At 40.4% G+C, this 144,179-nt stretch overlaps 6 protein-coding genes and 4 non-coding genes across 17 annotated transcripts; 5 read left to right on the top strand and 5 right to left on the bottom strand.

The window, feature by feature from the left end:
• Window positions 1–57,647: 57,647 nt before the first annotated feature.
• On the bottom strand, window positions 57,648–64,593 carry armc1 (armadillo repeat containing 1). The gene is made up of 7 exons (XM_058376362.1): window positions 64,376–64,593; window positions 63,602–63,809; window positions 62,469–62,560; window positions 61,820–62,009; window positions 61,602–61,718; window positions 61,436–61,510; window positions 57,648–59,324 (listed from the first exon to the last, which is right to left on the bottom strand). The coding sequence occupies exons 2-7, from the start codon at window positions 63,761–63,763 to the stop codon at window positions 59,133–59,135; spliced, it is 828 nt and encodes a 275-aa protein (XP_058232345.1). The 5' UTR covers window positions 63,764–63,809; window positions 64,376–64,593; the 3' UTR covers window positions 57,648–59,132.
• Window positions 64,594–64,903: 310 nt separating this feature from the next.
• mtfr1 (mitochondrial fission regulator 1) lies at window positions 64,904–72,930 on the top strand. 2 transcript variants are annotated; one of them, XM_058376361.1, is made up of 8 exons: window positions 64,904–65,052; window positions 65,684–65,786; window positions 65,895–65,993; window positions 69,323–69,453; window positions 69,625–69,851; window positions 69,950–70,211; window positions 70,821–70,995; window positions 71,792–72,930. In XM_058376361.1, the coding sequence occupies exons 2-8, from the start codon at window positions 65,751–65,753 to the stop codon at window positions 71,837–71,839; spliced, it is 978 nt and encodes a 325-aa protein (XP_058232344.1). In that variant the 5' UTR covers window positions 64,904–65,052; window positions 65,684–65,750; the 3' UTR covers window positions 71,840–72,930. The 2 variants fall into 2 exon arrangements, with proteins under 2 accessions (XP_058232344.1, XP_058232342.1); XM_058376359.1 differs by lacking the exon at window positions 71,792–72,930 and adding an exon at window positions 71,473–71,780.
• Window positions 72,931–74,249: 1,319 nt separating this feature from the next.
• Window positions 74,250–108,594, bottom strand: pde7a (phosphodiesterase 7A). 6 transcript variants are annotated; one of them, XM_058376776.1, is made up of 14 exons: window positions 107,403–108,594; window positions 87,071–87,131; window positions 84,553–84,585; window positions 83,847–83,936; window positions 81,712–81,863; window positions 80,955–81,018; window positions 80,084–80,179; window positions 78,902–79,002; window positions 78,675–78,806; window positions 78,367–78,458; window positions 78,130–78,274; window positions 77,816–77,912; window positions 77,646–77,726; window positions 74,250–77,007 (listed from the first exon to the last, which is right to left on the bottom strand). In XM_058376776.1, the coding sequence occupies exons 1-14, from the start codon at window positions 107,538–107,540 to the stop codon at window positions 76,817–76,819; spliced, it is 1,473 nt and encodes a 490-aa protein (XP_058232759.1). In that variant the 5' UTR covers window positions 107,541–108,594; the 3' UTR covers window positions 74,250–76,816. The 6 variants fall into 6 exon arrangements, with proteins under 6 accessions (XP_058232759.1, XP_058232763.1, XP_058232762.1 ...); XM_058376780.1 differs by lacking the exon at window positions 107,403–108,594 and adding an exon at window positions 92,201–92,502; XM_058376779.1 differs by lacking the exon at window positions 84,553–84,585 and having other exon boundaries at window positions 74,251–77,007; window positions 83,847–83,933.
• A 6,468-nt stretch (window positions 108,595–115,062) lies between these two features.
• On the top strand, window positions 115,063–119,814 carry dnajc5b (DnaJ (Hsp40) homolog, subfamily C, member 5 beta). The gene is made up of 5 exons (XM_058375932.1): window positions 115,063–115,243; window positions 115,634–115,756; window positions 117,591–117,804; window positions 118,000–118,174; window positions 119,548–119,814. The coding sequence occupies exons 2-5, from the start codon at window positions 115,650–115,652 to the stop codon at window positions 119,631–119,633; spliced, it is 582 nt and encodes a 193-aa protein (XP_058231915.1). The 5' UTR covers window positions 115,063–115,243; window positions 115,634–115,649; the 3' UTR covers window positions 119,634–119,814.
• Window positions 119,815–120,559: 745 nt separating this feature from the next.
• trnay-gua (transfer RNA tyrosine (anticodon GUA)) lies at window positions 120,560–120,645 on the bottom strand. The gene is given in 2 exon segments: window positions 120,560–120,595; window positions 120,609–120,645. It is a non-coding gene; the product is annotated as a tRNA-Tyr (tRNA).
• Window positions 120,646–121,100: 455 nt separating this feature from the next.
• trnay-gua (transfer RNA tyrosine (anticodon GUA)) lies at window positions 121,101–121,186 on the bottom strand. The gene is given in 2 exon segments: window positions 121,101–121,136; window positions 121,150–121,186. It is a non-coding gene; the product is annotated as a tRNA-Tyr (tRNA).
• Window positions 121,187–121,395: 209 nt separating this feature from the next.
• Window positions 121,396–121,468, top strand: trnaa-agc (transfer RNA alanine (anticodon AGC)). Its single transcript has one exon. It is a non-coding gene; the product is annotated as a tRNA-Ala (tRNA).
• Window positions 121,469–121,658: 190 nt separating this feature from the next.
• On the top strand, window positions 121,659–121,731 carry trnaa-agc (transfer RNA alanine (anticodon AGC)). Its single transcript has one exon. It is a non-coding gene; the product is annotated as a tRNA-Ala (tRNA).
• Window positions 121,732–121,979: 248 nt separating this feature from the next.
• On the top strand, window positions 121,980–131,513 carry trim55b (tripartite motif containing 55b). Of its 2 annotated transcripts, none has more exons than XM_058375931.1 (8): window positions 121,980–122,242; window positions 122,815–122,984; window positions 127,119–127,293; window positions 127,774–127,869; window positions 128,385–128,618; window positions 129,503–129,525; window positions 130,613–130,737; window positions 130,870–131,513. In XM_058375931.1, the coding sequence occupies exons 1-8, from the start codon at window positions 122,123–122,125 to the stop codon at window positions 131,019–131,021; spliced, it is 1,095 nt and encodes a 364-aa protein (XP_058231914.1). In that variant the 5' UTR covers window positions 121,980–122,122; the 3' UTR covers window positions 131,022–131,513. The 2 variants fall into 2 exon arrangements, with proteins under 2 accessions (XP_058231914.1, XP_058231912.1); XM_058375929.1 differs by having other exon boundaries at window positions 121,982–122,242; window positions 127,116–127,293.
• A 181-nt stretch (window positions 131,514–131,694) lies between these two features.
• Window positions 131,695–134,924, bottom strand: crhb (corticotropin releasing hormone b). The gene is made up of 2 exons (XM_058375933.1): window positions 134,783–134,924; window positions 131,695–133,974 (listed from the first exon to the last, which is right to left on the bottom strand). The coding sequence occupies exon 2, from the start codon at window positions 133,959–133,961 to the stop codon at window positions 133,461–133,463; it is 501 nt and encodes a 166-aa protein (XP_058231916.1). The 5' UTR covers window positions 133,962–133,974; window positions 134,783–134,924; the 3' UTR covers window positions 131,695–133,460.
• Between the last annotated feature and the right edge of the window lie 9,255 nt (window positions 134,925–144,179).

Here is a 144,179-nt window from a genome sequence, read left to right as displayed (position 1 = left end):
CATTCCTAGAATATTGAATATTAAGTTATTAGATTAAATAATTAAATATACTAAATTTAAAAAACTAAAAATCTGCAGTAATCTTTAATTTATTTATCTCATTAAAAAGGATAATTCACATGAATTATGTCAACTGAAATCATGTCTCTGTTATTAAATTAATTAATTAGTTAAAACAATTTAAAATAATTAAGCAAAGATTACTGTCGGATTTAGCCGAAGTTTCTTTTTTCATGTAAAAAGTTTGTTATAAAAGTTATAGAACAAGATTAAAAAATGCTTTAATAAAAACAAGCGATTCTTGCAAATTAAGTAAATAAACTAAATAATAAAACTAATTGAGTCTGATTTTAATAACATGCAAATCACACACCACTGAAAGACTGATGTAACGTGTATTAAATCACGCTAATAATCATAATCATGCTGAAAAACTTCATCGCAGCTTCTCGTCACTTTAACCCTAAATTAACATAATCATGCCACTATTTGCATAATCACACAGCTTGTGTGTCTGTGTTACTTATCATGATCAACTGTGTAGCAGACAAAACAGCATGTTAGATTAAAAATGACCTCAAAAACCAGACAAAATGATTCGCTCACGCTCTCAAGTAGGAGTACAGGGAGCACAGGGAGAACAGGGGGTGCAAGGAGAACAGGGAGCGCTGGGAGAACAGGGGGCGCAGGGAGAGCAGGGAGCACTGGGAGTGTAGGGAGAACAGGGAGCGCTGGGAGAACAGGGAGAACAGGGAGCGCTGGGAGAACAGGGAGCGCTGGGAGAACAGGGAGCGCAGGGAGAACAGGGAGTGCAGGGAGAACAGGGAGCGCTGGGAGAACAGGGAGCGCAGGGAGAACAGGGAGTGCTGGGAGTGCAGGGAGAACAGGGAGTGCAGGGAGAACAGGGAGCGCTGGGAGAACAGGGAGTGCAGGGAGAACAGGGAGTGCTGGGAGTGCAGGGAGAACAGGGAGTGCAGGGAGAACAGGGAGCGCTGGGAGAACAGGGAGTGCAGGTAGAACAGGGAGTGCAGGGAGAACAGGGAGCGCTGGGAGAACAGGGAGCGCTGGGAGAACAGGGAGTGCAGGGAGAACAGGGAGTGCAGGGAGAACAGGGAGTGCAGGGAGCGCTGGGAGAATAGGGATCGCTGGGAGAACAGGGAGTTCAGGGAGAACAGGGAGCGCTGGGAGAACAGAGAGCAGTTCAGCAGCACTGAGGCAGGCTTTTCTTTACCTGTTGGAAGATATGGACCTGAGGAAAAAAAAAGGAACAAAGTGCAGGTCATGTGCTGCTGTACTGCCCTCCTCTGACCACCACAGGAAGTGCGCACAGTCTCAGAGTCTCACTGAGCTCAGGTTAAAGGTCAAAAATCTGAATATGGAAAGTTGTTTTTTTAATTTGTATCTAAATAAAAAAATTCAAGACAAAGTATGCATACATGAACGTGATTTTATTTATACCTATTTATATTTATATATATTGATTTACATCTGTAATTCATTTTAAATTCCAAACCGTAGAATTTATAATAATATGTTTAGTTTAATTTAATTTAATTTAATTTGATTTAATATTTCTGTTAATTTGATTTAATATTAATGTTTCTATTAATATGTTTACATTTTTTTTTCTTTTCAAAAAGGAATATTTTTTTAAATGATTTTTCAATGCCCCAGCTTTTTTATTTTACTTTATTTTACAAAATAAAAATATTGACCCCTTTGTTACAGCACAAAAAAAATCTAAGAAATCATTTTCATTTCATAAATTTTTCTTTAATCAGTCAATTAATCACTGTTAGACATCAGAGTTTTATTCATTTAATTCACAAAATTAATCTAAAATGATGAGGGAAAAACAAAGAGCAAAAAATAAATACCAAAATATTTAATTGGTTTAAAAGAAAACTTGGCTTTTAATTTAGAAACTAAATTAAATGAGTGCAATGTAAACAGAGCTTTGATTGACCTGAAAGTAAACAAAACGTAAACTCTTAAAAACATCTTGTGAAAACAATAGTCACTCAAGTTAAAGTACAGACTTTTAAATTGAAAAATTAGGTTTAAAGTATGAAAGTGAAAAGCTTTAAAACAAAAGAAGCATTACGGTTAACACACGGTCTGACCACACCCTGATTTTAGCTCCTGACAGTAAACTAGCACCTTTTTATCAGCTTTGTTCTTAAACTTGCTGGATGCTAATAACTAGCTAGAAGTGCAAACTAGCCGCTAATGCACTAACATCTCACTGTTAGTTTTTACAGATGCTATAATAAAGCAGAAGGACAGTATCTGTTCACTTAAAGACCTGCTCGTGTGCAGCTTGGACACCCAGAAGACGATGCGAGCGTATCTCCACAGGCATGAAGTTCGCCTACGCCGAAGCGTGTGATGACACGAGCGCGTCGCCGGCGTGTGAAATCTCCTCCCACAGCTGTAGAGAGTGTCGCTTTTTTCAGCGTCCGCTGATTAATGAGCAGCGTTTAGCCTGAAGGAAAGTCACACAGACCCAGTAAAGCAGAGGCATGAGACAGTAAATGGGCTCTCGTCTGGACGCTCGCTAAATGGCCGCTGCTCGGTTAGCTGTAAGCTACAGTTTGGGACCCTTCGCTCCCATATTTAATTAAAACATCATTATCACCTTTCTGCGTACTGAGCTGCATCTCGGCTTGTACGGTCCGGATCTGTTCGCTTAATTGCTCTTAAACGGGGAAATCGCTCTGATCTTCCGGAGTGAAGTTGACGAGTAATTATTTACCTCTGTGAAGTCGCAATCTGACGACCTAATGCTCATCACATAACATTGAAGCTGCCATCTTCAAGTGATTAGTCCTTCTTCTCATTTACACCACTTTTAATAGATGCTGAATAATATGGACAACCCCCCCTCCTACTTCACAAATTCGCCCAGGGTTAACTCGTGATGGGACGTCGTGTTGTTGGGTGAGGAAGCTGAAGAGGAATCTTTAATCAAAACAGATTTCTAGGGAGTAAACGCCTGCAGACGGTCCGAGCCATAAAGTTATGGAGCGTATGACCTTTGCTCCGCCCCCTGTGAATGAAATGACAGACACTCTGCGCTTAAAATCTTATTTAGGAAATTTCTGCACTGTGAGGGAGAGAGAGAGAGAGAGAGAGAGGCAGACAGGCAAACAAAAACAGAGAGACAGAGACAGACAGACAGACAGGCAGACAAACAAACAGACAGACAAAGAGAGCAAGAGAGAGAGAGTGAAACAGACAGACAGACAGACAGAGAAACAGACAGACAGAGAGAGCAAGAGAGAGAGAGAAAGAGAGAGAGAGAGAGAGAGAGAGAGAGAGACAGACAGACAGGCAGACAGGCAGACAAAAACAGAGAGACAGAGACAGACAGGCAGACAAACAAACAGACAGACAAAGAGAGCAAGAGAGAGAGAGAGTGAAACAGACAGACAGACAGACAGACAGAGAGAGCAAGAGAGAGAGAGAGAGAGACAGACAGACAGGCAGACAAAAACAGAGAGACAGAGAAAGACAGACAGGCAGACAGACAAACAGACAGACAAAGAGAGCAAGAGAGAGAGAGAGACAGACAGGCAGACAGAGAGAGAGAGAGAGAGAGAGAGAGAGAGAGAGAGAGATTTTAATTTGCAGAACCTTTATTACACCTTTATTACAGTGTAACTATGGTGTACAGAATAATGCATTTAGTTAACACCATATATGAAGTGCACAGGTTTTTGTAAAGTGAAACAAACAAATAAAGAGCTAAATAAATAATGAAACAAACAAACAAACAAATAAATAAATTTAAATAAATAAATAAATAAATAAATAAATAAATAAATAAATAAATAAATAAATAAATAAATAAATAAATAAATAAATGTACAAAAGAACAAGGGTTTAAAAAAAAAATTGATGAAAGGAGTCTCCAGTGTCAGTAACAGAACATACAGCTGTAACATTGAGGTTTCCGAGGAGGAGTTTACACTTCCTGTGAGGGAACTTCCTGTGTTTACAGCTGCTATAAGGTTTGTGATAATCAGAACTAACGTGGGAGGATAAGAACACACACATCCCACTGTACCGGAAGAGGAATAAAACACTTCATGATATGGTGTTGCAGGAAAATAATCATAATAATCAATCTATAATTTCTTGACTGGGTTGATATATTTCCAGTCTCACAGACGACCAGTACGCAGTACGGTCGCGTGTGTAAGACTAGCATGAAGCTAAGAGGAGAAGTGCTCACGGTGTGAATGGCTTCACGTCTAGCGTGCGTGTGGATGCAGAGGTAAACTTATCTGGACCTTGGAGCAAACCTCCCAGCTGAAGCCTTGTCTGGACACATTAATATTCAGCAGACGGCGTTATTGCCGAGCACCTTGAGCAGATGCACACCGGCGCGTCTTTGATGGGCCGAGCGAGCCGCGTCCTCCTCCCGCTCTTTGTTACCTCGGCTAGTGTTCGTCGAGCTCCCATGGCACAAACTAAGTGGCTTGCTGGCATATGGTGTAACCTCCATTTGACTACTAAAAGCTGGAGATTGTTTTTGTGGAGCAGATGTTGGTGGGCGCAGTGGCGGCGCAGCTGACTTGGCTGAACAGCTGGGAACGGTGTGTGTGACCCACATACAAGCAAAGTGGCTGCTCGTGTGTTCCTGCCAAACGGGGACAGGAAATCAAGTTTGTTCTCTTTTGTCTGTCTCGTTTCCTTTTTTTTTTTTTGGTCAGACAGTCAGCTCTTCAATCTAGACGTCCGCGTCTGTGTGTGACGCTAACGATGTGATCACACCTTCGTCACGTTATTAAACTAAACCATGGATTTAGAGATTATCATTCGATTATTAGGAAATCCCCAGGGATGATACCTGCGAGGTTGCCATAGCTGTGTACCAACGCTAATCACTCCAGCCTCTTAACGAGGGTCATTACGGTAGCTACTGTGATAAATGTCGTTGTTTTGTCGGAGCAGATGGGACGTTGTGTTGTTGGGTGAGGAAGCTGAGGAGGCATCTTTAAACAAAACAGATTTCTAGGGAGTAAAACACCTGCAGACGGTCCGAGCCTTAGAGTTATGGAGCGTATGATTAGGGTTAGGGGCGGAGTTAAAAATGGTAGCAGTGGTAAGTTAGGAGACATTTGCTCCGCCCCCTGTCAGTGAAATAACAGAAAGTGTGCTTAAAATCTTATTTAGGAAAGAGAGAGAGAGAGAGAGAGAGAGAGAGAGAGAGAAACAGATAGATAGATAGACAGAGAGAGAGAGAGAGAGAGAGAGAGAGAGAAGATAGAGAGGCAGACAGACAGACAGTCAGATAGATAGATAGATAGATAGATAGATAGATAGATAGATAGATAGATAGATAGATAGATAGATAGATAGAATCTCAGGGATTATAAATGCAGATGTGTTTATTTTCCACGCCCCGGTCCCCGAGAGAGCAGGCTGAGAATCACACACAGCCCATTGCGGCCGGCGCTCGGCACCTAAACCGGCGAAACAGATGAAGACTCACTTCCTGCATGACGATGAGACATCAGGTCTCGGCTAATTAGAAATGATTTACATCGTCTTTTTATAATTAGGCCGATATTACGATTGGTTTTTTCTTAGAAAGGTCGAATCAACAGACTCTCTCGACAGTTTCTGCATGATGCACTGCTGATTAGCGGTAATGATACTGAAAATCCCATTATTAGCTTCATTTTGGATAAACAATGCATTTAAAGGGAGGAAAAAGCTCATGAAAGATTCATACAGATCCTGGTGAGAGAGAACCGTGTGCTTCAGGAGAACGTCGACCTGGTGCACAGGAAAATTCGGGACAATTTCCTGTTAATAAAATAAAGCTTCAACACGTCGTCCTCGTTCGTTCGAATCCTAACATTCATTCGAATCCTATCCCTAAAGCTTAAAAAGTATCTCCAATTTTAACAATGATATTTGTCTGTTTTATGAAATTTTATTTCATTTTTATTCGCTATTATTTTATATGTAATAAATCATTACATTTTAGCATTTAAGAGCATCTTTCACTCTGAGATTGCAATTAAAATTAATTTAGTTTCCACACTGAAGTTGATCATTTTCTGATTCTTTTTTCTTCTGTTTCTTCATCCCTTAAAAGATGCTTAAAAGCTTAGTGGTTAAGGTGTTGATCAGAAGGTTGTGAGTTCAAATCCCAGATCCACTAAGCTGCCACTACTGGGCCCCTGAGCAAGGCCCTTAACCATCAATTACTCAGCTGTATAAAAAAAGGGGCAGTGGTAGCTCAAGTGGTCAAGGCTCTGGGTCGTTGACCGGAAGCTCAGGGTTCAAGCCCCAGAAAACCCAAGCTGCCACTGTTGGGCCCTTGAGCAAGGCCCCCAACCCCCTTTGCTCCAGGGGTGCTGCATCATGGCTGACCCTTCGCTCTGACCCCAACCCCCAAGGATGGGATATGCAAAGAGAGAATTTCACTGCACAGTGATGTATATGTGACAAATAAGGACTACTTAGCTTAAAAAAAGAGAAATAAAATAAACGTCTCTTTCTTCCTCTTAGGAAACTTAAAGAAACTTCACAGCTCTGTCTGTTACAAAGCACTGACACTGGAGACTCCTTCCATAAACGTTACACAAATGTCTCTTTACTTATGTAAATCCATGCATGTGAAGCTGTTGCTATAGAAACGATAACAATAACCAGCACATGAATATAAACCGAACTGCTAGTATAGAAAACCAATCCAAACCTTCTGACACACACGCACACACTGCTTTGGTTTTATTAGACTGACTGCGATGCATCATTGTCATGGAATTATTTTAACGAAAGTGCACATGGACATGTGTGTGTGTGTGTGTGTGCGCACACGTGTGTGTGTGTGTGTTCCGGGTCGGGCGTCTCTCGCTTTTCTCCATCATTTGCAGGATTAATGCTGAGAGAATTGGAACGGAGCGTCAAATCTGTTGCTGCTGTCTGGATGAACAGAAGCCAGTGTGTTGAGGCAGAAAGATGTCAGAGCACATTTGGCCTAATTATCGTTGCCCCTCACGATAGTTTCCCGTGATGAATGCGACGTTCTTAGCGAAGACTGAAGCCGAGAATCCCGAAGAAGCTCTGGATTTTCATATTTAAACCTCCCAAACTCCTGGAATCACTTCATTCAAACCATGAAGAAGAATAATTCTGAAGAGTGTTTTTCACATCAACGTTAAGAAATGCTGCTAAGAGGTCCGTATTTAAAGGTGTAAGCGTGCAAGAATGCTAACACTATCATAAGCATAATCATTCCGAGGTTAAAAAAACACCACGTCAGTCCGGTAATCCGAGTGTTAACGGTTAGCTAGCTACAGTTAGTGACACTACTAGCTTACCAAGGTTTACTAACATGACAAGATAGCTGGGCTATTCTTTTTTATTAAGTAATAAAGCTTTCCCAGTAACTAGCTACTTATAACAAGTATCTATAACAAGCACATCTCTGCTAGCACTACCTTAGCCTGGCTAGCATGCTAAAGCGCCAGCAAGCAAAGATTGCAGCAAACGTCTAAAAGTCAGCGATTTAATTCAGTGTATGAATTTAATGTATTACTGAATATTCATTAATGTGGACTAGCGAGATAAATATTTCTAGATAGGTTTTATTTTTTTTAATTCTAGGTTTATAGTTTGGTCATTAATGTTAAATTGCTTCATTCAAGAGTGAAGCTAAATTAATAAATTATAGCCGGACATTTAAAAGGCAGTGGGTGTGTCCCAGTCAGCTCCCAAGCTCACTCTGTGATTTTATTTTTAATAATGAAACAATTAAAAGTCGTTAAGCTTAAACAAACCGTTAAATATAATGCTAATAAGAGAAGTAATCTAAGGGCTACAACAACGCTAACAAGCTACTTAGATTTGTAGACGAAGTTATCCGTGAGTTCGTCCGCCTTTTTTTTTTCGTGCTTCAGAAAATATAACGGTTTTCATTTACAGTAAAGGAGCAAAGTGAGCATCGATGCGCCCTAGATTTTGCAGTGCATTGTGGGATTTTTTTTAAGGAACGTTCCAGATTAAGAGCGAGAAAGAGAGACAGCACTCAAAATGGCCGACTCCCTGTTCAGTGTCCTGAATAAACTCAGGAGCTGATTGAGACGCGGCCAGTGTAGTGTCACAGTCTCATTTTCGCTCTTTTGCTAACTAGCTTTTAGCGTAGCTAGCTATTTTGTCAAAAGAGAAGTTCTTCTGCAGCTTATTTTTTATAAATGAGTAGTTTGTAGTTTAAATTGTGAAGTAGCTTCAGCAACACTGCTTTTTAGTGAGGAAAATGTCATCAATGTAACAACAAATTTTCAACAAAGTTCTGCTAAAATCAGTTGGATTTTTTTCCCTCTTTTTTTGGCTCTACGGTCTTCTTCTCCTGTTGATCTGGAAGATGAGTCGGCACAGGATCTGTACTTGAGTCCCCAGCCTGCCATGTCTGCTCTTGGACATGGACAAGCCTTCACCTGAGATGACAGGTGAGCAGCCTGAAGCTAGACAGAACCAACAGGGAAGCGATGACCTGCCAGAGATCCGTCACACTCGGACACGCGTCCGCGGCAGCCGCTCCGTCTTGTCCTGTTTTTTTTTCTCCCTTCTTATGATTCACTGTGACATGTGAAGTCGACGTCAAGAAACGATGTTCAAACACAATCTAATAAAGGATGGCTGTGAGCTAGACATCACGGAGGAGCCAGTCATAAAGTGTGGTCAAAAAGGGCTTAAGGGTTGGTAAATAATTACGAGTAACAATAACTCTGCAACTGAATCTTATTGCTTTTATAATTGGATAAAGTTCCAGGGGCAGTTTTTATGTCTTCAAAAATATTTGTGCTGCTTTTATTACATGCAGGATCAGGACCATCCACGCCAAACATGGGCATGTGGGCGGAGCTAAAGATTGGTCGAATCGAATTGCCTTGATAATGTAACTTGTTTAAAACAGTTTAAGAAGGCACTGTTTTTAGAGAGTGCTGTTTCTGATTGGTCAGATGATTTTAAGAGATTCATTTCCTCACAGTTGAGGTTTATAATGAAGTTGATGCTTCGTAGAAATGGATTTAATGTGTGTAATTATTGATAACGTGAAATAATGCAAATGATAACAGGATTTAATTTTCTTCCTAGACTTTCCATGACCATAAATGTAAAAATAAATGGATAAAAAACATAGGTTTGTTAATAAGCTAATAAATATACCAGATATTTTTATATAATGTAACATTATCATGTATAACTTTACACCCCCCAGAAGTGCTATATCGTACCAGATGATTACCTCACTATCCGTTCTGCTCTTCATGACTATATTGATCCTGACTATCATGTCTTTTCAGCTTCTCCAGAAACCAGACTGATTCATTTCATCAGTGCCAAAGGTCGAAATGACCGACTCCTGTAACCTGCCTTTATCCGAACATCAGGCCTGCTTAGCGGCTAGCACCATATGGCTAACAATTACACCAATAAATCCAGTTCAGTTCTCGAACCTTAATTTATTGCAAAATTATGCAGCGTTTTAATGAAAGAAGGAACCCTTGTTGTGACATTTCAGGACCTCATTTTCCTTGGCTTCCTGTCCGATCTGTTCTCGGGTCTGATTTGCTATTTGACTGTTGGGAATCGTACATATCGCTCATAAGCCGCTAACCGATTGAAGAGCCGTAATTATTGGTGTGGCTTTTTTTTTTGCAGGGATGCAAATGAGTAACCTTTCGGAGGACCAGCGCGTGGCAGCGGTGGCAGATGGGCACTAATGGTAATGGGGAGGAGATTGGCTGGAATAAATCTGAAACGTTCTGGCCTCTGGTTCACAGCCCCCCAGCCAGACTCAATGTGAGAGCGTGTGGAGAGGATATGGTGAGGTTTGGTGCCGAGACCTGGATGAAGGAAAGAGGCAAGTGTGGAATGTGTGAAGGGTTTGTATCATCATACAAACTTTTCTCTTTTGTTTTAATATCAGTGGATCACGTTCATGCTAAGAATGTTTCAAGATCCTCACGCGTGACCTCTGAGCTGCTCTCTGGACATCTCGGGATCTTTCCACGCATTAAATCACAAGAACGCAGTCAGTATGCAGCGAACCACAGCTGTCAGTGGTGCTTAATTGAAATGCTCTCGAGAGGAGAGTCCAACACAAATAAATAGCGAACAGAGAGACACAAACGTGGCTACATGAGCGTCCAGGAGATCCCCTTCCCTCCTCGGCTTTAAATTACCGTGACAGCCTATACAGCAAAGTGAGTGATTAGTACCATCATTTAAATAGCAATTTGCCAGTTAATTAAAGTGACCTTGGTTGTTCCTCATGCTTCTAAAAAGCCGACAAGACCGTGGTACGCGTGCCGTCTGTGAGAGACGGCTGCAGGATTAAGTCACCCCCAGTGACGAGAGGAAACGAGACAGCTGTCTAAACATACCTGCAGCTCTCGAGCCCGAGCCGTTTACAAGCCGCGAGGAACCGAACCTTTCCTCGTCGTTATTACCGTGCGATTTATGATGAGTTTTAATGCTTTTCTTTTAGTCATTAAACCCGAGAAGTAAAAAGCGGGTTGCATGAAATCACCGGAATTGTGCGTTAACGTTTAATGAAAAGCCTGTGACAACATCTTTAAAAGCCAACGGAGTGTATTTTATAATTAACCGTGTAGATTTCGGGATTGGAAAATAATCAGCGCCGTTTCCTGAACTTGTTGTTCAGGAGCCCGAGTCGACTACGATGAATGAATTATTTAACAGTCACCTACCTCCCCCCCTTTTTTCCACTGTTTCATGCTTCTAATGCTCTTCAAAATATTTCCCTCTCGGGGAGGATATCACATCTGACAAATAAAGTCAAAATAACCTTCAGGGAAATGGAACAAGCTCACTTTAGGAAAATATTTCAGTTCGGAATATCACATGGTGGGTTTCAGGCAGAAATAGGAGAAATGAAAATAGTGTCAAACTTCAGAGGGAATTTATATGTATAGAAAGAAACCAGGTGCAAGTTTTTACCCTGGAGAGGTGTGAAAGCTGTTACGAACCTGGGAGAGGGCCAGAGAGCTGATCCCAGGTCCCAGGTTCACTTCAACTGAGACCTGGAAGCTTTCCCACTTCCTGCTGTGTGCTTAGCACGGAGATTAGATCAACTTCCTGTTTCACGTTGGTGCTGTAAAGGGTTCTTCTGGTCAGTGGAAAGGCAGAAACACCTTCTTACTGAGCTCCAGGGTTCCATCCTGAGCTCCCACGTTCTCCTCATGTCCATGTCGGTTTCCTCTCTGGATTCTTCTCACCTCATCTGTGGCTCATGGTGTTATGTAAAGTCATCTTTATTTGTCACATATACATTACAGCACATTGAAATTCTCTCTTCACATATCCCATCCTAAGGGGTTGAGGTCAGAGCACAGGGTCAGCCATGATGCAGCACTCCTGGAGCAGGGTGGGTTGGGGGGGTTGCTCAAGGGCAGCCTGGCGGTGCTGGGGCTTGGACCCTGATCTTCCGGTTTAACAACCCAGAGCCTTAACCACTTAGCCAGCTACCACCACCCAGTTTAGTGACTGTGTTCTAGTCTCATGGCCAGTGTTTCCATGAGAGACCTCAGCTCCACCACAACTAAGCACCTAGACAAAATTTGGAACCATATAAACATACAAACCTTCTCAAACTTCATCTCATGCTTATGCATGTGTTACGAAGCTTCGGCATGGGTAATAAAGTGGCATAGATTGTTCTAGGAGATGAAGCTTGTTATCATGGTCGTCTCAAATTCCACAAAATCCCACAAAAAATCCTTGTCTATTATTATCCTTAACGTACATATTACATGTAAAATAGCTTTAATTCTCTCTCTCTCTCTCTCTTTAAACCATGACATGTCCACTTCAGGACTCGTGGCCTATCAGAAGCAGTCGCCGTGGTGACAGCAGGTAAATTGCGTATCAGGAGGTTTTGCCGTCGCAACTGGAATGTATTAAAAATGCGTTTTTGCTACAAAGCCCTTTTGCTAAGTGAGTGATTCCTCACTAAGTGTTTATGATTAAATTGTCAATAAAGCGGCGAGGCCTTTCATTCCGGCCGTGCCGAGCTGTCCATCTCGCTCCGGCACACCGAGCGCCATTTATTCACGATGAGGAGCATGTCATGTAATAATGATCATCTCTGGAGAGCATTTAGAGGGAAGGAAAATGCTGATTGGGACAATAGACTTGCTGAATCTCATTTGGGCGCCACTGTGACAGGTGACTGCTTCAGAAAACGAGACACTTCTCCTGGGAATCAGGCTTGTTTTTTTTGTTTTTTTTTCCCCCTTTTCTCTCCATTTTTGTTTTGTTTTTTTTTAAATCAGAATGACAGCTGTTGTTGAAACTTCTATCTTTATTCCAGAAAGCAAAGAGAAATACCCAGAGGTCCTATTTGTTTCCATCATTACCGTACATTTGGAAATTTTAATCTGCATCGCTGACACCGATGATAAAACCTCAGTGTTCAATGCCTCGGTGTCCCACTTGCCTTGGAATTTCAAAAAAAGTAGGGAAACGTGCAGCTCGGAACGCTCAGCCACCCGATTAAAGCTGAGAGGAAAACAATGAGCGGCTCAGAATGGTAAAAAAGAAGCTTCTCACCAAGTTAACACACTTAAAGTGATGATGAGAGGCATTCTGCCTGTGCTACACCGAGGCGGCGAGGCCAGACCAAACAGCAGCTGTATCTGCAGATGCTGCTGGAGAAAAACAGCCTCATCCACACAGCTCTCTCCGTCTTGTTTGTTTGCCGGTAATTTAGCCCTTCAGCGGCGGAAAAAATACAGCTTTGTTTTCATACTAACAAGGCAATTAGCAATAATTACAAATACTTTCTTCCCTCCCCCCCCCCCCCCCGTCAGATGGGCTCGTCTCCGCGACGCCAAATGTCTGAGTTTGAAGAGAGGGAAGTAGGAGCAGGAGTGTGGGCGGATGTCAGCGCTCACTAACAGAGTTTTTCGATGAATTTGTGTGGATTTGCTTGAGAATAAAAGTGGATCTGTAGGGACGCAGTGTCAGGATCCTCCCCCTGTGGCCCTGCGGCCCCTGATGATGACACAACACTTCAGAAATCTGGTTTATAAACTAAAATGGAGAAGCAAATGCTGTGAATTTTCCACACAAACATATATGGCTGTGATTATGAAAATACTCGGATATCTCTTTCAAGAGCATTTGAAATAATCTTTGAAATAAGCAGCAGTTTGCCATCTTTTTTTCAGCATTATTTTTCTCAGTCTTCAGGAGCTGCTGCTATTTATTTTCTATTTCTGACTAAAATCTGACCAGCTCCTGAATCATCTACTGACCAAAGACAAGAAGAAATCCTGAGCTATAAACTGAAGGTTAAGACAATTAAGAGAGAAATAAAGACATAAAAATTCCTTTCAAATCTTAGCTTTGAAGTCTGTTAAATGCTAATCAATTCTAATCAACTCTAATGAACTCTTGTCAGCTTTAAGTAACGGAAGTCTGCATTTAAGCATCTAAAGAAACGCAATTCCATTCGTTTGTATCTATTCGCCGTTTTATATTTTACATATATATTATTTACATATTATTTGGCATATTTTGAAGGGTGCCAATAATTTTGGAGCTGCACCAATAGCTCTTATGTTTTGTTTTTCCTCCAAGAAAAACCTTTTTAGTTTTTTTTTTGAAGGATATACTTTTTTTTTCTTTTAAATGGACAAACTGCAGCTTTTTAAAATTATTAAATGCATGATATTAAATAATAAAATAATTTTAAAAAATAATAATATTAAAATGCATTACAGTGTGTTTTTTACTAATTAAAAAAAAAAAAACAAACTCCAGGAAAATTTAAATAGTCTTGTAAAAACTAAAGGACACTAAGACTAAACCCTAAATAAATAAATAAATAAATAAATAAATAAATATTAAAAAAAAATATTCTCAGCACATTCCTGACCACTCCTCTAAACTGTGTGTTAAATCTGTCCTTGAGTCCTGATCCAGCATATGTGTGTGTCGTGTCCTTATTCTCCACACGAATTCATCTGGAATCGGACCCGAGATGTCCGGCGGCGTCCCGAAGCCCCCCCGACGTTCCTGGACCCCCAACGCTCCGGGTACCTGCCTCAGATCATCTGAGCGACAATTCCAGCCATATGTGAAGCAGCAGGAAAACAGATGCTGTTTTTCCATTTGTGAAATCAAGTTGTTGGACTTCAGTCAGCTTTACGGCAGCGTCAGGAAAGAGGCGGATATTAAAGTGACAGTGTTGTTTATGTGCATCGCCTCGATTAGCGTCGGATCGCCGAGGCCTTCCCGTGACTCCGGACTCGACAATGAAACACGACTGCGCCCGAGCCATCTGTTCCGAGCTGCTGTCTGCACGTTCCGCTGCACATCACCAGTGCACTTTATGATGGATAACAGTGTCTCGCGTCGCCTTTGGCAGATTTGCTTATATTCAAACTTGACATTTTCAACTACGATGGTTAATAACGTGGCTGATTCGTGTCATCCATATGAACAGCTCCGAAACTGTCTAACGAGTGCAGGGCGGGTGAGAGATTACACCTTATCGTTTCCATAGTAACCACTAGTATTTAAATAACGAATTGAAACGTGATCGATGTGAAGGCACATTCCTTTAAAGTTTTATGGAAGGAATCTCCAGTGTTGGTACTTTGGAACATTTTTCCCAAAGACTCCAGGATTTTTCCGGTTTCTTGGTCACATGGCAGCTAGAATAGAGAGGAAAAAAAGATACACAGGTGAGGAATTGACTGCTAATCGCTGCTTTATACTGCAGTTCGTTTCAGATCGCTAATCTGACTGGACGAGGGCTTTATCAAGAGTGTTCATATTCTGTATAACGTCACTTTAAAATTCTGCGTTCTAGTATGAAGCGGTTTTCTTCAGGAGATCATCAGAAAAAAGATGAGACTCTTTAGGAATGTAATCTTACAAGCTAACTAGCGAGTGTAGCTTTTCCGCTGGCAAAAGTAAACAGAACTTTTTGCTCATTTTGTTCAAAAAGTCAGTCACTCGATATTGATTTCTTGTGTTTTAAACTGTTCACGCGGTTGTACTGTATTGTTTACGCTTGAATTCTAACGTAAGAGAGAACAGGCTTCGTGGATGTTCCACAACATCAAAAAAAAGCTAATTTCTGTCAGAATAGGAAGAACCAAATGCTTCCGAAAGGTAAAGGTAAATCCAGTTCATCAGCACGACACTGAAGGTTTAATTCTTTAATAAATAAGTACACAACATGACCATGTTCGGCAAAAAAAATCACAATAAAGCGAATCCCGGCGAAGCAACTCGACCTCCTATCTCCTCCTGGCGACAAAATTCATTAACAAAACGGCATACAGGACATAGCTGTGGTCCTTATGATGGAAATAAATTTCATCCCCCATGTGCCCGTGGTCACATTACAACTAATTACTGACGCCTTTGTCCCCGGTTTCTCCCCCCTGCAGAAATTTCTGCGACTGTTCGAGATGCGACGCTTTATTACTAATCGGCATAAATTACAGGCATCAATCTGAAGAGGCTGGAATTAAAAAGCTCATTTGACAATGTGATGTGAGCGCCTGTGTGAATCAAAATGATTTAACTCAATCACCCAGGCCCCCAAAGCAAACATTAACATCTAGATTATCTGCTTCACTCCTCCTCTCTGGAACTGTGATTGTGGACAAGGCTGAAGAACACGCACAAGGACACGGATGAAGTCAAATTCAGACGTGAAGCGCTCTTTTCACGCGCTAAACGTTTTTTAAGCTTCCTCTTAAACCGCGGCAAGTTTCCAGTTCTAACTCTCTAACGAACGGACAACATGGCTGCCGTGTGAGTGGAGGGAGAATTTCTGTAAATTCTGTAAAATATCGCAGGTTTTGACGAGGTGTGTGTTCCTGCGAGACAGATGGCCGTGTCCTGTCTGTCCTGGAGAGAATTAACACAAGCTACAAGCTCTTTTTCTGAGCTGACAGTAACACACACACACAAACACACACACACGCACACCACAGTCCGTGTCGAGTTGCATTAAATAATGTGACAAGCAGAACACACAGGTGACCTCAGCAGTCATCACTCAGTGGAGCTTCAGTCTGTCACATTTCACATGAAACACAGACTAAACCTTCAACACTCATTCATTCATTCACTCACTCAAATATTCATTCATTTGTGTAGTAATTCACTCATTCATTCACTCACTCACCCATTCATTAATTCACACACTTTTTCACTCACTCATTCATTCAATCATTGATTCATTTACTCACTCAGTCATTCATACATATATTCACTCATTCACTCACTCATTCATTTACTAGATCATTCATTCACTCACTCATTGATTCACTCCCTCACTCAGTTATTCATACATTCATTGATTTACTCATTCACTTACTCATTTATTCTCTCACTCATTCATTCATTCATTCATTCACTCACTCATTCACTCACTCACTCGCTCACTCACTCACTCATTCATTCATTCACACACTCATTCACTCACTCACTCACTCACTCACTCACTCATTCATTCATTCACTCATTCACTCATTCATTCACACACTCATTCACTCACTCACTCATTCATTCATTCACACACTCATTCACTCACTCACTCATTCATTCACACACTCATTCACTCACTCACTCACTCACTCATTCATTCATTCACACACTCATTCACTCACTCACTCACTCATTCATTCACACACTCATTCACTCACTCACTCACTCATTCATTCATTCACACACTCATTCACTCACTCACTCATTCATTCACACACTCATTCACTCACTCACTCACTCATTCATTCACACACTCATTCACTCACTCACTCACTCACTCACTCACTCATTCATTCATTCACACACTCATTCACTCACTCACTCATTCATTCACACACTCATTCACTCACTCACTCACTCACTCATTCATTCACACACTCATTCACTCACTCACTCATTCATTCACACACTCATTCACTCACTCACTCACTCACTCACTCATTCATTCATTCACACACTCATTCACTCACTCACTCATTCATTCACACACTCATTCACTCATTCACTCATTCATTCACACACTCATTCACTCACTCACTCATTCATTCATTCACACACTCATTCACTCACTCACTCATTCATTCACACACTCATTCACTCACTCACTCACTCACTCATTCATTCATTCACACACTCATTCACTCACTCACTCACTCATTCATTCACACACTCATTCACTCACTCACTCACTCATTCATTCATTCACACACTCATTCACTCACTCACTCATTCATTCACACACTCATTCACTCACTCACTCACTCATTCATTCACACACTCATTCACTCACTCACTCACTCACTCACTCACTCATTCATTCATTCACACACTCATTCACTCACTCACTCATTCATTCACACACTCATTCACTCACTCACTCACTCACTCATTCATTCACACACTCATTCACTCACTCACTCATTCATTCACACACTCATTCACTCACTCACTCACTCACTCATTCATTCATTCACACACTCATTCACTCACTCACTCATTCATTCACACACTCATTCACTCACACACTCATTCATTCACACACTCATTCACTCACTCACTCATTCATTCATTCACACACTCATTCACTCATTCATTCACTCACTCATTCACTCACTCATTCATTTAATCATTGATTCATTTGCTCACTCAGTCATCATACATATATTCATTCACTCACTCACTCATCGATTCACTCAGTCAGTTATTCGTTCATTCACTCACTAACTCAGTCAGTCATGCATTCATTCATTAACTCATTCATTCATTAATTCATTCATTCACTCACTCGGTCATTAATACATTAATTCATCCATTCATTCATTAACTCATTCGTTCACTCACTCACTCCCTCACGCATTCATTCATTCATTAACTCACTCATTCATTCATTCATTCATTCATTCATTAACTCACTCCCTCACTCACATAATGCATAAACTTCACCAATTCTCTGTATGCCATAAGGATTAAACAGAAGCCATTCTTTAACAGAAAAGTCAAATGAACCATGCATATTTATTTTGCATATATTTATTCCATATGATAATTCTATACATGATTCAATTTTCATCATTTTTATACAATTCATAATTTGTAGAACTATTTCATTTTTTAAATCGGAGTTGTTATTATGCATTTGGTTTTTTTTCATTTCCTTTTTCAAATAATTTTACACAGTTCATTTAATTTCACATGATAATTCTATACACGATTCAGTTTACACAATTTGTTATTTTTTATAATTATTTCATATTTTACACATATTTTTATTATACATTTTCTATTTATTTATTTATTTATTTGTTTGTTTGTTTGTTTGTTTGTTTGTTTTTACAAATGAATTTACGCAATTCACATGGTTTTTTTTTTACACAATTCATTTATTTCCCTGCTTAAAATTATTTATTTTTAATGTTGTAATTCCATGTGATTAATTTTTCACCTCTTTTCTTGTACATATTTTCTAATACGACTTTTTTTTATACATGATTCCTAAATGTCCAGATTATTTTTAACACACAATTCAATTCTTCATTTCTACATGTGATGCTCATGTCAGTTTTTAGATTTTTGTTCATTTTTACGTTTATTTATTTAGTTTTGTGGTTGAAATATTTTTGCAGGTGGGATTTTCTCAGGTGAATAATTCTTTTCCGTGTGAAAAGTGTGAAATATGAATTCTACAGAAGAGATTTTAACGTCGCTGACACCTTCACTGCAAACAAAACCTGATTAAAATGAATAAAACAACGACTCTTTATCGCTCTCTTCATCGCTCTCTTCATCGCTCGGCTGAATCAAAGTGGTGTTTCTTTTTTAAGTACCTCTGTCTCTCAATTATCTTAATTAATCTAATTATTGGCTCAAGTGCACATATTTAACATTTGCAGATGATTAAAATGTTTAAAAGTGGATGATTAAGATGATCGCTGGACACCTCGATAAAACCGTGCGGAAAGTACAATGGAATTAATCGAATTAATCAAATAAGTGCAGCAATTAAGGGAATGAGAAGAAGGGAGGAGGAGGAGGAGGAGGAGGGTGAGAGGACGAAGGCCATGGCGTGTTAAGTGACCGCTTTTATGATCATACAGTCAGCTCGGGGCGGCGAATAAAATGTGGCAGCGGTCGATATTTTTTCACATGCATTCTGTCAGGAATCAACAGGATTTGGATTTAAGTGTTTATTTTGTTTGTTTGTTTGTTTGTTTGTTTGTTGTTTAGAAATCCAACATGGCTGACAAATCCGGAAAGCAAACATATTACAGGACTAAATGAAGAATTTACATCAAAAAATCAATCCTCGAAGGCTTCGTGACGTGACAAACGACAGGCTCAGAGAGGAACCTCGCGTTCTGCTGTGGATTTAAAGCTTGTCAGGGAGTGGGAACAGGTGGGACGAGTGAATTATCTGAGAGTGATGGGTCCGGTGAAAAGGATGCTGGGAAACGGAGTTTTTTACACACTGAACACACACTGCGCTTTGTGGAAGTCAAACTAAGAGAAAGAACATTTCTGTCAGATTTATTAATGTTTCCAAAATGCAGGTTTTCTTCCCACTCGAGCATTCAGGGCTCATTTGCATTTAGCCACGCCCACAAAATTCCATAAAAGGTCGTGTGAACAGGCAGATCAGGGCAGGAGAAAGGCTCACTTCTGTGCCACAAAAAATATATTTAATGACGTAAAATTAATTCATTTCAATTTTATTTGTATAGCACTTTTGACGAAGCAGCTTTTCAGAAATATATAAATTCAAGAAATTGTATCCCTAATGATCAAACCAGAGATGATGGTGGTGAGGAAAACCTGGCAGAGATGACAGAGGGGTGGGGTTTTAATTCATTTAATACATTTTAATTCAGATGAAATTTTAATTTAAATAAATAAATAATAGTAATTATATTACTTAATATATTATATTATTTTATTTGATAATTATAATTATATTTTTGTTATATATTAATATTGATATTATTATTATTATTATTATTATTATTAATAATAATAATAAGAAGAAGAAAATAACAAAGAAGAATATCAATATCAATATTAGTATATAACAAAAAAAATCCATTTTAATTCAAATTAAATTTGAATTGAAATTAAACTGAAAATTATAATTAAATCATTTGATATGATTATTATTATTATTATTATTATTATTACTAATAATAATAATATCACATATATCATATATATATATATATATATATATATATATATATATATATATATATATATATATATATATATATATATATAAAACAAAAAATAAATTTTGATTCAAATGAAATTTGAATAAAGAAAATAAATAAATAAGTAAATAAATAAATACATATTATTATTATTATTATTATTATTATTATTATTATTATTATTATATTAAATAATAATGATAATAATAATAATAATATTTTTTGTCTGCATCATAAAAATAGAATTAAAATAAAATAAAAAATGGAAAAAAAATAATAAAAAAAGAAATTTAACTATACATTTATATAAGGTTAATAGGTTGGAAAGAGAGAAAATATACACACAAAATCCAGTCTAAAAATATAATATATGTATGTAATATATGAATAAGTTCATTAATCTTTGTGTATTAACTTGAAAAGAGGCACTGGTGAGGGAATGATCGTTTACAGCTGCTAAGTGACTTACAGGATCTCACCGGAGTCACAGAGGTTCCATAACATTAAACGTAACTATAAACAGATAAAAACTATGACATGTAACCGAGCATAAGTTTAAGTCACTAAATGTTCCACAAGGTTCAGCTACATTTCCATCGCATATCTTTTACTATTCAACAAGTATTGGAGAAAAATAATAACAAAATGATTTTTTAATCAAGAAAACATCAGATTGGCTTCTGCCTGGATTTAACAGATGGTGTTTCCATTTTGAACCTTTTGCGGTGTGGGGAGAAGTAAAAAAAAAACGTTTTGGAGAGTCAGGCTGTTTCTCTCACGTTGCTGACACGAGCCGTGCCTCAGACGAAGGAGACGTGTGAAAAAATGCTCTCTCGCAAAAAAATCTCCTCAGCATGCGGTTCGAGCCGACACGGAGCCAAGGCAGGGGTACGAATATATTTATGCGGTGTTGAATACATATATTCACCAGTCTCACAAAGCTAGGAGTTAGGTGTGCTAACCTTGAGCTCTGCTAAATGCTAATTTTTGAGGTGGGAATGTTTACGTCGTGTCTCAAAAGCAAGTGTCTGATGTTGTGCGTGTTCGGTTAAATATCGACGCCCTCGGTTCGGTAAGGCGTCTACTTGGGGGGTTCCGCCCGCCGGCGCTCACCCCGTGCCCCGTATTAGCGACATCATGTTCCTCATTTTCCCTCTGCATTGCAACTGGCCACGAGCAGCGAGGACAACTAGAAAAAGATCACAGTTCAAAAGCAGTCAGATGGAAAATATGGAAAACAGGAGCGCTGGCCATCATCACTCCCTCCCTCACACCCTCCTCCTCCTCCTCTCCTTCTCTGTTTTTTTTCCGGAATGCAGCAAGCTGCCACAGTTTGACTGACAAACTGACTTTTCGCAGGAGCCCGTGCCCATTCCAGTCAGAGTTTATTGAAGGTGATTTTGATCTCCTCCACGAGGCCACAGCAGTAGCCATGCCATCTGTCACCTTGATTGCATGGTGGACTCTCGGGGGGTAGTGCTATGGCTCCTGATCGTTTACAGATTGCGCTGCTTTCGCCTCCATAAGGACCACATGCACGGAGCCAGATGGTGAGCATGCACGCTTATTATGAGTCTTTATCTCCGTGCAGGAAGGAGCGCAACCATTAGGCCTCCCCGAGGAACTTCTCTCCTCTCGCCGACCATGCTGTTCTTCCACAAATACAGTCTTCTTCAGCTGTCACTAACCTCGCTAATAAACAACACAAACAGTCCTCCACCTCAAGCTCTTCTCCTGCAGGTACGCAAACACGCCGCGGCACGGGGAAACAACACACGCCGTATTAATTGATATTTGTTGTCATGGAAACCCGCAGGGACGTCAAAGACAAGTTTACTGTACTTTTATTGTAATGAATTTATGTACGCTAAGAAAAATATTAACCGACACAGCGGGATGATTCTCTCTTCTTTCTTTCTTTCTTTCTTTCTTTCTTTCTTTCTTTCTTTCTTTCTTTCTTTCTTTCTTTCTTTCTTTCTTTCTTTCTTTCTTTTTTTGTAATGAATCATTTATTAATTATTAATTACATACTACACAATTACACTATGTCCTCTAGCGTCTACAGTACGAGTTCCAGAAGGATCGTGTCATCTCTAAAGGAACACTGAGGCTTTTTATTAACAGGAAGTATGACCCAATTTCCAGACGACGTCAAACTCAACGCCACCCGCTTCAGCATTTAGAATACAGTGAAAACGCTGAAAAATAAATCGCAAGTCATTTAAAAGACGTTTGCAAGATGTCCCGTCCGTCTGAGTACCGTCGGATATCTCGAAAGTGTTTCTCATCCAGCTTCAGGGTGTGGTAGCCCACCCCTTTTTTTTTTTTGCTAAATAAGGAAAGCTGCGAGTGTCGATGGTTTCCGAGACGCTTTGTGACGATGCCTTGGCATCAGAAACACAGCAGAGACTCGAAAAATAAATAACAATTGTCTTTAAACGTGTTTATTCGTCAGTAAATGCCGTGTTGCTTTAATTAGTTCATTTCTCTTTTAAGGAAGGGTATTTTTGTCTGAACAGCATGAGGCGCCTCATGCATGCCGTTGTCCTTTCCCGTTACTCATTTTCTGGCCTAAGGAAAGGTAGCAACGTGCTGCATTTTTAGGACAACAGCCGGTTATGTGCAAGCATGAGACCTCTCGTCAGGCTTCGGCACAGCGCACACGGTGACACGTGCAAGCCTGTGGTCACAAATGTGCTTCTGAATACATCTCATAGGATGACCACAGAGCCACAGAGCCGCTCGGTCAGAATTGACCACTTTGTCTGTTACTGTTCTGTATATAACTTTGTCATAGATATGCTAATATTAAAGCTGCAGTATGTAAAAATGGTGCTCTGGTTGTTTGAATAGACTCATTAACATTCACACACCCTCATGTAGCTAGTTATGTGAGATGCTAACTCTCTGTTTCTTTGAAGTATGATAATAAAACATCGATGGAAGAGTTTGATCCAAAAGAAGGAGGGATGCGAGGACGTGAAGATGATCGACGGACAATGATGTAGATCATATATAACTCACTAGCGCCAACTACCTGTGTAATGGAACTTTGCCTAAAGGAACCGGATGAATCAGTATCATTGTGGTGAATCAAAAGATTCAAATCACTGAGATGAATCAGCTGCCCAAAGATCCGATCTCACAAGTTGCGATGATGTTTTAAAAATCATCTGCAAAAACGATTCCAGTGTATAAGGTATATAAAATATCTCCAAATATCTGAGTGGATGAAGCGTCCTGACTCTTTAAGGCGCGGTTATTAAGCCGAGTCTGGAAAGCGGCGTACAAATCCGCAGGCGTCCGTGAAAACCTGCCACAAGCGTGTGGTGGCTTCAGAGCCATGATGGATCAAAGGTGTCACCCAGAAAACAGCAGTTAGCTTAACCTTCTAACTCACACACACACACACACACACACTGTTTCACAAGATGGCAGCTTTGCCTGGCTGCTGCTTTATGGTGTCTGTAAAGATGTTCTTTATTTCAGACGAATAAAAAATCATTCTAATGGAAACTTTTTATAATTTGATCTTTTTTTTTTCCACTCGTTGTCTGTTTATATCTCATTCCAGCTAACATCAGCTGACCGAGCCGGCTTTGCCGTACATTCTGTCTTTAATCCACTTATCCTTTGTGCTGTGAAGGATTTAGAGACCAAACCTGTCGGTAATTAGAGCAGGCCAACGAGGACCCCACGGCACTCGAGCGGCGAGGAAATAGCCTCCGCGAGAGAAGCCGAGTTGCTTAGGAGAAGCTTTCGCGCGTATTTGCTCTGGAATGGGCCGACAGTGCAGACACTCGCAGCCTCTCTCACCCCGCTGCATCAATCTGTTCCCAAGCTGTTCCCACATTTTGGTGAATTTCCCAGGCTAATTCTTTGGCACAGACGGCGCGGAGAGCCTGATTACTTCGGTGTGAACCCCACAAGCCTTTCCAAACCCGTGCAGTGTGCATGTTCTCAACACCAGAATCGTTCCTTTTGTCTGAGCGACACTTTAACGTCTACGTTTTGTAATAAAAAATAAGTCACGAGTGATATATATATATATACATATATATTCTTTTTAATGTATCATATCATAATTAGAATTGATGTGACATAATAAAGATTTTTTTTACCTTGCAAAAATCCAAACCTCATTAAAGGCACGTGAATTTTTAAACTCATGTCTGGCTATTCTCATAAACGGCGGGTTTGTGCAAATATTACTAAGCTATAAGACAGCTGTGTCCCATTAAAAATGTGTGATGGTGGCTGATTTCCTACAGCACATGGTCATCAGGCCAAATCTACAGCCGGCAATTAGGAAGATGAAATGTTTAATTGTGCTTTGATTTTGATCGAAATTTATCTGTCACCCGTCCTATAATCAGCCGTTTATGCTCCCGATTCGGCGTCAGCAGATCCGGGCAGTGAGATGTTCCTGGTGTGTGACGGACCTGCTGGCGTGTCACGTCACAACTCCACAGCTGCTCCGGCTGCTGCTGCTATTATCTACTGATGCACATAGACTTGCAGCAAAATAATCACGTTATTAACAGCTACGAGACTGAATCTGATTGGTCCGTTGAGTCGTTTTACAAAGCCGAGTATAAACGAATGCGCCGTTTTGTAATACGTTATCGCTGCTGTTTTTCTGTAAAGAGACAGTTTCACATTCTTTTACACAGAAGGAGTCTCCAGTGTCAGTGCTGTGGAGCTGCATCCTCCGGACAGAAGTTTACGCTTCTTAGTTTCTTGGTCGAAAGAATAGCTGCAATTTTTAGTCAGAAAAAGAGAGAAGATGTAGAAGAAGAAGTTCTAGCAGAAACAATGCTTTAGCCTAAGTGATGACAGGAAGTTGCTTCACAAGCATTCCACAGGGAACAGAAAATGGATAAAAACTTATCCACAGTCTCGGTTTAGCTCTCCTGAACAGCTTGAAGGACAAAAAAATGACAAACATATAAATGGATATAGATTTGACTCAAAATATTTGTCATTTCTATCATTTCTACACACCATAGATTGTAACTAGGTGACTTACTGTGCCTCGTGAATCTGTCTGCGAGTAGCATGTTTATATTTATATTTATATTTTTATATTTTTTATATATTGATTTGGCGCCGTTTCAGTTCCACGTACCGAAAAAAAAAAAGCCTTATCGAGCCGAAGCTCTCGAGCAGCTGCACTGCCACGTAACATACACCGGCCACGAGTGTCCTGTTTTGCGGGGGACACGAGAAGTCCGTCCACTGTCCACTTCCATACGGGGACAGATGGACGGCGGAGGCAGACGAGTGGGTGAAGGTCAAGAGGAGAAAAACAAAGCCTTTCTCATGCCGCATGACGGAGTGTGATATCTCTAAAGCGGATGCCAAGAGCGCCTCAGCCAAAGCGCTGTCGAGCCTGTAGCAGTTATCAATGACGGCATGCTCGAGGGGGCACGCGAAAGCCGGCGAGGAGAGTAGAAGGACGAGCACTTAACGCAATCAGCTCCTTTCCAACGAGAAACAAGCCGAGTGAGAGTAATGGATAGCTCTCGTTACAGCCCGAATCCTGGGAAATCATGATCGGGAACGCTGCATCGGCAAGTCATCCGGGTAAACAGTGCGGTTTAGACAGCGCTGATGCGCCACGTTGGATTCTGTACGCCGTATTTTCACACTGACAAAAGCTACGTTTGGGGTTTTCTTGGAAAATTAGGTCACTTACATGGTACAAGTGCCACAAGTGCAAGTGCTGTGGAATTCTTGGATCTGTATCCAGATCTCAGATACACAGTGATGGGTGGTTTTCTAAAGGTTTATATTGATGAGCTATCGTTTCCATGGTAACAACTCATCAACAGGGATTTAAACACCAGACGAGCTTCATAACCTAAATCTAATAATAAAGGCTTTTTATAAAAAAAAAAGTCATGTAATCATTGATAAAGAGAGATTTTTAGTATTTAACACTTTAAGCAAGGAGTCTCCAGTGTCAGAGTTTTGGCACAGTGTTTTTTTTTCTGAAACATTGTGTTTTTGTCAACCCCAAAAGAGAAAATACAGAAAAGCTGGTGAACCTCAATGTAAATATAAACGGATAAAAATTCTGACATGGCATTTCTCATGTATATATGTACATATGTATATATATATGAGAAAAAAAAATAGTTGTTAAAAATTATAAGTGTTGACAAACTGATGTGATATAAAAGTAAAACACTGTATGCTGTGCTGATATAGGAAAATAATCAACATCTGGATGGTCACTGTGACTCAGCTTCATCACACCAATGGGGCATTGATTATTTTCCTATTTATGACACACTTTCATTCCTTATCCAAACTTTTCTGGAAATCAAGAAATCGTGATATTTAGTTTTTTTCTGTATGTCTCCCGCTCGTAAACTAAAATCTGGTACAATATTTAATGAGCTGCTGCTTCAGACATGATAAAGACGCTGAGAATTGATCATTTATTACAGTATGGAAATGATATGCCCGGTCCTGCCCTGTGTTAATCATATGACTCCTGTACTGGAGGCAAGTGACAGCTAGTTTCACATAAAACAGCTCAAATGACAGCAGATTGGAATTGTGGGAGTCTGCATATTAATGACTGTTGTCCCCAGGAGGCGCCGCTTCATCCCAGGAGCCTCCCTGGAGCATTATGGGTGATTATTGTCAATTCAGTCCTGCCAGTTTATTCACCCACACGCTCCATGTGAGGCACATTATTGCAGAGAGAAACAGGGGGAATCAGAGGCAGGGCAGGACTCCAGCAGCAGTCTTTTCTAATCACCGTGTCCAACTGTTCCCCGCTGCAGTCACTCACCCGTAATCATCTGCGTGGAGAGTATCTTAATGTCCAGCAGCCCGACATTCCGCTTAACATGTGGCCCCCGTAATAACCAACCAAAAAAAAAAAACAACACATAGAATTTTATCGTCCTTCTGCTACTCATCACTGCCAACAATGGCCTTCTTGTTTGTACAACAGACTCTGAAGCGTTTCATTACGCCCACTCTTCTTTAGCGTGTCCTTCTCTAACAACTGTTGCGAGATTTGTCCTCTTTGGATTCGTCCACAGGAAGTGCTCACAGGCCAGTCCTGAGCTGTGCCAAGCAATGCCAGCACTATATAATAGACAGTAAAGCCATTTTGTTGTTGCTGATCTTGTCCAAAAAACACAACTGAGCGTTTTCGCACTTAAAATTGCCTCCACATTTCCTTCGTAATCACATGTGTATCCAGCACATTTAGCCACGCCCACAAAACTCCATAAAAGGTGGCTAATGCTCAAAAAAAGCAATGATGCAGCTCAGGCACTGCAGCACATCTGCTACCATAGACACACACTAACTCCTCCTCCTTTTATAGGGTGCCATTACTTTTGTCCTGATTGAATGCCACACATTCCAGTCAATTCAAACAGAGTTAGAGTTAGAGTTAGGGTTTGATAAAAATTTTTCTTCCTCTTAAACCACAGCGATGTGCATCATTAAACATTTTTTAATCAACTCATGAATGACATCATACTTTTTCCATTTATAGCTACATTTTTTTAATGTTGCGGAACATCCTCGAGGCAACAGCTACATCACCAGAGGGGCGGAGTTAACAATAAAAAACACTTTTTCAGGAAGTCTTATTAAGCTGAAATTTGTTTGATTGCATCTTTGTGCTAATCTGATGATGACCTCTCTTTCTGATGATGACCTGATTACCTAAAAACAAGGCCACTATCAGCCAATCAGCTCTCAGCGGGCATTTCACAGGGTTAGCATTGTGCTACTGTCACAGAAATTGTTGTGAAACACCCCAGAGCATGGGACACAGCCTCCTGATTGTGTCCAGCTGTTTTGTGTTATTTTATAATTACTTTCTCTATCGATGCCCTGTTGTTCCTCCGTCCTGGTGCCTGTCCACTGACGCCTGCTAAGGATTATAGCTACAACTAGGATTTATGGATTACGCATAACACACACCACGCATCCTGTGTTGGTTTAGATTTAGTTTGCATTAAAAACAGATTATTTGTGGTTTAATTTATTATCTTATTATATCTAACATGGCCATTGTTTGCGAACGGTGCTTGGACCCCTCAGATCGCTTCTTGCAGCTATATTATTGAGCTGCCAATTTGTTAATATAAAATGACTGATTTTTTTTTATATACAAAATTCATTATATTTGTGTGTGTGTGTGTGTGTGTGTGCTTGAAATGTAAACTCATTAACATAATCCATATATAAAATTAGAAAAATTTAATCATATGATTTCGTTCTAAGTTTTAACCTGATTTTTCTGGTATGCAAATGCTTCCTGCGAATACATTATGAATAAATTATCTCTGATCGTTAGGTAATTGCTCCTACGCACACAAACAGTATGGCAATGTTGTAATTCAGACTGTGATCATCAAATCCTTTTTATAGATCACACCGCACCAGAGCTCTGGATAGACCGAGCAATGGCACGCTTTAGATTTCTCACCCAGTGCACTGATGACAGGAAGTAAAAAGAAGGTGGCGTCAATAAAAGGAACAGACCTCCCTCCCGTCCTTGATTTTGTGTTCTTTGATTAAAGAAGAACATTTGCGATTTGCATTTTAAACCTGGATGATCAAAAACAATTACCGCCCCTCCTGCGTGTTTCTTACAACAAATGAATTCGATTACAGGCTTTCGGGAGCGCCGGCGTCGTATATGCCTTGTTGCGCTGACAGTATTTGAAGTTTCCTGTGGTAACTTCATTACCCGTATTTTGTCCAGAATTAGTGGAGCGTGCTGGAAATTGCTAATGACAGATGTTTCTCCACTCTGTCACACTCCTTGTATCATTTGATTTGGAAAGCAACATACGGTGTTCTGCTCTATCAGTATGTCACAGACTGTCTGCAAACAGCTGGTCATAACTCAGTTCAGTGAAAACCATTACTTTCCAATGAAGTGCTGGAGCCGGTCCAAATTGTGTTTTGGCATGGCCTCGGCACCCGTAATGCGCTCGGCCGGATGCTGCAGGTATGCAGGAGCACACGGAGAGCTGGGCACAACAAACAAAGCACACCGCCGCCGGTGTGGAGACGTGGAGACGGGGACGGGGGGAGGGGTTGGATTTCGGGAAACGAAAAAAAAAATCCTCGCTAATGACACAAAGAACAACTGTGACAGTTTATCAAAGGGACGGAGTGAACACGAGTGAACACGGGGACATTATTTACTGTCTCGTTTTAAATAAACAGCACAAAGACACTTGCTGTGCGCTGCGCTATGCTATGCGCGATCATTATCTGGTCCGTTGTCAGCTAGTCTGGTTGCTATAGCAACGGCTTTCCCTGTACAAAATATGTGTCATTATTGATATGTTCTGTAAGAAGATGTTCATTTAAGATGAGATGTTCATCTCCAGCGTCAGTAGGTATTCCACCTCAGGAAAGTCTTCAGGAAAGAGAAGTTTAGTGGTTCAGGTGTTGGACCCAAATCCCAGGTTATGTAAACATAAGCTTGGTGGGGTTTTTTTTAGCTTCAGCCTTCTGTGAAGGTCTTCCTACAAGTTTTCTACCCAAAAGGCTTCAAATAGAACCCCATCTTGGAACCTAAGAACCCTTAGGGAACCCTTGAGGAACCAAGAGTATGTGTATTAACCATAATACAAACCCAAAGATCAAAGATTGATCATTTACCTCTTGATAATTGGTACATACTTTAAAAAGGGTTCATTAAGAGTTCTTTAAGAGTTCCTCACCTCTGTAAAAGGGTTCTTTAAGAGTTCGTCAAGAGTTCCTCACCTCTGTAAAAGGGTTCTTTAAGAGTTCTTTTAGAGTTCCTTGCCTCTGTAAAAGGGTTCTTCTTACTGATAACCTACAATGAGATGAATCTAAACCCCAGAAATTTTACTAAAGCTTCACAATCGCTGCTGAAATCATTTCTCTTTAGATGCTAATGTGGTATCTACGCGCTATAGGAACTACAGGTGATTCTGTCACCATGGCAACAACTACATGGCTGCACGCCATGTAAAGGTCATGTTTATAGTGTGTGCAGGAGATGACACTAATACAGCAGTAATGACCGTGTTGCAGAAGATGATGTTTATGTGATTTGCTGCTAGTCTTCACCACTGCGTTCTGTTACATACTCAGACTCATTTTTATTACCAAGGACCCGAGCGGTAGTTAACGTACGGTTGGCAGCCTGCCGCTGGCAGCGAGATCCGCAGCAGAAGTCGTCACTGCTTGAAGTTCTCGACAATGACAAGGTGGTAACGAGAAGATGATTTCATTCCACAGTGCAAAAGTTTGTATACCCTCAGGACAAAAAACCACTAGGTTTTCTGAAGCGGCTTTTTCGTCCTGAAAGTTTACACACCCCTTTCTCAACGTAAATATTTATAAAAATATTCGAGAATAAAACTAAACCCAGCCTTTACATTTAAACCAATGGGTTTTTTTTCAAACTTCTCAGCAACAAAAGAAATCATAGCATCTTATTATTGCACATGTTGTTTCTATAGTAACAATTTGACCAGATCTTAAAAATGGATTTAAAAAAAAAAAAAAAAAAACTTTCGTTTTTGTGATTTTTTTACGGAAGGAGTCTCCAGTTTTAGCGGTTAGTTTTCCGACACAAAGAGAGAGGATCATGCTTTTTGGTTTCTCGTTACCATGGAAACTGACACAGATGAAGGAAACGACTTGATAATCAGACGAGATTTGATCATCTTAATCAATTGCTATTAATTTTTTAATCATATTGTCATATACTGATATCTTAATTACTAGTTGAAGTGATTGTCCTTAAACACGCCAGTCAGGGACAGAAAACCGGTTATGAAGAAGATCCCGGAGTCGTGCTCACACTCGGTTTTTGACCTCTCCGGCATCTCACCACTTTATTAGATATAAAGCTCAGACTCTCATGCGTAGCAGGACTGTCCCCCGTCTTGCCAATCAGCTCAGTACGCCTGAAGGATTTCCCTTATTGCACACTGAGGCTCCTCCAGCAAACACAACTGATCGGGAACAAAAGTCACATTTATCTCCATAATTGCCACATCGCAGTATCCAAGTCGATAATGTGCTTATTATTATCTTGTTCCTTTTTCTTCACCCCTACTATCTCTTTTTTTATCTCTCTCTCTCTTCGAGAACACGTCCGACTCGGAGACACGTAAGCGCTCTGGAAAGGTAATTTAAAAGCGAGTTGAGCCATGACAAATGGGGACAGCTGGCCTAATTGAATCATTTGAGCTAAGACAGCTCAACTTGGTTATCCTCAGCGCGGCCCACGGTGATATTAGCGCGAGAATCATTAGCCATGAAATCACGTCTGCGCTATCCGACTGCATCCTTTTTTTTTCTTTTTTTACGACATGACATCTAGCAAGGCGTTTTCATCCTCTCACCAAAGCAGAGATTTTTCATTACAGGCCAAAAGTGCATCCAACCTTTCTTTACCTTTGAAAATGTTTCTTCTCCGAGTGCATCCACGTCTCGCATCACTTTTTTCCCCCACCATTTTTGGAATGTCGATTTTGTGCGAATGAAATACGATCGATTTCCTCCTCATCCGTTTATCACGATGGCTTGCAGGAGCCGGGATGCGTGGCCTCTTTATAGTTTTTGAGGCGGGAAAGCCAATCTCTGTTTTAGGCGTCGTCACACTCCAGAGCTCGTAATGAGCTGCAATTACACTCATTCCCGCAGAACGCTCGGCAGTAATGTAATCAGGTGCGCATGATGGGATCCTTCATGGCGCTCGAGCGTCGGAGTGGCGGAGAAATCCAGCCGTTTTCAGCCCCCTCACTATTCCCCCCTGCATCGCTAGATAGCTCGGGAACACAGCCACGGTGACTCCGAATGCCTCCACACACCTGCTGGAGGGACCGACAGGGTAACAGGCTGGGGTGTGAGGGTCTGACTGTGTGTAAGGTGTGTAAGAAGTTAATCAACTCCATTTGCGTGAAGATATTTTAAGATGTTTGGAAGATGGTTAGAGGTGTGATAGTTGGAGGTGTGATGATTAGAGGTGTGATGGTTGGAGGTGTGATGATTAGAGGTGTGATGGTTGGTGGTGTGATGGTTAGATGTGTGATGGTTGGAGGTGTGATGATTAGAGGTGTGATAGTTGGAGGTGTGATGATTAGAGGTGTGATGGTTGGTGGTGTGATGGTTAGATGTGTGATGGTTGGAGGTGTGATGATTAGAGGTGTGATGATTAGAGGTGTGATGGTTGGAGGTGTTATGGTTGGAGATGTGATGATCAGAGATGTGATGATTAGAGGTGTGATGGTTGGAGGTGTTATGGTTGGAGATGTGATGATCAGAGGTGTGATGGTTGTTTGTGATGGTTGGGGTGTGATGGTTAGAGGTGTGATGATTAGAGTTGTGATGGTTGGAGGTGTGATGGTTGGAGGTGTGATGATTGGAGGTGTGATGGTTGGAGATGTGATGATCAGAGGTGTGATAGTTAGAGGTGTGATGGTTGGGGTGTGATGATTAGAGGTGTGATGATTAGAGGTGTTATGGTTGTAGATGTGATGATCAGAGGTGTTATGGTTGGAGGTGTGACGGTTGTTTGTGATGGTTGGGGTGTGATGGTTAGAGGTGTGATGATTAGAGGTGTGATGGTTGTGTGTGATGGTTGGGGTGTAATGGTTAGAGGTGTGATGGTTAGAGGTGTGATGGTTAGAGGTGTGATGGTTGGGGTGTGATGGTTAGAGGTGTGATGGTTAGAGGTGTGATGGTTGGAGGTGTGATGGTTAGAGGTGTGATGGTTAGAGGTGTGATGGTTGGAGGTGTGATGGTTGGAGGTGTGATGGTTGGGGTGTGATGGTTAGAGGTGTGATGGTTGGAGGTGTGATGGTTAGAGGTGTGATGGTTGGAGGTGTAATGGTTGGAGGTGTGATGGTTGGAGGTGTGATGGTTGGGGTGTGATGGTTAGAGGTGTGATGGTTGGAGGTGTGATGGTTAGAGGTGTGATGGTTGGAGGTGTGATGGTTGGAGGTGTGATGGTTGGGGTGTAATGGTTAGAGGTGTGATGGTTGGAGGTGTGATGGTTGGGGTGTGATGGTTGGAGGTGTGATGATTAGAGGTGTTATGGTTGTAGATGTGATGATCAGAGGTGTGATGGTTGGAGGTGTGACGGTTGTTTGTGATGGTTGGAGGTGTGATGGTTGGAGGTGTGATGGTTGGGGTGTAATGGTTAGAGGTGTGATGGTTGGAGGTGTGATGGTTAGAGGTGTGATGGTTAGAGGTGTGATGGTTGGAGGTGTGACAGTTGTTTGTGATGGTTGGGGTGTGATGGTTAGAGGTGTGATGGTTAGAGGTGTGATGGTTGGGGTGTGATGGTTAGAGGTGTGATGGTTGGAGATGTGATGATCAGAGGTGTGATGGTTGGAGGTGTGATGGTTAGAGGTGTGATGGTTGTGTGTGATGGTTGGAGGTGTGATGGTTGGAGGTGTGATGGTTGGGGTGTAATGGTTAGAGGTGTGATGGTTGGAGGTGTGATGGTTGGGGTGTGATGGTTGGAGGTGTGATGGTTAGAGGTGTGATGGTTGGAGGTGTGATGGTTGGGGTGTGATGGTTAGAGGTGTGATGGTTGGAGGTGTGATGGTTGTGTGTGATGGTTGGGGTGTGATGGTTGGAGGTGTGATGGTTGGGGTGTGATGGTCAGAGGTGTGATGGTTGGAGGTGTGATGGTTAGAGGTGTGATGGTTGGAGGTGTGATGGTTGGAGGTGTGATGGTTGGGGTGTAATGGTTGGAGGTGTGATGGTTGGAGGTGTGATGGTTGGGGTGTGATGGTTGGAGGTGTGATGATTAGAGGTGTTATGGTTGTAGATGTGATGATCAGAGGTGTGATGGTTGGGGTGTGATGGTTGGAGGTGTGATGATTAGAGGTGTTATGGTTGTAGATGTGATGATCAGAGGTGTGATGGTTGGAGGTGTGATGGTTGTTTGTGATGGTTGGGGTGTGATGGTTAGAGGTGTGATGATTAGAGGTGTGATGGTTGGGGTGTGATGGTTAGAGGTGTGATGGTTGGGGTGTGATGGTTGGGGTGTGATGGTTAGAGGTGTGATGGTTGGGGTGTGATGGTTGGGGTGTAATGGTTAGAGGTGTGATGGTTGGAGGTGTGATGGTTGGGGTGTGATGGTTGGAGGTGTGATGGTTGGAGGTGTGATGGTTGGAGGTGTGATGGTTGGAGGTGTGATGGTTGGGGTGTAATGGTTAGAGGTGTGATGGTTGGGGTGTGATGGTTGGAGGTGTGATGGTTAGAGGTGTGATGGTTGGAGGTGTGATGGTTGGGGTGTGATGGTTAGAGGTGTGATGGTTGGAGGTGTGATGGTTGTGTGTGATGGTTGGGGTGTGATGGTTGGAGGTGTGATGGTTGGGGTGTGATGGTCAGAGGTGTGATGGTTGGAGGTGTGATGGTTAGAGGTGTGATGGTTAGAGGTGTGATGGTTGGAGGTGTGATGGTTGGAGGTGTGATGGTTGGGGTGTAATGGTTGGAGGTGTGATGGTTGGAGTTGTGATGGTTGGGGTGTGATGGTTGGAGGTGTGATGATTAGAGGTGTTATGGTTGTAGATGTGATGATCAGAGGTGTGATGGTTGGGGTGTGATGGTTGGAGGTGTGATGATTAGAGGTGTTATGGTTGTAGATGTGATGATCAGAGGTGTGATGGTTGGGGTGTGATGGTTAGAGGTGTGATGGTTGGGGTGTGATGGTTAGAGGTGTGATGATTAGAGGTGTGATGGTTGGGGTGTGATGGTTAGAGGTGTGATGGTTGGAGATGTGATGATCAGAGGTGTGATGGTTGGGGTGTGATGGTTAGAGGTGTGATGGTTGGGGTGTGATGGTTAGAGGTGTGATGGTTGGAGGTGTGATGGTTAGAGGTGTGATGGTTGGGGTGTGATGGTTAGAGGTGTGATGGTTGTGTGTGATGGTTGGAGGTGTGATGGTTGGAGGTGTGATGGTTGGGGTGTAATGGTTAGAGGTGTGATGGTTGGAGGTGTGATGGTTGGGGTGTGATGGTTGGAGGTGTGATGGTTAGAGGTGTGATGGTTGGAGGTGTGATGGTTGGGGTGTAATGGTTAGAAGTGTGATGGTTGGAGGTGTGATGGTTGGGGTGTGATGGTTGGAGGTGTGATGGTTGGGGTGTGATGGTTGTGTGTGATGGTTGGGGTGTGATGGTTGGAGGTGTGATGGTTGGGGTGTAATGGTTAGAGGTGTGATGGTTGGAGGTGTGATGGTTGGGGTGTGATGGTTGGAGGTGTGATGGTTGGAGGTGTGATGGTTGGAGGTGTGATGGTTGGGGTGTGATGGTTAGAGGTGTGATGGTTGGAGGTGTGATGGTTGGGGTGTGATGGTTGGAGGTGTGATGGTTGGGGTGTGATGGTTGGAGGTGTGATGGTTGGAGATGTGATGATCAGAGGTGTGATGGTTGGGGTGTGATGGTTGTGTGTGATGGTTGGGGTGTGATGGTTAGAGGTGTGATGGTTGGAGGTGCGATGGTTGGAGGTGTGATGGTTGGGGTGTGATGGTTGGAGGTGTGATGGTTGGAGGTGTGATGGTTGGAGGTGTGATGGTTGGGGTGTGATGGTTGGAGGTGTGATGGTTGGGGTGTGATGGTTGTGTGTGATGGTTGGGGTGTGATGGTTGAGGTGTGATGGTTGGGGTGTGATGGTTGGAGGTGTGATGGTTGGGGTGTGATGGTTGGAGGTGTGATGGTTGAGGTGTGATGGTTGGGGTGTGATGGTTGAGGTGTGATGGTTGGGGTGTGATGGTTGAGGTGTGATGGTTGGGGTGTGATGGTTGGAGGTGTGATGGTTGAGGTGTGATGGTTGGGGTGTGATGGTTGGAGGTGTGATGGTTGAGGTGTGATGGTTGGGGTGTGATGGTTGAGGTGTGATGGTTGAGGTGTGATGGTTGGGGTGTGATGGTTGAGGTGTGATGGTTGAGGTGTGATGGTTGGGGTGTGATGGTTGGAGGTGTGATGGTTGGGGTGTGATGGTTAGAGGTGTGATGGTTGGAGGTGTGATGGTTGGGGTGTGATGGTTGGAGGTGTGATGGTTGGGGTGTGATGGTTAGAGGTGTGATGGTTGGGGTGTGATGGTTGGAGGTGTGATGGTTGGGGTGTGATGGTTGTGTGTGATGGTTGGGGTGTGATGGTTGTGTGTGATGGTTGGGGTGTGATGGTTGTGTGTGATGGTTGGAGGTGTGATGGTTAGAGGTGTGATGGTTGGAGGTGTGATGGTTGGAGGTGTGATGGTTAGAGGTGTGATGGTTGGAGGTGTGATGGTTGGGGTGTGATGGTTAGAGGTTTGATGGTTGGGGTGTGATGGTTGGAGGTGTGATGGTTGGGGTGTGATGGTTAGAGGTGTGATGGTTGATGGTGTGATGGTTGGGGTGTGATGGTTGTGTGTGATGGTTGGGGTGTGATGGTTGTGTGTGATGGTTGTGTGTGATGGTTGGAGGTGTGATGGTTGGGGTGTGATGATCAGAGGTGTGATGGTTGGGGTGTGATGATCAGAGGTGTGATGGTTGGGGTGTGATGGTTGGGGTGTGATGGTCAGAGGTGTGATGGTTGGGGTGTGATGGTTGGGGTGTGATGGTTGGGGTGTGATGGTCAGAGGTGTGATGGTTGGGGTGTGATGGTTGGGGTGTGATGGTCAGAGGTGTGATGGTTGGGGTGTGATGGTTGGGGTGTGATGGTTGTGTGTGATGGTTGGGGTGTGATGGTTGTGTGTGATGGTTGTGTGTGATGGTTGGGGTGTGATGGTTGGGGTGTGATAGTTAGAGGTGTGATTGGTTGGGGTGTGATGGTTGGGGTATGACGGTTGGGATATGATGGTTGGGGTGTGATGGTTGGGGTGTGATAGTTAGAGGTGTGATTGGTTGGGGTGTGATGGTTGGGGTATGACGGTTGGGATATGATGGTTGGGGTGTGATGGTTGGGGGTGATGACGGGGTTAATCCAACATCCTGCCCTGTTTGCATTCATTTCACTCACAGACACACATCATGACTTCAGTGAGACGCCTGCTTTAGCTGGGTGGTGTAAAATGATGCCCCTGGGGTCATGATCAGAGCCAGGTAGTCTATACACTGCATGAGCGGGAGCAAAGAAACTGTGCTCTGACACACACACACACACACACACACACCTTCAGGCCCTTAGTAAAATTTGACATGAGCAATTATTGATACTTTTATGATGACAGGTCTATTCCAGGTCTGAGAAAAGACAGGAACTGACTAGTCTCTCTCTCTCTCTCTCTCTCTCTCTCTCTTTGACTGTGTTTCTCACTATTTTTCTCTACACCTTTCTCTATGTCCTTTCTCTGTCTGCCCTTCTCTCTCTGTTTCTCATTGTTTCTCTCTCTCTCTCTCTCTCTCTCTCCCCTGAGGCATGCTGAGTGTGTTGCTCTGTGGATGTTTACACATCATTAATGGCCTCTTCCCGACACTCTTTAGGAAATATGGATGTGCATCAGGAGGAGGAATTGGGAGAAAGAGACAGCGGCACTGAAGCGTGAGCGAGCAGGAAGCTAGTGCTGTAATATCAGATTAGAGGAGAGAGGAAACGGCTCAGTGACAGCGAGACAGAGAGGGAAAGAGACTGAGAGACAGAGGGGGGGTGGGGGGTGGAGTGAGACAGTGAGACAGAGAGGGAGTGATACAGAGAGAGAGACAGAAAGGGCGTTATACAGAGAGAGAGAGACAGAGAGAGGGGGGTGAGACTGAGAGAGAGAGAGTGAAAGCACAAGAGAGAGAGAGAGAGAGAGAGAGAGAAAGAGTGAGACAGAGAAAGAGTGAGACAGAGAGGGAGTGTGACTGAGAAAGGGAAAGGGATTAATTAATTAATTAATATTTATTTAATTTAACATTTAGGGTTTTGTTTTTTTTTTAAATAAATGTATTATAGAGGTTTTATGTGTTTAAATAAATATGTTAATGTTTAAATAAATATCTAGAAATGCTAGAAGTTTCTTAGAATTTAGTTTTTTAGAAATTTAAAAATCATAATTTCTGTGTTGCTGTTTTTGACTTTTTACAATTTTTTAAACTTGACTTTTTTATTTTTCCAGAAAAGTTTCAATTTTACACAAGTCCACCTTCTCCACCTCGAAGATCTGCAGTACATCATCTCTATGGAAACCTGATATTTCCATAGAGGTGTGTGGTAGAGGTACCATATTTCCAAATATTCCCTGTGTTTCTGTTTCACAAACACACACTCTCCTCACACCTCAAACACACACTCTGTATTTTTATTCTTATTTATCTCGAACGTTTACACGTGACGATGTTTATGTTAGTGAACAGGAAGTGGATCAGGCGTGGTCGTTACCTGCTGAAGTTTGGTGGAGCCGGAGCGCTCAGGCACGTGTGGTCTGCCACACACACGTCAGATGACAGCGGCAATGAAGCATTGGCAGAAAGTGATAATTATTTTAATTAATGATAATGGTTTTAATGATTCAACATTTTGGCTAATTGATTATGATTGATTGCACGTTAACAAACAGGGAAAGTGAATCAGGGGGTAATCAGAGAGCTGCCAGTGCGGGTCAACACTGCGCCATGATGGAGCTACACACACACTAATCACCACACACACCCACACACACACACACATACACACACACATCAGAGAGAAAGCGTGAGAGAGCAAGCGTCTGTCTGTATATTTGTCTGTTCTTCCGTCTCACAGCCTGCGCACTTAGTCTTTTTTTCCATCTGTCTGTCTGTCTGTCACAGCACTTATCATATTGTCTGTCTGTCTGTCTCTCAGTGTCTCATATAATATTTCTGTCTCTATGCTGGTCTGTCTCTCAGCCTGTGTTTTTTGGCATCTCTATCTGTCTGTCTCTACCTGTCTGTCTGCCTCAGTAAATATCACCTGTATATATTATTATCTGTCTGTCTCTCAGTGTCTATTGTTATCTGTCTGTCTGTCTGTCTCAGCATTTATCATATTACCTGTCTGTTTGCCTGCCTGTCTGTCTGTCTGTCTGTCTAACATCTCTCTCTGTCTATTGTTATACATCTGTCTGTCTGTCTGTCTGACTGCCTGTCTGTTTGTCTGTCTATCTGTCTGTTTGTACCAGCATTTATCATATGACCTGTCTGTCTGTCTGTCTGTCACTCAATGTCTATTGTTATCTGTCTGTCGTGTGTCTGACTGTCTGACTGCCTGTCTGTCTGTCTGTCTGACTGCCTGTCGGTTTGTCTGTATCAGCATTTATCATATTACCTGTCTGTCTGTCTGTCTGTCTGTCTGTCACTCAATGTCTATTGTTATTTTCTGTCTGTCTGTCTGTCTGTCTATTTTCCTCGGTTCATATCTGTCAGATTACCTGTCTGTCTGTCTATCTGCTTTTCTGTCAGTGTGTATATTTGTCTCTCTGTCTCCACCCTTTTCTCTGTCTGGCTGCCTGTCTGTTTGTCCGTTTGCCTGCCTGCATGCCTGTCTGTCTGTTTGCCTGTCTGCCTGACTGTCTGTCTGTCTGCCTGCCAACCTGCCTGTCTGTCTGCCTGCCTGTCTGTCTGTCTGTCAGTGCGTCTGTCTGTTTGTCAGTCAGTCAGTCAGTCAGTCAGTCTGTCTGTCTGTCTGTTTCATATAAAGAGACCAGCACTGTTACAAAGACACTAATACAGTAGTAAGTGAAGTGTGAAGTGTTTGATTAATTTTCTATAAAATATTTCCTCTCAGTCTTCAGGTCTGAAGCCCGTCAGTTTAGCCGTATGTTTATTTTTAGATGTTTAACACGTCGGCTTTTGGAAATTTAGATTCTTGGAATGAAACAAACGCAAACTGCTGCCAAAAATCTTTACACAGTAATATCTGGAACATGTTTTATACCGAAATCAGAAAGAAGACTGGCCAACACTTGTCGAGTGTAGAACTGCACACACACACAAACACACACACACACACACAATTACTACAAACACCACACACTCACATGCACACACAAACACACACATACACACACAATTACTACAAACACCACACACTCACATGCACACACACACTACAAACACCACACAATTACTACAAACACACACACACACACACACACACAATTACTACAAACACCACACACTCACATGCACAAACACACAAAGACTCACACACACACTCATTGCACACTCACTACAGACACCACACACTCTCTCTCTCCCTCTCTCTCTCTCTCTCCACATCACATGTGAGATTTTCAGTAGAAACTACAATTTATATTTCACACATTTAAATACACATGTTTTTTTTGATGAATTTCTTTTACACAGGATTCTTTTTTATTATTACATGATTTGTTTATTTAAATGTCATTTTTACACTTGATTCTTACACATGATTCATTCATATCACATCTGATTCTTACATGTGATTTATTTTATTTTACATTTGATTCCTCAAACAGGATTCATTTAATGTGACATCCGATTACTACAAGTGATTCATTTAAGGTCACATCTGATTCCTACACAATTCTCACACATGATTCATTTCATATCACATCTGATTCTTATATGTGATTCATTTAAGGTTGCATCTGATTCCTACACATGATTCATTTAAGGTCACATTTACATTTCTGGTATTTCGCAGATGCCCTTATCCAGAGCAACTTACAATTTACCTCTTTTTATACAACTGAGCAACTGATGGTTAAGGGTCTTGCTTAGGGGCCCAGCAGTGGCAGCTTGGTGGACCTTGGACTTGAACTCACCACTTTCTGATAATTAATCCAACACCTTAACCACTAAGCTACCAGATCCCCTACATCTGATTCATACATGATTCTTACACGTGATTCATTTCATATCACATCTGATTCCTACATGATTCTTACACATGATTCGTTTAAGGTCACGTGATTCTTACACGTGATTCATTTCTTATCACATCATTCTTACAGGCGATTCATTCAGTTTTGATGTGATTTTCTCGTATGATTACATCTCTCTCACACGTGATCACGAGTTCATCGTCATTTTCAGAGGATAAACACTGAACAAACACCTTCACGTGTCTCACACTTTCCTTTTCCTGCTCAAACGTCCTCGTGTCACGTCATCACAGCTTTGCCATAAATCACGCCCGATTACACGTGTCTGCACGTCCTCACACATTCTTCACATAACTACATGTGGAAAATCTCATGACTATGCGTGTGATTCTGAGACATAATCAGGAGAACGAACGCCGTGTTAAACGTGTGAGACGTGGAATTCTGCTGGAAATGAAACTCTCACATCTTCTACACTTTTTTCCATGACAGGAAAGCTCTTCATGTTAACACACCGATTAAATTTGATACACCTGACCAGGATTTAATCGTCTGTTGGTCCTTCCTGCGCTCGCGCTCGTGTTCTCGCCACTGAGAGGACTCTCGTGTGATGATGGCCGACCCTCTGAGCACCTAAACAGCTAAGGCGTCTAAACCCCTGAACCCCTGAAACCCCTGAACCCTCACACATGCAAATGTCCTCTTGTCCTCTTTCTTTCACTTTGGAGAGTTTCCGAGTAAAACGTCTTCTGCTTTTCCCTCATCTCCACCACTTATCCCTCAGCGCTCCAGAGACGGCTCATCTTTTGGGTCCGAAATGTAATTAATGACGTGTGATAATGTGATTTCTTTAATACAACCATAGAATGACATCGACTGATGGTGTTGTCTTGATTATGATTAATACACTGCTTTACCGTGTGAAAACCTGCAGCCAAGTGCATTCTCTCTCTCTCTCTCTCTCTCTCTCTCTCTTACCCTCACCCTCTATCCCTCTCTCTCTTTCTGTCTCTGTCTCTCTCTCTCTTTCTCTCTGTCTCTTTCACTCATTCTCTCTGTCTCTCTTCTTCTGTCTCTGTTCCTCGCTCTCTTTCTGTCTCTCTCTCTCTTTCTGTCTCTGTCTCTCTATCTCTCATTCTCTCTCTCTCTCTCTCTCTCTCTCTCTCTTTCTGTGTGTGTTCGTTCGGGTCTTAAATCTCAGAGCTTGCTAAGAGTTGCTCAGAACTTCCTCCAGATTTTGTTCAGGGTCAAATGAAGGAGACATTCAGAGAGCTTGTTTTTTTTCTTTTTATTATTATTATTTTATTTTTTCGGAGGCGACTGAGCGTTTGTCACTCAGCTACCTAGCGAATTCGATAATTAATACCGTAATTCGAGTAAATCCACTCGGCGAGAGCCGTAATGAAAACTGATGTAGCTACTTAGCACATCAAGCATCACAGGTGGGCCCAAATTAATGTGCAAATAGAGCTAAATTGCCCGCGCTCAGTGTTTTCGTCAGCGTCGTTTCAGTTTGGGGGAGGTATCCGTAATTAATTCTGATATAACAAAGCCGTAAATCTAAGGTTAAACGCGTGTGTTAAACCTTGCGGGTGAGGTGGGGGGGAGGGGGGAGCTGGGGGGGGCGGATCTCATCGGCGAGTCCCAGCTGGGACCGAAATCTCCGGTGTTTTAGCGACATGACGACTGCTATCTACGCCGTCGACTTCACTTAAGCGACTGAGAAACACCGGCGACGTCGACAACAACAACGCTGCTCAAAATCTGTTAGCCTTCCTCTAAGCAGATCTGATTGCAAACTCAAAACCAATCCCTAATTTAGCCCGCATCATGAAGCGTCTTTCACGTCAAACGATTTTAAAGAGGGTGTGCAAACTTCCAAACAGCGTAATAAAAAGTAAGCGTAGCGCCGGTCGCGTCGTTTGTTTTCCCCGCCTCACACTGCGCAACTCCACTTCCCTTTAATGAACGCGGCGGTTGAGACCAAACCCCAGACAAATCAGAGAAAATAATCACACATTTATGAATATTTAATATCATAGTCATGGCAAATAAGGGGTGTAATTAGTGGTTTCCATAAATTTGCAAATTGTTATTTCATGTTAATGAAAGAGCTGCAGTTTTGCCTCATGAATTATTTATACGTCAACAACAAAAAGGAGAAAAGTTCGAGCAAAAGAAGTGGGAAAGTGGCGCGACAAACAAGTCGAGTGAAGTGGAAGGAATTCGATACAAACAGCTTCACCTGCAGCTTCGCTTCTCTTTCTCTGTCTCTTTAGTCTCCTTTTAACACACAAACACAATTTTACTTCTCTTTTAGACTTTTTTTTTACCTCAAACCTCAGGCTAATATTTCTTGCTTTGTAAATATTCCACAGTGTTAGACGTAACCATAAACGGATAAAAAGCAAACTACGCCATTTGTGATGAGACGCAGCTGTTTTAAACGAGTGACTCTGCTCCATCACACCTTGATTTATTTCCGCTAACAGGACACCCCCAGGAGGCCTTGGATGTATATGAATATATTTTCAACCCAGAATCCGTCTGATCGATGGGTTAAAGGGGGTGAAAATCTTCATGGCAGGCAGTAACTCACTTCTAAACAGTGTGTGAAAAGCAGAATGTCTGACGACGATATCAGGGCCTGGAGATCAGGGGTTAACATCTGGATGGAGGGGGTAAAGAGGCAGCGAGTCAGAAAACGGGGGAACTAAACAAACCTGTGATCTGGAACTTCCTAAGCACCCACTCAGGAGGGATTAATGAGGAGTACGCCGGTGTGAAATTACGTGCCCTTTCGAGTCTGGAAAATAGTCCTAGTGGTGCATGACCTTGAAATGAGGTGAAACAAACTTCACCTGATCCACAATTAACGACGTTACACGCCCAGAACGAGGAGGATGAGGGCGAGATGATGAAGAATGCCGTGTTGTAAATCAGTGATATTTGTACACCGGGGGTTCTGTACCATCCCGAGACACGATTAAAAAGGGATCGCAGACGAGGAAAACACCGGCCTGTCTCCGTACGCCTTTGTCTTCCGGTGGCCGCTTTCAATCTTTGTGTAAATTCTCCGTCTGATGAAATGTGCTTAAAAAGATGAATTGGGATCGGAGGAGCTGTCCTGACATGATTATGAAGGATTCATCGGGAGCCATCTGCCATCGTTATGAAAGGAGGGGGGTGAGGATGGGTTAGTGGAGAGAGCGCACCAAGACAGCAGACCTTCTGTTCAGCAGCCATGCCACTAGCACACAATAGACATGCAGAATTAACAAACCGTCCTCCGGATAAGCTTCACCGCGGAGATACGCTATAGATTTATACATAAAAACACACACTCTGAACTGTCGGAGTCCTTCGCTTCAAATCTGATGGAAAAAGGTAGCGCTAGGAAGGAATATGAATCCTATACTTCACATTCACACATCAGCTGGAGAAATGTCGGCGGCAGATGGGTGCCGTTGCTCATCAAAGCGTCCAGTTGTCGTTAAAAAAAAAAGCCGGAAATAAAGCCAGCATGCTCTCGAGACGGACTTCAGCATCGTGAGCAAATATCTGACACTGTTTTCCCCGTGTGTTGCTTTGTGGAGGCGGGAGTCGGGTTCAGGCCGAAGAGATTCACCAGACACTGGGATTAGTGTGTTAGAGGGGGAAAAAAGCTCAAGGAGGCGTTATGTCTATGATTTATTTTTTACAAAAACAGGGTTTATCGACTAACATCAGCACTTTTTAAAAAGCTCAATATCGATTTGTATTCTATCAACGAGATCCAAACAAGTTAGCGCCCCCTAGACATTTTTCCCCCAATGTTAAATGTGAAACAAGTGTCTTTATTTTTGTACAGAAACATCCAGTGACAAGACAATACAAGTTCACGTACAAGTGTTGTCATGATGACCGTCCTCAAGATCCTGATCCCCGATCTGAAGAAAGCAATGTAAATATCTACGAATGTTACCGTAATCACAGAGAGGATCTAAAAGTTGGATACTGAGACAGAAAAATGCTGGGAATTAAGTTATTATTTATATGTATTATATTTATTAAGTGTGTTTTTTCTATTAATAATAATTTTAAAATAGCTCACTGTTCAGAGTGCGCAAACTTTTGCACGTGACTGTAAAAATGTCATTTTTAAAAGTGGTGCTTAAGGTCTATTTATGTACCTTAGATGCCCTTACACTTTATTTCTACATTTTCACATTTTTTAAAAAGATTCATTTAATCATACATTATTTTACAAGAGTCATTTATATTCATGCGATTCATTTTTCACGTGATTCTTATATGATTCACTTTCACATGAGATTCCTACATGATTCATTTTAACATGTAATTCTTATGTGATTCATTTTCAGACGTGATTCTTACATGACTAATTTTCACGTGATTCTTACATGATTCACTTTCATAGGATATTTTTACATGATTCATTTTCATAGTAGATTCTTACATGATTCATTTTCACATGTGTGTCTTATATATGATTAATTTTCACGTGATTCTTACATGGTGCATTTTCAAATGTGACTCTTAGGTGATTCATTTTTCAAATGTAATTCTTATATGATTCACTTTCACATGGGATTCTTACATAATTCATTTTCTCATGTGATTCTGACATGATTCACTTTCATGTGTGATTCTTACATGATTCATTTTTACGTGATTCTTGAAAGATTCATTTTTCACATATAATTCTTATATGATTCATGTGATTCTTACATGATTCATATTCACATATGATTCTTACATGATTCATATTCACATATGATTCTTACATGATTCATTTTCACATGTGGTTCTTACATGATTCATTTTTCACTTGATTCTTGAAAGATTCATTTTTCACATGTGATTCTTACATGATTCATTTTCATATCTGATTCTTACATGATTCGTTTTCCACATGTGATTCTCACATGATTCACTTATTTTCATGTGTTTTTTATACAAGATTCCTGTATTTTTTTCACACATATCACGTTTTTATTTTTCAGATATAATTTCCAATTCTTTTTCACGTAATCAAATGAGGTCGAATGAGTTCATGTGTAATTTATGTGCATAAACATGTTGATCAGGTTGAAATGCACCTTCCTGTCATTTTCACACATGACCCCATGTGGCCACCCGTACGTGATTGCTGTAAATGAACTGCTCAGACTTAAACTTTCTTTCCTTTCTTCATATCGGGTCATCACTGTGAGTTCTCAGAAATCACACAGACCCGTGTTTCTCCTCAGATATCCTCTGCCTCGCGTGTCCGGGCCGATCAGCCGAGCGGCACGGTGATCCTCGTAACCTCTGAGCAGAGCGGTCAGGAATCTCAGCGTCGTTCCTAACATCTTTATGACAGGCCGTTACGAAGATAAACCCAGCGAGAGCTGGTGTAAAATAATCCCAGGCGATCTGCGGAGGAACTCCCGTCGCCCCACCGCTTCAACCCGGCGCCTCTTCCATTCCCCTCTATTACAATCCTGCCATCACTTCCCATTCCAGGTCAAAGTTATGGTGCTTAATTATATGCCGGCTGCTCTCGCCTTCTAATAACCTGTCATTTGGGGCGAATTTGAATGTCACACCATATTGTAGAGGCGTAATGGCGTCCGGCAGATCCGCTGATGGGACGTTTTAGGACAATTATAGCAGAATATTCAAATCGCAGGTGGGATATTGAGCTGCCTCTCTCTCACACACTCCTTCCCTCCTTCCCTCTCGCTCATACACACGTTTCGACTTGACCCTGCGCTCGACGTTGACAAAACGAACGTCCCTCACACGCTCACAGAAGCAGTTGGAACTCTAGCCTGATCGTTTTTATTATCTCTAATCCACACACCAGATATTTCATCAGCGCTGGAAGATATGCATATCATGAATTATTTTGACACCGGGACCTTTTAATTTTCGCCGGCGATATTTCATCTCACCAATCAGGGACGGAGATGCTGCAGCGATGCGGCGGAGATGTCGGATGAAGGCCACACATCCACCATCACCACCACCACCACCACCACCTTCATCACCCCCCAGTCTGCACCACCATGCCTCCAAATCATCTGGGAACTTTAACGAGCTAAAGCCACAATTACTCTCAGCTCTTGTGCTCACGCATTTCATTAACCCAGACATGGACTGCAACACACACACACACACACACACACACACAGCTTCTTGCATAACTATTCACCCTTCTTGAGCCTGGATCTGACTAATCCCTTCTTCTTACGTGTTCACTGACCTCTGGTGGACGCTCTCCATCTTTCTCCATACTCCTTCTGTTTTGTTTTGTTTTTTGTTTTTTTAAATAATAGATTTAATGTCACTCTGTGGGATGTGTGATACTTTTCCAAAACTTTGTCCTGGATTTTTTTAGCTCCTTGGTCATGATGCCGCTCACTTTACCGTTCTCTAAAAAATGGTATTATTTTTTAGACTACACATAATTACGTCAATTCTTATAGCAACTATTCTCCCAATTCCACACTCCCAGTGTTCACGGGATTGCCTCCGGATCCAGTACCGTCCTCCTGACCGGGATAAAGAGGTTACAAAAGACGAGTTAATGACAATGTTCATCAGATATATTAGATATAGACCCATTAAAATCTTTTATCTGAAACCATTAAAACACACTATTAAATTAATTGATAAAGCACTTACTGAAGATGAAGGAATGACAAGGAATGACACTAAATCGTATTAAACTCAAGTGATCACTTGATTCATTTTTTTTAGATGTGATTCTTACATGATTCATTTTCACATGTGATTCTTACAGGATTCACTTTCACATGTGATTCTTACATGATTCACTTTCACATGTGATTCTTACATGATTCACTTTCATATGTGATTCTCACATGATTCATTTTCGAATGCGATTCTTACATGATTCACTTTCACATGTGATTCTTACCTGATTCATTTTTAGATATGATTCTTATATGATTCACTTTCACCTGTGATTCTTACGATACATTTTTCAGATGTAATTCTTTCATGATTCACTTTCACATGTGATTCCTACATGATTCTTTTTTTTAGATGTCATTCTTACAAGATTTCATTTTCACATGTGATTCTAACACGAGTCATTTTTATGTGATTATTACATGATTCACTTTTTCACGAGATTCTTACATGATTCATTTTTACATGTGATTCTAACACGAGTCATTCCATGTAATTCTTATATGATTCACTTTCACATTTGATTTTTACATGATTCATTTTTCCTATGTGATTCTTACATGATACACTTTTACATGTAATTCTTATATGATTCACTTTCAAATTTTATTCTTATATGCTTCACTTTCATGTGTGATTCTTAGATGATTAATTTTCACATGTGATTCTTATATGATTCATTTTCATGTGTGATTCTTACATGATTCATTTGTCGCTCAGAAGACTTCCGACATGGTGGTGGAAGTTGGAGGAATTTTTTTCATGTGTGTGCAGCATCTTTATATCCCAGGAATTAGTGAAAGACAAATAAACATCTCATTTTTGCACCTTCAAGGTTGGGGGGTTCGATTCCCACCTCCACACTGTGTGTATGGCACTTGTACACTCTTCCTGAATTTCGGTGGGGATTTCCTCTGGGGTCTCCAGTTTCCTCCCTCAGTGTGTGTGTGTGTGTGTGTTTAGGGTAAGCGCTAGAGAAAATGGATGTCATTATAAAGGGTGCCAATAATTATGCACTCTTTAATTTTAAATACACACCATCAAAGCACTATATCCAGTATGTATATGAATCACGGTGCATAGACGCTAGCACTCTTCGGTATTTATCTAGCTCCAATCGTGAGTGTCATATCTCGAGTCCTGTGTGGGATTTATTTTTTGTCTCCGTGGCAAAGACGCCTTTCTCACATCCCGGGTGTCGACCCCACATTTGGAGCGACTTAAAGACCCTGTCGTTGTCCACCCTGCCCCCCCCCCTCCCCGCCGCTCCATCATCACACACGATAAAGAAAAATGTTTCAATTAAACTTCTACTCGGCTCCGGCGCTGAAGACTGATTGCATCCGAACTCGCCACTTTTACGTCCTGGAAAGTTATTTGACGTAAATTACAGGTGTCACATCATTTCTCCACCGCACACTGCATGTAATTTACTGTCTGAGAGTCGCAGGCTGAATAAAACCCAGCAACCGTCCTCTCACAGGGACAAACCTCTCCCCCCCCCGCTCACTATCTCTCCCCCCCTCTCTCCCCCCTCACTATCTCTCTCTCTCTCTCCCCCCCGCTCACTATCTCTCTCTCTCTCCCCCCTCCCCCCTCACTATCTCTCTCTAACCCCCCCTCTCCCCCCTCACTCTCTCTCTCTCTCTCTCTCTCTCTCTATCTATCGCTCTCGCTCTCTCTCCCCCCTCCCCCCTCACTATCTATCTATCTATCTATCTATCTATCTATCTATCTATCTATCTATCTATCTCCCCCCTCACTATCGCTCTCTCTCTCTCTCTCTCTCTCTCTCTCTATCTATCGCTCTCTCCCCCCCTCACTATCTCTCTCTCACTATCTCTCTCTCTCTCTCTCGCTCTCTCTCTCTCTCTCTCTCTCTCTCTCTCTCTCTCTCTCTCTCTCTCTCTCTCGCTCTCTCTCCCCCCCCCCCCCTCACTATCTATCTATCTATCTATCTATCTATCTATCTATCTATCTATCTATCTATCTATCTATCTATCTATCTATCTATCTATCTATCTATCTCCCCCCTCACTATCTCTCTCTCTCTCTCTCTCTCTCTCTCTCTATCGCTCTCTCCCCCCCTCTCCCCCCTCACTATCTCTCTCTCTTTCTTTGTCTCTCACACTTTCTCGCTCTCTCTCTTCCTCTCTCTCTCTTTCTTTGTCTCTCACACTTTCTCGCTCTTTCTCTATATCCCTCTCTCTTTCTCTCTCTCTCTCACTCTTTCTCCCTCTCTCTCATTCTATTTCTCTTCACTCTCTCTCTCTCTCTCTCTCTCTCTATCTATCTATCTATCTATCTATCTCTATCTATCTATCGCTCTCTGTCTTCCTCTCTCTCTTTCTTTGTCTCTCACACTTTCTCTCTCTCTCTCTCTCTCTATTTTCTCTTTCTCTCTCCCTCTCTCTCTCGCAAATTACCCGTGCAAATACACGTGACACATTCGCGACACACGTGATGCTGAGTGATAACACACTCCATGTTGTGCTGTAATAGGAAAATAATCAACAGAGACACGTTTCCTACAAAACACGCACATTTTTATTCCACTCAGCTATTACACCTTCTATTTATACCAGAATGACATCGTGCTTTTTATCCATTTATAGTTACTCTGAAGAGGGACGAGGGACGCACAAAGCAGTGGTACTGGAGACTCCTTCCATAAACGTCTCCAGATCAAATTTCTTCGTTAAGTTTCCACACGTTATGTGGATCCTAAGTGCTGTTACCATAGAAAGGGTAACGTATTACAAAGAAACAATAAGAGCATGGAGTTAACGTCTTAAGATGAAGGATTAAGCGGATGGTTTGTTCCTAAACGGCGCTCCGAGACTCTGGAGGACGGAGAACAGACGTGTGGAACGGGAGGACGGGGAATTCTGTAAGGAGCGAGCTGTATGAACACTAGCTCCATTGTCAGTGCTGTTGTAAGTGCATTGTTCTGATCTTCTGATCTTACTCAATGTTCCTCATTTATTCCCTCGGGTCCTCACTAAGCTGTATTCACACAGGCGAGTGCACAAGTTTGTATTCCCCACTGGCTTTTCAGAAGAAACATGGAAACAATTTTACTTGGAAATGGATAGAATTCCAAAAATGAGAGAAAAACTAAAGACAAATCTACAGATAATAATATAATAATAATATTAACTGGTGTTTGGAGCTGATCAGAAAAAAAGGGCAGTGTGTGATTTCAGTCAGATTTTTAAAAGCAAGATTATTTAATATAAATAAATAAATAATATTTGATACATTGCTGACATTTATATGAATATATATATAAAATATCATTTCATTCATTTCTTATTTTCTCAGATACTAACATACTAATTATTTTACCTTAATCACACTGAGTGTGTGAGTCTACTTTTGCACTGGGCTACTACATATATATATATATATACTATGCTACTATACTATATATATATGCAAATTAATAATTGTCTGCAAAATAAACGATAAGTGTCTCACGTTTTTATTTTATATATTTAAATATGAAAAATATTTTTTATTTTATAAATGTATTAAATATTAAATATACATTTTATATATTATTATTATTATTATTATTATTATTATTATTATTATTATTATTATTATTAAAGACAGATTCAGGGATCTGACAGCTGACTCACGCCCCCTAGTGGTGTCTTCAGACAGAAGTCAGAGACAGCAGGCCTGAGTTTGCCCCAGCATTCCCCCGGCACCATTGGCTCTCGTGACACTAAAAGCCATTCAGATGCACACCTCTCCTACTGTAAGGGGCATATGGACCCCTGACTCCATATGGACACGGCACTCAGGCCACAAGCAAAGGGTCTTCCAGGAGCAAAGCCCTACCGAAGAGGCTGACCTACTTCCCCGGCTGCCGGAGGGGTGGAGGTGAAGGAGCAGCTCTGCTGGACACCAGGCTGCTCAGGCACATTGGGAAGATTGATGGATTTCCCTCCAGCTGTAGGAGCTCGGCCTGGTCTTGGAAGGATTTCCTCCTGCACGCTGCCAGCCGAGAGGCGAGGCAAGGCGAGGTGATGAGACGAGTGCAGCTGGAGGTTTGTCAAAGACAGGAGGAGAAAATGCGATATTAAATTAATCAAGTAATTATTCAACATCGGCGCAGGGTTCCGAGGTCGGGTGACGTCTCGGGATGAACTCCAGCTCCTGGGGGTGATGTTAAAATGTTAAAAAACAGGAAAGAAATTCACGGAAATGTAGTCCATCAGCTGAGGTCAGTTCAGTGTCCAGGTTTAAGTTTATTACATGTTTATTACATGCATATACAATCAAGGAAGTAAGAAATGTCTAATAATTATGAATTTATATAGATATTAGATGACGTAATGAAGCTTTGTAGGATTATTTAAAGAAAAAATGGAGAAATCAAATCAAATAAATATTTTATAATTCAGTATAATAATATCATTTAAAAGTATATATATATATATATATATATATATATATATATATATATATATATATATATAAATTAAAAAATATATACATGAAATAAATAAATTTATTAATTAATTAATTTAGGTTGTTCATGTGGTTCAAGTCAATTTCGAGTATGACTCCGCCCCTAGGCCCCGCCCACCAAAATGTGACATAATATTGATTAAAAAAAGAATCCAAGTATTATTTTTCGTTTAATTGTTTTTTTTTCTACATTTCCTCAAAACCTACTCTTCATGTACAGATCTTCTCTTCCATCATGATGCTAGTTAGTCTATTAAACATCAGTGCAGAAGCACAGAGCCTTCTAGAAAGTTCTATCACATAATCAGGTAATGGCCAGAGGATCAGATGATGTCTGATCTGATCTGAGGTAGACAGGCTCACAAAGCAAAAAACCCTGAATGTCACCTGGTGGGGTTTTAAAATGGTTCGGTCCTGCTGTAATTGTGTAATCTGACTAAATGTGTCCTCCAGTGACATACCATAAGGTGCACACACACACACACACACACACACACCGTCTGTCTGATGCTGCGGTCTATAAACAGCGCTGATGTGGGTGTAGAAAAGTCGACTGCTGTTTACACACATCATCCATGAAGAATTGGTGTGTGTTATTCAGGAGACTCGACGTCCTGAACGCACACTTCCAGCAGAACACACACACACACACACCAAAAGCAGTGGACTGCAGAACAGACTCTTACAGTAAATCCGGTTAGACAGTGTGTGTGTGTGTGTGTGTGAAGTACAGCGAGTTAATCATCAAACTGTGAACGTTTTATAACTTGGAGAAGACAGGAGGAGAAAATGCGATGTTAAATTAATCGAGTAATTATTCAACATCGGTGCAGGGTGCTGGGGTTCGAGTGGCGTCTCAGGATGAACTCCAGTTCCTGGGGGTGTTGTTAAAATGTTAAAAAACAGGAAAGAAATCCATAAAAACAGAAATTCACGGACATGAAGTCGATCAGCTGAGATCAGTTCGGTGCCTGATAATTTCACCTCCAGCTTTAGGTTTATTACAAGTTTACCTCCAGGTTTATGTTTATTACAAGTTTATGACACGTTTACCTCCAGGTTTATGTTTATTACAAGTTTATGACACGTTTACCTCCAGGTTTATTACAAGTTTATGACACGTTTACCTCCAGGTTTATTACAAGTTTATGACACGTTTACCTCCAGGTTTATTACAAGTTTATGACATGTTTACCTTCAGGTTTATTACAAGTTTATGACACGTTTACCTCCAGGTTTATTACAAGTTTGACATGTTTACCTTCAGGTTTATTACAAGTTTATAACACTTTTACCTTCAGGTTTATTACAAGTTTGACACGTTTACCTCCAGGTTTATTACAAGTTTATGACACGTTTACCTCCAGGTTTATTACAAGTTTATAACACGTTTACCTTCAGGTTTACTACAAGTTTATGACACGTTTACCTCCAGGTTTATTACAAGTTTATAACACGTTTACCTTCAGGTTTATTACAAGTTTATGACACGTTTACCTCCAGGTTTATTACAAGTTTATAACACGTTTACCTTCAGGTTTATTACAAGTTTATGACACGTTTACCTCCAGGTTTATGTTTATTACAAGTTTATGACACGTTTACCTCCAGGTTTATTACAAGTTTATAACACGTTTACCTTCAGGTTTATTACAAGTTTATGACACGTTTACCTCCAGGTTTATGTTTATTACAAGTTTATGACACGTTTACCTCCAGGTTTATGTTTATTACAAGTTCATGACACGTTTACCTCCAGGTTTATTACAAGTTTATGACACGTTTACCTCCAGGTTTATTACAAGTTTATGACACGTTTACCTCCAGGTTTATTACAAGTTTATGATGAGTTCACATCCAGGTTTATTACAAGTTTATGACACGTTTACCTCCAGGTTTATTACAAGTTTATGACACATTTACCTTCAGGTTTATTACAAGTTTGACACGTTTACCTCCAGGTTTATGTTTATTACAAGTTTATGACACGTTTACCTCCAGGTTTATTACAAGTTTATGACATGTTTACCTTCAGGTTTATTACAAGTTTATGACACGTTTACCTCCAGGTTTATTACAAGTTTGTCATGTTTACCTTCAGGTTTATTACAAGTTCATGACACGTTTACCTTCAGGTTTATTACAAGTTTGACACGTTTACCTCCAGGTTTATTACAAGTTTATGACACGTTTACCTCCAGGTTTATTACAAGTTTATAACACGTTTACCTCCAGGTTTATGTTTATTACAAGTTTATGACACGTTTACCTCCAGGTTTATTACAAGTTTATGACACATTTACCTTCAGGTTTATTACAAGTTTATGACACATTTACCTTCAGGTTTATGTTTATTACAAGTTTATGACACGTTTACCTCCAGGTTTATTACAAGTTTATAACACGTTTACCTTCAGGTTTATGTTTATTACAAGTTTATGACACGTTTACCTCCAGGTTTATTACAAGTTTATGACACATTTACCTTCAGGTTTATTACAAGTTTATGACACATTTACCTTCAGGTTTATGTTTATTACAAGTTTATGACACGTTTACCTCCAGGTTTATTACAAGTTTATAACACGTTTACCTCCAGGTTTATGTTTATTACAAGTTTATGACACGTTTACCTCCAGGTTTATTACAAGTTTATGACACATTTACCTTCAGGTTTATTACAAGTTTATAACACGTTTACCTTCAGGTTTATGTTTATTACAAGTTTATGACACGTTTACCTCCAGGTTTATTACAAGTTTATAACACGTTTACCTCCAGGTTTATGTTTATTACAAGTTTATGACACGTTTACCTCCAGGTTTATTACAAGTTTATGACACATTTACCTTCAGGTTTATTACAAGTTTATGACACGTTTACCTCCAGGTTTATTACAAGTTTATAACACGTTTACCTTCAGGTTTATGTTTATTACAAGTTTATGACACGTTTACCTCCAGGTTTATTACAAGTTTATGACACATTTACCTTCAGGTTTATTACAAGTTTATGACACATTTACCTTCAGGTTTATGTTTATTACAAGTTTATGACACGTTTACCTCCAGGTTTATTACAAGTTTATAACACGTTTACCTCCAGGTTTATGTTTATTACAAGTTTATGACACGTTTACCTCCAGGTTTATTACAAGTTTATAACACGTTTACCTCCAGGTTTATTACAAGTTTATGACACATTTACCTTCAGGTTTATTACAAGTTTATGACACATTTACCTTCAGGTTTATGTTTATTACAAGTTTATGACACGTTTACCTCCAGGTTTATTACAAGTTTATAACACGTTTACCTCCAGGTTTATGTTTATTACAAGTTTATGACACGTTTACCTCCAGGTTTATTACAAGTTTATGACACATTTACCTTCAGGTTTATTACAAGTTTATGACACGTTTACCTCCAGGTTTATTACAAGTTTATAACACGTTTACCTTCAGGTTTATGTTTATTACAAGTTCATGACACGTTTACCTCCAGGTTTATTACAAGTTTATAACACGTTTACCTTCAGGTTTATGTTTATTACAAGTTCATGACACGTTTACCTCCAGGTTTATTACAAGTTTATGACACATTTACCTTCAGGTTTATTACAAGTTTATGACACGTTTACCTCCAGGTTTATTACAAGTTTATGACACGTTTACCTCCAGGTTTATTACAAGTTTATGATGAGTTCACATCCAGGTTTATTACAAGTTCATGACACGTTTACCTCCAGGTTTATTACAAGTTTATGACACGTTTACCTCCCGGTTTATAACAAGTTTATGATGAGTTCACATCCAGGTTTATGTTTATTACAAGTTTACATCATCTACACGTCCAGGCTTAGGTTTATTACAAGTTTACGACAAGTTCACGTCCAGGTTTGTTACACATTTTATTAAATGCATAAATGAAGATGTTTTATACAATCAAGGAAGTACGGAGATTTCCAAATCATCAGGGCGGGGCGATTTGACAGAAAATGATCAGATCCTCAGCTTTCAGTATTTTACTACAAATACAAAAGAAAAGCTGTGTTTTTTTCCATGAAGACAGATTGCTCCTTTAAATAAAACTTGAGTCTGGTGTTTTGACGGCAGTTTTCTCTCGAATTCTACAACTTTCTGGGTGAACTGGGTTTTTTGGTAAGAAACGAAGCCAAACTCTCTCCCCAGCTCCCCTGCTGCTCACAATGCCAGCCAACCGAGGCGTTCGTGTCTGGAGACGTTAATTAAGAAACTTCTCTGGACAAATTTTCCAGAAATTTTTAACTTCAACACACCTTCTAAGTTTTCACGCGAGGATGACCCACGGATTCCTAAACCGTTTAAATAAAGGAAAGCGACTGGATTCCTCTGAAGTCATGATGCTGGATAAATCGTGTGAAATATCCAGGAACGCTGACAGATTGGGAAAAAGCTTTTGAAGTGAAGTTTGATGAACAGGAAATGGATGTGAAGATTAGTTTGGTTTAAGTGAATGAGCAGGTTATTAGGGACATTGGATTATTGTCCACTGTTATAAGCACTAAACAAACCCCTGACCAACAAAATGGAGTTTTGTGTGTACATTTCAGCCATTTGGCAGACGCCTTTATCCAGGGTGACTTACATTTTTATCTCTTTTTACACAACTGAGCAATTGAGGGTTAAGGGCCTTGCTCAGGGGCCCAGCAGTGGTATCTTAGTGGACCTTGGAATTCAAAGTCACAACCTTCTGATCATTAATCCAACACCTTAACCCTTAATCTACCACATGCCTAGTGTTCAAACATTTTAAATAACTAACCATGTCCTTGTGTTCAGTTCTCACAATCACTTGCATTTAAACCAAAGTGGAAGTGTAAATGTGAATACTTGAATTTGTTTCTACTCCTGCAGTGTGTGTGTGTAGGATGTAGGATGTAATAATCCCCTAGTACCATTTAGGGAGAAAATAAACAAGCCCTAAAAATAAAATAAATAAAAAAAGAATAAAAAATGTGTTAATGAGCTCAGAGTTTCTTCTCCTGTTGATCTGTTTAGAGAGAGAGATAGACATAGGGAGAGAGAGACAGAGAGAGAGAGAGACAGAGAGAGAGAGAGACACACACAGACAGAGACTTGGGGATAGAGAGACAGAGAAAGAAGAAACATAGGGATAGAGAGACAGACAGACAGAGTAAGAGAGAGAGAGAGAGAGAGAGAGAGACAGAAAGTAAGAGAGAGAGACAAAGAGAAAGAGACATAGGGATAGACAGAAAGAGAGAGCGAGAGAGATAGAAAGAGAGTCTGATGTAGAAGATCAGAGCTGTTTCTCAGATGCTCAGTCGTCTAAGAGATCGGATTTAAATAAAAATGGATGAACAGACGAGCATCTCGGATTATAATGAAGAGTGAGACTGCAGGAGAAGAAGGAAAAGGAAACCACACACTGTATTGTTTAATAGATTTAATGATGTCATTAGTGTGACCAGGCAATAACTCCATGGTCTGAAATTCTTTACACATGTAACAGCAGACTCTGTACACGAGAAGCTTCTACATCTAGACATGTGCTACGGTCTCCAACAGTCTTCCTGATGTCCCTGGGGGATTCGGTCTAAAAGCTAAACCTTTCACTGGTGAGAAACTAAACAATGACTTCTGAAATAAAAATCACTCAATCACGAGAGCTTTTTGGGCGATCAGGCGAATCGGGTGTTGGGTCTCATTAACACTGTTGGTGACTTTTCGTCTCGATTTTGTTCGTACTCCAGAGATCGCTCGTAACCGTATCTCGGAGCAGACGTTGTGCATTTTGGCGATCAGGTTCGGATGAGAATTCCCGACGATACTGATTTAAAGATCTGACCAGAAAACTGACCTAACACTAATACTTTAGTTAAAGGCAGTTAAAGGCAGCAAACAATAAAAAATAATAATAATAATAATAATAATTAATGCAAGAAAACGAAAGCTCCCAAACCAACCTCTCCAAGTCTCGTATTCAGTCGTCGTTCTGCGGTATTCGTCTTTACGGCGGTTTCTACAGCGTTGGCATGGTGCAGTGAGAAACTGTTAGTAGTCTGATAGCAATAGCCTGAGTGTGTGTGTTATTGTTTATTTTTCCCTTTTATTTCTGCATGCAGCACGGAAAGTTCTACAGCTTGGCTTGATGACTTCTACAAGCAGCCGGTGCTGGTGCTTCTCCCAAGTCTTTAACCATCTATACGACCGAAAAGGACTACATGTGAATATGGATGCGGTTTAAATCTTCACAAGTTGAGATGAGAACAAGAAAACACATTCGATTAACACACACACGATGAAGGAAAAAGGCATCGAGTAAAGCAGAAAATCCCGAAGGGTTAAAGTGAATTTAAAATTTTTGTTTTAAATGAGCAAAGACAGAGTGAGACGGTAAAACACACAGGAAGTGAGCTGAAAAGGCAAGAAAGAGAAGAAAACAAGCACTCGAACTTCATGCATGAGAAAAAGTTCTTTCGTACAAAACTGAAAATCCGTCGCCAGGAGGATTACACAACCTGGCAGAGCTCTGAGTGTCCCAAAAAAAATAAACTGCACAAATTACCCAATGCTGTTTGGTATCACACATGGACCCATGAGGAGAAACTGGACCAAACCGTCTTTAAAAAAAACAAAAAAACAACCATCTTCTGGCTGAAAGAAAAGCGCAGAGAGAGAGAAAGAGAGAGAGAGAGAGAGAGAGAGAGAGAGAGAGAGTGCAGCTACGGAGAAGAGACGCTCGTGGTGTAAGCCGTCTTTATTGTTCTATGGCTTGGTGTCTCTGGTGGTGCTAAGGTGAGCTTCAGGAGGACTTGAGTTAGTTTTGCAGCACCCTGCAGTAGTGTTTCTGCACTCGGAGCGAGGGAGGGGAGGATGAGGAGGAGGGAGGTTGGTATTGTTATGGCGCAGGGTCACCAGTAGAAGGAGCGGGACAGGAAGTTGGCGGCGGTGCTCAGCCAGCCCACACCGTCCTGCATGGAGCCCAGACGAGACACAGCCTTGTGCTGCTCCTGAGCCGGGCTCTCGTCCTCGGGGAGGTACTCCGGCAAGTCCATGTTCTGCTCCACCTCCACGTCCGAATCCTCCTGAAAAGGGATTACCATCTACACGAAAGACGGACAGACAGCAGAGTGAGTCACTGGGACGGGACGGAGGACAGAGATGGACAGTGGCGTAGCTCAGACGCCCGGGACATGCAGATTTCAGACACACTGGTAGCTTCAACAATCACAAAATGTATTATAGAATAAACCAAAATAAAAGTGTCATTTAGTGCACAGGTTATGTTTTAACTCCACCAACATCATGGAGGTGTAATGAACCTCGGAGAGATACAGGACTTTTCTGGAATAAGCTGAAACACTTAAGAAACCGAAGAAGAAGCATCACATGATGTGACAATGTTACAGAAGATCATCACAAAGAGTAGTAAAGTATAGAATGAGTGTGTGTGTGTGAGAAAGAGAGATAGACAGACAGACAGATAGATAGATAGATAGATAGATAGATAGATAGATAGATAGATAGATAGATAGAGAGAGAGAGAGAGAGAGAGAGAGAGAGAGAGTGAGAGAGAGAGAGAGAGACAGACAGAGTGTGTATGTGAGAGAGCGAGAGAGAGAGAGTGAGACAATGACACAGAGTGAGACAAAGGAAGATAGCAGAATCATCACAAAGCACATTAAAGTTTGGAAAAATGCAAAAACAACGAGGAAAAGAAAGCAAACTGTGAGGTTTAGTAAGAAACACCATGGTGCATGTTTCCTTTAGAGAGCTTAATGATTCAGCTCAATACAGGAGAGAGGATGGAAATGATTACAGGAGAGGATGGAAATGATTATCCAGCGATTAAACACACATTAACACCAGACACTACAGAATAAAAGTAAGAGTCACAGACGGATGTGGGATACACGGATCTGCTCATGAACTAAATATAGGAACGATCCAATCATCAGGGACGGAACTGAACGTGATGCATGGCACCCCCTGCTGTTCATCAGAGGAACCGAGCTCTGAAACCAGACCACTCGCTGCCTCTGTGGAGGTTATTACAGGTCACGAGTGTGTAGCTGCAAGTACACAACACCCTTCTGAGAGAGAAGTCATGTATCTGAATCAGCACACACTGCCTGTTTAACCTGTGTGTGTGTTTGTGTGTGTGTGTGTATAGACCCCCAACATTAAAACACTTGTATGTCTGGTCAGAATTGAGCAGGTCTGCTGGGAAAGTGGTGTGTGTGTGTGTGTGTGTGTGTGTGTGTGTGTGTGTGTGTGTGTGTGTATAGACCCCCAACATTAAAACACTTGTATTTCTGGGCAGAATTGAGCAGGTCTGCTGGGAAAGTGGTGTCTGTGTGTGTGTGTGTGTTTTAACCCTCCAGGCATCATCAGCTCTCAGTGTCATCCTGTATAAAGCTCAGTGCTCTTACTTCAGCGAGGAGAGACAAAGCAGAGACACTAGCATGAATTAGCAAAACTGGATACATGGCTGAGAGAGAGAGAGAGAGAGAGAGAGAGAGAGAGAGAGAGAGAGAGCGATAAAGAGAGAAAGACAGCGATCGATAGATAGATAGATAGATAGATAGATAGATAGATAGATGTGTGTGTGAGGGACAGAGAGAAATAGAGCTATATCAGAGCTATAATGTAAAGTGAGAACAGAAACTTTATAAAACTTTTATGAAAATCTCCTGGATTTGTTTTATTCCTCATGTCTTACATTTCCAGATCAGAAACTCTCCAAATCACAGCTGGGGTGCCACCTGGTGGACAAAACGCTGAACTACAGTCAAAATTACACATTCATTTCAATCAACTTTTACCTTTTTCACACTTTACTGTTAAAGACGTTCGTTTAAGTTTGAGCTTCACACTAATGTGCTTTAAAATAATAAATATAAAAAAGAAATTAAATAATCCAGGTACTCACTGAGTCCTTATCTATTATTCATAACTAATATTTGGAATCTAATAATCACGGACGAAAATAAGCAAATATATATATTATGATAGAATACCTGGAATGTTTATTTATTTATTTTTTTTAAGCGTAGAAAGTGCCAGAAATGCAGCCTGTAAAATGATCGTTTTCTTCCTAGATATTATCCACTTTCCGCAATAAACATGATCACGAACCTCAGAGGCTCAGTCTTCTGTGAAGGAAAGTAATTGTTGATGTTCTTTCTTTCACGTTTTATCACGTGTTGCTCACCTCATTCCCGTCTTCTCCCTTCACCACCTGCTGCGCCTTCATCAATTTGGTTGATGCGATAGCGGTTCCCAGAGCCTACAGATAAATAAAAAATCAATCAATAAATGAAAACTCCAGATGTTTATATAAACACGTTATGTTTTGTGTAAATCAGCAGGAGTCTCACCTCGGCCTTCAGGTCGGAGCGGATCCGGACCACACACCTCTTAACGGCCATCTGGAAGGTGAAGCTGATGACCCCGCGGATTTTCAGCAAAGCCTCTTCACACAGACTCCTCCGTGTCTGATACACAACAAGAATCAAAATAACAAATCAAATCATCCATATAACGTGAGTTTCTTCATCATGCTACAGAGTCACGGAGACGGGAACCGCGTCCTCACCGGGTCGTCCAAGCCGTCGATCTGCAGCACCACGGTCTTGGCTCGCTTATTGGTGGCACCCAGGAAGAACTGAGCCTTACGGCGGCACGAGGCAGCCGCTTCGGCTTGCTCTGCCTCTGCGTTGCTCGAGTTCTGCAGGATCTCGTAGATTTCTGAAGCCAGCAATTTGGTCTCCCCTGGGGATGTGCTCCTGAAGAAAGCAAGAGAGATAATATCTGAACTGTTAAAAGGGGCATCATATGAGAGGTTTACACACACAAGAGGATTTTTTTAAACAATTTCCTGTATGAAGATTGTGATAAAAGTGCAAAAAAAAATTAAGACAAAATAATATAATTCCATAATGAACTGAATGAAGCAACAGGGTTGTTTTTAATTTCTCAAATGGCACAAAAAAAAAATCAAAAAGCCCCTCGTACAAATTTCTTACAGCACAACTTTAAATAATTTAAAATAAATTCCCAGCATTGATTTTCATCAAAAACAGCTTTGACCTTCGATAACCCCACAGCTGTCCGAATGCGTTCTCAACAAACACTACACAAACGTTTGTGGTCAAACAGCGCCCCCTACTGCTCAAGGAGTGTTTGTTGGTTTGGTTGTTAACACCCAGGGTGATACGGTCCTGAAGCCGATTTGCGAGACTTACTTCTGCATGACGTTCTGCAGACTCAGCATCATTCCCAGAACGGCCTTCAGCTTCTCCCTGTTGGCTCGGCATTCTGCCAGGTAGCGCACGGCCTGATGGGACACAAAGGCACCAGCTACAACTTAAAGGTCATTTTTAAAAACGGATCACTGCCATGCAAGGTACGGCTGTGTTTGAACAGAACTGGGACGCTCTTGTGTCACTTGACATAGCGGCACTTAACTGCTTCACACACACACACCAATTACTGCCAGGTGTGCCAATACTTTTAATCTTTTGGGGCATTAATCTTCAGTACATGTATAAGAAATAAATGTAAAAATATGAAGTATGTAACACAAAAGACTTTATATGGCTTTAGGCAAAAATATTGGCACCCCATTACTCAAGGTGTTCGTTCATTCATTCATTCATTCATTCATTCATTCTTCCCCCTCTTTGGTGGCGAGGGGGGGGTGTTTGTTTGGGTGCTCGTTTGTTTGTCTTCCTTACTTTAATGTATGTGAAGCACTTTTCAGATGAAAGCAGAATTTCAATTACACATTAAAGGCATTCAAACCAGACATCGCAGAAAATTCAAGTTCAGTCCTGCTTCTTCTCTAGAAATTGATATCCATTATTAAAACGCATGCATTATTAATGTTTAAAGGTCTCTTCTCTTCCCCTTTTAGGCAAAAACACAAGAATTTCCTAACTCTTCTTCAGTTAAACAAATTGTTTTTGCATCCTCGGCTTTTAAAAGACCCACATGAATCTGAAACGAAGCAGATATCTGAAGAGCCACGCCCAATTAATAAAATATTAACGCTGTATTAACAGATCGAGTGGAAAAGCTCTCCATTATAGATGTGGTGTAAATGCAACAGTAGATGGAGGAAAGCCTTTGTCCAGCTAGACTCTCAGGGAAGTGTGTGTGTGAGCTTTAACATCACTGAAAAGCAGTCAGACAGTTATGTGACACAGACACACTCTCTCTGAATTGAGAAACAGATGATCAGCGGATATATCTGATACCGAGCACCCACTCGTGAAGAGTGCACAGCGTCCACCGTGAGGACCACGTCCATCTAGGAACCTGACTGGTCAGGTCACACTAACCCCACCCTGATCTATCTGATCTACGAGGATCTCACCAGCAGTGCAGAGTAAACGACTTGTGGGTTGTGGTGATCGAGGAAGAGGATGAGGCCCGGCAAGCAGCCCTGATCTTCGACAATAGCGCGCCTGTTCAGTGGGTCAGCAGCTAAATCTCGGAGCTGGTTGACCACAGCCAAGGCGTCCGGCTCGCCGCTCATGGTGCAGCCGCATGTAGTGCCATGTACACCAGAGGACCTTCCTGAGCTGAGGATGACATAAAAACATAAACACAACACATCAATCTACATTCCTCTTAAAACTCTTTGGAATCTAATCAGAAGTGGTTATAAGAGACAATGATGACGTAATGATATTTATGACTGTCTCGTGCAAACAATAGACCACGTAATCTTTCTATTCTGACGTGGAGGCCCGTGCTGGCGTGTTAACAACAATTTCGCCATCATTTTATTTATTTATTTTTTTTTAGCTTAGCTTGCTCACTCTTCAAGCTAGCAGCTTGTTTGTGTAGCTTGATGATGTTATTGATTCTGATGAGTGTCATGTTTTCTCAGCTATCTTGTTTACGCTAAACAGTAATAAACCGCGTAAATAACACGTCATCAATTTAGTTAACTGTCACATTAACGTTACTGAAAGCAGTCCACTATCTGACCATGTTTGTGCTGCATGACAGTTAACCTTGACCACTGTGTGTTGTGGCACTGCTGTCCACGCATAACCTTAGAAAACACAGGCAGATGGCTAAGCTAATTTGCTAAGCTAAGCTAAGCTAACTAGCACATATCAATAGCTAACTGGGTCGTTACCTCGCGTTAGACGGTCTTCACGTCCCTCAGAAATCCAAATAAATTGATCTTAAGCTCTGTATGTATTTATAGGTTTATGATAGTGATAAAATACTCATATCTGTATTATAACCTAGCTACACAGATGTCTAAAAGCGACCAGGGAAAATGTTCACTTGTCCATTTTCCAGTTCCCCGTTCCCCATGAAACACACAGCATCACGCCCTGGAATTCCTCACGCTGATTAGTCAATAAGCCTGGAGGTCCAGCCAATAGGAAAACCTTTTATTAAAAAGGAACCGCGCCATTTAAAGTATGCTTCGTATATACTACGGACACATTTAAGTAAAAAAAAAATATATATATATATTTTATTATTTGTAAACCTATCTGCGTTTAATATTTTCTTGTAATTCAGACATTCGGTAAATACTTTAATTCGATTGGTCCATCGAACTGCTCGTCAATTTTTATGCGCCAGTAGTCAACGAACATCTTTTAAGTCCCGCCCTACATCTCGAATCCTATTGGATCTTCCGTGACGTCCCTGTACACGTTTGGAAAGAGTTCTTGGTGAGCAACAAGCGGTTTTTTTTAACGGGTTAACGAACTGGAAAAAACAGCGTTTCGACGTAGATGGAACTAAACCGGGTTTAGCAGCGTGATTCCGGGTCAGTCCAAAAAGTTCGACGAGTTTGTAAGTCAACTTTCATACCATTTTCACGACGTAAATAATAACTTTTACAGTTAGCTTAGCCACCCGGCTGGATGGTTGGTTACGACAGGGTAGCGTTCCAATTGGAGCTTTACTCCCTACTTAGGTGCACTTGGTTGATATAGAACATATATCCAATGTAGTGCACTATGAATCCAGTTGAGAGGCGTTTGGGATTGAGTCAAGGTGGAATGTGAAAGAAGGAGAAATGTGTTAGTGAGGGGATTTTGACCTCTGGTGGAGATAATTAAATAAAATAGTCCATGTTTAGATTTATAAATTTTACATTGAGTAAAGTTGTAGGAAGTTCAAACTGAGTCAAAGCTAACTGCTAATAGATTGTTAAGAGGTTAAATGTCCCAAGGTGGTTAGCTAAGGCGCTAAACATTCCCTCATTCTTAATGACGTCATACGTTTTTATTTTTGTTGTAATAATTTACTTATTTTGTTTTTTGTATCAGCCTTATTCCTTCATCTACCCTTTCCTTCACCTTCACTTTATATATATATATATATATATATATAATCTTTATATTATATCTTTATATTATGTCTTGTTTATAATTGAGTAATGTCCACTAACAACAGTGTGTGTGTGTGTGTGTATGAGCAGGTGATTGACGTGAGGATCTCATCATGGCAGAAGACCCCAGAGCAGCTGTAAGCACTTCGGTCTGACGATGAGCAGGAACGATGCGAGAATAGAAATGGACCTGGTCTGTACATCTCATCGGTCTCTTATAAAATGTCTCTCTCGTGATTTCGTGACATCGTCTGGTTTCCTTCCTCTGGACATTAGCTCATGTTTGCTCTTCACTCTGCAGGCTTTTGGATCAGCGAAGCCGTATGGGTCATCTCGCAGTATCGTCAGATGGATCGGATCGACCCTCCCTCTCGCGCCGTGCCCTCGGATCCACTTTCAGGTACCTGTGTGTGTGTGTGTGTGTGTCTGTGTGTTGTGAGTTTCAGTTTCCTTTTACTCTGTGTGTGTGTTTACATTGTAAATAAACAGGACTTGACATTGCTGCATGTCTGGTGGATTTTAACAGGTCATACATGTTTACCTTCCCTGTCAGATTAAAGTTAAATCCAGGATCCAGGAAATTAGTAACTTGGGGGGGGGGCACCACATTTCCAAAAGAAGCTACAGATTTCCAGTAAGACGCCAGTTCTGAAAAGAAATCTATTCATTTCCACTCATAGTGTAAGCATGGTGCCTCCTGTCTGAGAGATCAGTTACCCTGTGAGTTCCTTAAGAGCTAAATAAAACAGATAAAACAGGGGGTGGTGTGATACGGTGCAGCGTGCACCAGAGTGCCCATAAACTAAAAAGACTTTCGGTATCGACTGCCTTATATGTGCTGTTAAGAAGCACTCTCTCTTGTCCTTTATCTTGCGTCGCCCTTGACATTATGTTGGATGCTCGGTCGTGACTAAATCGCCATCAGCAACATTTTTGGTGTCTTTCCTGTAGAATCACATCTATATATATATATAAACATATACTGGTGGTAGAAAGGGAAGAAATAATATGAAAACACTCTAAAATGTTGCCACTGGAGCTTCATATCAAGCCCTGATCTCTTAGCGAGGGTGTTGTTAAGCGAGAGCGTGTGTTAAAGTCTTTTTTTTGGTCATTGTGTGTGCTGCTGATTTTATTTTAACGCTCAGGACGTGGGCAGATGTGAGTCATGCTAAAATAACCCTCTATGAGTAACCACTGTTGTGTGTGCAAGGCATGGAAAAAGAGTGAACACACACAGTTCTTTCCTGCACAGAAAGCTTCAGAAATACCGTTTCCAGAATTTTTTTTTCTTCTGTTTTGATGTCCAGTGATTTGTGTTGATGGTAAACAAGTGACTCATAAGACTTCAGGAGTTGCATGATCCTAACCCTTTCTCTTATTGTGATCTCTTTCAATTTAAAAACAAATGTATTAACGGCACTCATGATTGTTTCTCTCTTTTCTCTTTCTCTCTTTTTGTCTTTGTCCTTGTCCTTCCTAATTTTCCAGCTGTCCCCTTTAAGGAATGCAGCTTGTCTGCTTTAGGTTAGTTTATCGCCTACCTGTCTGAAACGTTTCCTCAGGTATTTAATGGCTTAAATACTGAACGAGTTCTGAACATAAGCAGCAACAACAGTGAAAAAGTTCTTTCTTCTCTTTCTCTTTACCTGAACATACCATGAACTTCAGCATTAATACACCATCAGAAACTTTTACTAAAAGAACTATAATAATAATAATAATACAGCATAGCGTTAACGTCTCATTAGATAACCAGGTAAACGAATCCCACATGGAGTAACGAGTTTAGGAAGTTATCAGTCTGCTCTAGATAACAAGCAAATGTTATTGTTATTAATGTTTAAACAGTCACATAAAAGATTTATACCACAGCATGGTTGAATTCTCAATCTGATTGGTCAGAACGTGTCCTAAAGCTCTAACATGTTTACGTTTATGCGCTCATTATAAATACACTATATTGCCTAAGTTTTGGGAGACCCCTCCAAATCATCGAATTCAGGGGTTGGGCTTGGCCTCTTAGTTCCAGTGGAAGGAACTCTTAATGCTTCAGTTTCATACCAAGACATTTTAAACTATTTCATTGGTCAGACATTGGTCTCTACTGGGAAGGCTTTCCACAAGGTGTAGGAGTGTTTATGGGAATTTTTGACCATTCAGGAACTGATGTCGGACAAGAAGGTCTGGCTCACAGTCTCCTCTCTAATTCATCCCAAAGGTGTTCTATGGGGTTGAGGTCAGGACTCTGTGCAGGACAGTCAAGTTGGCCGAGCCCAACCCCTGAAAAACAACACCTGAACTCAATGATTTGAAGGGGTGTCCCAATACTTTTGGCAATATCATGTATGTAATCATTTCCATGGTAACAGCTCATACACTGGAACGTGTACGGCAGACGCTCCACACAACCTAAAACTAATAATATTTACAAACTGTATAATCGTTGATGTGGTGATTGTTTTTGTTCATATTCATGGAAGGAGTCTCCAGTTTCCGAGAAAGAGAGAGAGACGGAGAGAAAGAAAGAGACAGGGTTTTGCTCAACTTTAAAACTGATTATAAAGCGATGATGTTAATTAACCACATGCTCTGTTGTTATATCTTCCTTGTTAATATTTCTTGAGTTATTAATGCTTAGTGTTACCCATTTCATGCCGACTAACTCACTGCTTCTTAAAGCACTCGTTCACTAATCTGCCAAAAAATGGTTCAACACATTCCTAGCAGGTGAGTTTCTCTTGTTGCACAAGAACGTTTCAGCCAACTTGCATCTCCACCTGGAACCTCAGCGTTTAGGGTGGAGTTCATCATTCCTGTCCTGACTATATCCTGACATGAGTCTGTTTTTCTCCTCCATCTCAGATACACAGATCAGGCATAACATTATGAGCAGTGAGAGGTGAAGAGAATAAGTCTGATGATCTCCTCATCATGGCACCTGTTAGTGGGTGGGATATATTAGGCAGCAGGTGAACATTTTGCCCTCAAAGTTGATGTGTTAGAAGCAGGAAAAATGGACAAGCGTAAGGATTTGAGCGAGTTTGACGAAGGGCCAAATTGTGATGGCTAGACCACTGGATCAGAGCATCTCCAAAACTGCAGCTCTTGTGGGGTGTTCCCGGTCTGCAGTGGTCAGTATCTATCAAACGTGCTCCAAGGAAGGAACAGTGGTGAACCAGCGACAGGGTCATGGGCGACTAAGGCTTATTGATGGCTGGACCGTGTGATCCGATCCAACAGACAAGCTACTGTTGCTGAAATTGCTGAAGAAGTTAATGCTGGTTCTGATAGAAAGGTGTCAGAATACACAGTGCAGGACAGGTCAGGGCTGTTTTAACAGCAAAAGGGAGACCGGCACAATATTAGGCCGGTGGTCATAATGTTATGCCTGGCCGATATATGTTAAATACAGCTTCAGCATGCTGTTTAAAACTGTAATGCAGGGAAAATCAGCACAACTGGGACAGACTTCATGTCTGGGTTAGCAGGTTGATTTGTTTTATTTGTAGTTGCTTAGTAGATAAGTAGGTTTAATACCTAGATTAAAATGATGAACCATCATCCTTATTGACTTTTGCCAAACAAAAGCTTTCATGTGCTGCATTACACACATCAACTGAGGTTTTTTTTTCTTTTTTTTTTCTTTGCTTTGCTAACTCGAGGTTAAATGAACAGAATGCTTTGCACACGTTACACTAACTATGATTTCTCTGTTTGGACGTGTAGCTCCAGACGTTCAGTATCGGAGCTGGAGCAGGAGTCCCGGGCGGTTCAGGAGGACAGGGCGGGCTCGTAGCCTCACTAGCTGATATAGGGTGGCTTGAGCAAGAGGAGAGCGATGTCTCTGAGAGACGACGGTAAGTCATCCCAGCTCATGAAATAAACATAATGAAGCATGTGACTCTTCAGTAATCATTTGTAATTGATATAATAACCATCAGCCAGAGACATTTTTGAAGTCATCCCTATAAATAATATAAGCTATAGTTTGTATTAAGAGGATTTCCTGTGCTTGACGTCTCTCTCAGGTTGGAGGAAGGCTCGGGGTTAGTGTTTCGTTCACAACAGTGCCGGCCTCTCAGACGTCAGAACTCTTTACCCAGCATGCACCAGGCCGCACCCGCTCCACAGAGCCAGACTCTCGTCAACGAGCAGGCCATTCAGAAGATCAGCGCTCTGGAGAACGAGCTGGCTAAACTGAGAGCACAGATCGCTCAGATCGTACAGGCTCAGGAGCGGAACGCACAGTCTGCAGGTAAACACACTGAACTGAACACACTCTAAATGTTACTCGTTACTTACATGAATAATCTTTTTATTTATTTATTTTTGTATTTATTTAAATATCATCAGCTCATGCTCCAGGTGGTCCTCCTCCTACACCCTCAGCACCTTCTCTTGCACCTCCACCACCACCACCACCTCCCCCTCCTCCTCCACCCCCAGGCCCTGGCATGCAGAGAAGCGTTTCTGCTATTGACCTCATCAAAGAGCGCCGCAGTAAAAAGTCTGATCAGAACACAGTGCTGGCGTCGGAGCCTAAACAGCCCGAGATGCCCAACATGTTGGACGTGTTGAAAGACATGGGCAAAGTGAAGCTACGCTCCGTTAAAAAGTGTGTATGACCCTCATGTAATACTGTAGGGTTTTTTTTTGTTTGTTTGTTTGTTTGTGTTAAATAAAACAAATGTAGCTAATCCTGCTATGAATAAGGTACTTGCAGATGTTGAAGTTATCCTCAAGCTAATGTAATTGGCCATAAAGTGAAAGTAAAACCTTTTTTATAGTAACCCTGTCATTAGGATTTATTTTTTTCTTTGCCAAATCTCATTATGTAACCCAAACCGTACATGTTGCAGACCTAAAGCTTGACCATCAGGTAGTACTCCTTTATACAACACATCCAAAAGAGATCCATTAACTCCCATTGGCTTAACTGAGCTACTGATAACAAAACATGGACACGTGAGGTTGCCCTAGTGTTCCATTAAACCAGAACTGGCCACAAAGGGCACTGTCTGTAAAAGGTGCTTGGCCCCCACAAATCGCTTGTGTGTGTATATAGACACAATTCTTTTTTCACGCTAATAATGCAGAGCAAACTGTAAAGCATAGAGATATGAAACTTGGTCAGAAAAACCAAAAGGTCCATCTTTTAATGAAGCTTTATTTGCCCCGGTCCCGTCTACAGAACTGTACAAACTCATGATCTTTCCATCTGCAGTCGCGTTGAGGAAGATCACACCAAGCCGAAAGCCAGTGAACCCGCAGACCCCGCTGCTCTCATCGCCGAGGCTCTGAAGCGCAAGTTCGCCCATCGCTACCGCAACGACAGCGAGTGTGAGAGCAACTTCAGTCTCCCTTCTCGAGAATCCAAACCATGCTCAGACACGCCTGCGGTAAGATCCACATTCACTTCCTGTTTTTTTTTTTAAGGCTGTTTACTTGGCTGAATAATACACCAAAAATAAAGAAAACACAATTAAACTTAGCCTTCTCAACAAAGTGAATAGTTACTGCAGAGTAATTGCTGGTATAGACCTTCTGACCAATCAATAGAGAGAATTCTACAGCACTGTTGATTGTTGTTGTTTTTATGCACACTGACCAGACATAACATTATGACCACCTGCCTAGTATGTGTCAGTCCCCCTTTTGCTGCCAAAACAGTCCTGACCCGTCCTGCACTGTGTATTCTGACCCCTTTCTATCAGAACCAGCATTAACTTCTTCAGCAATTTGAGCAACAGTAGCTCGTCTGTTGGATCGGATCACACGGTCCGGCCTTCACTCAACACGTACATCAGTGAGCCTTGACCGCCCATGACCCTGTCACCGGTTCATCACTGTTCCTTCCTTCGTCCCACTTTTGATAGATACTGACCACTGCAGACCGGGAACACCCCGCAAGAGCTGCAGTTTTGGAGATGCTCTGATCCAGTCGTCTATCCACCATCACAATTTGGCTCTTGCTCAAATCCAAACTTCCTCAAATCCTTACGCTTGTCCATTTTTCCTGCTTCTAACATCAACTTTGAGGACAAAATGTTCACTTGCTGCCTAATATATCCCACCCACTAACAGGTGCCATGATGAGGAGATCATCAGTGTTATTCTCTTCACCTGTCAGGGGTCATAATATTATGGCTGATCAGATATATATCGATATGATGATTGATTGTTGTGTTTCTGCAGTTTGGACAGCACATGTTGAAATCGACAGGAAGGAGAAAACTCGTGTGACGTCGGATTTGTGAGCCGAACATGGAGTGTGTGTGTGTGTGTGTGTGTGTGTGCACAGGAACAGACACGTAGCTGCCGGGACACTAAGCTCTGGTTTTCTGCACCAGCACCACTGCAGATCTCTTGCCTTGTTTTTATGCGTCATTCATGTACACTTTCAGGACCAAAAAAAAGTTCGGAATTAAGGTAAAGACGACTCGAAAAATTATTTCTGTGGCGATTTGCACATCGAAACGATGACCGTTCTGATAGCTAGGAATTAGCCAGACTTTTTGTTTTAATAAATAATTTTTTAAAAACACTAATAAAAAAAAAACCCCGTAATTCTATAGCTGCTTAACTTTTTGTCGAAACGTCTTACTTTCCGTGACGTGAGCGATAACCCAAGAGAAGTCACTTTTTTTTTTAAATATGGTCTTGTTTTATATCCTAACCTTTGATCGAGGGCGATCAGAAAGTGGGTGGATTCTGATGATCATCGTTACTGATCTGTAAAAACACACATTCCTGAACCCGCCTCCTCTCGGCCCGGCGACAAAACCACCATCGTCCATGTGACATGAGCACTTTCGGGGGAAAAAAGTTCATTTTAGTGTTAATTTATAAAGTTGGGTAGTTTATTTATGTTTGGTTTTAGATATGAATAGTTTAGTCTTGTTAATAGGATGTCATTTGAATGATGTAGGAGCTGCTGGTTATAAACACACTACATACAAATCAGAATGATTCTTTTAATAACGTTTATTTTTCCCTCATCCTCGACGGTTCTAAATGCTCTAGATTTGCCAGTATATATTCCAGTGATGTTTAAGGTTGATTAAAGGTAGAATTAAAAATAGACTTAATGGCAAAAATATTCTCCTCATTGGTCCATCTACATTCCACTGTTTATAACACTAATCCAGTTTAATTCCACTCTAACTGAAGCACTGTGATTAAATCAAATGTTCAGGATGAGGTAGAGAAGATCCACTGATGTTCAGGAGTATTAAAGGGAATCAGGAGGAAATATCTGTCAACAGTTGCACCGTATCTTATCAATGAAACTGGAATAGAGTTTCGTCAATAAAATGTTTCAATTTTCTCGTGAACTGCAATGTTTTGTTTTTCCATCTGAAAGCTTTTATCAAGCTGTAATACCACAGCCTGCTGAGAGACGGAGACAACTAGGAACAGTTATTTTACTGGTGGTTCGATTACAGAGACTTTAACTAGTTTTTACTGTTTAATTAATTGATTTTACTATTAGAGAATCATTACACTACTGGAGAGTCATTTCCATTAATGAATCATTTCCAACATTACTGAATCATTACACTACTGAAGAGTCAGTTCTGCTATTAGAGAATCATTACACTACTGAAGAGTCATTTTCCAGCTGAAGAATCATTATACTAATGGAGAGTCAGTTCCACTATTACCAAATCATTACACTACTGGAGCATCGGTTCCACTATTACTGAATCATTTCATTTCTGAAGAGTCAATAAAGAAAAATAAATTATTCTTTCCAAATAAAGAATCATTACAATACTGGCAAATTATTTCCACTGTTGGAAAATCATTTCCTATGTAGTAGAGTCAGTACACTATTTGAAAACATTCTGCACTACTCTTAAACTTATCCACATCTACAGATTCAGAAAACTGTTGGAGAGTCTCTTGCACTATTATACACTCATTATACTGCTAATGATTCCCTCTAGTGGAGAATACAGAGTTACACTTTTACAGAATAACGGTCCCATGAAATTAATGAATCAATAAAGCACATGAAAAGCTGACTTAAATATTCTGTATATATTAGTATTGGTCCAGCGAAAACTTTAATGTTGGGTTTTATTGACCATGCTTTCCTGCCCAATCTAGAGATATGTTTTAATTTTTCCTCATACACAGTTAAAACGATATAGTCGAGCCAAAACTTTACCAAGCTCTGATGAAAAAAAAGAAGCAATATTTCCATCCACCTGGAGCTGTTCTAGTGCAGATTAATGTTGTGTTACTTTACCAGGAGTGCACACACAGACGTGTAGATCACACACCTTCAGGTCCGATCCTTAGGAATCACCTACCTCTTGGAACACAGGTCATCTTATTATAGATGAAAATGTAAAATAACTTGGGAATGTAAGGTCAAAATAGTTGATTTGTATTTAAAAAGATCACCATGAACCAGAGATGGATGCTCTGGAAAAGAATTTGGGGTTTTATCTTACTGAAGAACTGTTTTTGTAGCATTTAAAGAAGCAATATTCTAAACATCTCGTGGAAGTATTCCTTCTCAATTACCTTCATCAGCCTGCAGGGGGCGACATCCAACAAGTTAAGTTAAGTTGTCTTTATTTGTCACATATACATTACTGCACAGTGAAATTCTTTCTTCACATATCCCATCAGTTGGGGTTGGGGTCAGAGCGCAGGGTCAACCATAATACAGTGCCCCTGGAGCAGGATGGGCTGGGGGCCTTGTTTAAGGGCCCAACGGCAGCAGTTTAGGGCTTAAACCCTGATCTTACGGTCAACAACCCAGAGCCTTAACCACTTGAGCTACCACCGCCCCTACAGAAAGAAAAAGAAAAAGAAAAAGAAAACCCAACAGACTCAAATCTGGTCATTCTGTACCATGAAACATCAGGTCAACAATTTTTATTCATCAAAAATGCAACTGCAACAAGCATGTATCAAAAAGTCTGTACGACAAAGCCTTTACAAAATGGCTTGACACTTAAGTCTTCTCCCCAAAATGGCTGTTACAACAAATTGTAAACAGTTTTTTAATCAACAGTCTTACAGCACTTACAACAAAAATACAAATCAGCTAAAATAAGAGGGGGAAAAAAAAAGCACCTGCTCTCTTTCTGGAAGAGACGCGCAAAAAAAACAAAAAATGAACAAAAAAAACTGCACCATCTGTACAGAATAAAAAAATGGAATGTTCAATATTAAAACAAAAAAAACAACAACTAATTATTAAATCAATTTATCTGCCATATATTAATATTTAAAAAAAATAATTCTCCCATGACAGAAGGCAAAGGGCTGGACGAGAATCAAACGGACGTGATGACGCGCTTTAATGAAATTCCAAGCTGGTTTGGTCACTTAGCTTTGTGCATAGTTTTAAGGCATCATTTTGAAGCAGTCTTCTGGATGGAGAGCTTGACTGTGGCCGAGACGCAATTCTGTAAGGGAGTCTAGATCTACGTCTGTCGTCTGCCGTGACGAGACGACGGGGAAGGGGACAGCTACCTTTAAAAGGCACCTTTTCGCTTCCTCTTTTCTTCCAGCGGCATGATGAGCAGGTTTGCGAGACCCTGAGCGAGATCCGTGGAGATTCCAGTCAGCTACATGTCCTGTGTGGCACCAGGCTCGATCCAGGGCTCAAGAGGATAGAGTGGGTGGAGTGATGAAGGGAAAGGGGACTGATGAGGAAGGAGAGATAGAGAAATAAAGGCAGGGCAGCAGAGGGGAAAGAAGATAGTGGGTGGGGTCCGTTAAAAAAAAAGGGAAGATAAGCGGGTGGAGTGATGAAGGGAAAGGGAGGGCGTGAGGGTGGAGAGATAGAGGAATAAGGGTGAGGCAGCAGAGGGAAAAAGGTAGTGGGTGGGGTTCATTAAAAGGAAATGGAAGATAAGTGGGCAGAGTGATGAAGGGAAAGGGAGGGCCTGAGGGTGGAGAGATAGAGGAATAAGGGTGAGGCAGCAGAGGGGAAAGAAGGTAGTGGGTGGGGTTCATTAAAAGGAAATGGAAGATAAGTGGGCAGAGTGATGAAGGGAAAGGGAGGGCCTGAGGGTGGAGAGATAGAGGAATAAGGGTGAGGCAGCAGAGGGGAAAGAAGGTAGTGGGTGGGGTCCATCATAGGATAGGGAGGATAAGTGGGCAGAATAATGGGGTGAAAGGGAGGGGATTAGAAGGATGAGTAAAAGAAGGAGACATGAGGACGAGTTGTGTGGAGTGGTGGAGGGGAAAGGGAGAACGAGTGTGTGGAATGATGGAGGAAAAAGGGAGGATCATGGGGAGGAGAGCAAAAGGGAAAGGGAGGAAACCGGTCCCTGGTCCATTCACAGCAGAAGCAGCTGCGTGTCCGAATCATGTGGCACCAGAATCTGGAGTGCAGGGAGAAAATTTCACAACGGAGCACAAGATGGCGCTTGTATGGCATCTGGCGTTTCAGACCGACTCGAGTGCAGTCCCTTGGTTGTTTTTTCCTTTTTCTTCTTTTTTTTTGTTCAGAACATCAGCAGTAACATAACAGCTCAAAACATGTAAAAGTGGTTCTTCACATCTGTGCTTAAAGGCAAAAAGGAAAGGAGAGAAAAAAAACACAGAACCAACATGATTCATTTATAACAATGACAACAAAAAAAAAGACAATCTGTAAACAGTCTTCATAGAGGCAGCAAATGACTGGGCTCTTCACATTTGTCTTTTTTTCTCTTTCAGTTTTGTACACAAGAAGGAAGATTCGTTTGCAAAATGCACCGACACACACACACACACACCTACACACTCGTGCACACACACAAACACACTCGCACACCGTCTCTTGGCGCAGTCGTTTAAAAACTTGTCTCGTGAATACTCTTGGTGTTTGAGCAATTCCATAAGGGGTGGGAAAAATGGCACTTTTGACCCAGCAGAAGGGATCCGTCGCGTTCGGCGTTCCCCAGACCCCCGGTCGAGTTCGATTAGCGATGTCCCCCCCCGGATGAAAACAAAACCAAATATATTCCAAAAAAAATTATTTTCAATAAATAAAATGACATTTAAAAAAAAAAAAAAAAAGGTGTAAGAATGAAAATCGCAGCAGGAGCTGAATGAGGTATCCATGTATTGCTCTATGTCAAAAGGGAAAAATAAAAGGGTGTTAAAATTAAATAAATTAAATAAATCAGTGGTTGGTTTGAGATGGGAGGTGAGCAAAATCAGAAGTGATTGAAGCTTGAGGGCAGGGCGAGGCGGGGCGAGGCAGTGTCAGGACTCGACGCTTCCCTGAGGTAAGGCTCTGGAGCCGCTTTCCTGCTCGAACTCGGCCTCCTCGGGCTGCAGGGCCTTCCAGCTGGCTTTGTTCAGGCACAGGTGACCCAGCATGGTCTGAGAGAGACGTGTGTCCGAGAAACGAGCCCACTCTGCAAACAGCGGCTCCACCACGTACGTCATGAAACCTGCATGGTTACAAAAACAGAGAGAGGGAAGTCAAGATCATTAGAATGCACCATTTAGATTCACTGTCATTATAACTACTACATGATTCGAGGAATGTTCTAGTTTAAATGATTAAATCAGCTCCATGCAGCAGTAACATCTCCTAATAAAATCATAGTTTAGTAACATTTTCCTTCTGATTTGCTTGGAGAACACTTTTAGCAAGTGTTCATGCCAGAAATAGGCCTCTAACACACTAAGTGGAGTACACAGATAACAAAACCAGCTTGTCTTTATTGATAACTGGTCTTTCTGTTTTGGCTTTCATTCATGGAATACAACCATTAAAAAAAAAATAAAGGGCTAGATTATAAGCCGTCCTTCATCAGCGTCCCTGATGTCTGAGCTGGATGCGGTGTTTAATAAGATAATCATATTTTATTTCAATCAGAGAGATAAATTCAGAGCCATCTCCTGATAACAAAGACAACACCACGCTATCTCCTGGTCCTGCTCTTAAAATGTCATCTCAGATGTCTGTGGTTTATCTTGGTCAGAAATAAAAAACAAAACAAGCAAGCTCTGACTGGCATAAAAGAGCTTGTAAAGGTTCTATGTCTGTGTCGGTGTATCGCAGTGTTCGAGCTGACGTTCTTACCGATTTGAACATCTGCTATAGAGTTCGTGTCGCTGTCGCACAGTGGGCTCACTTCAAGTTTGTGCTTTTTCTCGATGTCTCCTAAACAGAAAACAGAAAGGAGTCACATGATCATGCTCAGGAAAACGATCGGGCAGTTGCATCGTGTGTGGACGTGTGTGTGGAGGTACCTTGGTGGAAGAATTCTTCAGTCACCTTTTCACTCCACTGCTTGCTGAGTTCCCAAGGCCTACATGGGTTACAGATATCTGCACACTTCAGGGCCATCTGTGCACACACACATGCACACTCAGTCATTAGATGTGATGTAAATCACTGAAATATTTTATTTATATAGAAATGTATACAGAGAACACACACACATACAAACATACCCCTTTACTCTGCAGTCTACTTAATCCCACCTCTATAAACGTAAATCTCTACATCTACATCATTTTCTTGCAGTTTGTTTTCCTACCGTTCCATTTCAATCCTTGCTCACCTGCAGGATGAAGTGGCGGTGTGAGGCATTTCCCAGACACAGCTCCTCCTGGTCTAGGTGCTTCCTGAACCTGGACAGGTATTCGTTCTGCCTGCTGATATCTGTGGCCAGAATCAGAGAGCCCAACTGCCTCTCCATGTTCACACTAAGGGGAGAGATGTTCACACCAAGTCAGCCCCAGACACAGGATATACTGCTGCTGAGCTTCATGAGCATCACGCATGCAGGGATACTCACCTGTCCTCTGCGGGAAGATGGGAGAAGAGCTTGGTCTCTCGTAGCAAACCCACTGCTGACCTCCAGTGATGGTTCTCCAGAACTGAGGTATTCTACACACACACACACAGAACTGAATTTACCGAGACCTTGTATCTCATGTCTGCCTCATTTGACTGCATCTGTAGTAGATTTGAATTTTACTACAATAGAAATTTCCTGACAGAATAAAAGCAGCCCTTAGACCTCCATCATAACCAAGGTCTCTCACACACACACACAGTACAGATAGACATTATACAGTACGATGGTGATTGTGTTGCTCTCACCCTGTACAAAGAGGCTAGGTAATGGTTGGTTTTAATGAGGAAAGGCTGATTGACCCCGGGGTGGTCCAAATCATGAGTGGCTGCTGCCAGCAGGCCCAAGAGGATATCACAGGAAGTGAGGGACTTGGCAAGCTGCAGAAAGGACACACACACACACACACGTTATAAAATTATACAGAGAGCGTGCAAGAAATTTGATTTCCTCCAGTTCTCCTGCGCTTGTATACCTTGGGCTCCTTCAGGTAACAGTGCATGGCCTGGGTCACATCAGCAGCATGGACCGAGTTATGGTATGGGTTGTGATTGTGGTAATCTTCCTGAACCAGTACTGAGAGAAGCAGAAATACACAGGAGCATGAATTCAGGTAAATAATGTGTTCTTAAAAGCTCGGCATACTTCTTCTGGAGGTGATGTTTCAACATGGAAGCTGTTGAACTTCGCCAAACATGCTATATACACTATATTGCCAAAGGTTTTGGGACACCCCTACAAATCATTGAATTCAGGTGTTGTTTTTCAGGGGTTGGGCTCGGCCCCTTAGTTCCAGTGAAAGGAACTCTTAATGCTTCAGCTTCATACCAAGACATTTTGGACAATTTCATGCTCCCAAACTTTGTGGGAAAAATTTGGGGATGACCCCTTCCTGTTCCAACATGACTGCACACCAGTGTACAAAGCAAGGCCCATAAAAGACATGGATGAGTGAGTTTGGTGTGGAGGAACTTTACTGGCCTGCACCTCAAGCCCACAGAACACCTTTGGGATGAATTAGAGCGGAGTTCACTTGTCCAAAATGTCTTGGTGTGAAGCTGAAGCATTAAGAGTTCCTTTCACTGGAACCAAGGGGCCGAGACCAACCCCTGAAAAACAACACCTGAATTCGATGATTTGGAGGGAATACAGTGTAGGTATTCTGTGTCTGTTCTTTATAAACAACGTGTGCCCTAGTCGACATGATTCAATATGGAAGACATTGAGTTATAGGAGTCGTGGTAATTTAACAGCACCACTTGCAGTCCTGGAGTACACTACATAAAGGTACATAAAAAAACAAATCATACATACATCGTACACCTATGTAAAAAACAGTCTCCATATTAAATATGCTGAAATCCTGACAACAGATAAACTGGACCTTTTCTTAAGCCTAGATTTATTTGGGCATGGGTGTAAGATGACGAGAGCTTTATCTTAATATTAAGCGCTCACATTAGGCTGTAAAACAAACCAGCGCCCTTTTTTGTCCTTCACCCAGAACTGATAATGTTTTAACAATCAGGAAGTAAAATGACCTCCACGCATTTAACACATCATTTTGTCCTCAACAAAATCTGATAGAGGACTAAAGTACAGTACAGGGGAAATTTTCTCGACTCCAGTTTATTTCCTTCTGCGTCTGTTTACTCACCTAAAAAGCGTCGTACTTTAACCATGTCTAACTGGAAGAGCTCAATTAAGCCATAATGATTTAGCAGATATAAGGTCAAGTAGATGAGGCTGTTTCCTGAAAATCAAGAGGAATACAATGAGATGGTTAACATCAGAGAGTAATGCAGAAGGAAAACAGTTTGCTTTGGACAGATTAACCATAGCTTAACACCATATATTACATATCATATTATAGCCTAAACTACAGTGGAGTGCAAAAGTTTACACACCCTTGGGAGAATTACAATTTAAAGAATAGCAACATTACATGCAAGTATTTCCTTTGTCTTAATTTTCATGCACAAAAACATATCAGTCTGCATATCTAAGAAATATTTTTTAAAAAGACATTGGCACATGCACATTTTTGCACTCAAGTGTATGTTATTATATAACAATAACCCACAGTGAAAGACAGTACATAATGCAGGTAAAAGACCTCTGTTGCAGGAAATCCATGCAAGCTTTAGTCCATAAGGATTTTACGTACTCTAATATGAACAATAGCGGTTTATTACACATTTATTTGCTTTAAAAGCTGGAGAGAATTCCTGTGCTTATGGATCAGAAAGAAATATCACTGAGCTTAAATATTAATCACGCATTTACAATCAACTTTCACATGCGGTATCTGGCCAGCAGATGGAAGCGTTGGTCAAAAACAAACTCGTCTCTCTCTCTTTCTTTTACACACACACACACACACACACACACACACACACACACAGCATTGTAGTTCTTTAAGAGGCGAATACCGGCGTGATGCACAAAACACATCCACGTGAACGCGCACGCACGCACGCGCACACACACACAAGTGTCCTGGACCTGAAGACTTTTAAAGCACTCACCGTTTGTCAGCCTGTCGAAGAGGAAAATGTCAAAATTCCAGCTTCCAACCTTTTCCAACATACACTGCAAAAAGTAAACAAATAAATGAATGAATTAATAAAATCCAACCACACTGTATATCCGCTGCATACACCACCACAACATGACATTCTGGAAAATAAAAATAAAATACTTCATGGGGCTTTCATAACTAGCACTAGCACACACACACCTACCTATTCATTCATTTCCCCGTTTACTATTCAACTCCTGTTTTTATTTTTATTTATTTATTTTTTTTAAATGACGTCCAACCATATCAGTGATTAATCCAGAAGTCAAAAGAAGAAAACACAGTTTATAGCACACAGTAAAGAACAGAAGCAGTCAGACAGTGTTATCTCTTCAGATGCAAAGTGCCACTTTGAATACGCTAACGAGAGCGAGATTTGACTAACATTTCCATTTATATACAAAGCAGAACTGTCAGAGTCTGTAAGTCTATTGTGTACTAGTGTCCGTAATCATATTTCCATAATGTTCATTCAGCGTTGAAAAGAAAAAGTGTGAATGGTAAACATCCCATGTCGTAGATTTTAGTTGATCATTTCGTGCTAGCTAGCTAGCCGCCTCACACAACTTTCCGTCAGAGTCAGGCGGCCATTTTTATTACGCACGAGCTGCACTGAATGTCTTCGCACGCGCGTGTGTGCGCGTGGATGTGTGTGTATATATATTTATTATTTGTGTTTGTGTACGGCTGAACTGAATACACACCCTGGCTTGTCCGCAATAATCTTCATCCAGGATGTGCAGGGGGTTCAGGTGCGGAGCTCCCCGCAGTAACCGGGATGACAGGAGGTGACGCTGGAAACTGAACAGCCTGCGGATCCTCCGCGCTGGAATCGATCCCGCTGACTCGGCACGGGCTGAAAACACACACACACAAGAAAGAAAGAAAGACAGAAAGAAAGACAGAAAGAAAGAAAGAGATTAAACCACTACATCATATACACAAGTTAAAGGAATAATCCGGAATATTCTGTAGTGTGCACGTGCGTGGCCACCGACACTCCCGTTTCCCATATTTAATCCAAACTCTCTTATAACAGAATCCTGAGAAGGGTTATTTAATTCTGTTCGAATTTTAGCCAGGACAACATTTCTTCATGTGTTTGTTCAGTGTTTCTAAACGAATCTTTTATTTGTAATTCTTTCTGACCTGGGACTACTTTCTTGCATGGCGTAAATTTAAAAACCGGAACTGCTTTTTAATATCCTCCTGCAGTCATGGAGAACTGGATTAAAACCTATTAAGCATAGCATCTTAGGAAGCTCAGGTCATGTGTGTTTCATCCTAAAATGTTCATATATCATCAAGTGTAAATGATTCAGCTTTGAATTGTAAAGTCAGATATTTTATAGAACGTTTATAGACCAAATAAACCGGTATCCTTTACAACGTCCATCGTCTATTACAAGCAAACCGGTTTTTCAGTTTTCTTCCCCCCAAAAACAGGAAGCGTGTCTATATTCTCGTAATGCGGACATGAATTCTATAGTGGAAAAAAAAACTTTTAATTTACAATAATGAACTATAAAGTCAAAAGTCAGAGATCTAAAACGTCAGTAATGCTTGGAGATATTCTTTCTCTCATGTTCGTCTTCCTCTCATTCCACTGTGACGAATCTGATGTCATTCCGAGGCCCGAGGCATAAAGTTTCTCACAAAGAGAGGCAGCAGGCCATAAAACACTGTTACGGTAAATAACCTGAGGCGGCCCTGTGTGCTTTGTGGATTAAAGTGAACGAGGGAGGTGATTGATTAACACTGCATTGTTATGCAGGCTGAAATGCGCTCGTCGTTGCCAGAGCGAACGAAGAGAGGCCGAGTGCTGACGCAGCGACTCGCTCGAAACCTCCGCTGCCAGGCACGAAAAGTTCAACTCCTGCCCGACGTGGACCTAACACGGCCACCATCTGGAACGGCATGGACATAAAACATTAAATAGCCAGCGACTGCGTCATGGCAGTGGTTTAGTGTGTAACAGAACGTCTAGCTGGATTCGGGGTAAAATAAAACACTGCGTGCCGTTTAAAGAACCTGAAATGCATTCTTACAAACAACTCGTACAACTAATGCAAGTTTTGATGCAAGAGAACCAGACAGTTCCTGGATGAGCTTCTGATTTGCATTTCCACCACACTGGAACCGTTACGCAAGTAACTGTGACCAATAAGCAGTTTAGGGCCAAAGAAATAAAGGAAGTGAAGTGAAATGAGATCAGGATTGTACTGCTTTTGCTTCATTGCACAAATACAGTATTTTAAAGCTGCTAGGTGTTCAAAAAGCCGGGGAAAGTGACAACATGCTACAGATACGGTTAAATAATAAGCGTCAGATATTGTTACAGGTGCTTTTTGAAAGCTACAGATTCTGGAGCAGGAACAAAAACCAGTCCCAATTTCACTGGTGGAAACATAACTAAAGTTCTTGAAAAGGTCGTCAGCATGCTTCGATAATATAGATAAGAGACTGTAGTAGCTATTTATAGTTTCGTAAAATTAAACTGATAGACATCTGCTACTTCCTTCCAAGCTTTAATGTTTTCCATACTGTCTCTATAGACGTTTACTCAGAGGACCAATTACATGACGGAATAAACTTTTTTCTAATCAAAAGATGAATGGGAATTGAAGTTGAATTGAGGAAACTGAAGACACACCGGGCCACGTGTCATTTAATCGTTCGAGGGAAATCGCTTGGATTTGTTGCTTTGACTGTAGTGTGAGGTGAAAGTGCACTAAAGGTTATAACGATGTCCTCTAGGCTTGGTGACACTGAAGTTGTGTAATATTTGGGTGTTTATAGATGTGTAATAAACAATAGCGCTCCTCTGTGCAGTACTTACAGTGTAAGGTGCGGAAATCAACACCCAGGTACGGGTGCGAGCCTCTTCGTTCGGGTTCAAATCCTGCCTGGCTCCTCACTCTCACATCTCCTAGAAGGCATCAAGACAAAGTTCCTCAAGAGGTTTGTTAGCACACAAATCAAGGCCTAGCCTAGTGCTGGACACACACAAACACATGCGCGCGCACACACACACGTACGCACAGCCAAAACGTGGGAAGGAGGGCGAGGAGAAAAGAGAGAGAGAAAGAGAGAGAGAGCATGCAGCTCCATGCCGGGAGGAGAAAGGCATTAGTATTCAGGCTGGCACAAGCGAGGTAAACGCGAGGAAAGAAAGGCAGGCTTGTGCCTCAGCCCAAGTCAGAATGGAGAGGGAGGAAAGAAAAAAAGTCAGAGGGACTTCAATGAGGTTGGCCAAAGCTCTCGAGTCACATCTGTTAAATTCTCATTCAATAGGCCTTTTCAGACTTTTGAGACTGTGTGTTGGGGACAGGAGGGGGAAAAAATAAACATAAAGGAAAATATAATTGAAATAAATAAATAAATAAGCTTGCATAGAATTCTACAGAGTAATGGCAGCCTCCAACAGGTCATGTCACTAGTGATTGGTGTACATGTGCATTAAATAAGTGAATAAATATAAATAAATAAATCAATAGATAAATAAGTAAATAAAGGACAGCCTCCCACCAGTACATTTTACTTACTTGAAAACAGCTGTTTGAATATTACACAAGCCCCTATCAAAATACCAAAACTGTGAATTACAATTACATAAGCAACACTATGGTTTAATCAAATCAAAGCAAGAAAAGAAACAGAAAAAGAAAAGTCATCATTCAAAATAAAGGCAGACATGAGTAAAAAATGTTTCAAAAAAAGCATTCAAAAGATCTGAGAGAAAAATGTACAAAAGTGTAGGAGCACACGTCACGCATGCAAACAGGAAGTACCACACATGAAAAACCAGACCGAAGCTCCTGAGCATGCAGGAGGAGGGGAAGCCGCTGAGGTGGAGAAGCGAGGGGCGAGTGGGGCGCTTGGGGCGGGTGGGGAGGAAGGAGGGAGGGAGGGGGGGAGGAAGGAGGGAGGGAGGAGGGGAGGGTGGTGTAAACGCACATCCCCATTACACAACCACTGCAGCTTTTTCTCCCACAAAAAAATCCCTGCTTTCGTTAGCAGCATGACCTTTGACCTCTGTGGACGGGCCCTGCGAGCGTCTCCGTGCGTCGGCGGTTATGAGCGGCGTTATGTGAGAATGCCACCGGCTGCTTCCCGAGCGCCGACGCCCGCTGCGTGCCTCAGCTCTATGAAGGAGTTCCTCGGGGGGGCGAGCGAGCGAATAAGTGGACGCTCTTGTTTACTCTCACGACAAGACTGTTTGGACTGTTTTATCGGTCACGGCTCGAAATAAACGGAGCGGGTCAGGGTGAGGTGGCTGTTTTTTTTGGCTCGGGGCTTCGGAAAGTACCGTTTATCAAAGCTTTTAAAATTTTCACTGCACATTTACACAACCTTCAAAGGTGATGTTTGTGTAGCTGAGAATTACGGCTTGTAAATTTAACAGCGCCAGCCTACGAAAGTGTGTGTGTGTGTTTACCACAGACAAGAATGATGTCTTTCCCTGTATTTACTCCAAACTCACATGTAACGAAAGTTTAAGTCCAGTTGTTGAATCCTATCAATAAATATTTATTCGTTTTTGTTTGTATTTTTTGTAGAAATTTTTCATGATTTTTTTCCCCCCATTTGTTGTTATGCGAAAGAAACCCAGCGCGGCCATGTGGCTCTAACAACAAAACAAAAAGGGAAAGAGAGAGAGAGAGAGAAAGAAAGAGCACGAATACTACATTTAAGTATGTAACAGAGTTTGTAGATGCAAAAGAACGTGACGGAGGTTTGTACGTTCACGTGGGCTAAAGCCAGCAGTCAGATAGGAAGCTTGTGGGATGAAAAAAGACCAGATTAGTGCTTCATTCATCCTTAATTTAAACTAGGATACGAGTTTGTTTATGTTTTGGAAAATAGAGCTGGACTAGATGCTAGAAAATTTGGGCAGATTAGAAAAATCTGGGGGGGACAAAAAAAAAAAAAAATCAAAGACAGAAAGACAGAAAGACAGAAAGAAAGAAAGACAGAAAGAAAGACAGAAAGAAAGAAAGACAGAAAGAAAGAAAGAAAGAAAGAAAGAAAGAAAGAAAGAAAGACAGACAGAAAGAAAGACAGAAAGAAAGAAAGACAGAAAGAAAGACAGAAAGACAGAAAGAAAGAAAGACAGAAAGAAAGACAGAAAGACAGAAAGAAAGAAAGAAAGAAAGACAGAAAGAAAGAAAGAAAGAAAGAAAGACAGAAAGAAAGAAAGAAAGAAAGAAAGAAAGAAAGAAAGAAAGAAAGAAAGAAAGAAAGAAAGAAAGAAAGAAAATGTAATAAAGAAATAAAAATAAATGATAGACTAAAATAGATAGATAAACTGTCTCATGCATGTCAAGTTCAGACATAATATGAATATACTATAAAAATTGGCTTTTTATTGTTTCCATTAGCACAGCCGCCTATATCAGTTCTTTTTTCCTTTTATTTATTTCTTTATTTATTTATCTATCTATCTGACCCTTTGTTGATTAGGCCAAGCCCACTTTGCATATTCAAAGCACTAAAACCAGATACAGACCAACAGAACAGTCACTGTATAATAATTTTTCTTTTCCTTGCTCAACAGAACACACAGCTAACACTAACATTTCGTCTCAAGTCAATCGCCTGCTAGCACGCGCAAGTTACACGTGAGTGAACAGGATTGTGTGTGAAAGCGTGTTGAAATTCTTCTCTGTGGTAAATCACGAGTGACGTGGTGGCTTCGGTAGATAAAGAGTAAGTGAAAAGAAAGAGACGCAGACGTATCACTTTAATGTCACCGTAGCATCGCTTAACAGGAAATACCAGCTGCTCCGATGTCTCAGCGCCGAGCTGATCCGAGAGGTCGAAAGGTCACTGTAAATCTGGGTAGTATCTGTGTTAATCAGATTTACTGTAATCAAATCACATCAGATTTCAAAGGCGAGATCCTGAGGGCTTTAAACTCTTCTGCTGATGAGATTATCTGAGGCGGTGTGATTGACGGGGCAGGTATCCAGTACACGCTGATGGTGTGATCAGGGACAGAGCTACACTGTTTGCTTGGTGTGTTTCAGTGTGTGTGTGTGTGTTAGTACAAATTGTGCTTACCTAGCATACGAATATACAGAGCAGTTTGATCAGAACTGTCGTAGGAGATTGCGCCGCGTCGCTGAGGGGAAGAAAAAAGAGGGTGGAGTTAAAGAGTCTCAAATCAAAATAAATTAAAAAAAAATGTTTGTACAAATTGTATTCAATTACTTAATGATAGTCTTAATATAGCTAGCTTAGCATGTAGTTTCTGAGGCTTAACATTTTCACTTAATTCTTTTTTTTTTTTCCCCCACATAAAAATTCTTGAGAAAATCTTCATTTTCGACCGGCAAATGTCCAAAAATTCCCCTTGAAGACACATTAACTGTATAAATTGTGTAAAAATCCTTCGATTCAAGGGTTAGTTGAAGAGTTACTTAGACCCAAGCTTTACAGTCGGACTCCATGATGAAGTAAAGTAAAAAGGTCACATTTCTGGAACAAAAAGCTAGAATTCCTTGCTTAACAACAAAGACTTGTCTTAATTCTTTGATATTTGATTTTTTAATTGTTCAGAGTTTTTCCTCTCAATACAAAAACCCAGGCATTTTCCAGACAAACTGAACGTTTTCAATTTTACTGAAATGTTTCAAGAGTTAGGGGCAAAAAAAAGAGAAAAACACACCACCAGACTGCAGCTTTAACAAAGACTAAATAAATAAATAAATAAATAAATAAAAACAAAGTGCAGCTATAATAAAAACAAAAAAAAAAAAAAACACTGCACCTTTAATGAAAATGAAAATTTAAAAAAGAAAAAAACAAAAAAGAGAAAAAAAAAAAGAGTACAGCTTAAATGAAGATAAAAATAATAATAAAAAAATAACCCACAGACTGCAGCTTTAATGAAGACAATTCATTTTTAAATAATAATAATAATAATAATAATAATAATAATAATAATAATAATAATAATAATAATAAAGTTAATTTAAAAAAAAAAAAAAAAAACATGCACACACTGCAGCTTTAACGTAGACCTCAAGGGTAGGGTGGGGAAAAAAAACAGTACACACACAGCACCTTTAACTTCTAAGCACCTTCATTTACAATCAGTTCATGACTGATGCTGACCTCTGATCAGAATTCATGCGTCACATGACCGACGCAACCAGACGCTGAAACGTAAACAAACGCACGAGGTGTTCCTCACGTATCTCCGAGGCAATGTTTGTAAGTGTGACAGCATGTGTGTGTTTCTCACGCAGCCGTACTTCTATAGAAGCGTGTTTAACAGCTAGAGACTGGACCATCTCACCAAGACACACACACACACACTAACTTCAGCTCCACAGGAGGACACAAGGTTCTGAATTACGCACGCCTCATCTCTCCTGTTTAATCTTCTCGTCCATTTCCTGCCCTGCTACGCTAAGCTGCCGGGTGATTAACACCAACTCGCACCTCGTCTCATCAAGTGACTGTGTAACAAAAGTGCTGCTTATTAAAGCAACATCAAAAAGGAAAGCAAACCTCCCTGACCATAACACTCTAATGCTTATGCCTTATACCTACAAAAAACTAACAATAATAATAATAATAATAATAATAATAATAATAATAATAATAATAATACTACTACAACAACAACAACAACACCACCACCACCACCACCACGTCCAAAAAGGAAAAAAAAAACATTTAATTCTGAAATGAAAAATAACTGGCTTTCCTTTCTGGAATTGGAAAAAAAATTACAAAAATAAATAAATAAATAACAAAATATTCAGATACATCAGAATCACTGCCATAAATAATTAAATAAATTTAAAAAATGAATAAAATATTCAGATACATCAGAATCACTGCCTTAAATAAATAAACAAATAAATAAATGGTTTTATACATGCATCCTAACTCTGGAACATTTCTCTTTTAAATCAGCAGCAAAAAATATAATAAATAAATAAAATAAAATAAAATAAAGGAGAAGAAAGAAATCTGAGCTCCATCATAACACTTTCTATATATTCTAAAATTGAGGCACAAAAAATTGCGACGTTTTCTCTCAAAGTACTCTGCTGAATTTATGCCAAAAATGTATTTTAAAAAATGTAAATAAATAAGTAAAGTAAAAATTTAGAGATGCATCTTTTTGACTCTAAATGAACATTTTTTAAAAATATCATTTTAAATATTTTATTTTTTACTATAAAATTATGCTTAAAGTTTTACACAATTTTTTAGATAATATTCTGCTTAAAATAATATAGAAACTATAGAAGACAATGGAACATATGTATTTAAAATATGTATTTACATTTCTGATGAAAATCTGATGTAAATAAAATATTTAGGTGCATCCTAAATATATATGGGTGGCAAAAATAAATAAAAAAAATTCTATTTAGAAAAAAATATTTGATGATGATTAAGTGATGCAGGTCTTTACAAAATGATCGATTTTATAGCAATTTAACAATCTACACGCTGCACAATTTGCTGTGCTCGAAACCATCTGACAAATGACTAAGTGTAAATCTAACAGTCATTTCAAAGAGCTGTTAAAGAAAAAGAAAAAACACCCTACAAACTATTCAGAAATCTTTCTGCACGACGGCGCTGGAGGGAAAGAGACAAGGCTGAAAAGCTAAAGACCTGGATCGTCTTTTGCTGGCTTTTCTTCACACACAAGCACGCACACACACACACACACACTCCAGTACAGCTTTTAGACGGCTGGACGTGGTGTCCCCAGATGGCACACAATTCAGTGTTTGACGTCAATGGACAACCAATTTGCATACTTGATTTTTAGCCATTATCAGTCCTGCTCTCCCTTCAGACTCCTCAAAAGCAATTACGAAAATAATTTTAAAAGTAAGGCTTTATTTTTTCCTTTTCCTGCACGAACAGAAATGAAAAAAAAATAAATAAATAGAAATCACAGGAGCAGGTTTTAAAATGAAGGCATGTAGCATGATTCCTGTGTGTGTGTGTGTGTTTAATTGCCACTATGCAAGATAAACCCAGAGATGACCGTTTGAGGTGTGTCCACTTCCGGACTCAAACCAGGCGTAACCCTGCAATAACGGCGTGTGACTATGCTACAGGACAAAACAACATGCTTGCACCAGGCAGACTTCAAGCGACAAGCACACTGCCTGTTGAGTCATTTTGCCGTCCACAAGCGGCGTGTTTACACACATGACGCGGCGTTCGGCGTGTGAGTAATCACGAGCAGGGGGTGCCGAGAGGAGCGTGCCCATATGGCACTGGTGCTAGCGAGGGCTGGTATAACCCTGAGGAGAGCAAAATAACGTCACCTGCTTTAGCATGAAAACTCTCAGCGGGTCACCGACTCGTGAGGACACACCTGCGACTTTCAGGGGAACAAAAATATTTCCTGGCAAAACTACAAACCTCAAGCTGCTCTGTGAAGGGACGGTCCAAAACAAAGGCACGGATCAGAGCCATTTAGAAAGTTCATGAGGAATTTCAGCCTGGCTTTGAGGACTATTTGAGCAGGTTAACTCGCCGACTGAAACACAGAGCCGCATGCCGACCGCTACACGACAGCGAGGTGTGATCAGAGTCTTGCGAGTCTGTACGGACACGTCGGAGCCAGAAAGACAAAGCAGAGACATGCAGCCTGGTCGTCATATTAAAGAATAAGACGCGCCGTGTTGTTGCTCCTACGAGATAGGAATCAGTGATGGTGCAGTTTGATGAAGCAGAGTTCAAGATTCAAGATTCAAGAAGCTTTTATTGTCATTTCAACCACATATAGCTGGCGCAGTACATAGTGAAATGAAACAACGTTTCTCCAGGACCTGGTGCTACATAAACATACAACAACAAGTTCAATACAAAACAACAAACACCACCACAGAGCTAGGACAGAAGTTTGTCTTAGCCACGTAAAGTGCACAGTGTGCAGCTAGATGCAAACAGAGCATAGACAAGACAGTGCAAAAAAAGACAATAAATACAATAAAGACAGCACAAAAGAACACAGGACACTTAGCGCTGAAAAGAAATAAAAGAACGTGTACTGGAATGTAAGTGAAATAAAATAGATAAAGTGAAATGTAAAAAAAAAAAAAAAAAAAAAAAAAGTATTGTGTATTCAAAAAGTATTCAACTTCAACACCCTGATTTTTTCTTTTTTCCCCCACTGCTAACTAAATTCCTTCCTAATACATTAAATCTCACACACACACACACGGTTCTACAGATCATCATAGTGCCTTTGAGTTAAGTCAACAATGACATTTTGGAAATAAAGAGAACACTACAAGAAGCAGGCGGTCACCTGAAACGTGACGAGGCAAATACAGCGATCTGATTGGTTGAAATCTGTTCAGGATCCAATCTAATTCCAGGATAAAACGTGTGAACCAGGTGAAGGTGAGCAGTTAGACAGGAATTGGTACTTCACTATATGATCACCGATGGTGCTACAACTCAGCAGCCAATCACGTGAGGAATAAAACACATCGCCATGTGCATCGATATAAGCAACAAAATATCGTCCCCAGAATCCCAAACATGAAAAACTCTTATAATTATAAGCGCCAAAAGATCGAATCGCTTCCCTGAAGACCCTGCGAGTGAGCCGTTACTATGGAAACCCCTTACATATTATACAACCCTGACTGCAGCTATACACCTCAGTAATTACATTTCAGTTCCTCCGTAATCTAGGCAACCAGCGAACTGTTATACAAGTTCCCAGACACGTTTCAGTCTGATTTACATTCCAACTTGTCCGATCTACCGGTGCCGCTTTCGTTAGCCTTGTTTGGGGACGACCCGCAAAGACTACTTTTGGACGCATTTCCTCGCTCGTAATCGGGACAGATAAGCTATAACGGTTATACAGCGTCTGTGGGTCGCATTTGGAAAAACAATCAGCGTGATCAGGGCAGATTTCCACAACGGTATTCGCTCGTCCAAGGTGACTGTTATGGCTGCATCTGGGACGAGTGCAGCACACGCTCGCGAGTCGGGATTAGACTGGTCCGGGAATCCTGTCTGCTCCGATGTGCCATGGAGTGACCGGTTCCTCGGGTAGAACAGTTATGACGGAGGAGCGAGTCATGCAGGTGTTAAACACACTAGTCCGAGTTGCTGAATGAAGTCAGAGACAAGAGTCATTTTTTTCTTGAAATTGAGCTAAAAGCTACAGTTCACCCCGAAACCTACCTTGAAAAAAATCCATCTGATGAGAAAGGCGATTACAGACCAGATCAGAGCTATTCCCATTGGACCTTGAGGACACGGACGATCATAATCTCGGTGTCCGAGTGTGGGTGTGTGTCACTGTGTGTGTCAGAGTGTGGGCGTACATGTATGTGTGTGTGTGTGTGTGTGTGTGTGTGTGTCAGAGACTCGAGCTTAAGGCCTAGACAGCATGCTGAGTGGTGAGCTTAGTGCAGCTGTCTTAGCCGTGCTGCCGTCACCTGACCACACAATCATGGGACAGGCGCCATGGAGAGACGCAGACATACACAAACCAGCTGTCCATGACGGCCATGAGCGCCTCTCGTAAACCCCACCTCCCTCACGCACCCCCTCGCACCCTCTCAGCTTCCAAGTGACAGCCAATCAGAGCAGCAGATCCACTGACGCACGCAGGAGGAGGGGCTTCGAGGAAACGAGCACGCGCTCTTCTCCTTATCAGCGCAGCTCAAGTGCACACTGTCCACTCCATTTACTAAATAAAACACGACAGCACCCTAATGAAAGATTAGGACACTACAATTTTTTTCCATTGGGATTTTCCTGCACATTTTTTGTGAAAATTTCAAAAGCTTACATTATTTTTTACATTATATTTACATACATATTATTTAACCCGGACACACCTTCCACCCCATTTATTAATATTCATAAAGCAGCCCCACCCCCTGCTTATTAATATTCATTACTTGGCTAATAGTCTTCACAACAAAGCCATCTTCCATGAAATCTGTATTTTGTAACAGCCTGCCTTTTCAAAAGCAATCAGAAATTTCCTGAATCGTGAATTTTTCATTATAAAAGCATCAGGAAGCAACGTAAATATTTATCAACTTCTCTTTGTAACAGGAATGGAGAATTTCTAGCTTCTTCTCATTCAGACTTTTCTTCTAATTCGCACACCACTGTATTCAACTGTGATCAAAAACTTACTGATATTTTTTTATTATTCTATTTTTACAGAGATCATGTGGTTTGGGAAGAAGCCAATTTTAACAATTGTGACATGTTGATTAGTCACCAAAATATTCAAATGAGTTTCGTGAGTCAATCCTACTATATGTTCATTTCACTATTGTGTAGTATAAATATTGTAGCGTTACAATTTTCCTAAGATTCCTAAAACCTGCTCCAGCATGACAACGCCCCTGTGCACAAAGCATTTGAGCTCCATCAACACATGGTGTAGAGGTGACGGTTGGAGTACAGCAGGGTTCCTCAAATCTTGCCCTGGAGGGCCAATGCACCGCAGAGTTTAGCTCAAACTCCTGTACCGGTGATTTTCTAATGATCCTGAAGACACTGGTTAGTGTGCTCAGGTGTGATTGATTAAGGTTAGAGCTATGCAGGAAAGTGGCTCTTGTGGACCAGATTTAATGATCCCTAGAGTAGAGGAACTGGAGTGTCCTGCACCAAGCCCTAGCTCTGACTCAACCCCACTGAACACCTCTGGGATGAACTGGAGTCTCCTCAACATCCAAACATCAGAGTCTGATCTCAATAACATTCTTGGAGAAAGTGGGACTGATCACAAATCCACGCTGCAACATCTAGAGGAAAGCTTCCCAGTAGATAATAAGAGTAAAGGGGTGACGACAATATTAACGGCTTCATTTTAACATAGATCAGTGTTTAGTGTATATTTGTCCATGTGCGTTAAATCAAATGAGACGAAGCCGAATGATGCATGATTTTTTTTGGCAGCACATTTTGTCATTTTGTATTTGGCTTTGAGGCAAAACCGTGATCCCATGACAGCAGTAATTTTCAAATAAAAATCTCCGTTCTTAACCAATTACGCTTCGCGTTCGAATCCATTTCCCAGTCACGGCCTTGGACTCGCTAACACCTCGTTTTGAGAACAGGTGTGCAATCAAACGCTCTCCCGCAGCCCAAATTAGTCCCGTCGTAGCATTGACATCACCACATATGTCTGTGGAGGAGAGTTTCCACAAATAGACTCGCAGCACGTTAGGCGAACTGAACACCGCACCATGGGCGCTACGACACACACAAGACTTCTCGCTGTTTCTCACATGACTTTCCACACGATGCAGACTTATTTAAAGGGTGCGATTTTAACTGCGACGACTTCTGTCTGGAAATAATCTTCTACACACGAGCCCCGAGCTTGAACACACCCACATGAGCTCCTACTCTGACTCTATATTGGCTGAATATGCAAACTCATCTCTGTATGTTCACAGGGTTATATATCGAACCCTACACACACACACACACACACAGAAGGAGGGGAGTGCCAGAGACGTAGGTGGGCGAGAGTCCTGCGGTTTAAGGATCGAGATATGAAGCACGAAGCTGCTGATTCCCAAACCAAACCCAGGAAATGGGACGATGTTGCGTGTGACCACACGTCCCACAGGGTGAGGGAGGAAACGAGGACGACAGACAGCAGGAGTCACACTTCCGTTATGATCATTTATCAGTCACAAGATGCTCGATAAGTCATTATCTCTGAGACGGCTGTGCCACTGGCCACGCCCACTGCAATTCACACTCACTACCCTCTGTACTCGTTAGAGCTGTTAATTAAGGGCGAAAACATTTTGTGATCTTACAGGAAAACAACCAAGGATGCTCAAAGAAGTAGAGATATTTCTAAAATAACTATATTTTCTGTACTTGAAAACATACACTATATTGGCAAAAGTTTTGGGACATCTGCCTTTACATGCAATATGTTGTTGTCCTGCCCTTTGCAGCTATAACAGATTCAGCTCTTCTGGGAAGGCACAAGGTTTAGGAGTGTTAGGTGTTTATGGGATTTTTTGACAATTCCTCTAGAAGCATATTTGTGAGGTCAGCCACTGATGTTGTGATGACGAGAAAGTCTGGCTCACAGTCTCCACTCTAATTCATCCCAAAGGTGTTCTATGGGGTTGAGGTCAGGACTCTGTGCAGGACAGTCAAGTTCCTCCACACCAAACTCACTCATCCATGTCTTTATGGACCTTGCTTTGGTCACTGGTGTACAGTCATGTTGGAACAGGAAGGGGTCATCCCCATACTGTTCCCACAAAACATGAAATTGTCCAAAATGTCTTGGTATGAAGCTGAAGCATTAAGAGTTCCTTTCACTGGAACTAAGGGGCCGAGCCCGACCCCTGAACTCAATGATTTGGAGGGGTGTCCCAATACTTTTGGCAATATAGTGTACTATTATCCATTTATAATTACACATTAGCTAGTGTTATGGAATAGCCATGAAACAAGTTCCTTAAATTATCGCTTACATTTTAGCAGCTACGTTTCTCTGGAAGACAAAATAAATTGTTCTAGTTCTTTTGACTCTTTGAAAGCGCTGAAACTGGAGACCCCTTCCAATTTTTTTTTTTTAAATAAGCATGTGTTTACTTCGGGTGCTGAATGAACAGTTTCTAAGAATATTTACTGTCTTTCCTAATAAATTATCGATTAAGTGCAATGCAAAAATTTTCAAACTATTAAATCTATGGAGAATAGGTCATGTGTCATAGCAATACCTCCAATTAATCATCCTCTGTCATGTACATTGTTAAGGTCATAATCTCAGAGCTCCTGCCTAATTAAGATAAAATAAATTAATAAAATAAATAAATCAAGCTAAAAATATCTGGGTGGTGACATTCAGCTGCCAGAATACAGAGCAACTTCCCTTTTTTTTTTTTTTTTTTTTTTAAACAAAATTCATCACAGATGTTTATGCATTTTTGTTTTTTTCTTTTTCTTTCTTTCCCCGGCTTCCTCTCCGGTCTCCAGGAAGTTACATTCGCTTCTTCAGAAAGTGTCGCAGTGCCATAGTGAGGTCACCTCACTCGAGGGGGGTCATGTCCCTTCCTTCAAACACATACAGTGTGTTTCTGCTTTCTTTCCCCCCTTAGCGCAATAACGGTCAGTTTATCAGAACTTTGTTCTTCCTCATACCATCAACTACAGGCAGATGAGAAATGAGCGAGCAAAAGAGGAAGCCGTGCCGATTCCTGCTCACCCCCGGCCGCAGTCGGATTAAAGGAATGACGCTCTGGTTCATAAATTCAGAGCTCTTTTATGAGTTATAGCACGCGGCTGTGAGACGCTTCACGACTTCACTGTACGTCCTGTACGAGTCTGGCCAGAAACCAGAGCAGACTTTTACAGCAGAATGAACGCAGCTGTGCAGTCGCTCACACAAAAACAAAACAATTTAGCAGCATGCGGCGGAAAGGAAATACCAGTTTCAGGCTTTACTAAATATTTACGACAAACAGTGAGTTTAATTATTTTTAGGCTGCAGATATCGTAAAGTTGGAATAAAAATTTAATCTTGCATACTCACTTCAAAAGAAGTCATTAAAAGTATTTAATACACAAATAAAGTTTTACATGTTTAATAAATAAAAACCTTAAAAAAAAAAATAAAAAGCTAGATTTGGGATTTTTTTTTCCAGAACTTTGAAGATGAATGATTACTCAGAAAACATATTAAAAAGATGTGCAGAGCAGAAAATAATATTTAAAAATCATAATTTTAAAAATATTTATAAAAGATAATTGTTTAAATTATTCATTCATTAAAAAATAAATAAAATAAAATATAAATAAATAAAATAAAATAAGTAAAAATAAACATAAAAATTATAATATAAAAATATAATAAAGAAATAATTCAATGTTGTATTTTGGGTCAATTTCAAAATGTATGCTGATTCTCTGTTTGTGCTCACCGAGCTGAAACATGAACTAAATAAATAAATTTTTAAAAAAAAGGAAGTAAAAAATTATTTTAGGTTTTTACGTCTTAAAGCCATCCATCTTTTAAGCCTAGTCATAAACGTTAAAGTTTTTTAAAAAATGCCAGTGCGTCAAATACAACTGGAAGACTAAGCTAGCTTCATTTAACATTTACATTTAATTCATTCAAATCGATGGGTTTCGTCTGGCAGCCAATGAAAACAGAAGAGGCGTGGCCTATACACCATCAGCTAACGAATCAGCGAAACCATTAGACTTTTATCTTTGCTACTGTTTTAATGCGCATCAATATTTAATCAATATTTTTAAAATTAGGTTTATATGAAACACTCAAGTAATAAGGCATTAATCGATATCTTTAATACGCGACATTATTCCGTGCAGCAAAAGCGATCCCTTTTTACTCATCCGGTCTGCTTTAGAAGCAACAAAAGCAAAATATACAAAGCGTTTGTCCGCTGTGAGCAATTATGTAATTATATAAAGAACAAGCACAATGAGAAGCAGTAAACAAACAGGATATACACACTGCTCACATCACACCAAAGCAGCATGAACGGCTAGCCTAGTTTATCTCCATCCAGTGCTATTAGCATGGCCCGGGGGGGGGGGGCCTGCGGGTCGGGTAACGGGTCAGTGTAAGGTATCAGGTGTTTCCTGACCCTCATCGCTGTTTACACATGATTTTATACCAAAAGTGTGTGGTGTGGTTTTCCTTCGTTCAACACTTCATTTAAATATCTATACATTACATCATGGCTTCATGAAGATCAGCTGCAATAACTCAAGCTGTTTTTTATATCCAAATTGTTCCATCTGATCAGGTAGATTAATATTTATACATGTTATAACACCTAGGATATTGCACATGTTAATATTAACATATTAATCTACCTGATCAGATGGAACAATTTAGATATAAAAAATAATAATAATAAAAAGTTTGAGTTATTGCAGCTGACCTTCATGAAGCCATGATGTGATATATATATATATATATACACATATACACACACACACACATTATATATATAAGTGCAATAACTAGCTGCTGTTTCTTTAGATCCCAATCGAACAGTCTCTGATCAGATAGTCAACATTTTACTCCTTCCTTTTCATTTATCATCCTTCATTTTTTGTTATTCTCCTTTTTACACCATAATGAGAGATATTTAATTTTGTTGTTCTCTGTGCAATAACAATGAAGTTCCATCTATATATTCAACAACCTATCTATCTATCCATCCCCATTTCTGTATCCATCCATCCCCGTATCTGTCTATCCATCCATCCCCGTATCTATCCATACATCCATCCATCCATCTATCTATCCATCTATCTATCTATCCATCCATCCTTCCATCAACCTATCCTTCCGTCATCTATCCAACCATCCATCCATCTATCCATCCATCCATCCATCCATCCATCTATCCTTCCATCTATCATTCCATATATCTATCCTTACATCCATCTATCCATCCACCCATCTATCTATCTACCTATTCTTCCATCCATCCAACCATCCATCCATCTATAATCCTCACATAATGCTGTAAATATTAGGCCTGTCAATTGATTAAAATATTTAATCGCAATTAATCACATGATTGTCACGAGTTAACGGTCTCTCTGCCTGCCTGCGTGTTTGTTTATCCGCCGCTTCTACTTCTCTTCCGATTCCTCGCAGCGTCGCAGTACACTTACGCTCATCCCAAATGCTCTCACTGGTTGACACAAGTCATCACCTTTATCCCAAGCCAATACGAAACGAGATCCCACCCCTCCCATCACCCGTGGTTTGTCTGTGTGTGTATTCAGAGCCAGTGAGCAGCAGACTTTTTAAATTATTTACAAAATAATAAAAAACTGCGTTAACGCGCTATAAAATATTTGTCAGCATTAATGAGTTAACGTGATAACACGTTAACTTCCCCAGCCCTAGTAAATATACATATGATGTTAATGCAGTGGAGCAAACAGGAGTGAGGCATCTAATGATGACACACAGAACAATACGAATAAAATAACACTGACACTGTAATACAGGGTAAATTTACTGTGTAGGAAAAACGGCATAATAATCGGTCCTGAACGGTTTATAAGTTAGCTTTTTTAGGTGTCGTGTATCTTTGCACTGTTGATGCATCAATGAGCAGAATACTGTTGAAAAAACAAGAATGCACAACTAGCTCATATTTTAAAAACATTTGATATCAAACTTAAAATTACACAGTAAGGCGTATAGAGTAAAGAAGGAACCACAGCAGGTTGTGCAGTTATAGGGAGAAAGAACCAACACTGTTATCACTGTGGTGATGATTTTCCTTTAACACCACACCCCAGAGTGTTTTATTTCTCTAACAGCAGTTTACCACCAACTGTAATTTTTATTAAAAGTATGACATCATGTTTTTATTTTTTATCCATTTAGAGATATATTAATGCTGTGGAATATCCATTAAACTATAAACATCTTGCATCTTTCCCTTACTAACTGCTCAGTTTTTCATTCATTTTAAGCAAATAAGAAACTTCAAATGAAAACACTGCAATTTTATGGTTGAGCGTAACCAAGAAACGATGAATTAACAGCTGTGGAAACCTTCTGACCAACCAGGAAGAGGAATAAAACACTCGAGAGCATGCAGTTGCGGGCAAATCATCAACGATACAGTTCGCAAAGTGGAAGTTTAATTGTGAAACGACGGAGCCAGACGGTTATAGTGGGTTTAAACCGTCACTCGGCATACTTTATTACCACTAGCACACAGCCAACACACACTCTGATAAAAGAACATGGTTTATGTCATAACCGCCATTTTTCATGCACGTGTGGGGGGAAACTGAATATTCAAATAACGCTTTAAGTAAATCCAAAAAATAACATTGTCCGAGACGCCCTGACTGTCTGGATCATTTATTAATATTTTATAAAAGAATAAGTAAAATATTATGTACTGGTTGTGTAGTGTACAATGCGATAAAAGTCATGCATATTGCACAAATATCAGCATCCAGAAAAAACAGATTCCCAGACCATCCAAAGAACTAAATTTTGGCTTGATAAATAAAGGCAAAATTCACAAGACGGAATAAAGCGAGTGAAAATGTCCAAAAGTAGTTTATAAAGCTACATGACATACTACAATTAACAAAACCAAACAAAATACTAAAATCAGGCAGATTAGCGAGTATCAGCCTCGGATCTAGAGTTTGCACGCACAACATGCACGCACAACAACAACTTGTGAAACGCTGAACAGCTCATTCAGCATTCTTACCACATCCTGAAACTACGTCAATCCAACGGCTCTGCATGAAACCCTTATCGTCTCGCTGAAGATAAACAAATTCAAGAAGAAACAGTCACCGGGCGCCAGCGAGAAGGCCTCCAACCAACACTCGCAGCACCACCGACAGCTAATCTCTCGCATTTCAGACTTCCTATACTTCCCAATACCATGATACAGACTGCTTCGGTGTCTCAGTTTACCCACGATAACCCTGTTGACAGATACGGGAAGATCGAACACACCGAGGCGGACGGTGTAGAGCTGCACGTGCACCAGGGGCACCCTGTGAAATTCATAACACTAAAGACCTGCCATTATGAAACACTTAAGTACTATTGTGATGGTAATTCAGTGAAGGTTATTAATGAACTGAATTTATTTCCTGATGCATCTTAAATGAAGGAAAACGCTTCATGGCAGTTCATGCGTCCATTTTCTCTAATGTTTTTCTCTGGATTTGCTTGAACAGGATCATTTCAAATGGGGTAAAAAGTGATGCCTGGTGGTATAATATAGAGCATTGGTTTGTAGGTGAAGCGAAGAGTCCCACACGTCAAAGTCAACAAAACAAACATCAAGAATACAAAGAGTTTACCACAACTGGTAAGCCTCAAAAACAGGAAGAGTTTGGCACAAAACTTCAGAGCAAGTTCATGCAACGGACAGAGGACAAGCTCTTGCACCAGGACGATGGGAAGAGGAAAGTGTGGAGAAAGAAGTGCTCATGATCCGAAATATTACCTCATCTTATAGTGTGGGAGAGTAAAGCTGCAGAAGGAGCTGTATTTTGAAGGAGGTTTCGTGTCACATATACATTACAACACAGTGAAGTTCTTTCTTTCAGGTTTGGAGGATGGGGTCAGGGCACAGGGTCAGCTATGATGCAGTGCCACTGGAGCAGGAAAGGCTGCGGCCCTTGGCAGTGTTTGGGCTTGGACCCTGGCCTTCTGATCAACAAAGCAGGGCATTAACCATTTGATCCACCACTGCCCCATCGTATTTACTGATCATGTGCCTGCTGCAGGATGAGCTCAGTGAAGTGTGCAAAATATCAGAGAAAATATTTATTTTTAAACTCCGCCTACTTCTTAACAAGCTGGAATATGCGAAGAAAATCATTTGTGAGAAATAAATAAAGTCGTCTTCTTTAACATTACATCACAAGCGATGATTTCCAGACAACGGAACTAAAACGTGAGCACAACCAGGCTTCTGGTATTTTGGTGATCAACATAACCAAGACACGTCAACTCTGACAGGAAGAGGTCGTTTTACTGACATGGCAGACAACCGACCGCAGACTGTTCCTGTAGTGTGGCAGCCTGGTTGTTGTTGTTTTCTTTTTTATATGACTTTATCTTGCGATCAGAGTCTCGTTCATCTGCATACAAAGAAATTTTGTTGCAATGTTTTTTTGCAGAAATTTCCATACAAGGACATTCACTAAAGGCTTCATATCCTATTATTTGTATGTATGGTTAAATTTCCTGCTATTTCATTCTCGCACACTGACTAAATGACATTTTGTGACGCTCAGTCGTTTATATTAATGACTTGAATGAGAAGAATCCCAAACTAACCCATTGGCAATAAGACCAGCCAATCAACTAGAATAAAAATAATGTTACATTTGATGAAAAATCATGAGCAAACCACTTACTCCTTCACCGTTTGGCTGTTTTCAGCTCTTTAGATTTTGTAGGCATCACCAAGAAGTCATTTATAGATTTACAAACTCATCTCCAGATGAGGATTTGTTAGTTTGTTGTGGCCTAGAAAATGGCCACTCGCACACAGCTTTATTACACACTGATGAGCGCGGCTGAACGTGTGCCGCTGTTTAGAACATTGTGGAAGCTGGTTAACCAATCAGATCCAGGATTCCGCAGCTTGTGGCAGGAAAAAGTGTAGAAATGAGACACTTTGTGGCCAAAGTGGTCAAGTCAAACCGTGTGATCTAATCTCCTGAGCATGTCTGAGCTTGTGGTCTTGGCAACAAGTTCGTCAACGGCTTCAAAGAACGGAAAAATCCTCCTGGATCATGTCACATCAACAATAATCGAATCCAGGCAACTCTGTAATTCCTGTACGACGAACAGACTCGCACACAGAGTTTACACACACACACACACACACACACACACACAGAGAGGTCACACACTTCTACTATCGTTACAAAACACGGTGTGGTTTCACCTATAAACTCTTGCTATGCTGAAACGGAGGCCGCAGGAAGTATCATCTTGCTAAAAACAGTGGGAACTCTAATCAGACACAGCAGGACGGTTTCGGGACGCATGACGACACAAATCAGCTCCACCACAGCACCAGGACCAACACTGTAAACTCCATGAGGGAGCTGACATCACCACGAATCGACTCCAGCGTCCGGATGACTAACAGCGGAAATCTATCAAGAGTCCAGCTGAGAGCCTGCTCTAAATACAGCAGCATCTCCGAATGACATCTGGGCTTTTGGGTTTTTTTTTACTTCGTATTTATGGTGATACTGAGAATCACAACAACAACATTGTTTACAAAAAAACACTTAGTGAGAACACAACGCGTCCCATTTTTTTTGGACAATAAGCTGACGAAGGCAAAGGGAAAATGTTCACTGAAAGAATTAATATAGTTACAGATGCAGCGTCGTAATTGAACGCACAGTATCACTAAAAGTGAGCATTAAAAAATCTGCATTTAAGGAAACATGACAAAATATCATGTTTGTCGTACGTCGCTTGGCTAGTTAGCTACATATAAGGCTAGCTAGATAGGAAACGCTAGCTAATAAAAGGAAAAGTTTAATGTTCTTTCCAAGCTAGAAGATTACTACAGAGGTGGTTTGTTACGATGGCAAAAATATATTATTTCATCAACAAAAAAAAAAAAATCATTATAATATCTTGCTGTGTTACTAGCTACATCAATCCTACTATTCCTTCACGTCAAAAATCGACACTTCCTGGTGTCCTAGAGCATTTCCGACGCAGTGCTCTCGTTTTGGTGTTGAACATTAATATCATAAAAAAACATTTATTTTTAACGTTAATGTCTCAATATTTCAGTTCTCGAAATCACTCTCAAGGTGTTACTTCCTGGTGTGTGAATATTTTCCCCATTTGCGGCTTTAAAGCTCCATGAACGATGTTAAGGAGTTGCATAACAAAAATTATCAACTTAATTTAAAAAAAAAAAAAAAGGTTTCAGAATTTACAGTAAGGAACATCTTTTTCCTTCTCGCATTTCATCAGTTCAGAAGGAATTTATTTTCACATCTGCTGCCATTGTTAACATAATACATAATAAGTCTATGCTGTTGCATCAGAACATAAAATACATGACTGATGGTAGAAATTTAACAGCCATACCGTTATATACCCTGTGTTTTGTATATACAGAAGGGCAAATTTGAGAATCTGAGACTAAAAACTCCTGTTCTTTCATATTACCACCAAATATCTGCTTTTTTCTGACGTATAACGTAGCAAAATGATTAAAAACCACGTTGTTTTGGCAAATAAAATCCTCTTCACAGTCTCCGTTCCTCAGGTGAGGACATGAGGTCCATCCTGGTGGACGGACGCATCAGAGCTTTGCACTGGCACGATGACACAGAAAGCTTCGATTTAGCATACAATCTTTGTGGCAATCTGAATAATTAGAAAGTCCCCCCTTCACACACACACACGTGAGAAGACGCCTTCTTTCACAAAAACGAGCCTGTTTGAGAAGAACACGAGTGGGAGAGTGGGACGGAGTGATGGTAGTGAATGGTGCAAAGAATGCAGAGAGAAAGTGTGAAAAGAAAAAAGAGAGAAAGAAAAGAAAGGAAGAAAGAAAAAGAAAGAGTTGTGGCCATCTGTGAAGGTGGAAAGCTGCCAAACCCCTGCCCCGAAAACCCGAGCACATGTTTAACCGCCTCACTCTGTGTCATAGCCCACCTCGGGCCTGACAAACACGGCAGCATGGAATAACCCTACACACACACACACACGCGCGCGTGCGCGCGCACACACACACAGCAAGAGTCACTCACATTTTATGACTGCACAGAAACAATGTTTGCAAAAAGCGAACTGCTCTCTGCAGCTTGTGAAATACCGAGCGCAGACTTCGTTTAAACAAATAAAATCCTCCCTCGTTTATGTGCCGCGATTTACACACACCACCGTCTCTAAAATGACTGCACCTGTATGCATAAGTGTGGTACAGATCAGCTTCGGTTTCACACAACACGGGATTCCTGTAAACATCATCTTCAGCACGGCGTCTTAGCACAGCGAGACTTCCCCGTCAATATATAGTGCACTATAATAAATAAACAAACAAAAACACTGAGAACATGTTGGAAAAATGGACAAGCTTGTGATTTCATTGGTGCTGTTGCATCATGTGACTGAAAATCAACAAACTTGCTATGCAGCTCACGAATTGATTCCAGTCTCATTGGCTACTGGACATGACGGATTCTGTGCGTCCAGACCCGCTTTGTCGGTCCGTTCCTTCACACCATGATGTTCCAGCCACAATGTGCTTAAGAAAACCCACAAACACCAGCCTCATCATCACAACAATTATGACAGAAGCACAAAGGCTTGGGCAAGTCTAGGCTTGGACTCAGGGCTCCATCCCACATTCCACACGCACATGAAATTCCAGCCAAAGGCCCTGGAAGCATTCCCTTTTAAAGGCCAGAACGCAAGACGTCACACATTTGACAGATTTATGCCATGCCTCCAGGACCTTTGACCCATATATCCATCAATTCTCCAACAGTATGAACAATGACGTTTAATCGATTTTTGCTTTTAAAAGTTCCATTTGTGATTATTTGGATGAAGGGATAACACCCATAATCCCTCACTGACACATGAGAAACGAGCGGCTGGGTTTTCTAAAACCTGAACAGCTCTACAAGTTTAACACAGAACTGCAAGATGCATTTAATCACCAAAAACACTAGAATGCTTAATCATGCCTGAGCAGCAAACATCAAGTGCAAGAATGACGAAATTCTAACCTTAAGTTCCTCACAAAACTTCATCTTGTTAACAGCAAAACTATATATATTTTTTTTTTTTTGCACACATCCCCTTCTTCCCCCACCTTACAGCTCACAGTACTTTCAAAGCACTGACGTAAAAGTCGAGTTTATTTACATGGCTCAGGATTAAGCAGAGAATTCATTTGGCTCTCGATCTAGGATCTGCACGCTGCCCTATCGAATCCAAGCCACAAACTTGTTACAAGAGCTCTAACTTCAAACCTTTAAGGTCACTACATATGTTTTTTCCAACTCCAACAGAAACAGAGTGAGAAGTAAACATCTGTGACGCCGCTCAATTTATATTATTTACAAACTTGCAGCTGAAGATAAGAGACCAGTCAGACTGTAAAGATTATAGCCCAAGAGCACACAGAGCCAAAAGATAGGAGACAAACCTGCAGTACAGGCCGGAGAGTATAAACACAGCGTAACACAGTATAAACCTTACATTTTGAAGATCAGGGCCTAAACCCCAAAATATAAACACTGCCAGGGTATACACACACATACACGGGTATTAAACCCTTCTGGTATACGCCTAAAACTTACATCCTAAACATAACTATTATAAGACGCCCAAAAGTTTAAAAATCTTAAAGTCTGAACCCTAGCAGTTTAAACCACACGAGTATTAAACTCCAGTAAATTTTAAAGCTGAGTATAACCATTATATGACTCCTAGAGTATAAAAGTTAATAAAGTATAAGCTACATAAATATTAAACCCTTCAAAAGTGAACCCCTGTAGTTTGCACTTAAGGTTTATAACCTCAACGGTTAAAATATAATAAGATTAAACCCCCGAAGTATAAAGAATAGAAGTGTTACACAATTCTAGTATTAACCTTAGTTAACCGAGTATTAATATAAGCTAAGCTGAAACTCCAGAACACAAATGTTGATCAATCCCCCAAATAGTATTAAAGTGTTACAGTAGTAAACCCCTGCAGTAGAGTGTAGAACATTCAGTAGTGTAAAGTTGGGAATATAAACTCATAGGGGGAAAAAAGCTTAGTATTAAACCCATATAAACACTGCTGTAGTATCAACCCCCCAAGTCTAAAAAGCTGCAATAGAAACAGATCACGAGCAAGGAACTAAAACTAAAATATAAAAGCAAACAATCCAGATGAAAAAGTCTAAAGCAAGTGAGTATTAAACCCCCAAAACACAGAGTTCGTAATGCACGAGTATAACCGTCATTGTGTCGTTTTTATTGTGTGCAATTAGAAAAATAAGCGGTGGAAATCCTGTACAAATTCTAAAGTATAAAACAGAAACCAACATCAGTATTAAACCATTCGAGTATTAAACCAGCTTTTTTCGAGTATTTCCTCAGCAACACAAGAGTCTAACTTTCATTATATAAACCCTCAAATATAAAAAAGTAGTAGACAAACCTCATAATCTGCATACATTCTAATGTGCATAAAGTATAAAAATTAAAATTCAATAAATAAATAAATGAAAGAAAAACTAGAATTAATAATAAAATTTAAAAAAAAAAGCCTGTACTAGCTTTACACATTGAGGTATAAAGCAATTGCACTATTAAACTCCTGTAGAATATGTGTAGAGTTTACACTAGAATCAAACACAGCATAGAACCATAGACGGATAAATACTGAGAACAAAACAAAAAAGTATTACATTATTCTAAATGTAACAGAAGCCTTAATTATATAGAAATGTATAAAAAAAAGAAAATCCAGAACAAATCCCATCAGTATAAACCAAAAGTTTAAAATAAAAAAAAGAGAAAGAGAAAAAAAAACTAGCAATAAGAATCTCAAATATAAACCCAGCAGGCAGCTAAACATTGAACTAGGTTTAAAAAACAAGAGTATAAACAGAAAATAAACTCCAAATCCAATTTAATCCCAATATAATCCCTCAGTGTGAACACAAGTACGATGAAACAATTCGAATATTAAGCATAAAAGTATTCTGGATGTATAAACACTACTATTGTATAAACTCCAAAGGATAAATTGTAACAGTGTTAAGCCTGGGTGATAAAAACGGTTTGAACCTTACATGTAATGTGAACGCACAAAGTGAAATGAATGAGTTTTAATGGGATTTTTTACCTGCGCCAGCTGCCGCGGGTCCGGAGCACCGAACAGAGAGGAGCTAGAGCTGAAGCTGATCGCTCCTCTCCGGCTCAGCACGTGCTTGGGAACCGGCCTGTCCAGAGGCAACACCGGTAACTGATAACATACTTCCATTGAACAATATGAACGCTGGATCCGGATCAAAAAAAGATTAAATTAAAGAAAAAAAGATCATTAAAAGAAAACTCATGAAATGGCGTCTTGCAACACAAAAAAACCCGTAACGGGGTTTATTAATAATATTATTATTGTTTTTTTTTTCTTGAAACACAAATAACCGACGCTCAAGAGTCGAAGTGCTTCATTTTGTTCGGCTCGATGGGAAACTCGCTCGCGCGCGCGCACACACACACACCGCCGTCGTTGGTGCTGTCCGTGTTCGCCCGTACGCGTGGTCCATCTTTTTTTTCCTCCCTTTTTTTTTATTCGGTTATTATTCCTTTCCTCCTTTTCTCAGGCAAACCGGGCCCTACTGACGACGAGGCCTGGATCTTTTCAGTATCTTTTAAAAAATGCTTCCTCATTTTTAAACTCCGCTCTGTGTGTGTGTGTGTGCATGTGTGTAAGTGTGTGTGTGTGTGTGTGTGTGTTAGTCAAGCCTCATCGTGAAATGGCTCCGCGCAACGTTTCCGAATAAAAAGACAAAAGGCATGACCACTTCAAAAAATCAAGACACGCGCACGAAAAGGGAGAATGCACGCGCGATGTAAAAAAAGAAAAAGATGAAAGAAAAAAATTGAAAGAAAGTAAAGAAAGGAATCCACCAGGAAATGAGCGCAGGGACTCGTGAGGGGGTTCCGACCGTTTTCATTCAAGATCAGCGCCGCATTTTATTCGAGCCCTTTTTTTATTCCGTCCTTTTTTTCTCCCTTCCCTTCAATGCAGAGAGAGAGAGACACAGAGAGAGAGAGACAGAGAGAGAGAGCAGACCTCACAGCTCACTCAATGCACCAGTGTGTGGCTTGGCCAAAAAAATAAATAAATATATAAATAAAAAAAATAATACAATCTTTTCCAGCGTAGGTATTTAGCCTCTTCGTTCATTTGGCGCTTTTTGGGATGAATTAAAAAATTAAAAAGAAAAAAAAAACCACGCGCAGCCAGCTAACTCCACAGGCTTTTTTTTCTGCTTTTCCCCAAAACACTGCAAGCTGCTTCCGAACATGCAGACAGGAGGCTGTCCAAGAAAAGCGCCGCTTAGGAAAAAAATCCAGCCAATCCCGGCGCGGCTTTTCGTGTATACCCGGATCTGATTGGACGACATCGAAACACGATTTCAATATCAGCGATCCGATTGGCTTGACGTCCAGGGCGACTCCGGGACTGATTGATATGCAGTCGTGCGCCGACTGTATGGACCTCAGCGAGGGTATTCCACACGCCGGGGTTTGCCCTACATCACCGCCTGTGATTACCCTCAGTGGCATGAGTCACTCAGCGAACACACGTTCTCACTTAAAGTGCCCCTGAAATCGAAATAAGTCTTTTAAAGCTTGTCCCTTAGAGCACTGGAACACCAATGTGATTGCACATCTAGAACAAAACTTGTTGTTTCATTCAATTACCCGTCATGGGCCATGGTTTTATCCTGGTCAGGGTGACAGTGGATCCGGAGCGTATCCCTGGAACGCTAAGTGTGAGGTGGGCCTGGATTTTACGGCTCAAGTGATTAAGGCTCTGGGGCATTGACCAGAACTGCCACCTTTGGGCTCTTCAGCAAGGCCCCCACCCAACCCATCCTGCTCCAGGGGTGCTGCTAACACTGCGCTCTGACCCCAACCCACAAGGATGGGATATGCAAAGAAAGAATTTCACTGTGCGACAACTTAACATAAAAAGGCTGCAGCTTTTGTAACTACAGACAATTTACTCTAACCAGTCCACCTACTGGGAGGTGGGAGGAAACCAGAGAAAACCCACATGGAAACAGGGAGAACAGAGAAAGCTCCCCACAGACTCTCAAGCTTAGGTCTGAGATTTCAAGCTGTGATGTGCAACGCTAAGCAGTGTTTTAGAGATTTTTAATGAAAAGTTGATCGTTTCCATCAAGTGTTAAGACTCAACTCTGTACTCGTCATCTAATTAACGTGATTTCCACATTGTTGAGGTTGTTTTTCACCCTTACAGTTAAGTCACTGTGTTGTGCTAGCGTTAGCTTGGGCATTCGTTTCAGTAAGCTTTGTGATCTTACATACACCAATCTGGCAAAACATTATGACCACCTGCCTAATATTCTGTTGGTCCTCATTTTGCTGCCAAAACAGCCCTGACCTGTCCTGCACTGTGTATTAACTTCTTCAGCAATTTGAGCAACAGTAGCTCGTCTGTTGGATCTTGGATCTGCTGGTCTTTGCTCCCCACGTGCATCAATGAGCCTTGGCTGCCCATGACCCTGTCGCCAGGTCACCACTGTTCCTTCCGTGGACCACTTTTGATAGTTTGACAGTTTTGGAGATACTGACCACTGCAGACCGGGAACACCTCCACAAGAGCTGCAGTTTTGGAGACGCTCTGATCCAGTGGTCTAGTCATCACAATTTGGCCCTTGCTGAAATCCTTACACTTGTCCATTTTTCCTGCTTCTAACACATCAACTCTGAGGACAAAATGTTCACTTGCTGCCTAATATATCCCACCCACTAACAGATGCCATGATCATCAGTGTTATTCACTTCACCTCTCACTGCTCAGAATGTTATGCCTGATCGGTGTACATGATGAGTATTGATGACATTCATTTTTGGAGCTGGATGTAAAATAGCGCTGTTGCCATTAGAGCCGACCAACTGGAAATTGTTTGTGCAAGTAGCCCATTGCTCTCTAGAGGGTTTATGGTCAGGCCTGGGGGAGTGTCTTGCTCTACATTAGTAGCTCATTAGCAGTTGGGTATTTATTTATTGTACAAGTTGGTGGTTATGTGACTTTTTGGAGGACTTTTTCTTCCTCCAGTTCGTCACTGTTCAATGTCATTATGTCACTACCTCAGTGATTCTATCATTATACAATATTACAATTTCCATCGATAGGAGTCTCTCAGGCATAAAAATATGGACCTGGTGCCTAGAAATCCTCTATAGCTTTAAAAAAGGGTCTTGTCAAACCTCAAATTTGGCTATTTTATAAACTACTGGTATGTATGTTTGGTTCAGTGTGCTTTGAATGCTATTGACTGTTGTTTAGATCAGTCATGCATTTCAACACACAGTTCTTCCTGTTTCCAGAGGAAATATGTCAGCGTACAGAATCTAAGCACTGTACTTTGCATTGGGGCTTGAGCTACAGGCTACACAACACATTATTCCACACCATATTGTTTTAATTTTACCTTTTAAAAGTAAAAAAAAATGTATACTAATGCTTCAATATACTTAGGCTCCTGGGCAGAAAATGCGTCATTGACCCACACTTACCACTTTATATGGCTCATATACCAGTACGGAATGACAGCGATGAACTCATCCACATCCGAGAGCCAGAACAGGGCCACAACTCAACCTTAATGACAAGAATGCTGGACAGCAGGGAAGACGGAAAAGACCTCAAGGGCCCCCAGAAGGCAAGGAGCTCCCCAAAGGACCACGGGAATGGGCTGAGGAGGCCTTGTTTATGAACCTGTCAAGATCCAGATCGTTAAACAGCATCACATTTATTCTATGTCCTGTGAGAATTGGGTTAATGGTTTCCAAATAAGCATTTTTCCACCATGATGTCTTTTGAAATTATAACAATTACTACACAAGCCTCAATTCATTCAATAAGACAAAAAAACGAATTACAAATTAAACTACATCCCCCTTTGCTTGTTTATTTCTACTGATAGTAAATTTCTCTCAAAGCAAATTGATCGTAAACCATTTGTTTGGTCGTTCTGAACCCAAAATGTACCCCATACATATATTCTTCTTTTGTATTCATCCAAAACACTTTATGAAAATTTATAGAAACATGAATAGATATAAACCTATCAGATCGGGTTAGCTACTCTGTACGCAGTAGCCCTGAAAAGTCATGGCATTTGTAGGTTATCTCCACCCTTTCATATATTAATTAGGAGATCGTAACACAGCTATTGTTTGGATTTATTCACCTCCACTATTTTTTAATGATTGGCTTCTTGTCTTGGTGTAATCTGAGTATGCATTTCAAACCTCTAATCCCCTGAAATTCCAGGAATGAAGGTTTAACACTACCCTTTTGATGGTGCATCACATCCAACGCCGTTAGAAAACTCATCACTTTTTAGTTTGATTCCTTTTAGTCATAAAGGCAAACCTGTGTTGGAAAGAAGAATTAGAGATGAAATGTTTTCGCTTTAGAGTGTTCGAATGTTTTAACTTGAATCGCAGGAGGCCGAGGGGACAATAGCGCGCCGTGCCATGGCAACAATCAGGCCGTATGCCAATACTGGGTACAATGACTTGCTCCCACCTCCTCCCTAGCAGCTTCGAATACAATTCAGCACAGCCCAACCCCCTGCCACGCAGCCCGAGCCTCTTCCGGCTAGATCAATTTCACCCTCCTGAAACACAAACCTGGACCAAAACGTACTATAATTAAAAAATATGCATATGTAGTAAACATACACCGATCAGGCACAACATTGTGAACACCTTCAGGTGAAGAGAATAACACTGATGATCTCCTCATCATGGCACCTGTTAGTGGGTGGGATATATTAGGCAGCAAGTGAACATTTTGTCCTCAAAGTTGATGTGTTAGAAACAGGAAAAATGGGCAAGCGTAAGGATTTGAGTGAGTTTGGATTTGAGCAAGGGCCAAATTGTGATGGCTAGACCACTGGATCAGAGCATCTCCAAAACTGCAGTTCTTGTGGAGGTGTTCCTGGTCTGCAGTGGTCAGTATCTATCAAAAGTGGTCCAAGGAAGGAACAGTGGTGACCCGGCGACAGGGTCATGGACGGCAAAGGCTCATTGATGCACGTGGGGAGCAAACGACGATCCAACAGACGAGCTACTGTTGCTCAAATTGCTGAAGAGGTTAATGCTGGTTCTGAGAGAAAGGTGTCCAAATACACTGTGCAGGACGGGTCAGGACTGTTTTGGTGGTCATAATGTTATGCCTGATCGGTGTATATCATGATTCACTCCGAGGTGGCCTGGACACCCCCCTTAGTTACACGAATTTTTAGTGCTTTATTTACTAGAGTTACTTCCCTGGAACATTTCACCAGCTTGTTGGGTTTGATAACTGAGGTATAAATTGATGTTAGGTGTTTACACTGTAAATGTAGATGTCCTGTAATGATGATTCGGATCATATAATGCATGTTGCTTTAAGCTGCTTAAGCAAAGCAGTGATGGACAGCATGGCTCTCCATGCACGGCTCATCAGGGACTCTCCTCATTCCCTAACTAGGAGGAAACCATTTAGCAATGATTTGTTTCTAAAGCACTGTTTGCGGTACACAGTGTTCACGCGCCTGCATCAGCTTCACCGAGGGCCCCGGGGGAAGGGTGCTGTGATGAGAGGAGGGAAGCGGCGCACCTGTTAATTCCCCCTGAGACGCCGCCTGAGAGGCTCTGAATCCGGTGTACGCTTTGCCCCAGTCATCAGACCACACACACACACACACACACACACACACACTGCATAATTGATAGCGCTTGTTTGTCAGGCATGGTGCAGGGCCCAGTCCTGATACCGCTTCTGTTCACTTCCCTTCATCACTTCCACTCGGGAAGATCCGTGACGCATTCGGAACTAGTGTGTGTGGCGGGGGAATCACACAAGTCTCTCCCTATTAAAAGCAGTTTTATTGCACATTTTCCTCCTACATAGCTTTCTTAACATGTCTAGCTATCTATTTCAACGTAATCCGTTTATATAAATTGTACATTCATTTTAAAGAATATTTTTTTAAACAAACGGTGAACAAACGAAACACCCCTGCGTGTTGGACTCGTCCAACTTGCACCGACTAGCGGTTTAATGTAAGGCGGTTGTGTTTAACAATAAAAATAACTTTAACACAAATAATTACTCAGAAAAACAAGAAGATGATTTGTATTTAAATAAGTGTCGAGGACCTTGTTTCTGTTCTTGCTCTGACGTGTGATTTGCATTTTAATTCAATTTTGAAACATTAGCATGTAGCCTACACGAGTGAACAGGTAGCTAAATGTTTTAATAAACATTAGTGTTTATGTGTAAAAGCATTAGAAGGAATGCAAGGGGGGAAAATGTACTTTATTTTGTGCCTTGTGAGAGTAATCAGTGTCCTCAGGCGCCATCTTGTGGCAGGATGAGTAAATAACACAATGAATTAATGGACAGAATTTGTGTAAACAGAATAAACACAATGCACATAAAACAGACAAGAGAGAAACAACAAACAAGAAAAGGAGAAGTAAAGAAAGAAAAAGAAAGAAAGATGAAGAAGAAAGAAAGAAAGAAAGATGAAGGAAGAAAGAAAGAAAAGGAAGAAAGAAAGAAGGAAAGAAAGAAAGGAAAGAAGGAAGGAAGAAAGAAAGAATGAAAATCAAAGAAAAGAAAGATAGAAAGAAAAACGAAGAAAAGAAAGAAAAATGAAAGAAACAAACAAACAAACAAAAGAAACAATGAAAATCAAAGAAAAGAAAGATAGAAAGAAAAATGAAGAAAAGAAAGAAAAATGAAAGAAAGAAACAAACAAACAAAAGAAACAATGAAAATCAAAGAAAAGAAAGATTGAAAGAAAAACAAAGAAAAGAAAGAAAAATGATAGATAGATAGATAGATAGATAGATAGATAGATAGATAGATAGATAGATAGATAGATAGACAGACAGATAGATAGATAGATAGATAGATAGATAGATAGATAGATAGATAGATAGATAGATAGATAGATAGATAGAAAGAAAAAAGCTCCTTTACTATAAATGTCACTTTACTGTTATATTTGAAATAAATATTTAAGCAAACATTAAGTGGTCTAAGTGGAGACTAAACCGTTTATAGAAGAATAATCTCAAAGAAACTGAAAGTCGTAAATATTTGGTGTGTGGATTGGTGTGTAAATGTTATCCTGCTTATGGAACTGAATCTCACACACAGTGGCATAAATACACAAAATTCAGCAAATTTATACCAGAGGCTCAGTCTAAATGATTCAATAATTACATATGTGAGTTGTAAACATAACAACTATATGTAAACACAACTATATGTAAACTATATGTAAACATAACAACTATAAACAAAATAGAAATGGAAGTCATTCATTATATTAAAGAAGCAGTTTGTTCAGATGTTCAGATGCAATGAAACACACTCCAAAACACTACAAATATTAAAATGAGAATATAAGAATAAGGCATGACATTTCCGTGCACAATCTGCCTTATTTTAATACGAAATTGTTTTGTAGAATATACTATACAGCAGGTAATACCCTAAAATTCGATAATAAATCCATTTCTTTTGCGTGATAAGTAGACAAACGCCACAAGATGGCGCTGTAACCCGCTTCTAGTAAGCACAAAAGTATTCAGGTATACCTGTAGGATTTTAGTTGTAAGCACATAAAAGAAATCAGGATGTGTGTCATTCCAAAAACTCTTTCATTTCATCATCATTCGCATTCCTGCATCCATCCATCCATCCATCCATCCATTCCAGTGTTCACCCAACACACACACACACACTGAAATCCAATCAAGCTTGTGGCAGTTACCTGAACTCATGACTCAGTCCATGTATAATTCATTTGCTCAGTGATCCACTCACTTATAGAGAAGCAACCGGACTCCAGTGACCCGTCTGCAAAACCTCGGAGACCATCGGCACTTCCAGCCTCACAAAGTCAGGTTTAACAGGTAGGAGAGCTAATGTCCTTCTGTATCATTTCTGATCTTGTGATTACAGACAGATTAATATGATGTAGCTTTTTGTGTCTTTTAGTATCTAAGCAATGGAAATATCTCGAGAAATGTGTAACGTTGTATTCTATTAAATATTCAGGACAGGCTCGGTATCAGGGATGGAATAATTCAGGCAGATGATTACGTAAAAATATACAGGTGTGTGTTGTTATCTGTAGACAAGGCTACAGGAAGTTACCTTTTATTCAACACCAGGCCTGCGATGACAACTTATAGGCCTACCTATTAATGCCTGCCTTTAGAACGGAAAGTTGACCTTTGCTGCCCTGATGAATACCTGTCGCTCTGCAGATGTGTTATTTATAGTATATATGTGATGTGAAGGTAATGCTCAGGGAACATGAGTGAACAAAGACAGCGAGCCCTGTCCACCTCAGGCGAGGCTCTGTACCAGGTGCTTGGCCTTGACAAGAACTGCACCCACGATGACGTCAAGAAATCATACAGGTGGGTTCCAAGGTCTTTTGCTATTTATAACTAAACATCATCTGAGAATGAGATCTTCTGGTGTCTCTGGTGGCAAACACCTCGCATCTCTGATAGCTGTTTGTTCCTGGGTGTTTGTGTAAACAGGATGGAATGGAGGACAAGCAGGCAAACAGCTAGTCAAGAAAACAAGCTTCGGTTTTTTAAATAGCCATGTTGATTTTATAAAATAGGATGAAAATATTATCAAGCTGATGGATGATGGAGTAACTTGAATAGCAGATGTGAGGCTGATGCTCTATTGGTTGGCTCTTGCAGCAGGGAAACACTATCTGTCTACGGTTAGGAATGTTATACTGACTGTAATGACTCTCCAAGTGCATTCATAAGCACTCCAGATGGAGAAATATTACAATTGATACCGAAAGGGGAAAAAAAATCTGAAATCATGCAGCCAGATATTACCAGGTATGATAATTCATTTTTCCTCCCGGTTGCACACCTCATCTAAAAATATCACCGACGCTAAAACCCTGATGCAACAAATGGAATGATTCCATAACATTAGTTCATATCACAAAAACAAGAGCGGTGCTCCAACAATTTACCGAGACTTAAGTGCACTAATTCCTGCTGCCTTGAAGAGCCATTTAGATGTTCAAGCATTTGCTCGAGCTTAATGAATATGTCATCGTAGCAACTCTTTCCTGAGACCGTCAGCTTAATCAAAAATTAATGAGCATGTGTGTTTGGAGCATTATAAAATGTTGATGAGAAATGACACATTTTAGAGCAGTGCTGAAAACTATTATTATTATTATTATCTTTGCTTAATGTACAGACAGTGGATGGATGTCTTCTTTTATATCAAGCTTGATTTTTTTTTTTAGATCGCTCTACTGATAATTTGGAAGAGTTCATTTCTATAACAGCTACATGAAGACCTTCTCAGTAGCTTGCACTCTAAAGTAGTTTGGGGATAATACAGAAGAAAGGTTGCACTCTTCAGTTGGGTGTGTAAACGTAGTAAGAATAGCACATGATGATTCTAATCGGGGAAAGTTTGCTGCTGACGGGCTGCTAACACGGCCTGAGCTCGGTTTACACGCTAAACTGGCATGTGTTAGAGTCAGGTGTAAAAAAAAAAAGAAAAGAAAAGAAAAGAATAGCAATCTATTCCCGTGCAAAGATCTCTTCAGCACTGGCATCACTTACTGAAAACACAAAGCCTTTTCTATCAGGGAAACTTTTTTTATTCTTTTCTTCTGTTTTTTTTTTTGCCATACAGCAGTGTAAAGGATCTGATACAGCACAAGGTCGTGTGCAAAATTTGTGTCCCCATTTAGACATATAATTTACTCCAAGATGGCGTGAGTGTTAGGTTTCTCAGATGTTCCTTCATTATTACAAGTAATAAAAATGGGTGGGGGAAAAAAAGGGATTGTATGGGCCTTTCCAAAAGCAGTGAAAATTCTTGTGCGTTCATCTTTTGCTTTTGTAACTACCTCCAGCTGCTTCTGTATCCTTTCAACATCTTTTAGATCCAAAAGCTGTTATATTTACCCAGACGTATCTGTTCTAATGCTAACCCAGCCAGATTTCACATCACACACTGCCTTCATCAGATTAAGTCTGGACACTGAGAGGGTCATGACAAACCCATCTTCTTTCTTCTTTTGATTTTCTTATCAACAGTTTTTGTAAATTGCAGGGCGCACAAACTTTTGCACTGAACCTTATGGCTTGTTTTTAGTCATTGCCATAATCCTGTAGTTTAATTTTGGAGAATTTATGCATGTGATGAGAGTCCTATCTTGTCGTTTCTTTTGTTTTGTTTTGTTTTGTTTTTTTACAGGAAGCTAGCTCTGAAGTATCACCCAGACAAGAACCCGGAGAACCCTGATGCTGCTGAGAAGTTCAAGGAGCTCAACAATGCTCACTCCGTGCTCTCGGACGTCACAAAACGCAACATTTATGACAAATATGGCTCGTTGGGGCTCTACGTGGCCCAGCAGTTCGGAGAGGAGAATGTGAACACTTATTTCATGCTCTCCAGTTGGTGGGCTAAGGTGAGATTTCTTTCTTATATATCCGTCCTTGGACGGCTGGGGTCAGAGCACATGGTCAGCCATGATGCAGCACCCTTGGAGCAGGGGGAGTTAGGGGTCTTGATCAAGGGCCCGATGGTGGCAGATTGGCAGTGCTAGGGATCTTCTGATCAACAACCCAGAGCCTTAATCACTTGTGTTTACACTCGTCTACAGGGTCTGTTTGCCATCTGCGGCTTGCTGACAGGCTGCTACTTCTGCTGCTGTCTGTGTTGCTGCTTCAACTGCTGCTGTGGGAAGTGTAAGCCCCGCACTCCTGGTGAGGAAGACCCTGAGTGCTACGTATCTCCTGAAGACCTGGAGGAGCAGATTCGCACTGACACAGAAAGGGGTGAGCACACACACTCACTCACACACACAAGCACAATCTTGAAGATACGATAACATAGAGTTCCAACCTAAAGTTCATTTCACTATAACAGCAGCATTTCCCAAACCGGTTTATTCCTGTTATAACACAGTAATTATATTTTTTAATTAAAGAACATCATAGTTATTCATTAAATTACATTGTGAACCGTCTTTAAAACAAGTTCCAAGTATGTTATCACTGAACTTCTAGCAGCTTTAATCAGTCATTCACTTTATATGCAGCTGAGGATAATAAACATAAATCCCTCCGTCCAGATCACCTTCTTATGATGTAAAATGTTACAGCTTTACCTCTGACTCTAACAAAACAGGGACACTGGAGACTCTTTCATTAATAAATGTGAAATAAACAGAAAACTAAAAATTAGCGGTGTGTAGAAAAATATTATCTGTATCTAAAAATATAGGTTTAAACATAATAAATACTTAATACTTTTAAAAAATGCTAAATTGAAGGCAGATATCATGATAACCTATATTTAAGAAAACCATGACTGATTTTTTTTATAAAGTTCCACTTTCACATGCAAGCTCGATGCCGACTGTATAGATGCTGTACACGTTGTGTTAAAGAAAAACAAATCTAAACCACCGATCCATTTTTGGTGTTTGTTCTCTGCAGAAGCTTTTCATATCAGGGGCCGAAGCCTAGATCTTAAAATACCCAATTTATCCAACACCCACCCTGTTACTGACAATAAATAGACTACATACTTCTGAGCCAGATGTTTGGATATAAACCGTTGTCTTTGCGCCAGTTCACAGTAGGAGGTTCTTCAAGGCCCTCACAAAGCTGATAATTACTGCCTCTGAGTCATTTCTCCGAGCGAGTTTGCATACCGGTTATTTTTACTTATCACGCAATAATAAGAGGCAATGTGTTTGTTCCTGGCTTTTGGGAAAATATCAGGCGTATCCGTAGACATGAAATGTTTCTAAGACACTTTAATGTCTGAGGAGTTCCTTTTGTCCAGAATGCACAAATCTGGTGATTCAGAGGTGTAGGAATAGGCAGAGGTTGTTAATAAACTTTATATATATATATACAGGAAATACTACATATATACTTTGATTTATGTGCAAACTTGTGCCATGGTGCGAGACTCAAAACTTTCTGGGTGATGAGGATGTAATCACCTCACCAGGTTGCCCTTCAAAGGGAATATGTGTGCCTTGACGTCCTTGAACTGGATGAAAAGCACATTTTTTCAGCAGGAAGCCCAATTACAGTCCATGTTCTAATGTGACCCTGCGTGAGAAGCAGTACTTATTTTGTTTGATAATGATTGTCCTTACTTACCTGTGTGTGTGTGGTTGGGTGTGTTTGGCCAGATGGTGACACTCCTGTAATGCATCAACCATCTAATGCGAGTGAGAAGACCCAGCTGATTGGTGACGGACACCGGACATACACCTGAGTCTTAATAAACTGCACTTTCTTACTTTTCCTTTGAATAGCCGTTGAATAACTTAATAATATCACACATCTCACCCATAACGTTAAGACTGGAATGTAACTGGGATGTACACACTCAATGCACTTGCTATATATTGATGTGTCTTAATCGTGGAGGTTTTTCAACCATTGCTGTCTGTACATAACACAATGAACTATGACTATATATTTTTTTCTGCAGATTGTAAGACGTATTACAATGTAATGTGACTCTGAATAAGAATAAAAGAAAGTTTTCACAGAAGATGCAGATCATTTTAAATAGTGACAAAATGGCCAAATTTCCTGGTTTGACATCACTGCTATATCGTATTATACCATCACAGCGCACACCAAGAGACTACAGTATCGATGTCATGTTGTACTGGGAATATACCACCACCACCAAAATAAATATCTGATCTGCACTGATCCTATGGAGATCCTTTTTTATTGATGCAGAGAGTAGAAGGGGTCAATACATTGTGCCTAACAATAGATAAAGTACAAATGGCTCATCTCAGATTATTTACTATGTGTATTATAACTGGATAACGACGAGCACATCTTTTATATTAATTGTCTTTGTTATTCTGAATATATAGACTTTTTAAAATAGCAAAGATGAATAATTCTGCCTATCTGTCTCAGTATCATTAATAAGTGTGGCTTTGAATGACTTTGTAGACATCTGACCATCACTTCTATATGTGCTTGTTGAACATCATATTCCAGATTTAGGCCCCTTTACTGTTATGTTAAAAAATGATCAAAAAACTCTTCTGAGATGCCTTTTCATTGGTTTACAGAACATTCCTGTGGAGCATTGTGCAATAAATACGCCTAAGTATATCAATAAAAAAAAGCTTGACTTCTATGAGAAAAATAATAAATAAAGCAAAACATGTTTCCTTCGAGCCGGATTCGAACCAGCGACCTAAGGATCACTATGTAACCGCTACAGTCCTCCGCTCTACCAACTGAGCTATCGAAGGGTGTGTTCCAACGCTTTCCAGAGCGTATTACTATGTACTGTATGAAGCGTGTGAAAATACGTGAAGGATTTTATTTCGAAATGAAAATATCGCTTCTCACACCTTTGTCGATCATTGACCGGCCATTTATGCTCCTATGGGTCATTTGTGAACAATGTACAATATAAAGATTACAAATATAAAGTCCATATATTACCTATTTATAATAACAACTACACCCCTGTACATAAATCTTCCACTCCCCCTGTATATCTCACCCCCACATTGTAAATAAACCACTATGCACTTCTGATTAAATGCTAACTGCATTTCATTGGCTTTGTACATGTACTTTGCACAATGACAATAACGTTTTTTTCTAATTTAACAATTATCAAAACAGTGGGAAGGCTCGGCCGCCGATCATGTAAATGTACGTCACAAATGTAATAACTACGAAAAAGGAAAAGGAAGATTCCTTCGAGCCGGATTCGAACCAGCGACCTAAGGATCACTGTGTAACCGCTACAGTCCTCCGCTCTACCAACTGAGCTATCGAAGGCCCACGGGTACCGCTAATGCTATTGAGGCTAGCTAACGTAAGTGTCAGTTGGCACTGGTTATAGTAAACTGTCAGAGTGCATTGATAGAGTAACGAACGTCAGTTTCTACAAAATGTACGAGATTAATACTAAATAGGGCACATCATGTCGCCAAGATATTTAAAGCACATAGAAGTTCGGCACGTGCTAGTTAGCTTGTAAGTTGCGAGGGGAATTAGCTCAAATGGTAGAGCGCTCGCTTAGCATGCGAGAGGTAGCGGGATCGATGCCCGCATTCTCCAATGAAGCCTTCTTTTAACGTAAGTGTCAGTTGGCACTGGTTATAGTAAACCGTCAGAGTGCATTGATAGAGTAACGAACGTCAGTTTCTACAAAATGTACGAGATTGATACTAAATAGGGCACATCATGTCCGCAAGATATTTAAAGCACATAGAAGTTCGGCACGTGCTAGTTAGCTTGTAAGCTGTGAGGGGAATTAGCTCAAATGGTAGAGCGCTCGCTTAGCATGCGAGAGGTAGCGGGATCGATGCCCGCATTCTCCAATGAAGCCTTTTTTTCTCTGTTCTCATTCGGACCAAGGTTGTAACTATGTTTAGAAATCGACAAATACCATGTACCATATCCACGACTAATGCACTGACGTATAATTCCACAATCCTGTCTGTGTATTGCGCCATTTTGCATCACCTCCATGTACCGTCTTTCTAATTCCGATGCAGCCTGGCATGCATATATGGTAAAGTAAACATGGCAACTGACGTGACTGCTTCTAAAAACAGCTCTGGGGGACAGTCACAGGTCTGTGTGGGGTCAGACACACAGTCAGGAAACCACGCCATCATACACCATACACAGTGTGATCAGTTATAAAGTCACTGGGACGGAAAGAACACTGTGTATAGCAACTTCTAATCTTTTTAAATTTTTCAAACCATGGACATTTTGGAGAAGCAGCTGATTTGTCCAATTTGCCTGGAAATCTTTACAAAACCTGTGGTGATTCTACCATGCCAACACAACCTCTGCCGGAAATGTGCGAATGACATATTTCAGGTACTAATCTATCTATCTATCTATCTATCTATCTATCTATCTATCTATCTATTTCTTTGTCTGTTTCAGTTCTCAAGTCAATGGCCTCACATGACAAAATAGTCTCAGATTTCATGACATTTCTAAAGAAATGATCTATTAAGAAACCTTTTATTTGATTAAAACCCATACCTATTATAACAGCAGGCAAGTAATGGGCTAAAATTAAGCTTCATTATATAGAATTCCTAAAAATAAATAAATAAAAAATAATAATAATAATAATAAAAATTGATTAATTAATGAACAGCTTTTGGACATAAGCAATTAAACTGATTAAATAAAAAAAAAACATTGAGCATCAGTCTGATAAGTCACAGCAGATCCAGTGTCACTCAAAGTAGAATCCTAATGAGACCAACTTATTTTTCAGATTTTGATTTATTTCTTTTCATTATTATTCAATCCCTGCATATGGATCAGATGTTGCGTGTTGTGAGTAAAGATGGCACAAGAATGTGTTTTTGACAACATGATGAATAGGAGATTGTGTAATACTTATTTACTGAGGCGACTCTTCACCACGTAAACAGGCATCGAATCCATACCTTCCCACCAGAGGAGGATCAGTGTCTTCAGGAGGCCGTTTCAGATGCCCATCCTGCAGGCACGAGGTTGTTCTGGACCGTCATGGGGTTTATGGACTGCAGAGGAATCTTTTGGTGGAAAACATCATTGATATGTACAAACAAGAGTCCACCAGGTGAGTGTGATTAAGTGAGGGAAGCCAGAGCAAGATCTATATGTTGCAATCAATATGAACATAGACCTGTTGCATTTTAATTCCTCTGTGTTTATCCACTGGAAATAAAACTGGAAAGTCTCAGACTAACATTTCACATTTTTACATTTTTTGTTGTCAGTTTCTGTTTAGATTTGTCTGATGTCACGTTTAAGGCAATGTTTAAAATAATGTATTTCCTGCTCTTACTTTGCTTCTAAGAACAGAAATCCCCTGAGATTTTATCCTGCTGTCACTTGACTACATTCTTAACCATTTCCCTTTATTTAGGAGTCAAACCCCTTCCTGGTTCAAAAGGAAATAATTTTATTTATTTGAAGGATGTATTAGGCGGCTGTACAGGAAGTTGTCACAGAGCCTCATGAGCTCTATGAATGATGAATGAAATTTATTTTTCTGAGACAGTTATATGAGTAATTTAGCCAAATAATGGATTATCCTCTCTTTCCTGTTGCCCTTAACAGGGGTTGACAAATCAGAAATTCATTCCAGTCCCTAGCGTGTTTACGTCTGTCCCCAAAACAGCAACTCTCATGACTCAAAAATGTGATGAGCTAATTATGCGCATTAATATGGTATCATGGAAATAAGCGAGTCCTTGAATCACTGATTTTAGCCAAACCATGCCTTTTGATGAAGCATTATGCATGCACCCTCACATACATAAAATGCATTGCTTAACAGTCAGTCCTGTGAGCTGTGGTGTTCCCATGTTGCACATAAATAGGTGTCTGACTGGCATGTTAATTTTTTGTGTGAAGAGGGATATAATTGTTATCTGACTGCATGGTGTGCTAGCATTAGAGTTCTTTAGGTTGCTGTGCCTCAATGTATTGTGTTATTTTCACTTTAAATATTGTTTTCTTCATATTCCTGATTTTGGAAAGATCTGTTCAAGCTAATTAATATCACTGGTTTGTGTCCAGCTGAGTAGAGTTGAGTAGAGTAGAGTAGAGTAGAGTAGAGTAGAGTAGAGTAGAGTAGACTCGAGTAGAGTACAGTCGAGCAGAGTCAAATCGAGTAGAGTCCAGCAGAGTAGAGTCAAGTAAAGTCAAGAATAGTAGAGTAGAGTAGTGTAGAGTAGAGCACAGTAGAGTAGACTAGAGTAGTGTAGCAATAGGAGGAGTCAAGTAGAGTCAAATCTAGTTGAGTAGCATAGAATAGAGTAGAGAAGAGTAGAGTCAAGTAGAGTAGAATCAAGCAGAGTAGAGTAGAGTAGAGAAGAAAAAAGTAGTGTAGAGACAAGTAGAGTTGAATAGAGTGAAGTAGAGTCAAGTAGTATAGAGTCAAGTCAAGTAGAGTTGAATAGAGTCAAGTAGAATCGAGTAGAGAAGAGTAGAGTAGTGTAGAGTTGAGTAGAGTCAAATTTAGTCAAGTAGAGTAGAGTAGAGTAGAGTAGAATCAAGCAGAGTAGAGTAGTGTAGAGTAGAGCTGAATAGAGTGAAGTAGAGTTAAGTAGTGTAGAGTCGAGTCGAGTTGAATAGAGTCAAGTAGAGTCAAGTACAGTCAAATTTAGTCATGTAGAGTAGAGTTGAGTAGAGAAGAGTAGAGTTGAGTTGAGTAGAGAAGAGTAGAGTTGAGTAGAGAAGAGTAGAGTCAAGTAGAGAAGAGAAGAGTAGAGTTGAGTAGAGAAGAGTAAAGTTGAGTAGAGAAGAGAAGAGTAGAGTAGAGTCGAGTAGAGAAGTGTAGAGTCAAGTAGAGAAGAGTAGAGTCGAGTAGAGAAGAGTAGAGTCAAGAAGAGTAGAGAAGAGTAGAGTTGACTAGAGAAGAGTAGAGTCGAGTTGAGTAGAGTAGAGAAGAGTAGAGTTGAGCAGAGAAGAGTAGAGTCGAGTAGAGAAGTGTAGAGTTGAGTAGAGAAGAGTAGAGTTGAGTAGAGTTGAGTAGAGAAGAGTCGAGTCGAGAAGAGTTGAGTCGAGTAGAGAAGAGTAGAGTCGAGTAGAGAAGAGTACAGTCGAGTAGAGAAGAGTAGAGTAGAGTTGAGTTGAGTAGAGAAGAGTCGAGTTGAGTAGAGAAGAGTAGAGTGGAGAAGAGTAGAGAAGTGTAGAGTTGAGTAGAGAAGAGTAGAGTTGAGTAGAGTCGAGTAGAGAAGAGTAGAGTCAAGTAGAGACGAGTACAATCGAGTAGAGAAGAGTAGAGTTGAGTAGAGAAGAGTCGAGTTGAGTAGAGAAGAGTAGAGAAGTGTCGAGTTGAGTAGAGAAGAGTAGAGTTGAGTAGAGTCGAGTAGAGAAGAGTTGAGTCGAATAGAGAAGACTAGAGTTGAGTAGAGAAGAGTAGAGTCGAGTAGAGAAGAGTAGAGTCGAGTAGAGAAGAGTAGAGTCGAATAGAGTAGACTAGTATAGTGTAGAGATCTACTAGTTCCTAAAGAGCTCTAGGTTGTTGTTGCAGAAAGGACATTATTTACATTTGCATTATTTAGTGTCCAGTGTTACCCAAATGAGGATGGGTTCCCCTCTGAGCCTGGTTCTTCTCAAAGTTTGCTTCCTCATATCATCTCAGGGAGATTTTCCTTGCCACCGTCACCTCAGGCTTCTCATTAGGGATAAAATAGTAACTTAACTTTACTTATTTCTTCAGTATTTCTATACTTCTGTAAATCTGCTTTGAGACAATGTCCATTGTTAAAAGCGCTATACAAATAAATTGAATTGTATTGAAAATTGAATAGTGTAGAGTAGAGTAGAGTAGAGTAGAGTAGAACAGAGCAAAACAGAGCTGAGTACACCACAGCATCAAAGCCTTTGACACCAAAAATATTTGTGGACACCTGAGTATCGCACATCATGTTCCAAAACCTCAGGCATTAATAATGAGTTATAATAAGCTCCACTCTTCTCTTCTGGGAATGCTTTCCACTAGATGTTGGAGTGTAGCTGTGTGGATTTGTGGTCATTCAGCTCCAAGAACATTACTGAGGTTAGGCACTGATGTCAGGCGTGGAGACCTGAGCAAACTCAGAGCTCCAGTTCATCCCAAAGGAGTTCAGAGGGCTTGAGGTCAGGGCTCGCGAGTTCTTCCCCTCCAACCTTAACACACCATGTCTGCATGGAGCTTTTTTTATGCACAGGGGAATTTTCATGCTGAAACAGGTTCAGGTCTCCAGTGAAGGGGAATTTACAGCATTGCTTCTGGCTTTCTGGCAACAGGTTGGGGAGGAAGTACTTATAAATGTCATAGTCAGGTGTCTATGTAGTGTATATGAACCTGTTGTGATGTTGTGTTTAAAACCAAAAAGATCTAGTGAAATATTTTCATTTTCAACAATCATTCAAACACTTGTTCTTCAGATCCACAGATGACCCGAGAACATAGTATTGAACCCTTTAGTCCACCTTAATGAAAAACTTATAGACTTGATGTACCTGCTAGCAAATGGATTTAGGACCTTACTGTGCTCGCATTACTGTTTTTATGCATTTCCGTCTTGATGGTCCTATTTAGTTTGTATTTATGGTCTTATTTATTCACCTGGCTTCTGCTAGGACATTTTATTGTGTGAAGAAAACATTCTTTTACTTGAAGTTACTTTTTTATATATAGTGTTGGTTATCTTTTATGTTAAGTCTTTTTAAATCTCTCTATAATATCTCAAGTCTTCTTAACTTGATATTGTTATCCCTTTGCTACTGTAACTATGCCAATGTGTCCTCTGTGGGACGGAATAAAGGATTATCTTACCTTATCTTAAACCTTAACATTCCTTATATCTTCTATACATGGGCTGTAATGTATGACCAGCCTTTCATCTAGCATTATATATTTATTTCTGTAAAGATATTCATCTCGACAAACCCTCCTCTGTTAAGAAAGAATATCAATATTTTTTTTTCCTCCTCACAGTGGGTCAGAAGGCTAAAGGTCTAAAGAGCTGCCATCTGTGGCCAAGACCTATGAGCTTCCTGACATCACACAACCCACACTCCTCACTCTATTATACCTGTAATTATGCCGTGACCAATGCTCCCGTTCTTATCCGATGATGAGGGAATTCTCCGCTGGATGATTCCGCACTAGAGTGTGCAAACTCTGCATTTTTATTAAGCAGTTCACCTTTTGACACACAGGTTCAATAAGTGTCTCTGTGTTATTCCACAGTAGCAGACCCGCTCCAGAGAGGACAGATGACCAGCCCATGTGTGAGGTGCATGAGGATGAGAAGATCAACATCTACTGCGTGACCTGCAGCATCCCCACCTGCTCCATGTGCAAGGTGTTCGGCTCTCACAAGGACTGTGAAGTGGCACCTCTCAAAAGTGTATATCAAGTTCAAAAGGTACAAGAGTTTGTGTTAGACACTGACAGACTAAACACACACAAAAAAGGAAGCATTCCAGAATCTCAGCTTTCGCTGTTTGGGATCATAAAGCAAACGCTTAATAAAAATAAAACCTAAAATTGAAGAAATTTTGGTATTTTTGTGCCAGTAACCTGAAAGGATGGTTATATCTGATATGGTACAATATCTAAATCAAATTATTTCCTGTTTTCACTTACTTTACAGCAGCTGTTCCATCACCAGGCTCTTTTTTCTTCCATTTGAAGCCCAAAATCAGCAATTTCTTCATTCTTTTTTTATAGCCTTTTCTGAAAATATTTGGAAAGATCCCTGTTCAAAGTAATGTAGCATCTACACCGCTGCTGCACTGTCGTTTAGGATTATATCTCATGCTCGCCAAAAATTAAAATCTTGTAATTGTCAATGTGTCATAGATTCAATGTGTGTGTAAATGATTACATATGCCATCGTTTTCAGACAGAGCTAACAGACAGCCTTGCAATGATAGTGGGCAACAACGACAGGATCCAAGGCATCATTAGTCAGTTGGAGGAGACCTGCAGGGCTATAGAGGTGAGTTGCACGGTGTGTGTTCCAGTGCCCTGACAAAACTACTGAGTTTCGCCTGGTTATTGATGGGGAAAATGAGTAAAGGCCCTCTGACATACTCCCACCAGAGCTAATGAGATTGGCAGATAAGATATTGGAGCTCTTCCAGCCTCTCATCGCCGTATCCTTGGACACTTTGTGACTTACAAGCTGACCAGAAAGTTTCGGTCCTGCATACGGCTGACCACTGTGTAAAATTCCTGTGTGAAAGAGAAAGTAGGACAGGGTCAGCAGTTCCTGGTTTGACTTTTGATGACTGGAAGTGCAGAAGCATGTGGTCTGGTATAAAACTTTCCTGTGGTGTAAAACTTCATTACAAAAAAATCACATTTAAAAGAATCACATTTAAATAGACCTGTATTTTTGAGCTGGATTACTGTCAGAGAGGCCATTTTAGAAAATGAATCAACATCTGAATAATTAGCTTTGAGAACTGAGCACTGTAGATCTTTTTAATCATTTTCACAATCATCTTGCAGGAGAATGGCAGGAGACAAAAATCACAGTTGTGTGAGAAGTTTGACCATCTCTATGCCATCATGGAGGACAGAAAAAGGGAGATGAGTGTCAAAGTGACAGCCGAGCAGGACGAGAAGCTGAACTACATCCGTGGACTCAAGAGGAAGTACGAAGATCACCTGGAGAACGTGACCAAGCTTGTGGAGTCGGGGATCCAAACGATGGAGGAACCAGAGATGGCTGTTTTCTTACAGGTTAGCGAATTAAATCCATGTTCTAAACGATCACAGGCTAATTAAGGGTGTTTTTATAGCGATCTGAATATTCAAATATGTACCCAAGTACAATTTTGGTCTCGTCTCAAGAGGACTTGTTGCCAACGTTTTGCTCTTATACAGACGAATCACTTCAGCAGCTTGACGTACAGTCTAATGTCACTCGCAAACACAAGATAATAGGCGCATTTGTTTCTTGTAATTATTAATGTTTATTTAATTGAGTTGATTAGTGTTGCTGTACTTCGGTTCGTCTCTGATTAACGTTCACGATGCTTTTTATTCAGTGTTGCTGATTTACATACAAAAATCATTTAGTGTTTTTTGGAGGCTATTTCGAGTTGTTACATTTGAACGTCTCTTTTAATGCAAATTATTAAGTACTGTATTTTTTCTCCATGAAATGAATTTCTCTTCTAATGTAAAACATTCATTCATTCAGTAACTGCTTCATACTGGTCAGACATGTCAGTTCGCTGCCCCAGATCCAGGAACTGAAACCCCAGACCGGTGGTTTTGATGGACATAAGACTATCTTTACCTACATGTGGTGAACAACATGAAAACAGCTGAACAGTGGAGGCAAAATGTGCCTGACATTTTCACCTGGCTGGCTGTACTGCAAAGACTCTTTTACTCCAATTTTCATTTATCACACACATGAGATGCTGATTTTCATTTTGGCCAGCTTTCAAATTGAAACACCTGGACCGTACCTGCGTTCAGAAACGGCATTTGCCTTTGACCACATGTGCAAATCCTCGGGTTTGGAAAAAATGTGAAAACGCCTTAACAATGATATATTTAGATTTTATCACTCATTGATCTTTAGCACTTACATTTTTCTGTGTTTGGTTTTCCAGACTTCGAAACCTTTGCTACAACAGTAAGTAAACCCTTTCACATCTAACATTTATTTCTTTTACATTTATTTAATATTAGATACGACACCTTAAACTATCATCAACTATTTTCTGTTATTTACATTTCTATGCAAAAGTTTTGGCACCCCTAGCCATATAATGTACTGCTGCAGCAAACTATTGAAAAATAGTTTTTCATATGCATATATTAATGCAAAAGTTCATTTGATTAAATTAAAAAAAATAAATAAATAGGAAAAATAACAATTGTGGCATGTTCAGATGTTTGTACGTCCTCAGCAAAGGACTTGATAAATGATGCTTACAAAGCAAAGGAAGCCAATTAAAAGAATCAAGCCTCCTCCTGGACACAGCTTTCAAGTTAAAGGCAGTTAAGAGGACTTATCGAAGTCAAGGCAAGATCTGGAAGCCCAAGACAACTTTCAAGCAGAACTGTTCAACAAATGGAACCTGGAAGGTTGAATCTGCATGGAAGAGTCATCACCTGTGACCTCATCACAAACATGAACACCTGATGTATGCCAAGCAACATCGAGATAAACCAGAGGCATTTTGGAAACAAGTGCTGTGGACTGATTAAAGTCAAAATGGATCTCTTTGACTACAATCACCAAAGGTATGCTTGGAGGCCAAAAAAAAAACCAAACGAGAGAGAGAAGCATTAGATGAAAAGAACAGCTTGCCAATTATTAAACCATGGGGGTGGCTCTATTATGCTTTGGGATTGTGTGACAGCCAGAGGAACAGGAAATATTGCACAGGATGATGGAAGAATGGATTTCACTCAATTTCTACAGATTCTTGAAGCAAATGCGGTGCAGTTAGTCAAGAATTTCAAGCTGAAATAATGGCTTTTACCACAGGACAATGATGCAGAAAATACTTCAAAATCTACTTTAAAAAACAAGCTCAAGCTTCCAGGATGAAATGGGGTCCAGATTTGATAGGGTGCACAAACTTTTGCACAATCAGTAACTTGTTCTTTAATATTTGCAGCAAATGGTATTTTTAAATAGATTGCTGCAGATGTTGCGTTTACTTCTATTCATTTTAAATATTCAAAGCGGTTTGTTTCCGATTTTTTACCAGGATGGGTGAAGCCACGAATACGTCCCACTTGGAAAAAGTGGAGCGTGGCTATGAGAACATGGACCATTACTTTGTTGACTTCAAGAAAGAACGTGGAGCTCTAAATGGCATAAAATTCATCGCAGGTAATCATGTGTCCTGTAGCTTTGAGCTTATATCCGGTAGCATAAGGATAAGCTTATGGGGTTAGAAGATTGTGTTGCAAGTGTAGAAGTCAGTATCTGCTCTGTTTTTTTTCCCTCACAATCTTTCTGCAGATGAGGACGAGGAAGAGGAAGATGGAGATGAAGCAGAGAAGGACGCCCAGAAAGAACAGGCTACTTCAGGAGGAGCACAATCAGGGATGCTGAGCAGCCAACCTCCGCCTCTTCCTCTGCCTCCAAATCCAGTCAAAAACACCAGCTCATAGCTTTAGAGAATTTATCTCATTTTACAGAGCTCAAATCGTACGAAAAAAATGAAACAAATTAATTGACAATTAGGAGTTTTAAAGTGTTCATGTCCCTTTTTAATACATATACATCCATCAAAGGCTTGATTTCATGTCTATGTGTGTAAATGTTAATGCACCTATAATCTAATGATCTATGGAGAGCTGAAAATATGCAGAAGTAACAACCTCTTACAGTGTTTGGCATCTCACTACAGTGATATATAAGAGCAAACTACCCTTAAAAGACAGTCAGACTAAACGTGAATGAAGTTCACCCGAAACAAGACAATTCACTGAAGGGGAAAGGACCTGCGAAGTGAAATTTATACATTAAGGACATATAAGGACGATTTTTTCTTGGTGAATTAACAAGCTTCGGTCTTGTGATAATTTTTTTTTTTTTTTTTTTACACTTCTTGTCACTAACTATGCAATGGTTTTATGGATAAAACAATTTTTTTCACTTGACCTGCTAGAATTTTCTTCTTAGCAATTCTGAATATGGTATTCTTCCTTTTTTATGTACTGAAATAATGCTAAATATAAGTGTCAGTGCTTTGAGAATGCATATATGGATATATATTATATTTTCACTCAAGTCGACATCATCAGACTGTTTATTTTACAAGTGACAAGATCTCCTCTGGTCTGTCACTGATGTAGATGATAACATGTTTCAGTAATTCATGTTAATTACTCCATAATTATCTCTCTGTGCACTCGAAGGATGTGTTGAGCACACTTTTCTTCTCATCATGTCACCAAACATACGTCTAATCATTTTTCCTGGAGACTTCACACTCTGCGGGTCGGTGTGGAAGTAATCTCCCGCTGCCCCGTAAAAGCCGTCTCTGATGCGGGTTAACTGTAAGGAAGTGGTAGATGAATGAGCTGAATGAAAGAATCATGCTGTTGCGTAACCTCTCCATTATGAAATGGGTGAAATGAGGGAACGGGGTTTCTGTCATCTTTAACGCTGATCCTAATGAGGTCCAGAGATCTCTGGGAAAACCCTGTCTGCATGGTCTGATATTTGTTAGCACTACTCACCCTGTTGATTCTGGTATGAATACAATGTTTGAGTGATGTGATGTGCTTTGTCCTGGTTTGTTTAACTGGAGTGGAATAGATTAGAGAGAACTCATGCGAACTATAATCCAGTGCTTGTCTTCAGAGAAGGTCTCCAGATGCTGCAAACAGCATAATGAATCACACCAGATTATTTGAATGTGTTGACCTCAGTTCAAGGAGCACAGCAGGAACATATAGTAATTACAACAGCCTTTATTTAGTAGTCATGAAGAATTCGGAGGCTGGGTTTTTTTTTTTCCAAAAAATTGAAGGAATTCTGGTTCTATACTCCACTTTGATAGCTCTGTCAGGAACAGGATGTCCTGAAGTTATAGATTATAATGCGAGTTGTCGTTACAGAAATCCAGATGTGATTTATCAGGACTGAAATTCGGTGCTTTGTGTAGGACAATTCTATTTTTCCCCCTGAAAAGATTTTTTTTCTTTCTCCTGCATGAATTGCTCTCAGAGGATTTGTCTGTGGTTTGGATGTGAGGTGTTAAAATGACCCGTGCAGTGAAGGTATGATTGAGGACACGATTATCTACAATATAGGTGTCAGATAGCCCATTTATATGCAAGCATTTCTATGTATTGGTCAATTTTCTGATGGCTTACCTTCAGATGAAAGTCTAAAAGGCATAAAATGATGTGGGTTGTTTATCTTGCTTATCTGTCTGATGTGTCAAGTTTGTGTTCACACACTCAGGACTGAGTCACACTGTTTTGCTCTTTCCATCGGTGTAATGTCTCGGCCATGAGAATATTTAATGATATTTCGGTATTATGAAGATACAAGAGTCTATGGAGCGCTAGGAAGAAAGAGCTGGGGTATTTTGTTTTTTTGCAATTGTATTAACATTTATTAGCAACTATGGTCATACATCAAAAATCTAGACAAGAAGTGAAAAAATGTCTTTTAATGTTTTATTGAAAAATATAAAAATAAGAACATTCTCTTGCACAACAGAAAATTACTGTTTGCTCATTAGTTTATTAACAAACTTACAGTGTATTTTATAAGGTACAATGAAACTGGATATCTGTCCAGATAAAATCAATTTCTCAGTACAGTACTCTGAAAATATTTTTATTTTTTCCTTCTTTTTTGTTTTTAAAAGAAAAGTAATGTACCGTCGTTTTTATGCTACAGTTTTGATTTAGCATTTGCACAGCAATTATGGAAAGTGACACCAGTGTCCATGTTCATTCTCCTATTTCTTTCTACAAATAAATAATACAATATATATAAATACATTAGGATGGAAAAGCAGCACTGTGGTACAGGATGTTATGGTTTGTGCTAAATGTAAAAAAAAAAAATCCTCTTTGTCAGATTTTAGGCTACTTGCCGAAAATCTCCATCATTTTCCGGTTGCTGTGCGCCTGCTGCGCCAGCTGCTCGGCCTTCGCCATCTCCAGCACCTCCCGCAGCAGGTGGAAGGTCAGGTCCAGGGAGATGGGCGGCTCCTCGGCGCGCCGTGGTCTGTCTGCTTGGGCGTCGCGCAGCCCGCGGGCCGCCTCGGCGACCTCGTCCTCTTCGCGGAGCAGATGCTGCGTGAGCCTGAGCTGCAGAGCGCGTTTGAACACCGCTGACGCCGGTTCGGGGCGCGTCTCAGGCTCGGACTCGCGCTGATTTCCGTTGCCCACCCGGATGAAGTATTCCTCTCCCAGCCGTGCCCAAATGGGCCGTGTGCGCCTCTGGTCTTCCTCCTCTTCGAGCGCGGAGGGGGAGGAGAGGGAGGCTCGCTGGTCAGGACCGTCCAATGCTCGGCACTCGTTCATGCGCGGTGGGAAGGCAATGAGCAGCGCTGCGGCGGTAGTGACGAGAAAGTGGAGCTTCATTGCCGAGGGGATTCTGTGGGAGGAAAAACCATCACAATTACGCGCAAAGCTTATGATCAACTGCGCGCTGCGGATTGACGTGAAATTTGGATTTACTTTTAAAACAAAAGTTGGGGAGAGTTCATGAGTATGGTGACAGGTTTTATCAGAGAAAGATGGTGCTAGTTTGTACCTTGACTAAGGGACGGTACCCTTACGCGTACACCTTGTGTGCCTTTAGAAGGTGCATGCCTTAAACGCTTTATTCTTGAAGGTAATTGCACACTATGTACCTTTAATCATTTCAACGGTACAAAATAAACAAGTGAACGGTTTAGTTTACTATTTACCTTTCTTCCGATTGTTCAGGATCATTTTACTTTCATATTGAAAAAGAAAAACTATTTTTTTCCTATGCAACTATTAAGCATCGCGCGACCTGGAACGATTCTTCAGTTATTGTGATACGAATAACAATTTATAAAAATGTCCTTTAAGGAACTAGAAATGGCTTTTGGTCACATTTACACTTAATTTAAGAATCCGGACTGCTTCCCAGCCGCATACTACAGTAATCAGTAGTATGTCAGAATAATACGGTACATCTGACATACTCATCTTTTATGTACTTTGGTACTTAGTGCGGTACTATACCATTTAGGACGCAGCTATCCTTGACAGTTTTACGCACCATCTTCGGCACCTTTGTAGACTATGCCTTACTCAAAAAAAGCACCAAAATCTCGTCATACCGCTTCACTCATACATTTTACACAAGAATATTAGACTAGCAACATTAATTTTTTTTAAAAATAGAGCTTGTTGAAATAAAAAAAGCGTACCTTGTATGCGCAAATGATATATCCGCGGGAAGATTTCTGTTTTAAAACCTTTTTAAACTTGATCTAAGCTACTCTTCAGCCCCAGCTGTTCTCTGTCAAGATATTGAAGATTAGAGTTTGACGACTACTTCAGAGGAGGGACTGGAGTTTGGGTTTATATAGTCTTTGCGCATGCGCACTGGATAATGAGTGGACCTGAATGAACGTAAGAGAGCAGTTTGCTTGCAATCTGAATGAGTCATCGAGGTGTGTGTGCGTGTGTGTGTGTGTGTGTGTGTGTGTAAGCGCGCGCATCTTAGTCTCATAAAGTGAGAGGTAGTATAGAAAAGTTCAAGTAAGAAGAATGAATGTCTTGTTAAATTTCACACCTTCCCGTGCAGAAAAGCTCCTTTTTTTGTTCTCTATTTCTGGAGTACAATTTTTAGGTACTGAATATGAACTGGACATTAACATTTAAAGGTTTAACTGAGTCCATATATGCATTTAAATATCCAAGACAATTCTTCTATTGTGTACTTGTGCAATGGAGCTAACATTTTAATTGGAAACTCTTGCGCAAACATGAAGGAATATGCGTCACTGTTTATAAAAACACATTTTAAGTGGGTTTAATTGGAGTAATTAATTCCTTGCAACAGATTGAAGATGTCGCAGTATCTAGTCTAACTCAGACAGCCTAATTAATTGTGTTAAATTGAAGATGCGTGACACCCTCTTAGTAGACGCTTTTGTCTGTTCGTCTTTGTCAGATTAATAGGCATATTTCATAAATAGGTATGTTACATGACAGAATGAATTGGTTAGGTTAAGATAATTCATTCAAGTTCTCCAGGTTCCTCCTACTGGCCATAAAAAAGCATACCAGTAGGTGGATTGAGTGCAAATAAATTGCCCCTAGGTGTGAATCAGTGTGTGAATATGTGTGTATTTGCATGAGTGTGTCACCTCCAGGATGAATTCTCCTGACTTGTGCTCGGTGTCCCCAGCATCTACAGCGACCCCGACTAGGATAAAGCATTACTGAAGATAAATAAATTAATGAACTTGAATGGAGGAACCATGGCACCTCAGTGAAATCTCACCTATATTCTGTTTCAAGTCATTTTTCTCACTGCTCTCATGCTCTGAGGTATAACTAAGAGGATCTGATCCTCTCTATATGCTACAGCGAATGGGAATGAATCTATAAATGAATACACATGGGTGTAAATATACGAAGAGACAGTTTGTTTTTAGTTTTACTAAATATATATTTTTTAAAATGTTTCTTAAGTAGTGCAGTAAAATTCTCAAAAGATCAACAAGGTTCAATTCCACTCGCGGACATCACCACCACCAGACACACTCATTTTGTGTCCTGTAATGATTTCTGCATTGATGTGGATGTATGGTATGTGTGGAATGAATATATTTAACCTAGTTTTAACCTCCTGGCAGAGGCAACATAAATATTCTGGAATTTTGACCACCAGATGTATTTATTAAATAAATAAATAGATAGATAGATAGATAGATAGATAGATAGATAGATAGATAGATAGATAGATAGATAGATAGATAGATAGATAGATAGATATCAAAGTATCAAAGATGACCACCATATTGTGCCATTTGGTTGTGGATAAACCTTGCTTGCAATTAAATGAATGATGGTGCTCATGTGTACTCATCACATGTTCCAGAGTGTAATATATCATATTATGTTTAGCAACATTTAGAAGCTCTTTAGTTTGTTCTTTCAGGAGGTGATGCCCAATTCATGACTTATAGAAATTAATAACATACTCTTAGACTGAATATGTGACCATTGGTGTCTTCTTTGCCTCCTGCACCGCTCTTCTCACCATCTGTTTTTTGAAACTTTTCATAATAGCGTTTAATCATATTTTCTCTGCTTATATACAGTATGTTTCATATCCATTACCTGACTTGTGCAGGTCACTATTCTTCCACTTTTGTGTTCATCAGGGATTGTAACGGATGCAAGTGCAGTACTTTTTATGAAGTGAAATGCAGACAAGTATCCAAAAACAGTGAAAAAATTTGAACAGATGACCGTAGGCAAAAGCATCCAGGCTGTAAGTGAGAGAGTGGCACATATGATGACACGTGGGCACAGAAACCAGAGTTTAAATGGGGTGCTAATGGGGAATAACATGAAACAGGTGTGAGTGACAAGGTCATGTGACTGATGGGTAATGTAGTTTTGGCATAACCATGACCATGTGATGGATAATGAAGGAGTTTTACAGTATTGTAATGTCATATTTGGTCCAAGGTGACTGGATATTTAGCGCAAATTTAGGTCACGGTATGTAGTGTTTATAGTACCCAATCCTTTTAGCCATTTTCTTAAAGGGTGGCAATAATTCTGAAGTTGACCAAAGCTCGCTCTCGATTTACATCACTCCCAGTCTTGCTGTGTAAGATCGTGTTTGGCTTCATGACCTCAATTTGGAGAAAGGCGCAGTATAAATAAAACACGATCGCTTTTAATAGTTGGGTGATTGTGCTTGTTACTCGATTATGGGTTGAGTTTAAGGTTAAGGTTGAAGATTAGGATAAGAACATAGGCCTGTTTCTTCTTGCACACAGCAGAACAAAGTCATTCATGCTATAGTAATAATCCAGAACAAGTGTTCGCTGATGGAGGTTATAAAATATTCAAGTCACTTAAGGCTTGACTATACTGAAACAGCACTTATCAACATTGGGAATGGAAAGTCTTGGCAAACTTTGCAGCTTGTCAGTCATCGAGCGAGAGAACAGCCTGAGCTGCTGAGATTCATTACAGATGCAGAGGAGCAGGACGACGTCATTGCTGTCTACCGCCGCTGTCTTTCTCCCTCGCTTTGATTCAGCCTGGTCCAGGAGGGAGGCAAGAAGATGGAGCACCTTGACCTGAGCTGCTTTATAAATGCCCTCAGACTGTCAGCTGGGCAATCCTGAGTCTCCATTCAGCTTTGAAGACTTGCCTGGTGAAAGGAATAAATCAGGGAACGCATGCATTGTTTTTCTCTTTTTCAATGGAAGGCTGTTTTTTTTAATAACACACAAATTCATGTGCATAAATGCCACAAGCATTTTGTTCCCATGCACACTTCCGCTCACAACTTAACAATTACACGAGAGTCAGATATATCTTCTTGCAAATATCTTTCTTTATCGTTCCGTAGGATAAAAAAAAAGCTAAAAGGTAATTACACTTTAGTTTTGTTGAAGATCCCTAGGGATAATGGAGCCAAACAACAAGGGAAAAAAGTGAATTCATCTAGAGAATGATGTTATTAAGGATAATGACCGCATCCATCTCAAGCCAGAGCTGACAGGTGCAGAAGGCAGCAGCCATCTTAGTTCTATTTATGGATCTTTAGCAGAGCTAGTCTGTCAAAAAAGTTTTGAGTTAATTCACTCAAACTTACCCCCAGTGAATCACTCCTGTAAATTAATTATTAATTTTTTCAACGCCTAGTATGCAGCCTCCTGTTGTTTCCTTCTAAGCTCAAAAGGAAATTTAACGCCCCTCCACATCCATTGGAAATAGATTTATATGTCAGATTTATTGCTTTTAGCCATGTGTGGGTGAGTTCATTTTGATATATTGCACAGAGGCTCAAAAATCAAGCACCGGGGTCAAAAGCTTAAGTGTTCCAAAATCGAGTCGAGCAAATTTTGTTCTTTTTCGGCGTCTGATGCAAGACGCTAAAGCTCTGTGACAGAAAAACACAACACTACCAAATCATCAGATCAGTTTGCTGTCGGTCATCGATGTCAGAGAGGTTTCAAATCAATGTCCTTACGTGGATACGCCATCAGGAACGCTACATTAGAGGTCCATCACATGCTCGTGTCTTAACAAGGTCTAAACACAGAAAAGAAACCCGATTCAGCCTGGCAAATACAGCTATTGATAGTCAATGCAAAACTGTTTCAGTTTAAGTCTAGTCCCAGCTCGGCCACTTTATCCTCGGGTAATTGCATTGGATCAAATAGGTACGTTGTTAAAGAACACTCTTTCTTTTGGTCAACCGAGGCCGAATATCAATAAACCTTGCTGACATTATAAATGCGACCTTAAAAAGGCTTGCGAGTCCTGCTAATCTTTCTGGTCCTGACTCAACCGAAGGGCTCATCTGTCAGCTCAAAGGACTGCTAGGTCGTATGGCCTGAGATGGCTAATTGAATCCATAGTACTCACAATATTGGATTTACGCTTGCATTCACCAAGTTTTAAAGGTACACAGAAACCTGTACAAAAAGACAGGACCAATAACTGTTGCTCGGCACAATAGCTAATAAATCTGTTTATGATTTAGGGCTGGCAATATATTCGGTTGACGGCGAGGGAATAAATCCTCAACGTCGGTTAAAGACAACAGAATAAATATATCAATACTCCATTGCTTTTTAGCCTAAGCAAATAATTCTTAAGAATGAAATAAAATTGAATTAATTTCTGTAAATAATGTGCAAATGTAAATAACATACAGTTTTTAGAGTGTTAATGAAGTACAGAATTATTTCTATTAGATATATTGCAAAGATTAAGAGAGTTAAGAGACAAAATTAATCATGATATACCCATAAACATTTCAGTACTATAATGACAGTGGTGCTTTTTTTTACACCTGATGCCTGCAGAATATCTAAAAAACGAAAGTCTACGATGTTGTTCATATGTGCATATTGAAATATTTGGAAAGCTTCTTTCTGTAAGAATGGTACCAGCCTGTATGCTTTATGTTATACATAAAGATAAGAATCCATATGCTAGCTCAACAGTATGACTTTATTGTAAGAGTAAAAATAATGAACGTTAGCATTGTTGTCTTGCTATTCTGCAAAATGTAAACAATGACCAGAAGATGTGAGATATTTAAATACGTCATGGCTCTGAGTAGCCCCTTCCTGCTACCATGGGATATCTGAAAAGGAAGAACATGTTCACCAAGCTAGAACTGAAAATCTACGACATGTTCACCAACCTAGCACTGAGAAGGTACGACATGTTCACCAAGCTAGAAATTCTTCACAGCTAGGAGGCGCTGCAAATATCTTTGTAATGCCACGCAGGCTTGTGAATGTTCAAGGTGTTAAGGGACTGATGACACCTTGCTGTGACTGACGTACTCACTTCTCTAAGGTAACACTGGTTTTCTAAGGCAACGCTAACTTTCTCTCCCAAAATTACCTGCTGCGTCAGAAGCATGTTTAATCATGTTTTCAGACTGTAAGGATTACCTGAGGGCCTTGCTTTTGATTGGGGTCTACAGTTCACGGCGTTCATGCGGAAATCATTCTGCAAACCGTTAAACATTAGTGTCAGTTAAAATTCTGGATAATCACTCAGGAATTAGAGTGATTTCTACGCTTCCAGTGTAGCACATCGTGGAAACCTGGACGGAACTCGTTAACCAATACGTGGACAGAACTGACCCCTTTTCAGTGCATTTTAGGATATCGTCCCTTATTTTTTTCCCGCTCTATGGAAGCTTTATATGAGTTTGCTGTGGATGATTGGACTAAATGAAGCAGACTTTTTTGGTCCACTGATAAATTTAGAACGCGTGTGTGTGTTTATATATAATATATATAATATATATATTATGCAACTATTGCATAATATATATATTATATTATATATATATTATGCAACTATACTATATAATCTCTTAATTAATTAAGAGATCAATTAAGGTCAGAGATTCTCAGCCAGGTTAGCGATCCCACTACAGTCTGAAGCCATGATGCCACTCCAAGTGTCTGAAATCTGCTGAGATAACTGAAGCCTGGTGCGCCATAAAAAACACATGACAATTACAAGCCCCGTTTCCCAGCCTTTATTCATCACCATCATTCATCATCCTGCTGAGCATAAATCCTATTTTCATCTCAGCAGATGCATTAGTTAACACAGCCCTGCAACTTCCTGTTAGACTCCGCTGCAACTCAGCTTTTTTTTAAAGAAAGATGCTAAAAATAAACCGGACTAGGGACCGTTCATTTGATTTGAGCAAATATACTCTACAAAGCACTGCTACAAAGCCTTCTCCAAAATAAACAGTGTATTTGTTATGAGATGATGTGTAGAAGGTGGAGGGACGTATACAGACTTAATTGATTAGCGGTGTTGAGTCTTGCACAAATGAATGCTGCCCCATTTTCATTTTTATTTTGATAATGCTGATTAAATATTATGTAAGGCTACCGTTATACACACAATAAACACGCCTGCTAGGATTCATACGACTCTATAAAAGTTGGAATAAAAAGTTCTGGGTCATATCAGAAAATAATGAATAATCGAGTCTAAAACAGACAATAATTAATGACAAAGAGGAGTTCTTTATTCCTTTTACACCTCTGCACACTCTTTGTACAAATGCTATTATTTTTGTTTAGTAAAATCATCGTCCTTTACATTTTATCTGTTCAGCTGCATTTCAATATCGTGGAACATTTAGGAAACAAGTTCCTTTTGTCACATACTGTACATTGTGCTTCCTACCAACATCTCTCTCTCTCTTTCTCTCTCTCTTTCATTCTCTCTCTTCTGTCTGTCTCTCCCTCTTTCTGTCTCTCTCTCTCTCTCTCTCTCCATTTTTCTTTCTCTTTCTCTCAATTACTTTACATTGCCATTCCCAACCTCTCGCCCTCTTTATCTCTCTCACTTCTCTCTCTCTGCCTCTCTCTTCTCTCTCTTTCTGTCTGTCTCTCCCAATTTCTCTCTTCTTTCTCTCCTCTCTCTCTTTCTGTCATTCTTTCCCTCTTTCTCTCTTCTGTCTCCCTCTTTCTCTTTCTCCCTCTCCATCTCTCTTTCTCTCCCTCTCTCTCTTTTAAAGTTAAAAAGCCCCCCCCCCAAAAAAAACCCCACAGCTGTTCCCAGAAATATTATGTTTATCTTACCAAAACAGTTAGTTGCATTTCAATACAATTCAATGGAACATTCAGGAAACAAGTTCCTTTTCGCACTTACTGTACATAGTGCTTCATACCAACCTTATTCTCTGTCTCTCTCTCTCTCTCTCTCTGTGTCTCTCTCTTTTAAAGTTATAAAGACAGTAAAATGCAGCTGTTCCCAGAAATATTATGTTTATCTTACCAAAAACCTGCAGCCCCTCTGTTCTGAAGACTTTCCCTCGGTCTTAATCATAAAGTTGCAGCTGTACCTCTGACACTGGAGACTCCTTCCATTAATGTCAAACAGATATCTCCTCCATGCATACTATTACAAAATATTACACCATTATCAATTATTATGTATGAAAAAAAAGATGGCATACAAGTCGTGGTGTTAGGAAAACGCTTTATATTTATTAATATGCATAATGGTGCTTATATGGTGCTAATGGAATGGAATAATACTGGTGTCCTTTCTGACTTCAGAGTAACCATAAAGACAGAAACAGTGGACTGTACAAATATTATGATAAACTTGTTTTGTGTTCAACTGAAAAGTGTACACAAAGCATAAGCTACAACTTTAGTTCTGAATGATTTTCTTCAAGCAATTTCCACTAAATCTGGGTCACAATCATGGTTCTGACAAATAGAATTGCTCAGTCATCATCTGTTGTGGTGGAGTATTAAACACGCTTAGAAGTGGTCACTCAAATACCCTCACGTCTGTTCACGTAACCTTTACTGAGCTCAAATTGGCAAAACCCACAGTTCGGGACTTTCGCTTCATATGTGGGTCAGAGGAGAACTACAGCTGACCCAGAAACATGACTTCTGCTTCGATGAAATGTTCATCACTGCATCTTAGCTTTGCACTCATTTACAAACATGCTGGATTTCTGTTATACTAGGGTTTGCAATGAGCTGAATGAGATATCTGGAAGGAAGAAATATGAAAGTTATCAAGTATTTAAATAAGCAAGAAAGAAAGAATGAAAGAAAGAAAAAGGGTAAGGGTTGGAGAGAGAGAGTAAGAGATATAAAGACAGAAAAAAGTGAGCAGACAATTGAAGAAGAATGCAAGGAGAGAGAGAAACAGAGAGAGAGAATGAGAATGGAAGAAAGAAGAAAGCATGAGGGTGGGGTGAAGATTTAAAGATGAGAGCAGAAAAGAAAATGAAAGAGACAGGAAAAATTTGAGAAACACGAAGAAAAAAGGGAAAAAAAAGAAAAGTGAAATAAGTCAATAGAACAAGTAGGAAGAGAAAGGAAGTATAGAGATGAAGATGAAGAAGTGACAAATTGAAAAGAAAGAAAGAAAGAAAGAAAGAAAGAAAGAAAGAAAGAAAGAAAGAAAGAAAGAATGAAAGGGTTACAAAAATGGAAAGAATGATAGGAAAAGAGAATGTGTGTGTGTGTTTGAGAGAGAGAGAGTGAGAGAGAGAGAGAGTGAGAGAGAGAGAGAGAGAGAGGGAGAGAGAAATAAGAGAGAGAGAGACAGAGAGAGAGAGACAAAGAGGGGGGGATAAAAGAGAGAGAGAGAGAGAGAGAGAGAGAGAGAGAGGAAGAAGGAATGTTGATTAAACTTTCATTATAAAATAAATCAAGTTTTGATTTTCCCGGAGAAGACGCAGCTGGAAGAGACCCTGTATTTTCAAGTACAAAATTCATTGAATTGTCATGAATACACTGAAAAAGATGAAATCTTTGTCAAAAAAAAATCAACTTATTTAATAGATTTTCTGGAAAATAAATTTTTAAAACAAATTATTTTTTTTTAAATACCAGCAACAAGTTCTTCAAAAAATATGCAACTCTAAATATATTTACAATTTTTTGTGTTTTATTGCTCTTACACATCAGTGTATATACAAACAATAGAAAATGTAAAGCAGAAGAATAATGTTTCAAGTAGCTTTTCTTCCACCACAAAAAATAGTCCCCCAACAAGTGGCTTTCTTTTTTTTCTTTCTTTCATTCTCACATCACCGTTACTAATCTGGTCGCTTCATTAGCCGGCTGCTCGGCATAACGGCTAATTAAATGATCAAAAAATCATTCTTCCTTCTGTGTAAATCTGGTGCAGGTTCCCTCAGTAGCGAGTTTCTCACTCATGCTGCTTTGATTTATTTAAAAAAAAAAATATCTCTAGCCAAATCAACTTCTTTATGTTGAACCAAATTCTTTTCCATTTTCTATACCTTGCTTAGGGGCATAATGCAAATAAAATTAGCATTGACTGACTTCCCCAGCCTGGGATTTGCCATTGAAAACAGCTGTATAGCAAAATGTCTCTAACTAACTAGTCAGTGTAACGTCGCTGCAAATGTGTCATCTGGCTGTTCCTTGATCAGGTCCATGTGACACGCAATCAATGTTTTGTGGCCTTTTGCAGCATGAGCAAGCACGAAGCGTGCAGCTGGGTCCTGTCACCGGCTGTACCCTCCCACACACACACACACACACACACTCAGAGTGTCTCTCTGAGTGATAAAGG

Source organism: Hemibagrus wyckioides, linkage group LG23 (genome assembly GCF_019097595.1).
Source record: "Hemibagrus wyckioides isolate EC202008001 linkage group LG23, SWU_Hwy_1.0, whole genome shotgun sequence".
Classification (NCBI taxonomy): domain Eukaryota; kingdom Metazoa; phylum Chordata; class Actinopteri; order Siluriformes; family Bagridae; genus Hemibagrus; species Hemibagrus wyckioides.
The sequence above is the reverse complement of the archived record's forward strand: the minus strand, read 5'-3'. Positions and strand labels throughout refer to the sequence as shown.

Coding starts and splice junctions, on each gene's coding strand:
- trim55b (XM_058375929.1), top strand. CDS start 122,123: ATGGACATTTTGGAGAAGCAGCTGATTTGTCCAATTTGCCTGGAAATC. Junction 127,294..127,773: donor GTGTATATCAAGTTCAAAAG/GTACAAGAGTTT, acceptor CATCGTTTTCAG/ACAGAGCTAACAGACAGCCT. Junction 128,619..129,502: donor AGATGGCTGTTTTCTTACAG/GTTAGCGAATTA, acceptor TTGGTTTTCCAG/ACTTCGAAACCTTTGCTACA.
- dnajc5b (XM_058375932.1), top strand. CDS start 115,650: ATGAGTGAACAAAGACAGCGAGCCCTGTCCACCTCAGGCGAGGCTCTG. Junction 117,805..117,999: donor TCTCCAGTTGGTGGGCTAAG/GTGAGATTTCTT, acceptor ACTCGTCTACAG/GGTCTGTTTGCCATCTGCGG. Junction 118,175..119,547: donor TCGCACTGACACAGAAAGGG/GTGAGCACACAC, acceptor GTGTTTGGCCAG/ATGGTGACACTCCTGTAATG.
- pde7a (XM_058376776.1), bottom strand. CDS start 107,540: ATGGAAGTATGTTATCAGTTACCGGTGTTGCCTCTGGACAGGCCGGTT. Junction 81,864..83,846: donor TGATTTCCGCACCTTACACT/GTAAGTACTGCA, acceptor GTGTGTTTTCAG/CCCGTGCCGAGTCAGCGGGA. Junction 77,913..78,129: donor ACCGCCACTTCATCCTGCAG/GTGAGCAAGGAT, acceptor GTGTGTGCACAG/ATGGCCCTGAAGTGTGCAGA.
- crhb (XM_058375933.1), bottom strand. CDS start 133,961: ATGAAGCTCCACTTTCTCGTCACTACCGCCGCAGCGCTGCTCATTGCC.
- armc1 (XM_058376362.1), bottom strand. CDS start 63,763: ATGAGCGGCGAGCCGGACGCCTTGGCTGTGGTCAACCAGCTCCGAGAT. Junction 62,561..63,601: donor TCGTTTACTCTGCACTGCTG/GTGAGATCCTCG, acceptor GTGTCCCATCAG/GCCGTGCGCTACCTGGCAGA. Junction 61,719..61,819: donor TCGACGGCTTGGACGACCCG/GTGAGGACGCGG, acceptor GTTGTGTATCAG/ACACGGAGGAGTCTGTGTGA.
- mtfr1 (XM_058376359.1), top strand. CDS start 65,751: ATGAGCAGGAACGATGCGAGAATAGAAATGGACCTG. Junction 65,787..65,894: donor CGAGAATAGAAATGGACCTG/GTCTGTACATCT, acceptor TTCACTCTGCAG/GCTTTTGGATCAGCGAAGCC. Junction 69,852..69,949: donor GCGGAACGCACAGTCTGCAG/GTAAACACACTG, acceptor AAATATCATCAG/CTCATGCTCCAGGTGGTCCT.